This window comes from Coregonus clupeaformis, unplaced genomic scaffold (assembly GCF_020615455.1).
Source record: "Coregonus clupeaformis isolate EN_2021a unplaced genomic scaffold, ASM2061545v1 scaf0216, whole genome shotgun sequence".
Taxonomy (NCBI): Eukaryota; Metazoa; Chordata; class Actinopteri; order Salmoniformes; family Salmonidae; genus Coregonus; species Coregonus clupeaformis.
Window position 1 is genome coordinate 36,098 of NW_025533671.1, and position 121,150 is coordinate 157,247.

The 121,150-nt window shown below is 45.8% G+C and overlaps 2 protein-coding genes across 3 annotated transcripts; one reads left to right on the top strand and one right to left on the bottom strand.

Moving 5' to 3' along the window:
* The first annotated feature begins 4,094 nt into the window (after positions 1–4,094).
* LOC121577852 (phosphatase and actin regulator 3-like) lies at positions 4,095–70,932 on the top strand. The gene is made up of 12 exons (XM_045214209.1): positions 4,095–4,575; positions 9,661–9,813; positions 10,264–10,338; positions 10,516–10,659; positions 13,111–13,335; positions 14,809–15,037; positions 15,728–15,918; positions 17,893–18,046; positions 67,673–67,728; positions 68,831–69,033; positions 69,388–69,464; positions 70,294–70,932. Exons 2-12 carry the CDS (start codon positions 9,663–9,665, stop codon positions 70,307–70,309), a joined length of 1,521 nt encoding a protein of 506 aa, XP_045070144.1. The 5' UTR covers positions 4,095–4,575; positions 9,661–9,662; the 3' UTR covers positions 70,310–70,932.
* Positions 70,933–100,032: 29,100 nt separating this feature from the next.
* Positions 100,033–101,814, bottom strand: LOC121578586 (protein phosphatase 1 regulatory subunit 3D-like). 2 transcript variants are annotated; one of them, XM_041892952.2, is made up of 2 exons: positions 101,705–101,814; positions 100,033–101,425 (listed from the first exon to the last, which is right to left on the bottom strand). In XM_041892952.2, the coding sequence occupies exon 2, from the start codon at positions 101,422–101,424 to the stop codon at positions 100,330–100,332; it is 1,095 nt and encodes a 364-aa protein (XP_041748886.1). In that variant the 5' UTR covers position 101,425; positions 101,705–101,814; the 3' UTR covers positions 100,033–100,329. The 2 variants fall into 2 exon arrangements, with proteins under 2 accessions (XP_041748886.1, XP_041748887.1); XM_041892953.1 differs by having other exon boundaries at positions 101,780–101,806.
* Between the last annotated feature and the right edge of the window lie 19,336 nt (positions 101,815–121,150).

A 121,150-nucleotide genomic window follows, 5' to 3' on the forward strand; every position in this document is an offset into this window, starting at 1 on the left:
ATCGAAACTCTCTGGATAACACATACTTAAATGGCAAATCAGACAGTCAAAAAAATGTATCACAATGAATAACGTTTTTAAGTTTCTGTCCTATATCTAGGAGGTGTAAGAAAGTTCAGGAAATGTTTTAGTTTTTTTGGACACATCCAGTATTTAACCCCTGTTTTATGTTGGCACAAAACTACAGTTACTCCATACTTCCATTCATTTGTTTAACCGGTACCGTGTTACCTTTGGACAAGTCTCATGGTCTGACAAACACCTCTCTAGCTCTGTCACATTTCACCGCAGATGCTGAAGGCCGACATTTGCGGATGCAGTAGATTGAGACTCAACCCACGCAAAAAAACATATATCTCTAGCTTAAACTGTCAGATTTTGATGGACTTTTTTATTATACTAATTCGATTGATGTACGGGTGCATCAATAGACTCTTAAACTACGTGGAGAAGTCTACTGCGACCCATAGGACCTTGGTCTAAAGTAGTGCGTTATATAGGGAATAGGGTGCCATTCTCTGGTCTAAAGTAGTGCATTATATAGGGAATAGGGTGCCATTCTCTGGTCTAAAGTAGTGCGTTATATAGGGAATAGGGTGCCATTCTCTGGTCTAAAGTAGTGCGTTATATAGGGAATAGGGAGCCATTCTCTGGTCTAAAGTAGTGCGTTATATAGGGAATAGGGTGCCATTCTCTGGTCTAAAGTAGTGCACTATATAGGGAATAGGGTGCCATTCTCTGGTCTAAAGTAATGCGTTATATAGGGAATAGGGAGCCATTTGGGACTCAGCCCTGGACACTGTCCTGCCCCCCCCTGCATCATAACATTGCAATATATCTCTAATTTGTCTGAACTTCTATGACCCATACTAGCCAGTATAGCTACAGTGAGCCCCAACAGTATTGGGACAGTGACACATTTGTTGTTGTTTTGGCTCTGTACTGCAGCGCTTTGGATTTGAAATGATACCACTTTTTGAGTGAGAAAGTTATTGTAATGGTGAGTGTTTAGCATGTCTGGCGAGGGGGTATAATATTTGTGTGTCTGTAATTTTATTTTATTTTCCCCCCACCTTTATTTAACCAGGTAGGCCAGTTGAGAACAAGTTCTCATTTACAACTGCGACCTGGCCAAGATAAAGCAAAGCAGTGCGATAAAAACAACAACACAGAGTTACATATAGGGTAAAACAAAACATAAAGTCAAAAAAATACAACATAAAATATATATACAGTGTGTGCAAATGTAGCAAGTTATGGAGGTAAGGCAATAAATAGGCTATAGTGCAAAACAGTTACAATTAGTATTAACACTGGAATGCTAGATGTGCAAGAGATTGTGTGCAAATAGAGATACTGGGGTGCAAATGAGCAAAATAAATAACAATATAGGGATGAGGTAGTTGGGTGGGCTAATTTCAGATGGGCTGTGTACAGGTGCAGTGATCGGTAAGGTGCTCTGACAACTGATGCTTAAAGTTAGTGAGGGAGATAAGAGTCTCCAGCTTCAGAGATTTTTGCAATTCGTTCCAGTCATTGGCAGCAGAGAACTGGAAGGAATGGCGGCCAAAGGAGGTGTTGGCTTTGGGAATGACCAGTGAGATATACCTGCTGGAGCGCAGACTACGGGTGGGTGCTGCTATGGTGACCAATGAGCTAAGATAAGGCGTGGATTTGCCTAGCAGTGATTTATAGATGGCCTGGAGCCAGTGGGTTTGACGACGAACATGTAGTGAGGACCAGCCAACAAGAGCGTACAGGTCACAGTGGTGGGTAGTATATGGGGCTTTGGAGACAAAACGGATGGCACTGTGATAGACTACATCCAATTTGCTGAGTAGAGTGTTGGAGGCTATTTTGTAAATGACATCGCCGAAGTCAAGGATCGGTAGGATAGTCAGTTTTACGAGGGCATGTTTGGCAGCATGAGTGAAGGAGGCTTTGTTGCGAAATAGGAAGCCGATTCTAGATTTAACTTTGGATTGGAGATTCTTAATGTGAGTCTGGAAGGAGAGTTTACAGTCTAACCAGACACCTAGGTATTTGTAGTTGTCCACATACTCTAGGTCAGACCCGTCGAGAGTGGTGATTCTAGTCGGGTGGGCGGGTGCCAGCAGCGTTCGATTGAAGAGCATGCATTTAGTTTTACTAGTGTTTAAGAGCAGTTGGAGGCTACTGAAGGAGTGTTGTATGGCATTGAAGCTCGTTTGGAGGTTTGTTAACACAGTGTCCAATGAAGGGCCAGATGTATACAAAATGGTGTCGTCTGCGTAGAGGTGGATCTGAGAGTCACCAGCAGCAAGAGCGACATCATTGATATACACAGAGAAAAGAGTCGGCCCAAGAATTGAACCCTGTGGCACCCCCATAGAGACTGCCATAGGTCCAGACAACAGGCCCTCCGATTTGACACACTGAACTCTATCTGAGAAGTAGTTGGTGAACCAGGCGAGGCAGTCATTTGAGAAACCAAGGCTATTTAGTCTGCCAATAAGAATGCGGTGGTTGACAGAGTCGAAAGCCTTGGCCAAGTCGATGAAGACGGCTGCACAGTACTGTCTATTATCAATCGCGGTTATAATATCGTTTAGGACCTTGAGCGTGGCTGAAGTGCACCCATGACCAGCTCGGAAACCGGATTGCATAGCGGAGAAGGTATGGTGGTATTCGAAATGGTCGGTGATCTGTTTCTCACTCATCATTATTCACGATTCATTCAAGACTATCCATAACCACGGTAGCATCCACATTAATGTAGAAGAGTTTAGAAACATGTTCTATTATTTTTCACAATAACCCAAAATTACTCAAAAATGACACAATACATTATTTACCATTCATTTCTATTGGGCACAAAATAATCTGAAACACAACCGAAACAAAACAGCAAATGCATCCAACAAGTTTGTAGAGTCAAACACATGATGTAGTCATTGCCTGCTAGGAATATGGGACCAAATACTAAACTTTAGACTACTTTAATACACATATAAGTGAACTTGTCCCAATACTTTCGGTCCCCTAAAACATACAAAAAGTGCTGTAATTTCTAAACGGTTCACCGGATATGGATGAAAATTTAATGTGATTTGGAAGGAGTCAGTCGCATAACCTCTCACATAATACGTTGCATGGACTCACTCTGTGGGTAATAATAGTGTTTAGCAAAAATGTGGCAAAGAAATTAACTTTATGTCCTGAATACAAAGCGTTATGTTTGGGACAAATCCAACACAACAACACATCACTGAGTACCACTATTCATGTTTTCAAACATGGTGGTGGCTGCATCATGTTATGGGTATTGCTTGTAATCATTAAGGACTGGGGAGTTTTCCAGGATAAAAAAAAGAAATGGAATGGAGCTAAGAACAGGCAAAATCCTAGAGGAAAACCTGGTTCCGTCTGCTTTCCACCAGACACTGAGAGATGAATTCACCTTTCAGCAGGACAATAACCTAAAACACAAGGCCAAACATACAATGGAGTTGCTTACCAAGAGGACAGTAAATGTTCCTGAGGGGCCTAGTTGCAGTTTTGACTTAAATTGGCTTGAAAATCTATGGCAAGACTTGAAAATGGCTGTCTAGCAATGATCAACAACCAACTTAACAGAGCTTGAAGAATTTTAAAAAGAATAATGTGCAAATATTGTACAATCCAGGTGTGAAAGCTCTTAGAGACTTACCCAGAAAAACTCACAGCTTTAAACGCTGCCAAAGGTGATTCTAACGTGTTGACTCAGGGGTGTGTAAATTATATAATTCTGTATTTCATTTTCAAAAATGTCTATAAACATGTTTTGACTTTGTCACTGTGGGGTATTGTGTGTAGACGGGTGAGAAAAACAACATTTAATTTTTATTTTGAATTCAGGCTGTAACACAACAAAATATGGAATAAGTCCAGGGGTATGAATACTTTCCGAAGGCACTGTACATTTCATTGACTTGAATTACAGTATATTATTCCAGTGTGAATCACCAAAAAAAAAAACGTTAAACTCAGTTATTAATGCATCTTAAATCCAATCGGTGTTGACTGGCCTCTGGTCCATGTGGCTGAGAGGGGCGGGGCAGGCAGACTAGCAGCAGCAGCAGAAATAGCAGGCTGACAGATTGGAGCAGGAGTGGGCTGCAGTAGTAGGTTGTTGGGGGGATGATGTAGCAGGACTGCGTTACGCGGTTGAATAAACAGCTTCGTCTTCTTGGGACTGACTGATTCTGCTGAGTACGTTGCCTGTTGGCTCCGTGACGAGGGTCCTCTGACTGCCCTCTCCTCTCGCCCTCTCCGTTCCTCTCCTCTCCGTTCCTCTCCTCTCCGTTCCTCTCCTCCCGTGACGACGGTACAGGATTCACTCACTCCTCCGACTGCCCTCTGCTCTCTGTTCCTCTCCTCTCCGTTCCTCTCCTCCCGTGACGACGGTACAGGATTCACTCACTCCTCCGACTGCCCTCTGCTCTCTGTTCCTCTCCTCTCCGTTCCTCTCCTCCCGTGACGAGGGTACAGGATTAACTCAGTCCTCTGACTACAGACTAGACCCTGTCCTCTTCAACTCATCGGACTGATTGGAAGGTACAGTACATGTATGAATATGAGTGCCTATTCGGTGTAATGTCTTGTCTAGGTTAGATGGTTGGGTGGTAAACATACGGTAAGTAGCCAGTCTGGCCGGCCAGGGAATAGAGAGAGAGAGAGAGAGAGAGAGAGAGAGAGAGAGAGAGAGAGAGAGAGAGAGAGAGAGAGAGAGAGAGAGAGAGAGAGAGAGAGAGAGAGAGAGAGAGAGAGAGAGAGAGAGAGAGAGAGAGAGAGAGAGAGAGAGAGAGAGAGAGAGAGAGAGAGAGAGAGAGAGAGAGAGAGAGAGAGAGAGAGAGAGAGAGAGAGAGAGAGAGAGAGAGAGAGAGAGAGAGAGAGAGAGGATCCTCGTGTTGTCCAGAGAGAGAGAGAGAGAGAGAGAGAGAGAGAGAGAGAGAGAGAGAGAGAGAGAGAGAGAGACTCTAAATGAGTCCCACGAGGCTGATTCAGTGTCTGGTAATGCGCTTGTCAACGGAGATAATGTGATAACTGCAAAGTATTGGAAGTTTGTGTGTGGGTTGTTTGTGGTAGGTAGGTAGGTATCTATACAATAGGCCTCTACAACAGGTCTATACAATAGGTAGGTAACAGTCAGACATCTTCCTTCCTCTACTGAAACCCAACATTCAGACATCTTCCTTCCTCTACTGAAACCCAACAGTCAGACAGCTTCCTCTATTCAGGCTGTCAGATGAAAAACACATTATAGGGATTCCTCTCCTGCATAATGTATAGCCAGGCTGTGATTGGTTAATATCTGGTTGGCAACAGCAGCAGACTAGTTCCTCCTGCTTCTCATGCTGCCAGCCATGTGTGTGGTGTGGATATGTGGTGTGTGTGTGGTGTGTAAGTGTGTGTGGTGTGTAAGTGTGTGTGGTGTGTGTGTGTGTGTGCTGTGTGTGTGGTGTGTAAGTGTGTGTGTGTGTGGTGTGTGTGTGTGGTGTGTGTGTGGTGTGTAAGTGTGTGTGTGGTGTGTGTGTGTGGTGTGTAAGTGTGTGTGCTGTGTGTGTGTGGTGTGTGTGTGTGGTGTGTGTGTGTGTGTGTGTGTGTGTGTGTGTGTGTGTGGTGTGTGAGTGTGTGTGCTGTGTGTGTGTGGTGTGTGTGTGTGGTGTGTGTGTGCTGTGTGTGTGGTGTGGTGTGTGTGTGTGCTGTGTGTGTGTGTGTGGTGTGTGTGTGGTGTGTGTGTGTGGTGTGTGTGTGTGTGTGTGTGTGTGTGTGTGTGTGTGTGGTGTGTGTGTGTTCGTTATGCCACTGTGCTTCTCTCTGCTGCAGCATCAACAGTACTGCTGTCACCATGGCAACAGGGAGGGCTCTGACCCCCCGGAGTGTAGTAACCATAGTAACAATGTACAGGCTGCAGGCGTGACCTGGATTCCACACTACGACTGTTGTTCTACCGTTTTAATGCCATTCAAACTAGTGTGTTAGTAGTTATTGTGCTATAGCTAGGGACTATGTTTTGGTTAATCATGTCATATGACCTGGATTTTAAAATGTATTAAATAAAAATAAATGAAGCAGTTGACTGAGGATGGAGCTGGACCATCTGACATGAAAAGAAAAGGGGACAGTTTGATGAAAAAGCTTTAAATAAAGGTTCAAATTCAGGTCATGTGACAGGATCAACCAAAACACAAGCGCCTACCTATACCCCATTCACACTGCCACTGTACTGTTATGATAACCCCCATTCACACTGCCACTGTACTGTTATGATAACCCCCATTCACACTGCCACTGTACTGTTATGATAACCCCCATTCACACTGCCACTGTACTGTTATGATAACCCCCATTCACACTGCCACTGTACCGTTACGATAACCCCCATTCACACTGCCACTGTACTGTTATGATAACCCCCATTCACACTGCCACTGTACCGTTATGATAACCCCCATTCACACTGCCACTGTACCGTTATGATAACCCCCATTCACACTGCCACTGTACTGTTATGATAACCCCCATTCACACTGCCACTGTACTGTTATGATAACCCCCATTCACACTGCCACTGTACTGTTATGATAACCCCCATTCACACTGCCACTGTACTGTTATGATAACCCCCATTCACACTGCCACTGTACTGTTATGATAACCCCCATTCACACTGCCACTGTACCGTTACGATAACCCCCATTCACACTGCCACTGTACTGTTATGATAACCCCCATTCACACTGCCACTGTACTGTTATGATAACCCCCATTCACACTTCCCCATTCACTCTACTGGTTAGTTATTCTACTGTTAGTGTGTACAGTGGCTTGCGAAAGTATTCACCCCCTTGGCATTTTTCCTATTTTGTTGCCTTACAACCTGGAATTAAAATATATTTTTTGGGGGTTTGTATCATTTGATTTACACAACATGCCTGCCATACTTTTTCTTGTGAAACAAACAAGAAATAAGACAAAAAACAGAAAACTTGAGCGTGCATAACTATTCACCTCCCCCAAAGTCAATACTTTGTAGAGCCACCTTTTGCAGCAATTACAGTTGCAAGTCTCTAGCCACTGGGATTTTTGCCCATTCTTCAAGGCAAAACTGCTCCAGCTCCTTCAAGTTGGATGGGTTCCGCTGGTGTACAGCAATCTTTAAGTCATACCACAGATTCTCAATTGGATTGAGGTCTGGGCTATGACTAGGCCATTCCAAGACATTTTAATGTTTCCCCTTAAACCACTCAAGTGTTGCTTTAGCAGTATGCTTAGGGTCATTGTCCTGCTGGAAGGTGAACCTCCATCCCAGTCTCAAATCTCTGGAAGACTGAAACAGGTTTCCCTCAAGAATTTCCCCATCCATCATTCCTTCAATTCTGACCAGTTTCCCAGTCCCTGCCGATGAAAAACATCCCCACAGCATGATGCTGCCACCACCATGCTTCACTGTGGGGATGGTGTTCTCAGGGTGATGAGAGGTGTTGGGTTTGCCCCAGACATAGTGTTTTCCTTGATGGCCAAAAAGCTCAATTTTAGTCTCATCTGATCAGAGTACCTTCTTCCATATGTTTGGGAAGTCTCCCACATGCCTTTTGGCAAACACCAAACGTGTTTGCTTATTTTTTTCTTTAAGCAATGGCTTTTTTCTGGCCACTCTCCTGTAAAGCCCAGCTCTGTGGAGTGTACGGCTTAAAGTGGTCCTATGGACAGATACTCCAATCTCCGATGTGGAGCTTTGCAGCTCCTTCAGGGTTATCTTTAGTTTCTTTGTTGCCTCTCTGATTAATGCCCTCCTTGCCTGGTCTGGTAGTTTTGGTGGGCTGCCCTCTCTTGGCAGGTTTGTTGTGGTGCCATATTCTTTCCATAACCCCTTGCTTAGTGGTGTTGCAGACTCTGGGGCCTTTCAGAACAGGTGTATATGTACTGAGATCATGTGACAGATCATGTGACACTTAGATTGCACACAGGTGGACTTTATTTAACTAATTATGTGACCACTTTTCCGTTATTTGTTTTTTCGAATTTTTTTAAACAAGTTATATTTTTCATTTCACTTCACCAATTTGGACTATTTTGTGAATGTCCATTACATGAAATCCAAATAAAAATCTATTTAAATTACAGGTTGTAATGCAACAAAATAGGAAAAACGCCAAGGGGGATGAATACTTTTGCAAGGCTCTGTATAGTCCCCATTCACTCTACTGGTTAGTTAGCGGAACTGCTTTCTAGTATTGCATGGCTTCTATTTAACCTCTAAGGGATCGGTGTCCCGTATACTGGACGGTTGAGCTAACGTGCGCTAATGTGATTAGCATGACTGTTGTAAGTAACAGCAAACTTTCCAGGACATAGACATGTCTTATATGGGCAGAAAGCTTAAATTCCTGTTAATCAAACTGCACTGTCCAATTTACAGTAGCTATTACAGTGAAAAGATACCATGCTATTGTTTGAGGAGAGTGCACAACAACAAAAAACGTATCACGGCAACTGGTTTGATACATTCAGTAATCTTGCTCTGATTTGTCATCCTAAGGGTCCCAGAGATAAAATGTAGCATAGTTTTGTTTGATAAAATCAATTTTTATATTCTAATGTAGGAACTGGGTTCTACAGTTTGAACCCCTGCTGTCTTTCTGTGTGAAAGTATGATGATCCATCATGTATGACATTCCTGGGAGTGTGTAAACTTACATTTTGTATTACCGTAACATTTTTGAATTTTCTCTATACTATAGTTATGTACTTGAAAATGTATCAATTGACCAATTCCGCACATTTGGGCAGATACAAAATAGTCCAGAATTGCAATAGTCGAGACCCATGAGGCGGCGCTCAATTGGCCCAGCGTCATCCAGGGTAGGGAATGGCCGGCAGGGATGTAGCTCAGTTGGTAAAGCATGGCGTTTGCAACGCCAGGGTTGTGGGTTCGATTCCCACGGGGGGTTCAGTATGAAAAAAAAAATTCATAATGTATGCACTCACTAACTGTAAGTCGCTCTGGATAAGAGCGTCTGCTAAATGATTAAAATGTAATGTAAATGTAATGGATCAATCTGAAACATTGCACACACACTGACAAATAAATGTGTATGATTTCAGATCGGTCTTCCTTGGAGAAGGGTGTAATTGCTGACGGCAATGAGGGGCGTTTTCTGACATAGGCTTTTCTTGATATCAAGTTACTCCCATTGATGCTTGCCATTGATCTGTGGCCATTTCTTTCGCGTCGGCGACAACAGTTGTTGACAACTGTAGCATTGTAGCTAAGCCTAACCCTAACCCTTTTCCTAACCTTATCCCCAGTCTCCTAGCCTGCCACGCTAATCCACCTGACCTCCCATGTTAATGATCCTAACCTGGCACATGAGTTATTCTAACCTGCTATGTAAACAAACCATCTGTGTGGAGAAACCATCAGTCTCATAACACCGGAACTGACCAATGGCACGTATAAATGAGCGTTTCCTGATATCAGGGAACACCCACATCAAGAAACACCCAGAATTGCGGTCTGAAATGACACCAAATTCCTTAATTCAGACGTTGACTCCATACTACAGACGTAGTTCCCTGTCAGTCCTCTAGGTTGTGCTGTGTTGTTAACTCAGAGGTCCTCTCCTCTCCTCCCAGTGATGGAGCAGCAGCGGGGTGTGGGCCCTCCAGGGGGTGTGGTGTCGGGGGGGTGGACCCCGTCCGTCAGGAGGAACAGCAAGCTGGCCAGTCTGGGACAGATCTTTAAACCATGGAAATGGAGGAAAAAGAAGAACGAGAAGAACTCCACAGGTGAGAGACGAGATGAGACGAGACTAGACGACACGAGACGAGACGACACGAGACGACATGAGACGAGACAACACGACACGAGACGACACGACACGAGACGAGACGACACGAGACGACATGAGACGAGACAACACGACACGAGACGACACGACACGAGACGAGACAACACGAGACTACATGAGACGAGACGACATGACAATAGATGAGACGAGACGACATGACACGAGACGACATGACACGAGACGAGACTAGACGACACGAGACGACACTTTGATCACAGAGCCCTAGGTCTCAACATGACTTCCTGTCCCCCCCCCCCCCAAAAAAAGGTCAAATAAAGGTTAAATACAAAAAATCGAATCTAATCTAAAACGACTGAGTGTACATTTTTGGTATGTTACCCCAGAGGGAATCGAACCCACAACCCTGCCGTTACTCTGTGTGTTTCAGCTTTAGAGAGGAAGACAGCGGCGCAACAGACTCGGGATGAACTGGCCAAGAGGGGCTTGGAGGGGATTGAACCAGGTACACACGCACATGAACACATACACACACACACAAATACACACACACAAATTCACACACAGCATCCAACCCATTATAACAAAATAACATGTTATTTTCATGTGTATAAAAGTATGCAATGTTGCCGCCTTCTGTCCTTGTGTGTGTGTGCGTGTGTGTGTGTGTGTGTGTGTGTAGAGTTTTGTGAGGCGTGTGGGGGGGTAGAAGACTCGGACACTCCCAGCCAATCAGACGCAGAGGAGAGAGAAGAGGAGGAGCCTCTGGCGCCCCTGGCAAACACCTCAGAGGACCTGGTCAGCGATGAAGACAACCCCTCTACAGGTAGGACCTATGACCTCTGAACCCTGACCTCTAATCTCTAGGGTTTTAGCGTATCAGAGGGCGTGTTCGAGAGCATCAAATCTGTGATGCATTGTGGGTAAATTGTGACTGACTGACTGATCTACAAATTGTATATTTTTATACAGATTTGTATTTGTTATTCACACATCCATTACCCCCTCTCTCTCTTCGGAGGACACATATCTTTTTTGTTTTTAGAGCTTTTCTGCTACATATACATACATTTGCCATACATGGTACTTTTACATACAACAATCACATAACGATAACACATTACTGAACATAAGCTCTTTAATCCCGCCCCTCAGCCACCCTCAGCCCATCCCACCTATCACCATACACCACCCCTCAGCCCATCCCACCTATCACCATACACCACCCCTCAGCCACCCTCAGCCCATCCCATCTATCACCATACACCACCCCTCAGCCACGCTCAGCCCATCCCATCTATCACCATACACCACCCCTCAGCCACGCTCAGCCCATCCCACCTATCACCATACACCACCCCTCAGCCACGCTCAGCCCATCCCACCTATCGCCATACACCACCCCTCAGCCACGCTCAGCCCATCCCACCTATCACCATACACCACCCCTCAGCCACCCTCAGCCCATCCCACCTATCACCATACACCACCCCTCAGCCACGCTCAGCCCATCCCACCTATCGCCATACACCACCCCTCAGCCACTCTCAGCCCATCCCACCTATCGCCATACACCACCCCTCAGCCACGCTCAGCCCATCCCACCTATCACCATACACCACCCCTCAGCCACGCTCAGCCCATCCCACCTATCGCCATACACCACCCCTCAGCCACCCTCAGCCCATCCCACCTATCACCATACACCACCCCTCAGCCACGCTCAGCCCATCCCATCTATCACCATACACCACCCCTCAGCCACGCTCAGCCCATCCCACCTATCACCATACACCACCCCTCAGCCACGCTCAGCCCATCCCACCTATCACCATACACCACCCCTCAGCCCATCCCATCTATCACCATACACCACCCCTCAGCCACGCTCAGCCCATCCCACCTATCACCATACACCACCCCTCAGCCACTCTCAGCCCATCCCACCTATCACCATACACCACCCCTCAGCCACCCTCAGCCCATCCCATCTATCACCATACACCACCCCTCAGCCACGCTCAGCCCATCCCACCTATCACCATACACCACCCCTCAGCCACCCTCAGCCCATCCCATCTATCGCCATACACCACCCCTCAGCCCATCCCACCTATCGCCATACAGCACCCTCGTTTGGTTTCCATGTGCCACATATTTTTAAATTGTGCGGTGATGTTTTACATAAAAAATTATCGCATAGTAGCCACAGATTGTGAGCCAAAGAATAATAATAATAATAATGATGAGTAGCTGATTAAGATGCAAGGTGATTTATAGATCAATCAGTTGGCATTTGCCTGCAATGTCGGCTGCAATGTCGAACAAGTCCAATGTGCAGGTTGACTGGTTCAGGACTGCAGTGCTGTGCTGTGTGTGACGGAAAGTTCTCTAAACCACCACTGGGGGGCGACACAGATCGTTGAAGTCAGCTGTGCTCTCTACTGCTTAGCAGCTGAAACACTGCAGTTACACCATGAATCAGATCTAACACAGGTTGCCTCCCAAATGGCCAGGGCCGGATTACCGAATGGGAACGCAGGGCACGTGCCCCGGGACCTCCGACCTCCAGAAATGTGGGGTTTGGGGGACCCCTGGAGGTCGGGGGACCCCCAGATAGCATATGGTAGCAAAATGTGTAGAATTGCAGGACATTAGCTTTAAAACTGCACCGGGGCCCCAAATGTGGTAGTCTGGCTCTGCAAATGGCACCCTATTCCCTATGTGCCAGGCCCTGGTTAACAGCAGTGAACCATATGGGGAATAGGGTTGCCAGGCCCTGGTTAACAGCAGTGAACCATATGGGGAATAGGGTTGCCAGGCCCTGGTTAACAGTAGTGAACCATATAGGGAATAGGGTTGCCAGGCCCTGGTTAACAGTAGTGAACCATATAGGGAATAGGGTTGCCAGGCCCTGGTTAACAGTAGTGAACCATATAGGGAATAGGGTTGCCAGGCCCTGGTTAACAGTAGTGAACCATATAGGGAATAGGGTTGCCAGGCCCTGGTTAACAGCAGTGAACCATATAGGGAATAGGGTGCCATTTGAGACCCACAGGGACAGAATGGGAGCTAACAGTAACCCACAGTAACCCACAGTAACCGAGGTAACCCACAGTAACCCACAGTAACCAAGCTAACCTGATCAAGCAGGATCAAAGAGTTCGACAGAAAACTGTCCTAAATATTCTGAACGAACTATGTATTTCCAACAAAGCACTGTGTTTTTTGATGTTGTTGTTGTTGTTTTTGTTGTTGATGTTGATGTGTGTTTCAGCTGTTGACCTGACGGAAGACACTTTGACAGTGGCAGACCAGAGTGAGGATGGAGGGGAGGAGGACACTGCCCTCTGTGAGCCCTGTGAGGACAGCTCTCTGGTACAGGCTGAGACAGGAGGGGGGCAGGAGACACCTCACCCCATGGACTCCCCACCCTGCCGGGACGGCACCCCGCCACCCCCCAACCTGCCCAAACTACTGACCAGGCTGGGCAGTCTAGAGGGTGAGTCCCAAATCGGCCCCTAGCCCCTGTTCCTGGCCTGTTAGCATGTTAGCTAACTATAACCAGCCTCTGTTACTGGCCTGTTAGCATGTTAGCTAACTATAACCAGCCTCTGTTACTGGCCTGTAAGCATGTTAGCTAACTACAACCAGCCTCTGTTACTGGCCTGTTAGCATGTTAGCTAACTATAATCAGCCTCTGTTACTGGCCTGTTAGCATGTTAGCTAACTATAACCAGCCCCTGTTCCTGGCCTGTTAGCATGTTAGCTAACTATAACCAGCCTCTGTTACTGGCCTGTTAGCATGTTAGCTAACTATAACCAGCCTCTGTTACTGGCCTGTTAGCATGTTAGCTAACTACAACCAGCCTCTGTTACTGGTCTGTTAGCATGTTAGCGAACTATAACCAGCCTCTGTTACTGGCCTGTTAGCATGTTAGCTAACTATAACCAGCCTCTGTTACTGGCCTGTTAGCATGTTAGCTAACTATAACCAGCTTCTGTTACTGGTCTGTTAGCATGTTAGCTAACTATAACCAGCCTCTGTTACTGGCCTGTTAGCATGTTAGCTAACTATAACCAGCCTCTGTTCCTGGCCTGTTAGCATGTTAGCTAACTGAAGCCAGCCTCATAAAGCTAGCTAACGTTAACCAGCCTGCTAGCTTACTAACTCTAACCAGGCTCATACAGCTAGCTATCTACTGTCCAGGCTGGGTAGTCTAAAGGGTCAGTGAGCTAGACTTCACACTGGGGCTGACAGAGGGTTAGCTTGAACTGTCCCAGATCATCATAGTATCTTATCAAAGACAGTACAGTATGAAGATAGGCAGAAACTGCTCCTCCAAATCCCCGATCACACTTGTAGGCGATGTCATGGCGACATCGGGTCTAACGGTTGTCTCGTACCGAACTGCGCATTTGCAGGCTGTCAAATCAAAGGAACTCCTTCGATATAAAGTGGTTTTTGATGAACATGAAAACGTGTCAGTTTGTCAATTTCACGAGGTTGGAGTAATACCATGATCAACTACTTCAGACATTGGCTCTAATCCAGGTTGTGGCTTTAGATTTCGAGAAAATTAACAACTAAGGAAGAATCTTTCACTTCTCTCACCCCGGCCTGGTTCTGTTTGGTCTGTTTCACAAGCGTTCCCGGAAGTCTCGCGATGTTACGCCTCTGGGTTTAGAAACTCTGTGATCTTATATCTTATAAGTAACACTATATCTGATAACATATCCTCACCCTATCCCGTGAAGAAGTTTACCAGGACCTTCACCATTACGGGTATATTAACATTAACATTTTATTCTTCCCCTCTATTTGGGTCCTAACCTAGAGAGGAAGAGATCTCCAGCCACTCTACCCATGACCTTCACCATTACATTAACTAACATTATCATTATATTATTCTTCCCCTCTATTTGGGTTACATTAACTAACATTATCATTATATTATTCTTCCCCTCTCTACAGGTCCTCACCCCTTCCCTAAGTCGGATCCTAACCTAGAGAGGAAGAAGTCTCCAGCCACTCTACCCAGGAACTTCACGTTACCCAGGACTACCCAGGGTTCCTTGCTGCGAGGACGGATCTCCACCCCTACCGGTTCCCCCCACCTGGGGCTGCTGCACCCCCCACCGCCCCCCAGCTGCATCATAGAGGAGCTACACCGGGCCCTGGCCACCAAACACAGACAGGACAGGTAGGACACCAATCAATCAATCAATCAATCAATCAATTACAAAGCATAGAAAAGACAGGTAGGTCACCAATCAATCAACTACCAATCACAGACAGGACAGGTAGGACACCAATCAATCAATTACCAAACACAGACAGGACAGGTAGGACACCAATCAATCAATCAAAAATCAATCAACCAATCAACCAATCAATCAATTACCAAGCACAGACAGGACAGGTAGGACACCAATCAATCAACCAACCAATCAATCAATTACCAAGCACAGACAGGACATGTAGGACACCAATCAATCAACCAATCGATCAATCAACTACCAAGCACAGACAGGGCAGCTAGGTAGGACATCAATCATTCAACCAATCAACGAATCAATCTATCAATTCATCAAACAACTAATCAATTAATCAATCAAATGCATTTTACAAACCCCAGCAGTTGTTACAAAGTGCTTATACAGAAACCCAGCCTAAAACCCCAAAGAGCAAGCAATGCAGAGGCAGAAGCAGAGTGGCTTGGAAGAAACTCCTTCCATCAGTCAATATCCAAGCACAGACAGGACAGGTAGAGGTATGTGAGTTAAGTGCCTTGGTGTAGGGCACAACGGTAGGGGATTGTTGTTAGCCCCCCAGTTGCCAGATCAAGTCCCTCTTTTATTTGAAGCTATCTATCTGCTCTGTCGTCCTCCAGTTTCCAACCCAAGGAGATGAGCTCTTCTCCGAAGCGCCGGTCCGATGGTCGTCTGTTGCGTACAGCCAGCGTGGAGAAAGTCCCACCCGGAGGGATGGAGAGAGAGAAGGAATCAGACGAGAACAAGGAGAACAAACGTCTAGACGAGTTCTACAACGACCCTGACCGCTGGAATGACTCCATCATCTCCGGTAGGTCGCTCACACACACACACACACACACCCACACACACTTTTATTTTATTTGAATCCACAAATCATATTACATCATAAAGGATTCAAACACTTCAAAGGTTGTTGATATAAGAACACTTAAGGGAACAGAAAGCACCTTCTCCTCCATACAGCTAGACTGACCATAACAGCTGAAACAGAGCAGTACCTTCTCCATACAGCTAGACTGACCATAACAGCTGAAACAGAGCAGTACCTTCTCCTCCATACAGCTAGACTGACCATAACAGCTGAAACAGAGCAGTACCTTCTTCTCCATACAGCTAGACTGACCATAACAGCTGAAACAGAGCAGTACCTTCTCCTCCATACAGCTAGACTGACCATAACACTGAACAGACAGACCTTCCCCATACACTAGACTGACCAAACAGCTGAAACAGAGCAGTACCTTCTCCATACAGCTAGACTGACCATAACAGCTGAAACAGAGCAGTACCTTCTCCATACAGCTAGACTGACCATAACAAAACAGAGCAGTACCTTCTCCATACAGCTAGACTGACCATAACAGCTGAAACAGAGCAGTACCTTCTCCTCCTACACTAGACTGACCATAACAGCTGAAACAGAGCAGTACCTTCTTCTCCATACAGCTAGACTGACCATAACAGCTGAAACAGAGCAGTACCTTCTCCTCCGTACAGCTAGACTGACCTTAAGGGAAGACAGAGCAGTACCTAGCCAGCCCCACATTTAGGCTCAGCAAGATAACCTCATGTGTGTTTAAGCAGAGCCACTTCTCACCACTTCAACAGTTTGTTTTATTCATCTCCCTCAGAACCTTCATGTTAGGGCCACCTCTCACAGCCTCTAGCTTCCTGAAAACAGGGGAAATGTCAACCATATCAAGCCTGGTTGAATACTCATCGACAAGCTCCTCAACTTGTTCCCCCCACTCACCAGAAACAACACACACACATACACACACGCACGCACGCACGCACACACACACACACGCACACACACACACCCTATGAATGAATTATATCATCAGTATCAAATATTGTTTCCATAAAGTTTATTGTAACTCCATTGATAAAGACAGTGAATGTATAATTTGAGTGATTTGGTATAGCCTACTATAGGTAACTGTCTAGCTGTCTGACCCAGATGCAGCGACATCATGTTCTGTCCTCAGGAAGTAGGCCATAGAGAACAGCAGCTGTTGCTGACCCCAAACACAGTAAGGCCCTGTCCCTAATGCCACCCTGTTCCCTTTATAGTGCACTAGTGTTGACCAGGGCCCGGGAATAGGCTGCCATTTGGGACACAACAGCAGTGTAGCACTAACCCTCTTAATCACTCAGATCCACTCAGACCCACTCAGGAGAGAGGAGAGAGGAGAGAGAGGAGATAGGAGAGAGGGAAAGAGAGAGAGAGAAGAGAGAGAGAGAGAGAGAGAGAGAGAGAGAAGAGAGAGAGAGAAGAGAGAGAGAGAAGAAGAGAGAAGAGAGAGAGAGAGAGAGAGATAGAGAGAGAGAGAGAGAGGGACAGAGAGAGAGAGAGGAGAGAGGAGAAGAGAGAGAGAGAGAGAGAGAGAGAGAGAGAGAGAGAGAGAGAGAGAGAGAGAGAGAGAGAGAGAGAGAGAGAGAGAGAGAGAGAGAGAGAGAGAGAGAGAGAGAGAGAGAGAGAGAGAGAGAGAGAGAGAGAGAGAGAGGAGAGAGAGAGAGAGAGAGAGAGAGAGAGAGAGAGAAGAGAGAGAGAGAGAGAGAGAGAGAGAGAGAGAGAGAGAGGGCTGTGATGCACTATAGCATCCAGTAGATGTCATAGACAAACATTGACTGCTGAGTGTGTGTCTGTGTGTTACTGTGAAAGACAGGGGGTTCCCTCTCGTATAGACCTTATATTAGCTCAGACTGCTGGAATAATGGTAATGACACTTAGTGTGGTAATAATGGTGTGTGTGTGTGTTTTTGTGTGTGTGTTTAGGCACCCTGCCGCGGCAGATGCGTAAGGAGTTGTTAACGGTGAAGCTTCGGAACCGGCCCAGTCAGCAGGAGCTGGTGGACAGAAACATCTTCCCTGTTCGCTCAGACCTGGAGAGACAGGAGATACGACAACACATAGAGAACAAGCTGGCCAAGTGAGTCCCATATCTATCTATCTATCTATCTATCTATCTATCTATCTATCTATCTATCTATCTGTCTGTCTGTCTGTCTGTCTGTCTGTCTGTCTGTCTGTCTGTCTGTCTGTCTGTCTGTCTGTCTGTCTGTCTGTCTGTCTGTCTGTCTGTCTGTCTGTCTGTCTGTCTGTCTGTCTGTCTGTCTGTCTGTCTGTCTGTCTGTCTGTCTGTCTGTCTGTCTATCAATCAAGCTCTCTCTCTCTCAATTGGCTTTATATGGGAAACATATGTTTACGTTGCCAAAGCAAGTGAAATAGACAATGAACAAAAGGGAAATAGACAAGGGAAACATTTGTAAACTTTACATTCACAAAAGTTTTCAAAGAATAAAGACATTTCAAATCTTATATTATTGGCTGCGTCCAGTGTTGTAACAATGTGCAAGTAGTTGAAGTATGAAAGGGATGATAAATAAATATAGGTTGTATTTACAATGTTGTTTGTGCTCCACTGGTTGCCCTTTTCTCATGGCTCTGTTTGTTGGTTGATTCTTTCCAGTGTGTCAAATAGTTATCTTTTTGCTTTCTCATAATTTGGTTGGGTCTAATTGTGTTGCTGTCCTGGGGCTCTGTGGGGTCTATTTGTGTTTGTGAACAGAGCCCCAGGACCAGCTTGCTTAGGGGACTCTTCTCCAAGTTCATCTCTCTGTAGGTGATGGCTTTGTTATGGAAGGTGTGGGCATCTCTTCCTTTTAGGTGATTGTAGAATTTAACAGCTCTTTTCTGTATTTTGATAACTAGCAGGTCTATTCCTAATTCTGCTCTACATGCATTGTTTGGGGTTTTGCGTTGTACACAAAGTATATTATTGTAGAATTCTGCATGCAGAGTCTCAATTGGGTGTTTGTCCCATTTTGTGAATTCTTCGTTGGTGAGTGGACCCCAGACCTCACAACCATAGAGAGTAATGGGTTCGATAACTGATTAAAGTACTGACCATTACTGACCACTATTGACCAATACTGACCAATACTGAACAACACTAACCAATACTGAACAACACTGACCAATACTGAACAACACTAACCAATACTGAAACATACTGACCAATACTGAACAATATGGAACAATACTGACCAATACGGAACAATACTGACCAATACGGAACAATACTGACCAATACGGAACAATACTGACCAATACGGAACAATACTGACCAATACTGACTAATACTGACCAATACTGACCAATACTGACCAATACTGACCAATACTGACCAATACTGACCAATACTGACCAATACTGAACACTACTGACCAATACTGACCAATACTGACCAATACTGACCAATACTACCAATACTGAACAATGACAATACTGACCAATACTGAACACTACTGACCAATACAGCCAATACGACCAATACTGACCAATACTGACCAATACGGAACACTACTGACCAATACTGACCAATACTGACCAATACTGACCAATACTGACCAATACTGAACACTACTGACCAATACTGACCAATACAGACCAATACTGACCAATACTGACCAATACTGAACACTACTGACCAATACTGACCAATACTGACCAATACTGACCAATACTGACCAATACTGAACTACTACTACCTGCAGGTGTGTTCTGTTCAGGTACAGAGTTGAGACAGCCTGTTCTGTTCGGGTCCAGAGTTGACACAGCCTGTTCTGTTCAGGTCCAGAGTTGAGACAGCCTGTTCTGTTCAGGTCCAGAGTTGAGACAGCCTGTTCTGTTCGGGTCCAGAGTTGAGACAGCCTGTTCTGTTCAGGTACAGAGTTGAGACAGCCTGTTCTGTTCAGGTCCAGAGTTGAGACAGCCTGTTCTGTTCAGGTCCAGAGTTGAGACAGCCTGTTCTGTTCAGGTACAGAGTTGAGACAGCCTGTTCTGTTCGGGTCCAGAGTTGAGACAGCCTGTTCTGTTCAGGTACAGAGTTGAGACAGCGTGTTCTGTTCAGGTCCAGATTTGAGACAGCCTGTTCTGTTCGGGTCCAGAGTTGAGACAGCCTGTTCTGTTCGGGTCCAGAGTTGAGACAGCCTGTTCTGTTCAGGTCCAGAGTTGAGACAGCCTGTTCTGTTCAGGTCCAAAGTTGAGACAGCCTGTTCTGTTCAGGTCCAGAGTTGAGACAGCCTGTTCTGTTCGGGTCCAGAGTTGAGACAGCCTGTTCTGTTCAGGTACAGAGTTGAGACAGCCTGTTCTGTTCAGGTCCAGAGTTGAGACAGCCTGTTCTGTTCAGGTCCAGAGTTGAGACAGCCTGTTCTGTTCAGGTACAGAGTTGAGACAGCCTGTTCTGTTCAGGTACAGAGTTGAGACAGCCTGTGGGTGCACTGATTATTGAGAGAGATCAGCTGTTTTATTGAGAGTAACGTGAGAGAGATCAGCTGTTTTATTGAGAGTAACGTGAGAGAGATCAGCTGTTTTATTGAGAGTAACGTGAGAGAGATCAGCTGTTTTAATGAGACTAACATGAGAGAGTTCAGCTGTTTTATTGAGAGTAACGTGAGAGAGTTCAGCTGTTTTATTGAGAGTAACGTGAGCGAGATCAGCTGTTTGATTGAGAGTAAGGTGAGAGAGATCAGCTCTTTTATTGAGAGTAACGTGAGAGAGATCAGCTGTTTTATTGAGAGTAACGTGAGAGAGATCAGCTGTTTTATTGAGAGTAACGTGAGAGAGTTCAGCTGTTTTATTGAGAGTCACGTGAAAGAGTTCAGCTGTTTTATTGAGAGTAACGTGAGAGAGATCAGCTGTTTTATTGAGAGTAACGTGAGAGAGATCAGCTGTTTTATTGAGAGTAACGTGAGAGAGTTCAGCTGTTTTATTGAGAGTCACGTGAAAGAGTTCAGCTGTTTTATTGAGAGTAACGTGAGAGAGATCAGCTGTTTTAATGAGACTAACATGAGAGAGTTCAGCTGTTTTTATTGGAGTAGCGGTGAGAGAGTTCAGCTGTTTTATTGAGGAGTAACGTGAGCGAATCAGCTGTTTGTTGAAGTAAGGTGAGAAGATCAGCTCTTTTATTGAGAGTAGCGTGGAGAGATCAGCTGTTTTATTGAGAGTAGCGTGAGAGATCAGCTGTTTTTTGAGAGTAGCGTGAGAGAGTTCAGCTGTTTTGTTGAAGTCGCGTGAAAGGGTTCAGCTGTTTTATTGGGAGTAGCGTGAGAGAGATCAGCTGTTTTATTGGCGTAACGTGAGAGAGTTCAGCTGTTTTATTGAGAGTAACGTGAGAGAGATCAGCTGTTTTATTGAGAGTAACGTGAGAGAGATCAGCTGTTTTATTGAGAGTAACGTGAGAGAGTTCAGCTGTTTTATTGAGAGTAACGTGAGAGAGATCAGCTGTTTTATTGAGAGTAACGTGAGAGAGATCAGCTGTTTTATTGGGGAGTAGCGTTGAGGAGTTCAGCTGTTTTATTGGGAAGTAGCGTGGGAGAGATCAGCTGTTTTATTGAGAGTAACGTGAGAGATTTCAGCTGTTTTATTGAGAGTAATGTGAGAGAGTTCAGCTGTTTGATTGAGAGTAGCGTAAGAGAGTTCAGCTGTTTTATTGAGAGTAACGTGAGAGAGATCAGCTGTTTTATTGAGAGTAACGTGAGAGAGTTCAGCTGTTTTATTGAGAGTAACGTGAGAGAGATCAGCTGTTTTATTGAGAGTAACGTGAGAGAGATCAGCTGTTTTATTGAGAGTAACGTGAGAGAGTTCAGCTGTTTTATTGAGAGTAACGTGAGAGAGATCAGCTGTTTTATTGAGAGTAACGTGAGAGATTTCAGCTGTTTTATTGAGAGTAATGTGAGAGAGTTCAGCTGTTTGATTGAGAGTAGCGTAAGAGAGTTCAGCTTTTTTATTGAGAGTAACGTGAGAGAGATCAGCTGTTTTATTGAGAGTAACGTGAGAGAGGGTGTGTGTGTGTATGTGTTTGTGTTTGTGTGTGTATGTGTGTGTGTGTGTGTGTGTATGTGTTTGTGTTTGTGTGTGTGTGTGTGTGTGTGTGTGTTTGTGTTTGTGTGTGTGTGTGTGTGTGTATGTGTTTGTGTTTGTGTTTGTGTGTGTGTTTGTGTGTGTGTGTGTGTGTGTGTGTGTGTGTGTGTGTGTGTGTGTGTGTGTGTGTGTGTGTGTGTGTGTGTGTGTGTGTGTGTGTGTGTGTGTGTGTGTGTGTGTGTGTGTGTGTGTGTGTGTGTGTGTGTGTGTGTGTGTGTGTACTGTAGTGTTTACATTCTCCAAGGCCAGCCCTGCAGTGTGTCTTCCATCCAGGCTACTCTCACAGCAGCTTGTGTGTTGTGGTCGTCTGTAGCTCAGCTGGTAGAGCACGGCGCTTGTAATGCCAGGGTAGTGGGTTCGATCCCCGGGACCACCCATACACAAAAATGTATGCACGCATGACTGTAAGTCGCTTTGGATAAAAGCTTCTGCTAAATGGCATATTATTTATATTATTAGTAGCCAGCTATCGGGCTGATGTGAGCCGGTAGCACGACATGGCATGTGTCCCAAATGTCACCCTATTTCCTATATATACTACTTTTGACCAGGGCCCTGTGTAGGGAATAGGGTGACATTTGGAACGTACTTCTGGGTAGCTAGCTGAATATTCCAGGCACAGCCCCAGATTATACACACTGTTAGTATGTCGATATGTCATGCCCAAGTTGCATCAATACCATTCTATTATTATGACAGTGCTGTGTAGCGTATAGTTTTGATCGGATCTGAAAATTCAAGCCTGACCCGGCCTGTGTTCTTTGGTAAGAACCTTGTGGTTCTGTTTTTCGGTTCTACATGGAACCCAGAAGGTTTCTACCTGGAACCATTAAGGGTTCTCCTATGGGGACAGCCGAAGAACCCTTTTAGAACTCATTTTTTTTTCTAGGAGGTGTACAATAAAATATATCTTTATCCTCTTCTGACAAGGATTCTGAACAGGAAACATGTCAGCAGACCAGACTGTTATGAAATACAACACTATTAATACATACTGCATGTGCCCCAAATGGCGTTCTATTCCCTAAGCCCTATGGGGCCTTGTCAAAAGTAGTGCACTATATATGGACTGGGTTGCCATTTGGGAGGAAGTCAGACAGTCATTGTTATGAAATACTGTAGCACTCTAGCTGTTAAAAGCTATATTAAGGACGTGTGTAGGTACCAAAGAGAACCGGGGTGAAATCAATATTCCTGATGACTGAACTGAACAGATGGACAGGCACATATAGGCCTACATTATTGGTCAGAACACTGTGTCAGAACACTGCGATCAGTCTGTCTGCACAGTTTGTTCAGACCGTTACGTTAATTCAGAACTAGAATATCCTGATCTAGTGAGATATACATGGCGGAGACTCAATCAAGCTAGTCGTGTTGACTTCTTTCTTTCATTCTCGTTGGCACCAAAAGTTTAAAAAGTGTTGATAGGGGACAGAATACGGTCGGACCATCATATAATTGGCATATACAGTGGGGGAAAAAAAGTATTTAGTCAGCCACCAATTGTGCAAGTTCTCCCACTTAAAAAGATGAGAGAGGCCTGTAATTTTCATCACCGGTACACGTCAACAATGACAACAAAATGAGTTTAAAAATCCTGAAAATCACATTGTAGGATTTTTAATGAAATTAATTGCAAATTATGGTGGAAAATAAGTATTTGGTCAATAACAAAAGTTTCTCAATACTTTGTTATTTACCCTTTGTTAGCAATGACACAGGTCAAGCGTTTTCTGTAAGTCTTCACAAGGTTTTCTCACACTGTTGCTGGTATTTTGGCCCATTCCTCCATGCAGATCTCCTCTAGAGCAGTGATGTTTTGGGGCTGTCGCTGGGCAACACGGACTTTCAACTCCCTCAAAGATTTTCTATGGGGTTGAGATCTGGAGACTAGCTGAAGCCCTCCAGGACCTTGAAATGCTTCTTCGCGAAGCCACTCCTTCGTTGCCCGGGCGGTGTGTTTGGGATCATTGTCATGCTGAAAGACCCAGCCACATTTCATCTTCAATGCCCTTGATGATGGAAGGAGGGTTTCACTCAAAATCTCACGATACATGGCCCCATTCATTCTTTCCTTTGCCGGATCAGTGCGTCTTGGTCCCTTTGCAGAAAAAACAGCCCCCAAAGCATGATGTTCCCACCCCCATGCTTCACAGTAGGTATGGTGTTCTTTGGATGCAACTCAGCATTCTTTGTCCTGCAAACACGACGAGTTGAGTTTTTACCAAAAAAGTTCTATTTTGGTTTCATCTGACCATATGACATTCTCCCAATCCTCTTCTGGATCATCCTTAATGCCACTCTAGCAAACTTCAGACGGGCCTGGACATGTGGCTTAAGCAGAGGACCGTCTGGCACTGCGGGATTTGAGTCCCTGGCGGCTAGTGTGTTACTGATGGTAGGCTTTGTTGCTTTGGTCCCAGCTCTCTGCAGGTCATTCACTAGGTCCCCCCGTGTGGTTCTGGGATTTTTTGCTCACCGTTCTTGTGATCATTTTGACCCCACGAGGGTGAGATCTTGCGTGGAGCCCCAGATCGAGGGAGATTATCAGTGGTCTTGTATGTCTTCCATTTCCTAATAATTGCTCCCACAGTTGATTTCTTCAAACCAAGCTGCTTACCTATTGCAGATTCAGTCTTCCCAGCCTGGTGCAGGTCTACAATTTTGTTTCTGGTGTCCTTTGACAGCTCTTTGGTCTTAGCCATGGTGGAGTTTGGAGTGTGACTGTTTGAGGTTGTGGACAGGTGTCTTTTATACTGATAACAAGTTCAAACAGGTGCCGTTAATTCAGGTCCGGTGGAGGACAGGCCCTCTTAAAGAAGAAGTTACAGGTCTGTGAGAGCCCAGAATCTTGCTTGTTTGTAGGTGACCAAATACTTATTTTCCACCATAATTTGCAAATAAATTCATTAAAAATCCTACAATGTGATTTTCTGGATTTATTTTTCTCAATTTGTCTGTCATAGTTGACGTGTACCTATGATGAAAATTACAGGCCTCTCTCATCTTTTTAAGTGGGAGAACTTGCACAATTGGTGGCTGACTAAATACATTTTTTCCCCCACTGTACATTACTCTTACTGAATTTCCACGTGGGCGAGGTTATTGGAAATGTAATCAAAGCCTATTGGATGATAATTTAACTAGGACAAAGGAATTTATAACTGTTTTTTTCCGACATAACATAGGTACAGCAAATCCCCTTATTGTATGGGACACCTTTAAATGTGCCTTTAGAGGCCATGCAATTCAGTACTCATCTCGAAAACAAAAGCAATTTAAGTCAAAAGAGTTTATACTAACAAAGGAAATAGAAGGTCTAACAGAACAGATAGATGGCAATAAAAACTGTACCATAGAGGCTCAGAATAAATGAGAGGAAAAACAAAAAGAAATGGAGAAACTTATTCAAGAAAGATCAAGTGTTATATATTATAAAAATAAAGCAAACCTAATGGAATATGGGGAAAATGCACCAAATTGTTTTTTAATGTTCAACATAGGAATGCAACCAAAAATAATTTAATGAAACTGGTTACAATTGACGGAGTCCCCCATGATTCACCAAATGATATTTTGAAGGAGGAAACAAAAGTACTTTAAGCATATGTTTTCATTTCAGTCGCCTCCATCTCCTCTACCTGAAGCTAATTGTAGAGATTTTTTTCTATTGATAATGTAAAGTTAACAGCCATACAGAAAGACTCATGTGAAGGTGAAATTACAGAGGAGGAACTTCTGGATGCAATTAAAGACTTTAAGTCCGGGAAAACTCCAGGGTTGGATGGCATACCAGTCGAGGTATACCAAACCTTTTTTGATATACTAAGAGGACCGTTATTAGCATGTTTTAACCACTCCTATGTTCATGGTAGATTATCAGATACTCAAGAAGAAGGTCTGATTTCATTATTACTGAAACAGGATACAAGTGGAAAAAATAAAGATCCAGTCATTGAAAAAAATTGGAGGCCCCTTACACTTACAATTCTAAGTAAAATGTATAGCGCATAGAATTAAACATTATTCATTTACATTTTTAGTCATTTGCGGGCGGCTCTTATACAGAGCGACTTACAGGAACAATTAGGTTTAATTGCCTTGCTCAAGGAGCACATCGACAGATTTTTCACCTGAGTCGGTCAGGGGATTAGAAGCAGCAACCTTTCGGTTGCTGGCACAACACTCTTAACCATAAGCTACCTGCCGCCCAGACAGGTTTTTACATGGAAGATACATTGGAGATAATATAAGGCAAGTATTGGAAACAATAGAACACTATGGAAAATCTGGGAAACCAGGCCTGCTATTCATAGCAGACTTCGAAAAGGCATTTGATAAAGTACGACTGGGGTTTATATATAAATGCCTGGAGTATTTCAATTTTGGCGAATCTCTTATAAAATCGGTCAAAATCATGTATAGTAACCCTAGGTCTAAAATAGTAAATAATGGCTATTTCTCAGAAAGTTTTAAACTGTCAAGAGGAGTGAAACAAGGTTGTCCACTATCGGGATATCTATTTATTATGGCCATCGAGATGTTAACTATTAAAATCAGATCCAACAATAATATCAAGGGATTTGAAATCCAGGGCTTAAAAACAAAGGTGTCATTGTACGCTGATGATTCATGTTTTCTTTTAAATCCACAACTAGAATCCCTCCACAGCCTCATAGAGGATCTAGATACAATTCTAACCTCTCTGGGTTACAACCAAATTATGACAAATGTACTATATTATGTATTGGATCACTAAAAAATAAAATGTTTACATTACCATGTAGTTTAGCAATAAAATGGTTTGATGGTGATGTGGATATACTCGGAATACATATCCCAAAGGAAATAAATGATCTCACTCCAATACATTTCAATAGAAAGTTAGCATAAATAGATAAGATCTTGTTACCATGGAAAGGTAAATACCTGTCAATTTGTGGAAAAATCACCCTGATTAACTCTTTAGTATCATCCCAGTTTACCTATTTTCTTATGGTCTTGCCTACGCCTAGCAAACAGTTTTTTAAATTATATGAGAAAAAAATATTCCATTTTATTTGGAACGGCAAGCCAGACAAAATTAAACGGGCCTATTTATATAATGAATATGAATTCGGAGGACAGAAAATATTAAATGTTAAAGCATTAGACCTATCACTAAAAGCTTCAGTCATACAAAACTTTTTTTTTGACAAAATGTTTAAAAAATGTATAATCTTCGTAAATGATATCATCGGTAGGACTGATGTAGTTATGTCGCACAGGCAACTAACAAAAACATATGGAAATGTCTGCTCTACCCAAAATTACAACCAAATAATTGCAGCATTACCGCAAAAATGGAAGAGGAAAGAGGAAGGGGGAGAAAGTAAGGAACTTGACTGTCGATGTCTTTTTGATGTACCCGATCCCATGGAATAGTGTTTATGAACTGATATGCAAAACGACACCGGATTCAAAACTTAGAATCTTTCAATTTAAATTATTATATAAAATTATTGCTACCAATAGAATGTTATTTTTGTGGGGGATACAATCTTCCCAGCTCTGCAGATTTTGTTGCGAAGAGATAGACTCATTAGATCATTTGTTTTGGTACTGTCCATTTGTAGCTTGTTTTTGGACACAGGTCCAGGAGTGGCTAAAGGATTGCAATATTTACCTGGAGCTAACCTTGCAGATAGTGCTACTGGGTGATCTGAAAAGTCATAGTCATTCGATCAATAATATAATAATACTTTTAGCAAAAAAAAATATTTTCAATTTACAATCTGTAGAAACAATGATAATAGAAGGGTTCAGAGCTTTTGTAAAACATCACAGTACAGTTGAAAAATATATGGCAAATAGAAATCCAATATGGATGGTGTTAAGAGATATATGGGTGGTGTTGAATGGAGCTGAAGGATGGGACTAATAACAACTAACAACAACTAATAACAAGATAACTAGTAATGTATGCATACTGTGTCCATAATAAGTATATACATGGAGGGAAAAAAGTATTTGATCCCCTGCTGATTTTGTACGTTTGCCCACTGACAAAGAAATGATCAGTCTATCATTTTAATGGTAGGATTATTTTAACAGTGAGAGACAGAATAACAACAAAAAAATCCAGAAAAATGCATGTCAAAAATGTTATAAATTGATTTGCGTTTTAATGAGGGAAATAAGTATTTGACCCCCTCTCAATCAGAAAGATTTCTGGCTCCCAGGTGTCTTTTATACAGGTAACGAGCTGAGATTAGGAGCACACGCTTAAAGGGAGTGCCACAGAAGCAATCAATAAATCAGATTCCAAACTCTCCACCATGGCCAAGACAAAAGAGCTCTCCAAGGATGTCAGGGACAAGATTGTAGACCTACACAAGGCTGGAATGGGCTACAAGACCATCGGCAAGCAGCTTGGTGAGAAGGTGACAACAGTTGGTGCGATTATTCGCAAATGGAAGAAACACAAAAGAACTGTCAATCTCCCTCGGCCTGGGGCTCCATGCAAGATCTCACCTCGTGGAGTTGCAATGATCATGAGAACGGTGAGGAATCAGTCCAGAACTACACGGGAGGACCTTGTCAATGATCTCAAGGCAGCTGGGACCATAGTCACCAAGAAAACAATTGGTAACACACTACGCCGTGAAGGACTGAAATCCTGCAGCGCCCGCAAGGTCCCCCTGCTCAAGAAAGCACATATACAGTGGGGGAAAAAAGTATTTAGTCAGCCACCAATTGTGCAAGTTCTCCCACTTAAAAAGATGAGAGAGGCCTGTAATTTTCATCATAGGTACACGTCAACTATGACAGACAAATTGAGGAATTTTTTTTCCAGAAAATCACATTGTAGGATTTTTAATGAATTTATTTGCAAATTATGGTGGAAAATAAGTATTTGGTCACCTACAAACAAGCAAGATTTCTGGCTCTCACAGACCTGTAACTTCTTCTTTAAGAGGCTCCTCTGTCCTCCACTCGTTACCTGTATTAATGGCACCTGTTTGAACTTGTTATTAGTATAAAAGACACCTGTTCACAACCTCAAACAGTCACACTCCAAACTCCACTATGGCCAAGACCAAAGAGCTGTCAAAGGACACCAGAAACAAAATTGTAGACCTGCACCAGGCTGGGAAGACTGAATCTGCAATAGGTAAGCAGCTTGGTTTGAAGAAATCAACTGTGGGGAGCAATTATTAGGAAATGGAAGACATACAAGACCACTGATAATCTCCCTCGATCTGGGGCTCCACGCAAGATCTCACCCCGTGGGGTCGAAATGATCACAAGAACGGTGAGCAAAAATCCCAGAACCACACGGGGGGACCTAGTGAATGACCTGCAGAGAGCTGGGACCAAAGTAACAAAGCCTACCATCAGTAACACACTACGCCGCCAGGGACTCAAATCCTGCAGTGCCAGACGTGTCCCCCTGCTTAAGCCAGTACATGTCCAGGCCCGTCTGAAGTTTGCTAGAGTGCATTTGGATGATCCAGAAGAGGATTGGGAGAATGTCATATGGTCAGATGAAACCGAAATATAACTTTTTGGTAAAAACTCAACTCGTCGTGTTTGGAGGACAAAGAATGCTGAGTTGCATCCAAAGAACACCATACCTACTGTGAAGCATGGGGGTGGAAACATCATGCTTTGGGGCTGTTTTTCTGCAAAGGGACCAGGACGACTGATCCGTGTAAAGGAAAGAATGAATGGGGCCATGTATCATGAGATTTTGAGTGAAAACCTCCTTCCATCAGCAAGAGCATTGAAGATGAAACGTGGCTGGGTCTTTCAGCATGACAATGATCCCAGACACACCGCCGGGCAACGAAGGAGTGGCTTCGTAAGAAGCATTTCAAGGTCCTGGAGTGGCCTAGCCAGTCTCCAGATCTCAACCCCATAGAAAATCTTTGGAGGGAGTTGAAAGTCCGTGTTGCCCAGCGACAGCCCCAAAACATCACTGCTCTAGAGGAGATCTGCATGGAGGAATGGGCCAAAATACCAGCAACAGTGTGTGAAAACCTTGTGAAGACTTACAGAAAACGTTTGACCTGTGTCATTGCCAACAAAGGGTATATAACAAAGTATTGAGAAACTTTTGTTATTGACCAAATACTTATTTTCCACCATAATTTGCAAATAAATTCATTAAAAATCCTACAATGTGATTTTCTGGATTTTTTTTCTAATTTTGTCTGTCATAGTTGACGTGTACCTATGATGAAAATTACAGGCCTCTCTCATCTTTTTAAGTGGGAGAACTTGCACAATTGGTGGCTGACTAAATACTTTTTTTCCCCACTGTACAGGCCCGTCTGAAGTTTGCCAATGAACATCTGAATGATTCAGAGGAGAACTGGGTGAAAGTGTTGTGGTCAGATGAGACCAAAATCGAGCTCTTTGGCATCAACTCAACTCGCCGTGTTTGGAGGAGGAGGAATGGTGCCTATGACCCCAAAACCCACCGTCAAACATGGAGGTGGAAACATTATGCTTTGGGGGTGTTTGTCTGCTAAGGGGACAGGACAACTTCACCTCCTTCCCTCAGCCAGGGCATTGAAAATGGGTCGTGGATGGGTATTCCAGCATGACAATGACCCAAAACACACGGCCAAGGCAACAAAGGAGTGGCTCAAGAAGAAGCACATTAAGGTCCTGGAGTGGCCTAGTCAGTCTCCAGACCTTAATCCCATAGAAAATCTGTGGAGGGAGCTGAAGGTTCGAGTTGCCAAATGTCAGGCTCGAAACCTTAATGACTTGGAGAAGATCTGCAAAGAGGAGTGGGACAAAATCCCTCCTGAAATGTGTGCAAACCTGGTGGCCAACTACAAGAAACATCTGACCTCTGTGATTGCCAACAAGGGTTTTGCCACCGAATACTAAGTCATGTTTTGCAGAGGGGTCAAATACCTATTTCCCTCATTAAAATGCAAATCAATTTATAACATTTTTGACATGCGTTTTTTGGATTTTTTTGTTGTTATTCTGTCTCTCACTGTTCAAATAAACCTACCATTAAAATTATAGACTGATCATGTCTTTGTCAGTGGGCAAACATACAAAATCAGCAGGGGATCAAATACTTTTTTCCCTCACTGTGTATATATATATATAAACATGGGGGATTGGAAGTGATGCAGACAATTACATTGACAAGCATGAGGCCACCTCGTTCTCTGTTATCTGGACAGGAGAAGATTTGGCGATGCTCTCACATTTGTGACTCGTTTCAGGAAACTATGCGTATGTCGCGCGTCACTACTTCACAGGAGAGGCATTTGAACGTAATTTTTTTTTAAACATTTTACAAAAATGAATACAAAATGTTTTTTGGGGGAGTATAAATGCCTTCTGGAACATCTGAAGTTTCATGTGCCTTAATAACAAACTTGTATGCCATCTGTAAATACAATTGTTAAATTACAAGCCTAGTTTGTTTAGCCATTGAAAAAAACAGCAACCTTCCCGCTAGCCATGATTGGCTGAGATAATGAGTGGGCAGGACATTCCGAGAGATGAGTTCGGATTGGTCTGCCATGTAGCATGCTTCTGTCTATAACATGAGCTGGTCAGTATGTGTAGGTAATCCTTTCTAACACTGCTTTTAAAAATATATATATATCACGTAGTAGAACTGCATAAGTGTTGCTCTCCACTTTCTGGAGGACCAAGTTTTGAAATCAGTGGAATTAGAGTATGATAGCTAAGGAGATGGAGAATATTCTGGCGTTTGATTGCAAATATGCAGACGGAGTCGAAAAGAGAAACACACAGAAGGCTGTTGTATAAAACACCAGATCTGTTGTATCTCTGGATTACATCTTCAAACTAAGGGCAACCATGGCATCCGTGAGAGAGAGGGAGAAGCATCCTTCCATGTATATGGGTAAGATAGTCTAACTAGCTACATTTTCAGATATTACACGTTTCTAATTTTGTCAGAAAGTCGTTTTCATTTCAAGTTAAAGCTGGCTGGCTCACTAGCTAATGTTACGTGTATGATCTGTGTAGTAATATTATTCGTATCTCAGAGCCATTTGCATTGCTAGTTATAGCCTAATGTTAGCTAGCTAACATTGAACCTGGTTAGTTAGCTACCTGCAGATTCATGCAGGGTAGTAACGTTATGATTTGGGATTATGGTTCATTGTTTAACTAGCTAGCTACATGTCTGAACAAAAGACTCTACTATGCAATTAACTATTTCAATAGAATGTTCATGATGTCACTGCGACAACTGTTGATAGACGTAGCTGGTAAATTCACTCTGGCTATCTACCTCGATTTCAGAGCACTCTCCTCTGAGTGTGCCAGAGCGCAGAATAACTGACACATTTACAAATGCTCAACACCCGCTGAATATGGCAGGTGTCAGTAAACGTTGAAAGAAGCGTAATTGAATTGTTGCCAGCAGCACAGTTGCAGTCACCAACGCTCTGGATAACATAAAAACAGCCTAACCAGCTCTGCTGGGGCGAGTAAAATGGTCAGAGTGAGATGTTCTCTCATTTGTGTCTGGAAGTAGCTAGCCAACGTTAGCCAGTTAGCTTGGGTGCTTGACTGCTGTTGTTAGGTCAGAACGCTCGGATCAACCCTACTCCTCGGCCAGAGCGTCCAATGTGCGCTCTGAACGCTCCGAGAGTGAAACGCTCTGAATTTACGAATGGACAGCCTGACAACGCTCTGAATTTACGAACGCCCAGAGCACACTCTGGCACTCCAGATTAAATATACGAACACACCCGTAGTATAAACCGGCCTTTAGTCTTGAAATCTTTGGTTGTTTAGTACACTACTCACTCTGTTTAGTACATGGCCTCACATGGGAATCCTTAAAGAGATGGGTGGGGCTAAAGCTTAAGAGGGTGTGAACGATGCTGAATGGGTGTAGACAAAGAAGTACAGTATGTGTACCAAAACATTCAAGGGCCGTTTTCTCAAAAGTGAGGTTACAAGTTTATCAACTTTCAAAGCAGAATTACTTTCCCATTGTTCCTCAACTGTAGTGTTTGATATAAAATGTTCTAGCTCTGAGTCTCTACTTTTATCCAGTGTAAAAAACAACATTTCAAATTTTGCTACATAAGACCAAATCGAGTCACATATTTGTTTATATTCGTTTTCAAAATCGACAGTGTCAAATCTTCCATAAAAACAGTTAAGGTCTTTTACAACCGACTAAACGACAGGGTAAAATCTCCAATAACTTTTGAACGGATATGATTATGATAGAGACAGTTATGGATCATTTTGTTTTCTTAGAGAATTATCTACACAATTAACATATTACTTTACCCATTGGTTAAAAATATGCGTTTTTGATTTGGACGCCCACAGGTGCAGCAGGTCTCGAGGTTTCGAGGCCTGGACAGACAGAGCGTTCTGATAGAGCACCATCATGAACTTTACCCAGTACAGCACATTTTAGCCAAAAACCTGGTCGGGTGGTTGAAACACGGCTGCACGTGGAGCAATAACCAAAAGCACATGTCAAAATTCACAAAAAAAATGTTAATTGACCACAAAATCAACATTTTTGCAATGGCCATCTCAGTCTCCGGACTTGAACCCCATTGAAAACCTACAGTTGAAGTCGGAAGTTACATACACCTTAGCCAAATACATTTAAACTCAGTTTTCCACAATTCCTGACATTTAATCCTAGTAAAAATTCCCTGTCTTAGGTCAGTTAGGATCACCACTTTATTTTAAGAATGTGAAATGTCAGAATAATAGTAGAGAGAATGATTTATTTCAGCACATTCCCAGTGGGTCAGGTAGCGTAGTGGGTAAGAGCGTTGTGCCAGTAACCGAAAGGTCGCTGGTTCTAATCCCCGAGCCTCCTAGGTGAAAAATCTGTCGATGTGCCCTTAAGCAAGGCACTTAACCCTAATTGCTCCTGTAAGTCGCTCTGGATAAGAGCGTCTGCTAAATGGCTAAAATGTAAAAAAAAAAAAAATGTAAATGTAAGTTTACATACACTCAATTAGTATTTGGTAGCATTGCCTTTAATTTGTTTAACTTGGGTCAAACATTTCGGGTAGCCTTCCACAAGCTTCCCACAATAAGTTGGGTGAATTTTGGCCCATTCGTCCTGACAAAGCTGGTGTAACTGAGTCAGGTTTGTAGGCCTCCTTGCTCGCACACGCTTTTTCAGTTCTGCCCACAAATGTTCTATAGGATTGAGGTCAGGGCTTTGTGATGGCCACTCCAATACCTTGACTTTGTTGTCCTTAAGCCATTTTGCCACAACTTTGGAAGTATGCTTGGGGTCACTGTCCATTTGGAAGACCCATTTGCGACCAAGCTTTAACTTCTTGACTGATGTCTTAAGATGTTGCTTCAATATATCCACATAATTTTCCTTCCTCATGATGCCATCTATTTTGTGAAGTGCACCAGTCCCTCCTGCAACAAAGCACCCCCACAGCATGATGCTGCCACCCCGTGCTTCACGGTTTGGATGTTGTTCATCGGCTTGCAAGGTACCACCTTTTTCCTCCAAACATAACAATGGTCATTATGGCCAAACAGTTATATTTTTGTTTCATCAGACCAGAGTACATTTCTCCAAAAAGTACAATCTTTGTCCCCATGTGCAGTTGCAAACCGTAGTCTGGCTTTTTAATGGCGGTTTTGGAGCAGTGGCTTCTTCCTTGCTGAGCGGCCTTTCAGGTTATGTCGATAGAGGACTCATTTTACTGTGGATATAGATACTTTTGTACCTGTTTCCTCCAGCATCTTCACAAGGTCCATTGCTGTTGTTCTGGGATTGATTTGCACTTTTTCGCACCAAAGTACATTAATCTCTAGGAGACAGAACGCGTCTCCTTCCTGAGCGGTATGATGGCTGCGTGGTCCCATGGTGTTTATACTTGCGTACTATTGTTTGTACAGATGAAAGTGGTACCTTCAGGCGTTTGGAAATTGCTCCCAAGGATGAACCAGACTTGTGGAGGTCTACAATTTTTTTTCTGAGGTCTTGGCTGATTTATTTTCATTTTCCCATGATGTCAAGCAAAGAGGCATTGAGTTTGAAGGTAGGCCTTGAATTACATCCACGGGTACACCTCCAATTGACTAAAATGTTGTCAATTAGCCTATCAGAAGCTTCTAAAGCCATGACTTCATTTTCTGGAACTTTCCAAGCTGTTTAATGGCACAGTCAACTTAGTGTATGTAAACTTCTGACCCACTGGAATTGTGATACAGTGAATTATAAGTGAAATAATCTGTCTGTAAACAATTGTTGGAAAAATGACTTGTGTCATGCACAAAGTAGATGTCCTAACCAACTTGCCAAAACTATAGTTTGTTGACAATACATTTGTAGAGTGGTTGAAAAACGAGTTTTAATGACTCCAACCTAAGTGTGTGTAAACTTCCGATTTCAACTGTATGTTTGGAATTGAAGAATGCAGTCCGTAAGCGCAGACGAAGGATATCAAGGATCTGGAAAGATTCTGTAGGGAGGACAAAGGTCAAAGATCCCTCTCAATTTGTTCTCCAATCTCATAAAACATTTTAGAAAAAGGGTCAGTGCCATTATCCTCGCAAGGTGAGGATATCTAAAACTATCTATATCTATTAGTGCATTTGGAAAGTATGCAGACCCCTTGATTTTTTCCACATTATGTTACGTTACAGCCTTATTCTAAAATTGATTAAATTGTGTTTTTCCTCTCAATCTACACACAATACCCCATAATGACGAAGCAAAAACAGGTTTGTAAAAATTGTTGCTAATAAAATAAAAAATAAAAAACGGAAATATCACATTTACATAAGTATTCAGACCCTTTACTCAGAACTTTGTTGAAGCACCTTTGGCAGCGATTACAGCCTCGAGTCTTCTTGGGTATGACGCTACAAGCTTGGCAAACCTGTATTTGGGGAGTTTCTCCCATTCTTCTCTGCAGATCCTCTCAAGCTCTGTCAGGTTGGATGGGAAGCGTCGCTGCACAGCTATTTTCAGGTCTCTCCAGAGATGTTCGATCGGGTTCAAGTCCGGGCTCTGGCTGGGCCACTCAAGGACATTCAGAGACTTGTCCCGAAGCCACTCCTGCATTGTCTTGGCTGTGTGTTTAGGGTCATTGTCCTATTGGAAGGTGAACCTTCGCCCCAGTCTGAGGTCCTGAGCACTCTGGAGCAGGTTTTCATCAAGGATCTCTCTGTACTTTGCTCCTTTCATCTTTCCCTTGATCCTGACTAGTCTCCCAGTCCCTGCCGCTATTCAACGCTGGTCTGACACAGTGCCACCGACGCTGCCCGCTCCCGAGGACTATGGGCTCTCATTCTCCGTGGCCGACGTGAGTAACTACAGGTGCATCAAAGCTGGGACCAAGGGACAAAAAAACCCCAGCTTTTATCTCAAGGCCATCAGACTGTTAAATTGCCATCACTAGCCGGCCTCCACCCAGTACCCTCCGCTGAACTTAATCACTGTCACTAGCCGGCTACCACCCTGTTACTCAACCCTGCACCTTAGAGGCTGCTGCCCTATGTACATAGACATGGAATCAGTGGTCACTTTAAAAATGGAACACTGGTCACTTTAATAATGTTTACATACTGTCTTACTCATTTCATATGTACAGTGCATTCGGAAAGTATTCAGACCCCTTGACATTTTCCACATTTTGTTACTTTACAGCCTTATTCTAAAATGGATTAAATACAAACAAATCCTCTTAAATATACACACAAAAACCCATAACGACAAAGTGAAAACAGGTTTGTATACATTTTTGTAAAGGTATAAAAAAAAAAAAACATACCTTATTTCCACATTTTGTTACGTTACAGCCTTATTCTAAAATGGATGTAAAAAAATATATATGATCCTCAGCAATCTACACACAATAATGACAAAAGCGAAATCAGGTTTTTAGAAAATAAAAAACAGAAATACCTTATTGACATAAGTATTCAGACCCTTTGCTATGAGACTCGAAATTGAGCTCAGGTGCATCCTGTTTCCATTGATCATCCTTGAGAAGTTTCTACAACTTGATTGGAGTCCACCTGTGGTAAATTCAATTGATAGGACATGATTTGGAAAGGCACACACCTGTCTATATAAGGTCCCAGAGTTGACAGCGCATGTCAGAGCAAAAACCAAGCCATGAGGTCGAAGGAATTGTCTGTAGAACTCCGAGACAGAATTGTGTCGAGGCACAGATCTGAAGAAGGGTACCAAAAAATGTCTGTAGCGTTTAAGGTCCCCAAGAACACAATGGCCTCCATCATTCTTAAATGGAAGAAGTTTGGAACCACCAAGAGTCTTGAGAGTGCTGGCCGCCCGGCCAAACTGAGCAATCGGGGTAGAAGGGCCTTGGTCAGGGAGGTGACCAAGAACCCGATGGCCACTCTGACAGAGCTCTAGAGTTCCTCTGTCGAGATGCGAGAAACTTCCAGAAGGACAACCATCTCTGTAGCATTCCACCAATCAGGCCTTTATGGTAGAGTGGCCAGACGGAAGCCACTCCTCAGTAAAAGGCACATGACAGCCCGCTTGGAGGTTGCCAAAAAGCACCGAAAGACTCTCAGACCATGAGAAACAAGATTCTCTGGTTTGATGAAACCAAGATTTAACTATTTTGCCTAAATGCCAAGCGTCAAGTCTGGAGGAAACCTGGCACCATCCCTACGGTGAAGCATGGTGGTGGCACCATCATGCTGTGGGGATGTTTTTCAGCAGATTGAAAAAACTAAGGGGCCTAGACAGCTGCCCTGGGGAATTCCTGATTCTACCTGGATTATGTTGGAGAGGCTTCCATTAAAGAACACCCTCTGTGTTCCGTTAGACAGATAAATCTCGACCCATGATATAGCAGGTGATGTAAAGCCATAACAGATATGTTTTTCCAGCAGCAGACTATGATCGATAATGTCAAAAGCTGCACTGAAGTCTAACAAAACGGCTTCCACAAGCTTCTTATTATAGATTTCTTTAGCCAATCCTCATTCATTTGTGTAAGTGCCGTACATGTTGAGTGTCCTACCCTATTTGTTTACTGTAAAATAGCATTGTATATGGTCAAACTCCTTTTTGCCAAACATTTTACTAAGATTTGGTAGCAGGCTGATTGGTCGGCTGTTTGAGCCAGTAAAGGGTGCTTTACTATTCTTAGATAGCGGAATGACTTTTGCTTCCCTCCAGGCCTGAGGGCACACACTTTCTAGTAGGCTTAAATTGAAGATATGGCTAATAGGAGTGGCAATATAGTCCACTATCATCCTCAGTAATTTTCCATCCAGCTTATCAGACCCAGGTAGCTTGTCATTGTTGATAGACAACAATACTCTTTTCGCCTCTTCCACACTCACTTTACGGAATTCAAAGTATAATTCTTGTCTTTCATAATTTGGTCAGTTATGCTTGGATGTGTAGTGTCAGAGTTTGTTGTTGGCATGTCATGCCTAAATTTGCAAATCTTGTCAATGAAAAAAATCATTAAAGTAGTTGGCAATATCAGTGGGTTTTGTGATGAATGAACCATCTGATTAAATGAAGAATGGAGCTGAGTTTGCCTTTTTGCCCAACATTTCATTAAAGCTGCTCCAAAGCTTTTTACTATCATTGTTTATGTCATTTATCTTTGTTTCATAGTGGAATTTCTTCTTATTTTTGTTTAGTTTAGTCACATGATTTCTCAATTTGCAGTACGTTTGACGATCAGCTTTGCGTCCAGATTTATTTGTCATTCCTTTTGCCTCATCCCTCTCAACCATACCATTTTTCAATTCCTCATCAATCCACGGGGATTTAACAGTTTTTACAGTCATTTTCTTAATGGGTTCTTAGTAACTGGAATAATCAATTTCATAAATGTGTCAAGTGCAGCGTCTGGTTACTTCTCATTACACACCACGGACCAACAAATATTCTTTAGATCTTCAACATAGGAATCATTAGAAAACCTCTTGTATGATATACACCATATTAGGCCCAGCCTTTGGAACTTTGGTTTTCCTAGATATGGCTACTATGTTGTGATCACTACATCTGATGGATGTGATCTGCAGCATTGGTAAAGATGTGATCAATACATGTGGAATCGACAGCCGTCTGTCCCTCAGGAACATACATACTATTAATACTCCTAGAATGGTTCATTATTAATGCTCCCAGAATGGTGATTGTAGAATGGGTGATTTCATCAAATAACTGGTATGTGCACTGGTACTGGTACAGGGATTCTGGTACTGGGCTGGTACAGGGATTCTGGTACTGGGCTGGTACAGGGATTCTGGTACTGGGCTGGTACAGGGATTCTGGTACTGGGCTGGTACAGGGATTCTGGTACTGGGCTGGTACAGGGATTCTGGTACTGGGCTGGTACAGGGATTCTGGTACTGGGCTGGTACAGGGATTCTGGTACTGGGCTGGTACAGGGATTCTGGTACTGGGCTGGTACAGGGATTCTGGTACTGGGCTGGTACAGGGATTCTGGTACTGGGCTGGTACAGGGATTCTGGTACTGGGCTGGTACAGGGATTCTGGTACTGGGCTGGTAGGGGATTCTGGTACTGGTACTGGGCTGGTAGGGGATTCTGGTACTGGTACTGGGCTGGTAGGGGATTCTGGTACTGGTACTGGGCTGGTAGGGGATTCTGGTACTGGTACTGGGCTGGTAGGGGATTCTGGTACTGGTACTGGGCTGGTAGGGGATTCTGGTACTGGGCTGGTACTGGGCTGGTACTGGGCTGGTACTGGGCTGGTACTGGGCTGGTACTGGGCTGGTACTGGGCTGGTACTGGGCTGGTAGGGGATTCTGGGACACCAGGAACTCAGAGTAGGAGCGCTGATCTAGGATCAGTTTAGCCCTTTTAGATCATAATGAATAATATTATATAGACCTGATCCCAGATCCTCCTCTATCACTACTCTATCTCTATCTATCATAATGAATAATATTATATAGACCTGATCCCAGATCCTCCTCTATCACTACTCTATCTCTATCTATCATAATGAATAATATTATATAGACCTGATCCCAGATCCTCCTCTATCACTACTCTATCTCTATCTATCATAATGAATAATATTATATAGACCTGATCCCAGATCCTCCTCTATCACTACTCTATCTCTATCTATCATAATGAATAATATTATATAGACCTGATCCCAGATCCTCCTCTATCACTACTCTATCTCTATCTATCATAATGAATAATATTATATAGACCTGATCCCAGATCCTCCTCTATCACTACTCTATCTCTATCTATCATAATGAATAATATTATATAGACCTGATCCCAGATCCTCCTCTATCACTACTCTATCTCTATCTATCATAATGAATAATATTATATAGAAAGGGGGGGGGGACCTGATCCCAGATCCTCCTCTATCACTACTCTATCTCTATCTATCATAATGAATAATATTATATAGACCTGATCCCAGATCCTCCTCTATCACTACTCTATCTCTATCTATCATAATGAATAATATTATATAGACCTGATCCCAGATCCTCCTCTATCACTACTCTATCTCTATCTATCATAATGAATAATATTATATAGACCTGATCCCAGATCCTCCTCTATCACTACTCTATCTCTATCTATCATAATGAATAATATTATATAGACCTGATCCCAGATCCTCCTCTATCACTACTCTATCTCTATCTATCATAATGAATAATATTATATAGACCTGATCCCAGATCCTCCTCTATCACTACTCTATCTCTATCTATCATAATGAATAATATTATATAGACCTGATCCCAGATCCTCCTCTATCACTACTCTATCTCTATCTATCATAATGAATAATATTATATAGACCTGATCCCAGATCCTCCTCTATCACTACTCTATCTCTATCTATCATAATGAATAATATTATATAGACCTGATCCCAGATCCTCCTCTATCACTACTCTATCTCTATCTATCATAATGAATAATATTATATAGACCTGATCCCAGATCCTCCTCTATCACTACTCTATCTCTATCTATCATAATGAATAATATTATATAGACCTGATCCCAGATCCTCCTCTATCACTACTCTATCTCTATCTATCATAATGAATAATATTATATAGACCTGATCCCAGATCCTCCTCTATCACTACTCTATCTCTATCTATCATAATGAATAATATTATATAGACCTGATCCCAGATCCTCCTCTATCACTACTCTATCTCTATCTATCATAATGAATAATATTATATAGACCTGATCCCAGATCCTCCTCTATCACTACTCTATCTCTATCTATCATAATGAATAATATTATATAGACCTGATCCCCAGATCCTCCTCTATCACTACTCTATCTCTATCTATCATAATGAATAATATTATATAGACCTGATCCAAGATCCTCCTCTATCACTACTCTATCTCTATCTATCATAATGAATAATATTATATAGACCTGATCCCAGATCCTCCCTCTATCACTACTCTATCTCTATCTATCATAATGAATAATATTATATAGACCTGATCCCAGATCCTCCTCTATCACTACTCTATCTCTATCTATCATAATGAATAATATTATATAGACCTGATCCCAGATCCTCCTCTATCACTACTCTATCTCTATCTATCATAATGAATAATATTATATAGACCTGATCCCAGATCCTCCTCTATCACTACTCTATCTCTATCTATCATAATGAATAATATTATATAGACCTGATCCCAGATCCTCCTCTATCACTACTCTATCTCTATCTATCATAATGAATAATATTATATAGACCTGATCCCAGATCCTCCTCTATCACTACTCTATCTCTATCTATCATAATGAATAATATTATATAGACCTGATCCCAGATCCTCCTCTATCACTACTCTATCTCTATCTATCATAATGAATAATATTATATAGACCTGATCCCAGATCCTCCTCTATCACTACTCTATCTCTATCTATCATAATGAATAATATTATATAGACCTGATCCCAGATCCTCCTCTATCACTACTCTATCTCTATCTATCATAATGAATAATATTATATAGACCTGATCCCAGATCCTCCTCTATCACTACTCTATCTCTATCTATCATAATGAATAATATTATATAGACCTGATCCCAGATCCTCCTCTATCACTACTCTATCTCTATCTATCATAATGAATAATATTATATAGACCTGATCCCAGATCCTCCTCTATCACTACTCTATCTCTATCTATCATAATGAATAATATTATATAGACCTGATCCCAGATCCTCCTCTATCACTACTCTATCTCTATCTATCATAATGAATAATATTATATAGACCTGATCCCAGATCCTCCTCTATCACTACTCTATCTCTATCTATCATAATGAATAATATTATATAGACCTGATCCCAGATCCTCCTCTATCACTACTCTATCTCTATCTATCATAATGAATAATATTATATAGACCTGATCCCAGATCCTCCTCTATCACTACTCTATCTCTATCTATCATAATGAATAATATTATATAGACCTGATCCCAGATCCTCCTCTATCACTACTCTATCTCTATCTATCATAATGAATAATATTATATAGACCTGATCCCAGATCCTCCTCTATCACTACTCTATCTCTATCTATCATAATGAATAATATTATATAGACCTGATCCCAGATCCTCCTCTATCACTACTCTGAGGCGCTTTGTGAAAACGGCCAAGTAGTCTCCATATATGGATCTGTTGGAGTCTCCTATCATATTGTGCTGAAGACACCCAATGGGATGGCAGCAGTACAGTAGTAGTTGCTAGGCAACAACAGTTCAATACCGTCCGGTGGTGTTTTGTCATGATTCTGCAGGAGGAAAGACTCTGTAGATTCGCTCTTTCAGCTGAAATATTAATGCAGACCGCTGAGACCACCTGACTGCAGACTTCTGGCTTTGCATCCCAATTGACACCCTTTCCACCTTATAGTGTGTTACCTCTGACAGCAGCTCAGAGGGCTCTGGTCAAAAGTAGCAGTGTTGTTGAACTTAAGTCCAGGACTCTGACTTGACACAATTTTCACGACTCGTGACTTGACATGGACTCGAGCAGTGGGGACTCTGACTTGGACTCAGATTTGATCAGTACACAGCAAATTGGCCAGTGTTGATTTTCAGTGTAACATTACTAGTGTTGATTCTGTAAGAGTGAAATTAACACTCAGTGGTGTAAAATAACCCCAAGTGTTGTTGTTAATACCCATAATTATTGTTTTACACTGTGGAAAGTAAAACTGTCCCATAAAAACCACACCCATCATTATCATATTTCCCATCATGCTCTAGTATAAATAACACTGTGACTTAGGACTTGACTCAGACTGGAGGTTTAGTGACTTGACTCAGACTGGAGGTTTAGTGACTTGACTCAGACTGGAGGTTTAGTGACTTGACTCAGACTGGAGGTTTAGTGACTTGACTCAGACTGGAGGTTTAGTGACTTGACTCAGACTGGAGGTTTAGTGACTTGACTCAGACTGGAGGTTTAGTGACTAGACTCAGACTGGAGGTTTAGTGACTAGACTCAGACTGGAGGTTTAGTGACTAGACTCAGACTGGAGGTTTAGTGACTAGACTCAGACTGGAGGTTTAGTGACTTGACTCAGACTGGAGGTTTAGTGACTAGACTCAGACTGGAGGTTTAGTGACTTGACTCAGACTGGAGGTTTAGTGACTAGACTCAGACTGGAGGTTTAGTGACTAGACTCAGACTGGAGGTTTAGTGACTTGACTCAGACTGGAGGTTTAGTGACTTGACTCAGACTGGAGGTTTAGTGACTGGCTCAGACTGGAGAGTTTAGTGACTTGACTCAGACTGGAGAGTTTAGTGACTTGACTCAGACTGAGGTTTAGTGACTTGACTCAGACTGGAGGTTTAGTGACTTGACTCCAGACTGGAGGTTTAGTGACTTGACTCAGACTGGAGGTTTAGTGACTAGACTCAGACTGGAGGTTTAGTGACTAGACTCAGACTGGAGGTTTAGTGACTTGACTCAGACTGGAGGTTTAGTGACTAGACTCAGACTGGAGGTTTAGTGACTTGACTCAGACTGGAGGTTTAGTGACTTGACTCAGACTGGAGGTTTAGTGACTTGACTCAGACTGGAGGTTTAGTGACTTGACTCAGACTGGAGGTTTAGTGACTTGACTCAGACTGGAGGTTTAGTGACTTGACTCAGACTGGAGGTTTAGTGACTAGACTCAGACTGGAGGTTTAGTGACTTGACTCAGACTGGGAGGTTTAGTGACTTGACTCAGACTGGAGGTTTAGTGACTAGACTCAGACTGGAGGTTTAGTGACTTGACTCAGACTGGAGGTTTAGTGACTTGACTCAGACTGGAGGTTTAGTGACTTGACTCAGACTGGAGGTTTAGTGACTAGACTCAGACTGAAGGTTTAGTGACTTGACTCAGACTGGAGGTTTAGTGACTTGACTCAGACTGGAGGTTTAGTGACTTGACTCAGACTGGAGGTTTAGTGACTAGACTCAGACTGGAGGTTTAGTGACTTGACTCAGACTGGAGGTTTAGTGACTTGACTCAGACTGGAGGTTTAGTGACTTGACTCAGACTGGAGGTTTAGTGACTAGACTCAGACTGGAGGTTTAGTGACTTGACTCAGACTGGAGGTTTAGTGACTTGACTCAGACTGGAGGTTTAGTGACTAGACTCAGACTGGAGGTTTAGTGACTAGACTCAGACTGGAGGTTTAGTGACTTGACTCAGACTGGAGGTTTAGTGACTTGACTCAGACTGGAGGTTTAGTGACTAGACTCAGACTGGAGGTTTAGTGACTTGACTCAGACTGGAGATTTAGTGACTTGACTCAGACTGGAGGTTTAGTGACTTGACTCAGACTGGAGGTTTAGTGACTTGATGACATCACTGACTAGTGCACTATATGGTGGACCACTCTGGGACTCCCCTGACTGTTAGGGTGAGGGTTGGGTGAGCTAAGGGTTAGGGAAAGGTTAGGTTAGGTTAGGGTTAGGTTAAGTGAGGGTTAGGTTAGGGTTAGGTGAGGGTGAGAGTTAGGTGAGGATGGTTAGGTTATGGTTAGGCGAGGGTTAGTTTAGGTGAGGGTTAGGTGAGCTAAGGGTTAGGTAAAGGTTAGGTTAGGGTTAGGTTAAGTGAGAGTTAGGTGAGGGTTAGGTGAGGGTTAGGTTAGGTAAGGTAAGGTAAGGTAAGGGTTAGGTGAGGGTTAGGTGAGGGTTAGGTTAGGGATTGATGGTTAGGTTAGGGTTAGGCGAGGGTTAGTTTAGGTGAGGGTTAGGTGAGGGTTAGGTTAAGTTAGGGGTTAGGTGAGGGTTAGGTTGGGTGAGGGTTAGGTGAGAGTTAGGTTAGGTGAGGGTAAGGTTAGGTGAGGGTTACGTTAGGTGAGGGTTAGGTTAAGGTTAGGTCAGGGTATGTGAGGATTAGGTGAGGGTGAGGGTTAGGTGAGGAGTGTTAGGTTAGGGATAGGTTAGGGTTAGGTTAGGGGTTAGGTGGGGGTTAGGTTAGGTTAGGTGAGGGTTAGGTGAGGGTTAGGTTAGTTAAGGTTAGTTCAGGTTAAGTGAGGGTTAGTTTAGGTAAGTGTTAGGGTTAAAGGTAAGGCTTAGGTTAGGTCAGGGTTAGGTGGGGAGGGTTAGGTTAGGAATAGGCGATGGTTAGTTTAGGTGAGGGTTTGGTCAGGCGAGTGTTAGGTTAGGTCAGGGTTAGGTTAGGGTTAGGTGAGTGTTAGGTTTGGTGAGGCTTAGGTGATGGTTAGTTTAGGTACATGTTAGGGTTAGGTTTGGTGAGGTTTAGGTGAGGGCTAGGTTAGGTGAGGGTTAGGTTAGGGTTAGGTTAGGTGAGGGTTAGGGCTAGGTGAGGGTTAGGTTAGGGTTAGGGCTAGTTGAGGGTTAGGTTAGGTGAAGGTTAGGTTAGGTTAGTTGAGGGTTAGGTTAAGTGAAGATTAGGTGAGGGTTAGATGAGGGTTAGGTGAGGGCTAGGTTAGGTGAGGGCTAGGTTAGGTGAAGGTTAGGTTAGGTTAGTTGAGGGTTAGGTTAAGTGAAGATTAGGTGAGGGTTAGATGAGGGTTAGGTGAGGGCTAGGTTAGGTGAGGGCTAGGTTAGGTGAAGGTTAGGTTAGGTTAGCTTAGGGTGATAGTTACAGTGAGGATTAGTTAGGGTGAATAATGGAGCACTGATGTATTAAGCAGAATGTTGACTGTTATATTGGCATGGCCTTGTTCTGCAGGAGGCAGGAGGCAGGAGTTAGGAGTCAGGAGGCAAGAGGCAAGAGGTAAGAGGCAAGAGGCAAGAGGCAGGAGTCAGGAGGCAAGAGGCAAGAGGCAAGAGGCAAGAGGCAAGAGGCAAGAGGCAAGAGGCAGGAGGCAGGAGTTAGGAGTTAGGAGGCAGGAGTTAGGAGGCAGGAGTTAGGAGGCAGGAGGCAGGACGCAGGAGGCATGAGGCAGGAGGCAGAGTATGTGTGTTTGTTGTGTGTTTGTTGTGTGTTTGCAAAATATGGATAAAGAGAAGAGGTCAGGACACAGAACAATACTCTGGGTACTCAGCAATACACAATACTGTACAATACAAGAATACACAATACTCTGGGTACTCAGCAATACACAATACTGTACAATACAAGAATACACAATACTCTGGGTACTCAGCAATACACAATACTGTCACGATCATTTACGAACGAGAAGGACCAAGGCGCAGCGTGATATGCCAACATGTTTATTTAACGAATAAACACACAACAAAACAACAAACGAAACGTGAAGTCCCAAGGTAGCACACAAACAACATACCTTACACGGAACAAGATCCCACAACTAACTCGTGCCAAAAGGCTGCCTAAGTATGGTCCCCAATCAGAGACAACGAGCTACATCTGCCTCTGATTGGGAACCACCCCGGCCAACATAGATCTACACATAATAGATTCTATAACAATGAACAAACACAACACGGAATATACACATCCTGACAAATAAACGTCCCTTGAGTCAGGGCGTGACAGTACCCCCCCCAAAGGTGCGGACTCCGACTGCGCCACATAAACATAACAGGGTAGGGGCCGGGTGGGCATTCCGCCTCGGAGGCGGATCCGGCTCCGGGTGTGACCACCACTTACTCTCCACCTCCCTGTTGCGCCCCTGGTCTGGTCTGGACCTCGGCGCGCTGCTTCCCCTCTCCTTCCTCCCACGACGTACCAAGCCCTGTCTGGACCCTGGTGTGGGAGACCCCGAACCTGGAGAGGGGCTGACGTCTGGGTCTGGACTGGAACCACTGACTGGAGCTGGACCCGACGACGGTGGAGCGGACTGCTCTGGCTCCGGAGTGGAGCCGCTGACCGGAGCTGGATTGGACCCCGGTGGAGCGGATTACTCTGGCTCCGGAGTGGACACACGCACCACTGTCTTGGTGCGGGGAGCAGGTACGGGCCGGACCTGGCTGATGACGCGCACCCCTGGCTTGGTGCGGGGAGCAGGAACGGGCCGGACTGGGCTGACGACGCGCACCACTGGCTTGATGCGGGGAGCAGGAACGGGCCGTACCGGACTGGCGACGCGCACCACTGGCTTGGTGCGGGGAGCAGGAACAGGCCGGGCCGGGCTGGCGACGCGCACCACTGGCTTGGTGCGAGGGACAGGAACAGGTCGGACCGGGCTGGCGACGCGCACCACTGGCTTGGTGCGAGGGACAGGTACAGGCCGGGCCGGCGACGCGCACCACTGGCTTGGTGCGAGGGACAGGAACAGGCCGGACCGGGCTGGCGACGCGCACCACTAGTTTGGTGCGAGGGAAAGGAACAGGCCGGACCGGGCTGGCGACGCGCACCACTGGCTTGGTGTGGGGAGCAGGAACGGGCCGGACTGGGCTGACGATGCGCACCACTGGCTTGGTGTGGGGAGCAGGAACGGGCCGGACTGGGCTGACGATGCGCACCACTGGCTTGATGCGGGGAGCAGGAACGGGCTGTACCGGACTGGCGACGCGCACCACTGGCCTGGTGCGGGGAGCAGGACCAGGTCGGACCGGGCTGGCGACGCGCACCACTGGCTTGGTGCGAGGGACAGGAACAGGTCGGACTGGGCTGGCGACGCGCACCACTAGTTTGGTGCGAGGGAAAGGAACAGGCCGGACCGGGCTGGCGACGCGCACCACTGTCTTGATGCGAGGAGCAGGAACGGGCCGAACCGTACTGGGAACACGCACCATTGGCTTAGTGCGAGGGACAGGAACAGGCCGGACCGGGCTGGCGACACGCACCACTTGATTGGTGCGAGGAGCGGGACTGGGTTCCTTCATTAACCCCCGCTCCTTCTGCTGCCTAACCAGCTCCTCTCGCCGTGCCTCTACACTTTCCTTCTGCTCCCTCTGAACCAATGACCCCCCTAATCTGGTGGCCTCCTCTGCTAAACGGCTGAACCGCTCTATCGCGGCCTCCTACTGCCTCGTCGTCCACGCCGTGTGCCCCCCCAAAATGTTTTTGTTGGGGTTGTCTCTCCCCCGTGATCATGGCCTCCATCCCCCTTGCCAGACTCTCGCTCATCTCCTCCCAAGTCCATCCTCTCTCCTCGGCACGCTGCTTGGTCCAGGATTGGTAGGATCTTCTGTCACGGTCGTTTACGAACGGGAAGGACCAAGGCGCAGCGTGATATGCCAACTTGTTTATTTAACGAATAAACACACAACAAAACAACAAACGAAACGTGAAGTCCAAGGTAGCACACAAACAACATACCATAACACGGAACAAGATCCCACAACTAACAGGTGCCAAAAGGCTACCTAAGTATGGACCCCAATCAGAGACAACGAGCAACAGCTGCCTCTGATTGGGAACCACCCCGGCCAACATAGATCTACACATAATAGATTCTATAACAATGAATAAACACAACACGGAATATACACATCCTGACTCAACAAATAAACGTCCCTTGAGTCAGGGCGTGACAAATACTGTACCATACAAGAATACACAATACTCTGCCTGCCTCTGTCCAAAATTGTGTACTGCAGTGTTGATTCAATGCCCCAGTCAGTCACAAACCTTCTTCCTTCAGTTCAGTGATGTCATGGACTGTTGCAGTGTGTTTATAACACGAGATAGACATGACAGCATCATTTAGTAACGTTAACCATAACGTTTCAACAGAACCGTAACGTTTCAACAGAACCATAATGTTTCAACAGAACCATAACGTTTCAACTGAACCATGACGTTTCAACAGAACCATAACGTTTCAACAGAACCATAATGTTTCAACTGAACCATAACATTTCAACAGAACCATAACATTTCAACAGAACCATAACGTTTCAACAGAAGCATAACGTTTCAACAGAACCATAACGTTTCAACAGAACCATAACGTTTCAACAGAACCATAACGTTTCAACTGAACCATAACGTTTCAACAGAACCATAACGTTTCAACTGAACCATAACGTTTCAACAGAACCATAACGTTTCAACTGAACCATAACGTTTCAACAGAACCATAACGTTTCAACAGAACCATAACGTTTCAACAGAACCGTGACGTTTCAGATCATCATGGCCAGCCAGAGCTCTGGATCGGATCCATACCATGAAGCCATGGAAACACAGGACAGAATAGAAAGACATCACAGTTGGTTCTTATGGGCCAAAACTAAACTGTGTAAAATACAGGCTGTCAGCTGATCTGTCTCTGTTCCTCCTCCTCCCTGTCCCACATACTACCATTAACTACTGCAGCATAGGGGTATTTGTAAGGAAATTTATATTTTTAGCTATGGGAATGTAAATTATAAGGGTACTTCACTTGCTAACCGGTCATTAAAACATCAGGGGCATGCTCAATAGGTATTCTCCATTGAAAGTGCTACGGAGTCAAAAGCCTGATCTGTGTCTGGGGAAACTAGCCTCTAATGGAAGGGTGCTGCAGATCCCCTTCATTAAAACATTCATGATGTAATTTGCCTCTGTGTTGTAACAGGACTAGGGTTAGAGACTATTGTAACAGGACTAGGGTTAGAGACTATTGTAACAGGACTAGGGTTAGAGACTATTGTAACAGGACTAGGGTTAGAGACTATTGTAACAGGACTAGGGTTAGAGACTATTGTAACAGGACTAGGGTTAGAGACTATTGTAACAGGACTAGGGTTAGATACTCTCATGATCTCTCTGGCTGCACGGAGCAGCATTATAACAGGAACATACTGAGTGATATGATCTCTCTGGCTGCACGGAGCAGCATTATAACAGGAACATACTGAGTGATATGATCTCTCTGGCTGCACGGAGCAGCATTATAACAGGAACATACTGAGTGATATGATCTCTCTGGCTGCACGGAGCAGCATTATAGCAGGAACATACTGAGTGATATGATCTCTCTGGAAAATGTTATAGTTATAGTTGGGGATGGAAATTTCAGAATTTTTGGTGGCCTTCCTGAATCCTGGCTCAGGAAGGCCACCAAAAATTCTGAAATTTCCATCCCCAACTATAACATTTTCCGTCTAGATAGAACTGCCAAAGGGGGTGGAGTTGCAATCTACTGTAGAGATAGCCTGCAGAGCTCTATCATACTATCCAGGTCTGTGCCCAAACAGTTTGAGCTTCTACTTCTAAAAATCCACCTTTCCAGAAATAAGTCTCTCACTGTTGCCGCTTGCTACAGACCCCCTCAGCCCCCAGCTGTGCCCTGGACACCATATGTGAATTGATTGCCCCCATTTATCCTCTGAGTTTGTACTGCTTGGTGACCTAAATTGGGATATGCTTAATACCCCAGCCATCCTACAATCCAAGCTAGATGCCCTCAACCTCACGCAAATTATCAACGAACCTACCAGGTACAACCCTAAATCCTTAAACATGGGTACCCTCATAGATATCATCCTGACTAACATACCCTCTAAATACACCTCAGCTGTCTTCAACCAGGATCTCAGCGATCACTGCCTTATTGCCTGCGTCCGTAACGGGTCTGCGGTCAAACGACCACCCCTCATCACTGTCAAACGCTCCCTAAAACACTTTAGCGAGGAGGCCTTCCTAATTGACCTGGCCCAGGTATCCTGGATGGATATAGATCTCATTCCGTCAGTAGAGGATGCCTGGTTGTTCCTTAAAAGTAATTTCCTCTCAATCTTAAATAAACATGCCCCATTCAAAAATACAGAACTAAGAACCGATATAGCCCCTGGTTCTCCTCAGACTTGACTGCCCTTGACCAGCACAAAAACATCCTGTGGCGTACAGCATTAGCATCAAATAGCCCCCGCGATATGCAACTTTTCAGGGAAGTTAGGAACCAATATACACAAGCAGTCAGGAAAGCAAAGGCTAACTTTTTCAAACAGAAATTTGCATCCTGTAGCACTAACTCCAAAAAGTTTTGGGACACTGTAAAGTCCATGGAGAATAAGAGCACTTCCTCCCAGCTGCCCACTGCACTGAGGCTAGGAAACACTATCACCACCGATAAATCTACAATAATCGAGAATTTCAACAAGCATTTTGCTACAGCTGGCCATGCTTTCCATCTGGCTACCACTAACCCGGCCACCAACTCTGCACCCTCTGCTGCAACTTGCCCATGCCCCCCCGCTTCTCCTTCACACAAATTCAGACAGCTGATGTTTTGAAAGCGCTGCAAAATCTGGACCCCTACAAATCAGCTGGGCTAGACAATCTGGACCCTTTCTTTCTAAAACTAGCCGCCGAAATTGTCGCAACCCCTATTACTAGTCTGTTCAACCTCTCTTTCATAACGTCTGAGATCCCCAGAGATTGGAAAGCTGCCGCGGTCATCCCCCTCTTCAAAGGGGGTGACACTCTAGATCCAAACTGCTACAGACCTATATCCATCCTGCCCTGCCTTTCGAAAGTATTCGAAAGCCAAGTTAACAAACAGATCACCGACCATTTCGAATACCACCGTACCTTCTCCGCTATGCAATCCGGTTTCCGAGCTGGTCACGGGTGCACTTCAGCCACGCTCAAGGTCCTAAACGATATTATAACCACGATTGATAATAGACAGTACTGTGCAGCCGTCTTCATCGACCTGGCCAAGGCTTTCGACTCTGTCAACCACCGCATTCTTATTGGCAGACTAAATAGCCTTGGTTTCTCAAATGACTGCCTCGCCTGGTTCACCAACTACTTCTCAGATAGAGTTCAGTGTGTCAAATCGGAGGGCCTGTTGTCTGGACCTATGGCAGTCTCTATGGGGGGTGCCACAGGGTTCAATTCTTGGGCCGACACTTTTCTCCGTGTATATCAATGATGTCGCTCTTGCTGCTGGTGACTCTCAGATCCACCTCTACGCAGACGACACCATTTTGTATACATCTGGCCCTTCATTGGACACTGTGTTAACAAACCTCCAAACGAGCTTCAATGCCATACAACAATCCTTCAGTAGCCTTCAACTGCTCTTAAACACTAGTAAAACTAAATGCATGCTTTTCAATCGAACGCTGCTAGCACCCGCCCACCCGACTAGAATCACCACTCTCGACGGGTCTGACCTAGAGTATGTGGACAACTACAAATATCTAGGTGTCTGGTTAGACTGTAAACTCAACTTCCAGACTCACATAAAGAATCTCCAATCCAAAGTTTAAATCTAGAATCGGCTTCCTATTTCGCAACAAAGCCTCCTTCACTCATGCTGCCAAACATGCCCTCCTAAAACTGACTAACCTACCGATCCTTGACTTCGGCGATGTCATTTACAAAATAGCCTCCAACACTCTACTCAGCAAATTGGATGTAGTCTATCACAGTGCCATCCGTTTTGTCTCCAAAGCCCCATACACTACCCACCACTGTGACCTGTACGCTCTTGTTGGCTGGTCCTCACTACATGTTCGTCGTCAAACCCACTGGCTCCAGGCCATCTATAAATCACTGCTAGGCAAATCCCGCCTTATCTTAGCTCATTGGTCACCATAGCAGCACCCACCCGTAGTCTGCGCTCCAGCAGGTATATCTCACTGGTCATTCCCAAAACCAACACCTCCTTTGGCCGCCATTCCTTCCAGTTCTCTGCTGCCAATGACTGGAACGAATTGCAAAAATCTCTGAAGCTGGAGACTCTTATCTCCCTCAATAACTTTAAGCATCAGTTGTCAGAGCACCTTACCGATCACTGCACCTGTACACAGCCCATCTGAAATTAGCCCACCCAACTACCTCATCCCTATATTGTTATTTATTTTGCTCTTTTGCACCCCAGTATCTCTATTTGCACATCATCTCTTGCACATCTAGCATTCCAGTGTTAATACTATTGTAATTATTCTGCACTATAGCCTATTTATTGCCTTACCTCCATAACTTGCTACATTTGCACACACTGTATATATATTTTCTGTTGTATTTCTGACTTTATGTTTTTTTTACCCCATATGTAACTCTGTGTTGTTTTTATTGCACTACTTTGCTTTATCTTGGCCAGGTCGCAGTTGTAAATGAGAACCTGTTCTCAACTGGCTTACCTGGTTAAATAAAGGTGAAATAAAATAAAATAAAATAAAAAAACGGAGCAGCATTATAACAGGAACATACTGAGTGATATGATCTCTCTGGCTGCACGGAGCAGCATTATAACAGGAACATACTGAGTGATATGATCTCTCTGGCTGCACGGAGCAGCATTATAACAGGAACATACTGAGTGATATGATCTCTCTGGCTGCACGGAGCAGCATTATAGCAGGAACATACTGAGTGATATGTCTCTGGCTGCATGGAGCAGCATTATAGCAGAATAAAATAGATGGCGCTGCAGTTTATAGCAGCCGTCTTATGGACCAATTCTGCTATTTTGTGTGTTTTCTTTACGCTGATCTAAACTTTTTTTTTTCTTCCATAATGCCTCCACCATCATTTTCTATGACCAAAAACAGCTTCTGGACGTCAGAACGGCGATCACTAACCTCGACTGAGATTAACATTTCTACTTCAATGAGTCGGCAGCTCTGGACTTTCTGCTCACTCTGGACCAGGCCCTGATCCCCGGGACTCGAAATAGGAAGCAACGGTGAAAGAGAGGCAGGCGAGGTGGCATGCTGACGAATAGACTGCCATTGCCCTCCATTCTGTTGGTGAATGTGCAGTCACTGGAGAACAAATTGGATGAGCTCCATTCGAGACTATCCTGTCAACGGGACCTGAAAAACTGTAATATCCTATGTTTCTCAGAGCACATAAATATACATCTTGCTGGTTTTTCTATGCATCGTCAAGACCGGATGGCAGACTCTGTAAAGACGAGGGAGGAGGGGTGTGTCTCTTTGTTAACAACAGCTGGTGCGCGATCTCTAATGTTAAGGAATTCTCCAATTATTGCTCGCCTGAGATAGAATACCTCATGATAAGCTGCAGACAATGCTATTTACCAAGAGCGTTTTCATCAATATTTGTCATAGTTGTCTATTTAACATCACAAACCGATGCTGGCACTAAGACCACATTCAACGAGCTGTATTTCGGCCATAAGCAAACAAGAAAATGGACATTCACCTTGCGGTTGTTGACCTGATTAAAGAATCTTCTCACGTCGGCCCCAGAGAGCGAGATCACCCAATCCTCTGGGTCGGTGACGGCGCTCACACCCGGCTCGTTGTTGTTGTTGTCAAAGCGTGAATAAAAAAATACATTGAGTTCATCTGGTAGAGAGGCATCGTTGGGCAGATCACGGCTGGGTCTTCCTTTGTAATCTGTAATGGACTGTAGCCCCAGCCACATGCAGCGGGCGTCAGAGCCTGTGGAATATGATTCCACCTTATTCCTATATTGTCCTTTTGCTCGTTTGATGACTCTGCGGAGGTCATAGTGGGACTTCCTGTTCCTGTCCTCGGACATAGCCTCAGGGTTTTCTGCGATGGTCCTGTGTGTGGTAGCTTTCCTTTAGTTTAGTGCCAACCTCTGTGTTAATCCAGGGCTTTTGATTGGGGAAGCAGCGTCCCCTCACCGTGGGTACAACGTCGCCGAGGTGGTTAGCTCGTCTATGTTATCGGCGGAGTCTCGAAACATATTCCCATCAGCGCAGTCCTGTAGCATGACCTCTGATTCTGGTGACCATTTCTCAAAGGAGCGAATCGCGGGTACTTCCTGTTTCAGCTTGTAAAGAGGAAGCAAGAGTACGGAGTCATGATCTGATTTGCCGAATGGCGGACGAGGGAGGGCCTCTTATGCTTGTCGGTAGAAAGCAGTGGTCTAGGACTTTATCGCCCCTAGTGGCGTTGGGAGACGTTTTGATTGAAGTTGGGTATCACGTGTCTTAGTGACGCCAAATTAAAATCGCCGGCAACCAGAAAGGCAGCCTCTGGGTGTAGGTTTTCCTGCTTGTTTATAGTCTTGTACAGTTCGTTAAGCGCCAGCTTGTTATTTGTATTGTCCTGAGGTGGAATGTATACAACAGTCACGATAACAGTTGAAAACTCCTTCGGGAGGTAGAAGGGTCGGCCTTTGAACATTCCAAGACGGGTGAACATTGGGTCGACACTTCCACCGCGCTGGAATTAGCACACCAGTTGGAGTTGATAAGAGGAGGGGAGGGGAGGAGAAAGGAGAAGAGAAGAGGGGAGGGGAGAGGAGAGGAGCAGAAAAGGAGAGGAGGGGAGGGGAGAGGGGATGAGTGGAGAGAGGTGGTGTCACAGTGCAGTGACATTCTGTTCGGCTTCTGTTAGATATCATATAACCCAGGAGGTGACACCCTGTCACCCTGTCACCCTGTCTGTCACCCTGATACCCTGTCACCCTGTCTGTCACCCTGTCTGTCACCCTGTCTGTCACCCTGTCTGTCACCCTGTCTGTCACCCTGTCACCCCTGTCACCCTGGTCACCCTGTCACCCTGTCACCCCTGTCACCCTGTCACCCTGTCTGTCACCCTGTCTGTCACCCTGTCTGTCACCCTGTCTGTCACCCTGTCACCCTGTCACCCTGTCACCCTGTCTGTCACCCTGTCTGTCACCCTGTCTGTCACCCTGTCACCCTGTCTGTCACCCTGTCTGTCACCCTGTCACCCTGTCACCCTGTCACCCTGTCTGTCACCCTGTCACCCTGTCACCCTGTCTGTCACCCTGTCACCCTGACACCCTGTCATCCTGTCTGTCACCCTGTCTGTCACCCTGTCTGTCACCCTGTCACCCTGTCTGTCACCCTGTCACCCTGTCTGTCACCCTGTCTGTCACCCTGTCTGTCACCCTGTCTGTCACCCTGTCACCCTGTCTGTCACCCTGTCTGTCACCCTGTCTGTCACCCTGTCTGTCACCCTGTCTGTCACTTTGACCATATGAGTCTAGAATATGCTCTAGTACCGTCTACACCTCCCAGTACTGTACTCTAGGGTCTATCTGAGGGCCAGAGACAAAGAGAGAGATAGAGAGAAAGAAAGAGAGAGAGAGAGAGAGATAAGGAGGATCTACCTGAGGGCCTCTCCTGTTGAGAGAGACAGACAGGCAGACAGACAGACAAACAGGTAGGCAGACAGACAGACGGACAGACAGACCAGCTGTTCTTTAGAGATGAATAAGATCTATTCAGAGACTCTGAGATTAAACCAACCATCTTTTTCTGAGGTCAAACATCAATAATGTATCCCCTGGTGTGTTTGACCCGTCTGCCCTTTACTGTTAGGCCTGGAGAACACAGTGGGAGGGGTCTGTCTGTCTAGTCTTGGACCGCCCACTAAGGGAGGGGTTAGGTTCTGAATCGCCCACTGAGCAGAAAACATGTCCACTTCAGACAGAATACAGATGAGGTACACTGCTAGGGCTGGGGGTTAGGTCCTAGGATAGGGCTGGGGGTTAGGTCCAAGGATAGGGCTGGGGGTTAGGTCCTAGGCCAGTGTTGGGGGTTAGGTCCTAGGCCAGTGTTGGGGGTTAGGTCCTAGGCCAGTGTTGGGGGTTAGGTCCTAGGCCAGTGTTGGGGGTTAGGTCCTAGGCCAATGATGGGGGTTAGGTCCTAGGCCAGTGTTGGGGGTTAGATCCTAGGCCAGTGTTGGGGGTTAGGTCCTAGGATAGTGTTGGGGGTTAGGTCCTAGGCCAGTGTTCGGGGTTAGGTCCTAGGCCAGTGTTGGGGGTTAGGTTCTAGGATAGTGTTGGGAGTTAGGTCCTAGGCCAGTGTTGGGGGTTAGGTCCTAGGCCAGTGTTGGGGGTTAGGTCCTAGGCCAGTGTTGGGGGTTAGGTTCTAGGCCAGTGTTGGGGGTTAGGTCCTAGGCCAGTGTTGGGGTTAGGTCCTAGGCCAGTGTTGGGGGTTAGGTCCTAGGCCAGTGTTGGGGTTAGTTAGGTCCTGGTGGTTGGGGTATGTTTCTAGGCCAGTGTTGGGGTTAGTTAGGTCCTAGGATAGTGTTGGGGTTAGTTAGGATCTAGATTAGTGTTGGGGGTAGTTAGGTCTTAGGCTAGTGTTGGGGGTTAGGTCCTAGGATAGTGTTGGGGTTAGGTCCTAGGATAGTGTTGGGGTTAGTTAGGTCCTAGGCTAGTGTTGGGGTTAGTTAGGTCCTAGGATAGTGTTGGGGTTAGGTCCTAGGATAGTGTTGGGGTTAGGTCCTAGGATAGTGTTGGGGTTAGGTCCTAGGATAGTGTTGGGGTTAGATCCTAGGATAGTGTTGGGGTTAGGTCCTAGGATAGTGTTGGGGTTAGGTCCTAGGATAGTGTTGGGGCTAGGTCCTAGGATAATGTTGGGGTTAGGTCCTAGGATAGTGTTGGGGTTAGGTCCTAGGATAGTGTTGGGGTTAGGTCCTAGGATAGTGTTGGGGTTAGGTCCTAGGATAGTGTTGGGGTTAGTTAGGTCCTAGGATAGTGTTGGGGTTAGTTAGGATCTAGGCTAGTGTTGGGGGTTAGGTCCTAGGATAGTGTTGGGGTTAGGTCCTAGGATAGTGTTGGGGTTAGGTCCTAGGATAGTGTTGGGGCTAGGTCCTAGGATAGTGTTGGGGTTAGGTCCTAGGATAGTGTTGGGGTTAGGTCCTAGGATAGTGTTGGGGTTAGTTAGGTCCTAGGATAGTGTTGGGGTTAGGTCCTAGGATAGTGTTGGGGTTAGGTCCTAGGATAGTGTTGGGGTTAGGTCCTAGGATAGTGTTGGGGTTAGGTCCTAGGATAGTGTTGGGGTTAGGTCCTAGGATAGTGTTGGGGTTAGTTAGGATCTAGGCTAGTGTTGGGGTTAGTTAGGTCCTAGGATAGTGTTGGGGTTAGTTAGGTCCTAGGATAGTGTTGGGGTTAGTTAGGTCTTAGGCTAGTGTTGGGGTTAGTTAGGTCCTAGGCCAGTGTTGGGGGTTAGGTCCTAGGCCAGTGTTGGGGTTAGTTAGGTCCTGGTGGTTGGGGTATGTTTCTAGGCCAGTGTTGGGGTTAGTTAGGTCCTAGGATAGTGTTGGGGTTAGTTAGGATCTAGATTAGTGTTGGGGGTAGTTAGGTCTTAGGCTAGTGTTGGGGGTTAGGTCCTAGGATAGTGTTGGGGTTAGGTCCTAGGATAGTGTTGGGGTTAGTTAGGTCCTAGGCTAGTGTTGGGGTTAGTTAGGTCCTAGGATAGTGTTGGGGTTAGGTCCTAGGATAGTGTTGGGGTTAGGTCCTAGGATAGTGTTGGGGTTAGATCCTAGGATAGTGTTGGGGTTAGGTCCTAGGATAGTGTTGGGGTTAGGTCCTAGGATAGTGTTGGGGCTAGGTCCCTAGGATAGTGTTGGGGTTAGGTCCTAGGATAGTGTTGGGGTTAGGTCCTAGGATAGTGTTGGGGTTAGGTCCTAGGATAGTGTTGGGGTTAGGTCCTAGGATAGTGTTGGGGTTAGTTAGGTCCTAGGATAGTGTTGGGGTTAGTTAGGATCTAGGCTAGTGTTGGGGGTTAGGTCCTAGGATAGTGTTGGGGTTAGGTCCTAGGATAGTGTTGGGGGTTAGGTCCTAGGATAGTGTTGGGGGCTAGGTCCTAGGATAGTGTTGGGGTTAGGTCCTAGGATAGTGTTGGGGTTAGGTCCTAGGATAGTGTTGGGGTTAGTTAGGTCCTAGGATAGTGTTGGGGTTAGGTCCTAGGATAGTGTTGGGGTTAGGTCCTAGGATAGTGTTGGGGTTAGGTCCTAGGATAGTGTTGGGGTTAGTTAGGATCTAGGCTAGTGTTGGGGTTAGTTAGGTCCTAGGATAGTGTTGGGGTTAGTTAGGTCCTAGGATAGTGTTGGGGTTAGTTAGGTCTTAGGCTAGTGTTGGGGTTAGGTCCTAGGATAGTGTTGGGGTTAGTTAGGTCCTAGGCCAGTGTTGGGGTTAGGTCCTAGGATAGTGTTGGGGTTAGTTAGGTCCTAGGCTAGTGTTGGGGTTAGTTAGGTCCTAGGATAGTGTTGGGGTTAGTTAGGTCCTAGGATAGTGTTGGGGTTAGGTCCTAGGATAGTGTTGGGGTTAGGTCCTAGGATAGTGTTGGGGTTAGGTCCTAGGATAGTGTTGGGGTTAGGTCCTAGGATAGTGTTGGGGTTAGTTAGGTCCTAGGCTAGTGTTGGGGTTAGGTCCTAGGATAGTGTTGGGGTTAGTTAGGTCCTAGGATAGTGTTGGGGTTAGGTCCTAGGATAGTGTTGGGGTTAGTTAGGTCCTAGGCTAGTGTTGGGGTTAGGTCCTAGGATAGTGTTGGGGTTAGGTCCTAGGATAGTGTTGGGGTTAGTTAGGTCCTAGGATAGTGTTGTGGTTAGTTAGGTCCTAGGATAGTGTTGGGGTTAGTTAGGTCCTAGGATAGTGTTGGGGTTAGTTAGGTCCTAGGATAGTGTTGGGGTTAGGTCCTAGGCTAGTGATGGGGTTAGGTCCTAGGATAGTGTTGGGGTTAGGTCCTAGGATAGTGTTGGGGTTAGGTCCTAGGATAGTGTTGGGGTTAGTTAGGTCCTAGTCTAGTGTTGGGGTTAGATCCTAGGCTTGTGTTGGGGTTAGTTAGGTCCTAGGATAGTGTTGGGGTTAGTTAGGTCCTAGGATAGTGTTGGGGTTAGGTCCTAGAATAGTGTTGGGGTTAGGTCCTAGGATAGTGTTGGGGTTAGGTCCTAGGATAGTGTTGGGGTTAGTTAGGTCCTAGGATAGTGTTGGGGTTAGGTCCTAGGATAGTTTTGGGGTTAGGTCCTAGGATAGTGTTGGGGTTAGGTCCTAGGATAGTGTTGGGCTTAGTTAGGTCCTAGGATAGTGTTGGGGTTAGGTCCTAGTTTAGTGTTGGGGTTAGGTCCTAGGCTAGTGTTGGGGTTAGGTCCTAGGATAGTGTTGGGGTTAGTTAGGTCCTAGGATAGTGTTGGGGTTAGGTCCTAGGATAGTGTTGGGGTTAGGTCCTAGGATAGTATTGGGGTTAGTTAGGTCCTAGGCTAGTGTTGGGGTTAGTTAGGTCCTAGGATAGTGTTGGGGTTAGGTCCTAGGATAGTGTTGGGGTTAGGTCCTAGGATAGTGTTGGGGGTTAGGTCCTAGGATAGTGTTGGGGTTAGGTCCTAGGATAGTGTTGGGGTTAGGTCCTAGGATAGTGTTGGGGTTAGGTCCTAGGATAGTGTTGGGGTTAGGTCCTAGGATAGTGTTGGGGTTAGGTCCTAGGATAGTGTTGGGGTTAGGTCCTAGGATAGTGTTGGGGGTTAGGTCCTAGTGTTGGGGTTAGGTCCTAGGATAGTGTTGGGGTTAGGTCCTAGGCTAGTGTTGGGGTTAGGATCTAGGATAGTGTTGGGGTTAGGTCCTAGGCCAGTGTTGGGGGTTAGGTCCTAGGATAGTGTTGGGGTTAGGTGCTAGGCCAGTGTTGGGGGTTAGGTCCTAGGCCAGTGTTGGGGTTAGGTCCTAGGCTAGTGTTGGGGGTTAGGTCCTAGGATAGTGTTGGGGTTAGGTGCTAGGCCAGTGTTGGGGTTAGGTCCTAGTGTTGGGGTTAGGTCCTAGGCCAGTGTTGGGGGTTAGGTCCTAGGCTAGTGTTGGGGTTAGGTCCTAGGCCAGTGTTGGGGTTAGGTCCTAGGCCAGTGTTGGGGGTTAGGTCCTAGTGTTGGGGTTAGGTCCTAGGATAGTGTTGGGGTTAGTTAGGTCCTAGGATAGTGTTGGGGGTTAGGTCCTAGGATAGTGTTGGGGTTAGGTCCTAGGCCAGTGTTGGGGTTAGGTCCTAGGCCAGTGTTGGGGTTAGGTCCTAGGCCAGTGTTGGGGTTAGGTCCTAGGCCAGTGTTGGGGGTTAGGTCCTAGGCTAGTGTTGGGGTTAGGATCTAGGATAGTGATGGGGGTTAGGTCCTAGGATAGTGTTGGGGGTTAGGTCCTAGGATAGTGATGGGGTTAGGTCCTAGGCTAGTGTTGGGGGTTAGGTCCTAGGATAGTGTTGGGGTTAGGTCCTAGGCTAGTGTTGGGGGTTAGGTCCTAGGATAGTGTTGGGGTCAGGTCCTAGGCCAGTGTTGGGGGTTAGGTCCTAGTGTTGGGGTTAGGTCCTAGGCCAGTGTTGGGGGTTAGGTCCTAGGCTAGTGTTGGGGTTAGGTCCTAGGCCAGTGTTGGGGGTTAGGTCCTAGGCCAGTGTTGGGGTTAGGTCCTAGGCTAGTGTTGGGGGTTAGGTCCTAGGATAATGTTGGGGTTAGGTGCTAGGCCAGTGTTGGGGGTTAGGTCCTAGGCCAGTGTTGGGGTTAGGTCCTAGGCTAGTGTTGGGGGTTAGGTCCTAGGATAGTGTTGGGGTTAGGTGCTAGGCCAGTGTTGGGGTTAGGTCCTAGGATAGTGTTGGGGGTTAGGTCCTAGGCTAGTGTTGGGGTTAGGTCCTAGGATAGTGTTGGGGTTAGGTGCTAGGCCAGTGTTGGGGTTAGGTCCTAGGATAGTGTTGGGGGTTAGGTCCTAGTCTAGTATTGGGGTTAGTTAGGTCCTAGTCTAGTGTTGGGGTTAGTTAGGTCCTAGGATAGTGTTGGGGTTAGGTCCTAGGCTAGTGTTGGGGTTAGGTCCTAGGCTAGTGTTGGGGTTAGGTCCTAGGTTAGTGTTGGGGTTAGGTCCTAGTCTAGTGTTGGGGTTAGTTAGGTCCTAGGATAGTGTTGGGGGTTAGGTCCTAGGATAGTGTTGGGGTTAGGTCCTAGGATAGTGTTGGGGTTAGGTCCTAGGCTAGTGTTGGGGTTAGGTCCTAGGATAGTGTTGGGGTTAGTTAGGTCCTAGGATAGTGTTGGGGTTAGGTCCTAGGATAGTGTTGGGGTTAGTTAGGTCCTAGGATAGTGTTGGGGTTAGGTCCTAGGATAGTGTTGGGGGTTAGGTCCTAGGATAGTGTTGGGGTTAGTTAGGTCCTAGGATAGTGTTGGGGTTAGGTCCTAGGATAGTGTTGGGGGTTAGGTCCTAGGCTAGTGTTGGGGTTAGTTAGGTCCTAGGATAGTGTTGGGGTTAGTTAGGTCCTAGGATAGTGTTGGGGTTAGGTCCTAGGATAGTGTTGGGGTTAGGTCCTAGGATAGTGTTGGGGTTAGTTAGGTCCTAGGATAGTGTTGGGGTTAGTTAGGTCCTAGGATAGTGTTGGGGTTAGGTCCTAGGATAGTATTGGGGTTAGTTAGGTCCTAGGATAGTGTTGGGGTTAGTTAGGTCCTAGGATAGTGTTGGGGTTAGGTCCTAGGATAGTGTTGGGGTTAGGTCCTAGGATAGTGTTGGGGTTAGGTCCTAGGATAGTGTTTGGGTTAGGTCCTAGGATAGTGTTGGGGTTAGGTTCTAAGCTAGTGTTGGGGTTAGGTTCTAAGCTAGTGTTGGGGTTAGGTCCTAGGCTAGTATTGGTACTACCACATATCTACAGTACAAAATCCATGTGTACGTGTGTGTATAGTGCGTATGTTATTGTGTGTGTGTGTATGCATGTGTCTGTGCCTATGTTTGTGTTGCTTCACAGTCCCCGCTGTTCCATAAAGTGTATTTGTATCTGTTTTTTAAATCTAATTTTGCATCAGTTACCTGATGGGGAATAGAGTTCCATGTAGTCATGGCTCTATGTAGTACTGTGCGCCTCCCATAGTCTGTTCTGGACTTGGGGACTGTGAAGAGACCTCTGGTGGCATGTCTTGTGGGGTATGCATGGGTGTCCGGGCTGTGTGCTAGTCGTTTAAAAACAGACAGCTCGGTGCATTCAACATGTCAATACCTCTCATAAATACAAGTAGTGATGAAGTCCATCTCTCCTCCACTTTGAGCTCTCCGTGTACATCCAAGGGCCAGTCGTGCTGCCCTGTTCTGAGCCAATTGCAATTTTCCTGAGTCCCTTTTTGTGTCACCTGACCACACGACTGAACAGTAGTCCAGGTACGACAAAACTAGGGCCTGTAGGACCTGCCTTGGTGATAGTGTTGTTAAGAAGGTAGAGCAGCGCTTTGTTATGGACAGACTTCTCCCCATCTTAGCTACTGTTGTATCAACATGTTTTGACTATGACAGTTTACAATCCAGGGTTATTCCAAGCAGTTTTGTCACCTCATCTTGCTCAATTTCCACATTATTTATTACAAGATTTAATTGAGGTTTAGGGTTTAGTGAATGATTTGTCCCAAATACAATGCTTTTAGTTTTAGAAATATTTAGGACTAACTTATTCTTTGCCACCCATTCTGAAACTAACTGCAGCTCTTTGTTAAGTGTTGAAGTCATTTCAGTCGCTGTAGTAGCTGACGTATATAGTGTATAGTCATCCGCATACATAGACACACTGGCTCTACTAGATGCCAGTGGCATGTCGTTAGTAAAGATTGAAAAAAGTAAGGGGCCTAGACAGCTGCCCTGGGGAATTCCTGATTCTACCTGGATTATGTTGGAGAGGCTTCCATTAAAGAACACCCTCTGTGTTCTGTTAGACAGGTAACTCTTTATCCACAATATAGCAGGGGGTGTAAAGCCATAACCTCCTGTAGCTCAGTTGGTAGAGCATGGCGCTTGTAATGCCAGGGTTGTGGGTTCAATTCCCACGGTGGGCCAGTATGAAAAATGTATGCACTCACTAACTGTAAATTGCTCTGGATGAGAGTGTCTGCTAAATGACTAAAATGTAAATGTAAATGTTTTTCCAGCAGCAGACTATGATCGATAATGTCAAAAGCTGCACTGAAGTCTAACAAAACAGCCCCCCACAATATTTTTATTATCAATTTCTCTCAGCCAATCATCAGTCATTTTTGTAAGTGCTGTGCTTGTTGAATGTCCTTCCCTATAAGCATGCTTTCTGGATGATTCTAATTTCTGTATTGTTGTTAGACCATGCCCCAGTAAGCACGTGGAAACCTCCCTCCCTCCCAGTGCAGAGTGTGTGTAGACTTCTCAGTGGTCCTTACCATGCAGTGTCCTCGTCACAGCTGAAAATGTCTGATGTATTTTAGTTCAGTACCCCTGCTGTCTTGCTCTACCTGTCTCCATATAGACTGGACTTTATATAGACTGGACTTTATATAGACTGGACATTATATAGACTGGACTTTATATAGACTGGGCTTTATATAGACTGGACTTTATATAGACTGGACTTTATATAGACTGGACTTTATATAGACTGGGCTTTATACAGACTGGACTTTATACAGACTGGACTTTATATAGACTGGGCTTTATATAGACTGGACTTTATATAGACTGGACTTTATATAGACTGGACTTTATATAGACTGGACTTTATACAGACTGGACTTTATATAGACTGGACTTTATACAGACTGGACTTTATATAGACTGGACTTTATACAGACTGGACTTTATATAGACTGGACTTTATACAGACTGGACTTTATATAGACTGGACTTTATATAGACTGGGCTTTATACAGACTGGACTTTATACAGACTGGACTTTATATAGACTGGACTTTATATAGACTGGACTTTATATAGACTGGACTTTATACAGACTGGACTTTATACAGACTGGACTTTATACAGACTGGACTTTATGACGTAAATGTAAATGTAAAAGTAATATAGACTGGGCTTTATATTGACTGGGCTTGCGTCCAAAATGGCACCCTATTATTTCATAGTGCACTACTTTTGAGCAGGGCCCATAGGGCCATTTGGGACGCATCCTGGTGTGCCCCAGGGATACCGCTCTCTACCAGGACAGGACAGGGACAGACACTGTGTTTGATATAGACTGGTTTTATTTAGATCTGTAATGTTATAATTAGCAGTTCTGTTCTATATATAGAAACTAGTTTTATGTAGAGAGTGTGAAAAAAGGAGCTGATGCAGTCACTCTGTCACCATGATGAACACAAAGCCTGCTACGTGTGTGTGTGTGTGTGTGTGTGTGTGTGTGTGTGTGTGTGTGTGTGTGTCTGTGTGTGTGTGTGTGTGTGTGTGTGTGTGTGTGTGTGTGTGGAGAGGAGAGGAGAGGAGAGGAAGGAGAGATGAGAGGAGGGAGAGGAGGGGAGAGGAGGGGAGACGAGAGGAGTGGAGGCGAAAGGAGAGGAGGGGAAGGGAGAGAAGAGGAGAGGAGAGGAGAGGAGAGGAGAGGAGAGGAAGAAGAGGAGAGGAGGGGAGAGGAGAGGAGAGGAGAGGAGAGGAGAGCAACTGAGGCGAGAGGAGAGGAGAGAAAGGAGAGGAGAGGAGGGGAGAGGAGAAGTGGAGAGGAGAGAAGAGGGGAGGAGGGGAGAGGAGAAGAAGAGGAGAGGAGGCGAAAGGAGAGGAGGTGAGTGGATGGGAAGGGAGAGGAGAGGAGAGGAGAGGAGAGGAGAGGAGAGGAGAGGAGAGGAGAGGAGAGGAGAGGAGAGGAGAGGAGAGGAGAGGAGAGGAAGGAGAAAGGAGAGGAGAGTAGGGGAGAGGAGGTGAGGGGATGAGGAGGAGGAGAGGAGGGGAAGGGAGGAGAGAAGAGAGGAAGGAGAGGAGAGGAGAGGAGAGGAGAGGAGAGGAGAGGAGAGGAGAGGAGAGGAGAGGAGAGGAGAGGAGAGGAGAGGAGAGGAGAGGAGGCGAAAGGAGAGGAGGGGAGTGGAGAAGAGGGGAGAGGAGGGGAAGGGAGAGAAGAGGAGAAGAGAGGAGAGGAGAAGAGAAGAGAGGAGAGGCGAGGAGAGGAGAGGGGAGGAGGGGAGAGGAGAGGATGGGAGGGGAGAGGAGTTGAGAGGTGAGTAGAGGGAGGGAGAGGAGAGGAGAGAGGAGAGGAGAGGAGAGGAGAGGAGAGGAGAGGAGAGGAGAGGAACTGAGGGGAGAGGAGAGGAAGGAGAAAGGAGAGGAGAGGAGGGGAGAGGAGTTGAGAGGTGAGGAGAGGGGAGGAGGGGAGAGGAGAAGAAGAGGAGAGGAGAGGAGGCGAAAGGAGAGGAGGGGAGTGGAGAAGAGAGGAGAGGAAGGGAAGGGAGAGGAGAGGAGAGGAAGGAGAAAGAAGAGGAGAGGAGGGGAGAGGGCAGAGGAGAGGAGAGGAGAGGAGAGGAGAGGAGAGGAGAGGAGAGGAGAGGAGAGGAGGCGAAAGGAGAGGAGCGGAGTGGAGAAGAGAGGAGAGGAAGGGAAGGGAGAGGAGAGAAGAGGAGAGGAGGGGAGAGGAGGGCAGAGGAGAGGAGAAGAGAGGAGAGGAGAGGAGAGGAGAGGAGAGGAGAGGAGAAGAAGAGGAGAGGAGAGGAGGCGAAAGGAGAGGAGGGGAGTGGAGAAGAGAGGAGAGGAAGGGAAGGGAGAGGAGAGAAGAGGAGAGGAGGGGAGAGGAGGGCAGAGGAGAGGAGAGGAGAGGAGAGGAGAGGAGAGGAGAGAAACTGAGGGGAGAGGAGAGGAGAGAAACTGAGGGGAGAGGAGAGGAGAGAAAGGAGAGGGGAGAGGAGAAGTGGAGAGGAGAGGAGAGGGGAGGAGGGGAGAGGAGAAGAAAAGGAGAGGAGGCGAAAGGAGAGGAGGTGAGTGGAAGGGAAGGGAGAGGAGAGGAGAGGAGAGGAAGGAGAAAGGAGAGGAGAGTAGGGGAGAGGAGGTGAGGGGATGAGGAGGAGGAGAGGAGGGGAAGGGAGGAGAGAAGAGAGGAAGGAGAGGAGAGGAGAGGAGAGGAGAGGAGAGGAGAGGAGAGGAGAGGAGAGGAGAGGAGAGGAGAGGAGAGGAGAGGAGAGGAGGGGAGGGGAGTCTGCCTGCCTGCTGAATCCCTGACTGCTGCAGTTTTCAAGGCTTGCACCGTTTGGAGCGTGAGTGGGAATTTCCTATCTACGTAGCAACACCCCTCCCCTCCTCCTGCGCTGTAGTGAAAGGAGAGAGCTCTCCAGCACCACACCACAGTGGACAGCAGCGTCGCGTCAGTAGCCAGGCAGAATACATTACTGACAGCAGAGTAGAGTAGAGTAGAGCACTCACTGCTGTGCAGTACGGGATCTTATAGGCTACAGATTCATCCTTTTACATTCCCGTCGCGCTGACACTATCCAGGCTATTTTATCCTGCACAGCGGATCTTCTGAAATATTTTTTAAAAACTGGATAGATATTCTGTATAAGGGACTTTGTGTTTGTAGCGTGATAAACCACGCACCTTTGCCTTCTACCCCGATGTGGAGGCGCTCTCGGTTCAGTCACAGAAGAGGGTTCCTAGTAAACTCCAGATGGGACACTAGGAAATGTAGATCGTGGATCTCCACACTCCGACTCAGACATCCTGACTGCTGCTGCTGCTGCTTGTAGAAACGGTCTGTCTGTCTGTCTGTCTGTCAGTCTGTCAGAGACTGTTACCAGAGGACGAGAAGCGGAAAATCAGACAACAACAACAACAACATGGTTCAGAACATCATTCTGGTGTTTTTCCGCAGGCGGCTGAGCCAGAGACCCGCGGTGGAGGAGCTGGAGAGTCGGAACATCCTCAAACGTGAGTGTTATTAGCATATCTCCTACATAGTTTATAACTGATCATACCAACCGCTTCAGTGCGACTGCGACATGATTCAATTATTATTGTTACATTTATTGCCATGGTGATGAAGACACAAGTTACATTGAACTTGAAAAATTGCAGTTTTATACTGCAGGTTTCTTAAAATGCATCTATCTACATATCCTGATTTAAAAACATTTGACAAATAAATATCCCTATTGTCGAACATTAGGCTACTATCGATAAATAGTATTTCAAATGATCAAAAAAATAGTTTTATTTGGCACATTATGCAGAAAGATATCCCATTGCCTAAATCTATATGGAATGTGTATTTTGTGCCAGCTCTCTTCACTACTGGTTTAGAGAAAGGAAGGGACATTCTAACACATTATATCATTCGATCTTTTTTGCACAAAAAAAAAATAAAGAGCTTTAATATCAGTTTTAATCCTGGAGGGCTTTTGTCCCTAAAACTCCTAAACAAAAAATAGTAATCTACTATGTTATATAATACAGTCTATATTCATATTATTATTAATATAATATGAAAATGTATTTCGAAGTGTTTAGGCATTAACTCTGAATTTTGAAGGTAGGGTCAAGTTTATGCATTAACTCCGTAATCTTAAGGTTAGGCATTAACTCAGAATGGTTAAGGTTAGGCATTAACTCAGAATGGTTAAGGTAGTGGTTAAGGTTTGGGATAGGCTTAAAACAAAAACAACTTTCTATCACTGGATTCGAACTTGCAACCTTTGGCACCAGAGGCAGATGCTTATGCCCGTCTCAAATCCTAACTCAAACCCTAACCTTAACTCTAACCCTAACCCTAACCCTAACTCTAACCCTAACCCTAACGTCTAATAAAGATAGATTAAATCCTATTAGGCTTCAATCTGCATGCCCAGCTCACATTTCTCCCAAACACACACACACACACACACACACACACACATTTTAATTAGTCTACAGTCATGTCAGGACTGACACCAGATCATCATAACTATGACATAACTATGGCAACAAGGTGTTACACACAGGTCACAGGTCAATGTTGTTTTTAAATGTGTTGTTCTTCCTGTTTCATCTTCAGAGAGGAACGACCAGTCAGAGCAGGAGGAGAGGAGAGAGATCAAACAGAGACTCAACAGGAAGTTGAACCAGCGTCCCACAGTAGATGAGTTGAGGGAAAGGAAGATACTGATTCGTTTCAGTGACTATGTTGAGGTGGCCAAGGCTCAGGACTACGACCGCAGGGCAGACAAACCCTGGACCAGGCTGTCTGCTTCAGACAAGGTCAGCTCAACTCTCACGCGCAGTCAAACACGTCCACACACACACACACACACACACACACACACACACACACACACACACACACACACACACACACACACACACACACACACACACACACACTCACACACACACACACACACAAACACACAGTAGCAGGCTTTGTGTTCATCATGGTGACAGAGTGACTGCATCAGCTCCTTTTTTCACACTCATTTTTTCACTGTTATTGTTGTTGACTGATGTTGTTGTTATTGTGGTTGACTATGTTATTGCTGTTGACTGTGCTGTTGTTGTTGTTATTGTTGTTGACTGTTCTGTTGTTGTCATTGACATTGTTGTTGTGTTCTCCAGGCAGCAATACGGAAGGAGCTGAATGAGTTCAAGAGCAATGAGATGGAGGTTCACAATTCCAGCAAGCACCTGACAAGGTAAGTGTGTGTGCTTTGGTCAGTGTGTCTCAGGTAATAGACAAACTAATGTAACCTAGCCAGTGTGAGTACATGCACTGTACAGACCTGAGCATACTATTCTGCATTAATAAGCCTGCAGCTATTTCAGCTGGGGGACATTACTGTTTTGTTCTGGCCAGATTTAGCTGGAGGCACTGCAGCTCCAGTCCACTAGCTCCCCTGACTGCTAGAATGAAGGTCGGATTTAGCAGTACGTTTTGCTGAATCACACAGAACCAGGGAGAGGAGGACACATTTAGCCAGAGCCTTGCTCTCCTCTCCTCTCCTCTGCTCTGCTGACGCCAGACCCCCCCTCCCGTCTGACACAGTTATAAAGCTCTGCCAGCGCCACAAAGGACTGTGTCTTACCTAACCATTCAGCACAGTTCCTGTCTAGCACTCAGAGGACATAGCTATTCGATATATAGCTCTATTAATAGATGGTTCAGACAGAGCACTCGCATCGTCCGTCCATTCAGTTATTAATAGATCTCTGATTGATGAAGTTCTGGGAAGTTATCATTTCCTCTAACACTGACTGTGCTCTCTCCCCCTCTCTCTCTCTCTCTCTCTCTCTCCCCCTCTCTCTCTCTCTCTCTCTCTCTCTCTCTCTCTCTCTCTCTCTCTCTCTCTCTCTCTCTCTCTCTCTCTCTCTCTCTCCCCCTCTCTCTCCCCCTCTCTCTCTCTCTCTCCCTCTCTCCTCTCTCCCCTCTCTCCTCTCTCTCTCTCCCCCTCTCTCCTCTCTCTCTCTCTCTCTCTCTCTCTCTCTCTCTCTCTCTCTCTCTCTCTCTCTCTCTCCTGTCTATAGGTTCCATCGACCGTAGTGTAGAGGTAGTTTCTTCTGTGAAGAAGCAGCTGTGCGGTCAGTGAAGACCATGTGACAGTCTCCTGTTCCCAGGTCCAGTCTCCTGTTCCCGGGTTGTTCGACCTACAGATTTCTGTCTGTCTCTCTACCAACGTGGAGGAGCTGTCTGTCTCTCTGTGTGTCACCATAGAGGCTAAGCATGTGGAGCTGGAGCCCAGGATAGATCACAGGAAACATCAGACTGATAAACACTTAAAGGAACTATTAACAGTCAACGTGTGCTGTCTCCTGGATGTCATACAATGAGAAACAGATGAATGAAGAAGACGGCAGCACTCACCAGGTCACTCCATGCCAGCAGTGGGAAAGAATCAGAATAGACAACTTTATTGCAACAAATGTTGCTAAGAATTTCTCTTCGTGTTATTTTCACGTTTTATTCGTCGTGTGTACGGGATACGGATGATTTAAATCATCCAACCATACGCTTACTGCAGGTTCCTTCTCAACAATGCAACAACAATAAATAATTAAAGATAAGAATGCGAACATAAAGGTTAAGAAGCATCTTAAGACATTTACATTTTTAGTCATTTAACAGACGCTCTTATCCAGAGCGACTTACAGGAGCAATTGGGATGAAGTGCCTTGCTCAAGGGCACAGACATATGTTTCACCTAGTCGGCTCGGGGATTAGAACCAGCAACCTTTCAGTTACTGGCCCAATGCTCTTAACCACTAGGCTAGAAAAAGATTAAAAAGGAGGAAACATTACAGTCTCAAAACTGCTGGTATGGAATAAACTGATAGAAATCATGTTGTCTGTGAGTGCTGGTCATCTTATTTCGTAGTGGAGTTGAATCTTTTGGATTGGTTCCCAGTGGAACCAGCCTGATTGCTGGGTCACCATTCTATTTCACTTCACATATCACTCTGGCATTCCTCCTCATCGACGCAGTTTGAGCCCATGTCTGTACTGAGGTGCAGTATTCAAAACTTACTCATCAGCGAATTACCTTCAAGGATTGCAGTATGCCCATGTGGGTTATTGCCCTAAACCCACCCACCATTTCTGAGAGGATGCTGATTGGACCAACCATTTTTCGGGCTTATTCCAAAACCCTCATTTATTGTAGAAAGGTTAGAATGATACGTGGAGTGAAACAGAATGGTGAAGGCAGAGATCAGGCTTGTTCCACCAGGCTACCTCGAACCAGCTCAGAGACAGAGATGGGGCTTGTTCCACCAGGCTACCTCCAACCAGCTCAGAGACAGAGATGGGGCTTGTTCCACCAGGCTACCTCCAACCAGCTCAGAGACAGAGATGGGGCTTGTTCCACCAGGCTACCTCCAACCAGCTCAGAGACAGAGATGGGGCTTGTTCCACCAGGCTACCTCCAACCAGCTCAGAGACAGGGATGGGGCTTGTTCCACCAGGCTACCTCCAACCAGCTCAGAGACAGAGATGGGGCTTGTTCCACCAGGCTACCTCCAACCAGCTCAGAGACAGAGATGGGGCTTGTTCCACCAGGCTACCTCCAACCAGCTCAGAGACAGAGATGGGGCTTGTTCCACCAGGCTACCTCCAACCAGCTCAGAGACAGAGATGGGGCTTGTTCCACCAGGCTACCTCCAACCAGCTCAGAGACAGAGATCAGGCTTGTTCCACCAGGCTACCTCCAACCTGCTCAGAGGGAACATCTCTTCTCCTTCAGAGGAACATTTTATCTTATAACCTTGTTTCTACAAGTCAAGGGATGGAGGAGACGCCAGGTTACGTCCCAAATGGCACCCTATTCCCTACATAGTGCACTACTTTTGACAAGGGCTCATAGGAACACAGACCTTGAGGAGGTCATCTCTATGTCAGAGGACAGAAGATGCCAGGTCACATCTGCCATACTAACAGAGATTTTTTTTTAAATAACAGACTCTTTGAAAGCATTTACGAATGATGGCCTTGTAGACGCTGGCAGAGGAGAGATGTGGAAAGATGAGGAGAGATGTGGAGAGATGTGGTGAGATGTGGAGAAATTAGGAGAGATGTGGAGAGATCTATTGTAAAGTGGTTGTCCCACTGGCTATCATAAGGTGAAAGCACCAATTTGTAAGTCGCTCTGGATAAGAGCGTCTGCTAAATGACGTAAATGTAAATGTAAAATGAGAGATGAGGAGAGATGTGGTGAGATGAGGAGAGATGTGGAGAGATGTGGAGAGATGTGGTGAGATGAGGAGAGATGTGGAGAGATGAGGAGAGATGTGGAGAGATGTGGAGAGATGAGGAGAGATGTGGTGAGATGTGGAGAGATGTGGAGAGATGAGGAGAGATGTGGAGAGATGAGGAGAGATGTGGTGAGATGTGGTGAGATGTGGAGAGATGTGGAGAGATGTGGAGAGATGAGGAGAGATGTGGTGAGATGTGGAGAGATGTGGAGAGATGTAGAGAGATGTGGAGAGATGAGGAGAGATGTGGTGAGATGTGGAGAGATGTGGAGAGATGTGGTGAGATGTGGAGAAATGTGGAGAGATGTGGAGAAATGAGGAGAGATGTGGAGAGATGTGGAGAGATGTGGAGAGATGAGGAGAGATGTGGAGAGGTGTGGAGAGGTGTGGTGCATGTGACCAACGAGCCCTGTCCTCTCCTCTCCAGTAACGCTAGTTGGGTTGCAAAATGTCCGGTAAATTTCCCCAAATTCCCAGGTTTTCCAGAAGTCCCGGCTGGAGGATTCCGGGAATCGGGAGAATTTTGCGACCCTAAATGCTATTCTCCCCCCAGCACCCAGGCATCTGTCTCTCTGGGCTGGACTGCAGGGAGTTTCATATCAACCTGTTAATTTATGATGATGATGATGATGATGATGATGATGATGATTATTATTATATTATTATGCTGTTGGTAAGAGGCAACCATGTCGGTCTGGACACCATGTTATACAACCGTCCCTTTGTAAGCCCTATTTATTGTCTGCACAATACAAGTTTTGACTTTTTACGAACTCCTGTTGTTGTTGGATCTTTTATAAGGTGGTTGGCTGGAGGGTTGGTGAAAAATATATAATTATACCAGGATGATGAAGCAAACAAACTGCAACTTTATTTCAAGCAACATGTATTTAGAAATTAAATCAAATGAACCTTAAAAGCTTCCTTTCTGCACATCCTCAAGCTAGTGATATGTGCTAATAATGTCTCTCTCCTGTGCATGTCATCCGTAAAGCCTACTTTCATTACAAGGGTAGGGATTGCACTAATCCATTTCATGACGGCATGTACATTAGCTGTAGAAGTCTAATCTGGAATCCATCAACATGGTGAGCCTCATTATGAGTCTAATCTGGAATCCATCAACATGGTTAGCCTCATGAGTCTAATCTGGAATCCATCAACATGGTTAGCCTCATTATGAGTCTAATCTGGTATCCTTCAACATGGTTAGCCTCAATATGAGTCTAATCTTGTATCCTTCAACATGGTTAGCCTCATTATGAGTTTAATCTTGTATCCATCAACATGGTTAGCCTCATTATGAGTCTAATCTGGAATCCATCAACATGGTTAGCCTCATTATGAGTCTAATCTGGTATCCTTCAACATGGTTAGCCTCATTATGAGTCTAATCTGGTATCCTTTAACATGGTTAGCCTCATTATGAGTCTAATCTGGTATCCTTCAACATGGTTAGCCTCATTATGAGTCTAATCTGGTATCCTTCAACATGGTTAGCCTCATTATGAGTCTAATCTGGTATCCTTCAACATGGTTAGCCTCATTATGAGTCTAATCTGGTATCCTTCAACATGGTTAGCATCATTATGAGTCTAATCTGGTATCCTTCAACATGGTTAGCCTCATTATGAGTCTAATATTGTATCCATCAACATGGTTAGCCTCATTATGAGTCTAATCTGGTATCCACCAACATGGTTAGCCTCATTATGAGTCTAATCTGGTATCCTTCAACATGGTTAGCCTCATTATGAGTCTAATATTGTATCCATCAACATGGTTAGCCTCATTATGAGTCTAATCTGGTATCCACCAACATGGTTAGCCTCATTATGAGTCTAATCTGGTATCCACCAACATGGTTAGCCTCATTATGAGTCTAATCTGGTATCCACCAACATGGTTAGCCTCATTATGAGTCTAATATTGTATCCACCAACATGGTTAGCCTCATTATGAGTCTAATGAAAAGACCAACCCTCACACTGATCCAGTATAGGCCTTTTCTTTTCTTTCTCATTATTAGCTAATGATTCATGAATTGTCTAAGATTTGTGAATGATTACTACACTCATGAATTATCTAAGATGTGTGAATGATTCCCACACACATGAATGATCTAAGATGTGTGCATGCTTTTCCTATTGTATGATATAATCTGATGCCTGATAGCATGTATCACAGAAACGTCATCTGACGTCTCTAAATTCTTTCTCACAATGGCTGGACAGCGTAAGACAGTCCTAATATAATAATATCCTCGCTTTAAATAGGAGGAAGTGCTCATAGTAATGGCTGGAATTGAATAAATTGAACGGTATCAAACACATTGTTCCATTTATTCCATTTGCCGATTATTATTAGCCGTCCTCCCTTCACCACCCTACACTGGTCTAGCACTGTCAGTGCAGTCTCCTGTCTAACCTGAAGGTCTGCATTTCACAAGGTGGCTAAAAATCATGTAGAAAAAAATATACCACTGAAACACAATTTGTTTGACTTATGATCACAAGATATTGTAGCTACGATTCAGTTTGTTTGACTGTGGAGATTATCGTCACGAGATAGCTACCATTCAGTTTGTTTGACTGTAGAGTTTATCGTCATGCAATAGCTGAAATTCAGTTTATTTGACTATAGAGTGTATCGTCACGAGATAGCTACCATTCAGTTTGTTTGACTGTAGCGCTCATCATCATGAGATAGCTACAATTCTGTTTGTTTGACTGTAGAGCTTAACGTCACGAGATAGCTACCATTCAGTTTATTTGACTGTAGAGCTTATTACGAGATAGCTACAATTCAGTTTGTTTGACTGTAGAGCTTATTACGAGATAGCTACCATTCAGTTTGTTTGACTGTAGAGTTTATCGTCACGAGATAGCTACCATTCAGTTTGTTTGACTGTAGAGTTTATCGTCACGAGATAGCTACCATTCAGTTTGTTTGACTGTAGAGCTTATTACGAGATAGCTACCATTCAGTTTGTTTGACTGTAGAGTTTATCGTCACGAGATAGCTACCATTCAGTTTGTTTGACTCTAGAGCTTATTACGAGATAGCTGCCATTCAGTTTGTTTGACTGTAGTGCATAACGTCATGCAATAGCTGAAATTCAGTTTATTTGACTATAGAGGTTATCATCACGAGATAGCTGCCATTCAGTTTGTTTGACTGTAGAGCTTAACGTCACGAGATAGCTACCATTCAGTTTGTTTGACTGTAGAGTTTATCGTCACGAGATAGCTACCATTCAGTTTGTTTTACTCTAGAGCTTATTACGAGATAGCTAGCATTCAGTTTGTTTGACTATAGATCTTATCGTCACAGCATAACAGCCATTCAGTTTGTTTGACCGTAGACCTTTTCTGCACGAGATAGATACCATTTAGTTTGTTTGACTGTAGAGTTTATCGTTACGAGATAGCTACCATTCGGTTTGGTGGTTGTTTACACTGTGAATCATTGGCTGGCTGAGAATGTTAGCAGGCAATGCATCGTGCATGTAGCCTATTACAGCAACAGAAAGAATGTCAGATATAGAGTTGAAATGTACAGTTGAAGTCGGAAGTTTACATACACTTAGGTTGGAGTCATTTAAAACTTGTTTTTCAACCACTCCACAAATGTCTAGTTAACAAACTATAGTTTTGGCAAGTCGGTTAGGACATCTACTTTGTGCATGACACAAGTAATTTTTCCAACAATTGTTTACAGACAGATTATTTCACTTATAATTCACTGTATCACAATTCCAGTGGGTGAGAAGTTTACATACACTAAGTTGACTGTGCCTTTAAACAGCTTACAGAAATTGATGTCATGGCTTTAGAAGCTTCTGATAGGCTAATTGACATCATTTGAGTCAATTGAAGATGTACATGTGGATGTATTTCAAGGCCTACCTTCAAACTCAATGCATCTTTGCTTGACATCATGGGAAAATCAAAAGAAATCAGCCAAGACCTCAGAAAGAAATTGTAGACCTCGACAAATCTGGTTCATCCTTGGGAGCAATTTCCAAACGCCTGAAGGTACCACGTTCATCTGTACAAACAATAGTACGCAAGTATAAACACCATGGGACCACGCAGCCGTCATACCGCTCAGGAAGGAGACGCGTTCTGTCTCCTAGAGATGAACGTACTTTGGTGCGAAAAGTGCAAATCAATCCCAGAACAACAGCAAATGACCTTGTGAAGATGCTGGAGGAAACAGGTACAAAAGTATCTATATCCACAGTAAAACAAGTCTTATATCGACATAACCTGAAAGGCCGCTCAGCAAGGAAGAAGCCACTGCTCCAAAACCGCCATAAAAAAGCCAGACTACGGTTTGCAAATTCACATGGAGACAAAGATCTTACTTTTTGGAGAAATGTCCTCTGGTCTGATGAAATAAAAATAGAACTGTTTGGCCATAATGACCATCGTTATGTTTGGAAGAAAAAGGAGGTTGCTTGCAAGCCGAAGAACACCATCCCAACCATGAAGCACGGGGGTGGCAGCATCATGCTGTGGGGGTTCTTTGCTGCAGGAGGGACTGGTGCACTTCACAAAATAGATGGAATCATGAGGAAGGAAAATTATGTGGATATATTGAAGCAACATCTCAAGACATCAGTCAGGAAGTTAAAGCTTGGTCGCAAATGGGTCTTCCAAATGGACAATGACCCCAAGCATACTTCCAAAGTTGTGGCAAAATGGCTTAAGGACAACAAAGTCAAGGTACTGGAGTGGCCATCACAAAGCCCCGACCTCAATCCTAAAGAAAATGTGTGGGCAGAACTGAAAAAGCATGTGCGAGCAAGTAGGCCTACAAACCTGACTCAATTACACCAGCTCTGTCAGGAGGAATGGGCCAAAATTCACCCAACTTATTGTGGGAAGCTTGTGGAAGGCTACCCGAAACATTTGACCAAAGTTAAACAATTTAAAGGCAACGCTACCAAATACTAATTGAGTGTATGTAAACTTCTGACCCACTGGGAATGTGATGAAAGAAATAAAAGCTGAAATAAATCATTCTCTCTACTATTATTCTGACATTTCACATTCTTAAAATAAAGTGGTGATCCTAACTGACCTAAGACAGGGAATTTGAACGAGGATTAAATGTCAGGAATTATGAAAAACTGAGTTTAAATGTATTTGGCTAAGGTGTATGTAAACATCCGACTTCAACTGTATACAATTTTTAGTTTACATCCCAATAGTACACTCTATATACATCACAGAAGACTGAAATATATCAAAACCGTTTGACACAGAAACACCAGATTTTGAGCGGATAAAAAAAAAAGTATGTTTATGAATTATACAATTATGAAAAATATGAATAACATTCCACCCATGAGGCCATTAGACTGCAGGGTTACAGTTTAATCTCTAACCCAGTGCTTGAATTGTTCTGGACCACTCAACACTAAGTACTGAGTACCGACACCTCAGATATTCTACTGCTCGGCACCATAGAATATAGACTTAAAAAGATTGCCGCACCTAAATGTAAACAGTCCCAGTACTGGCACCTGTTTCAGTCCACAGTCTGTTTTTCAATATGTTGCTTATTTGATCAACAGAATGTTAGTCAGACCAATCAGATCTGTACTGTACGACAGATGGTAAAACAACAACAACAGAACGACCAGACCCCTCACTAATGACCTGACCAGCTATAAATGGAGCTAATCCTTCCTGTCCAACACACGACCAGACCCCTCACTGCTCACATGAATGACCTAGCCAGCTACTGTATACAGTGCCTTTGTAAAGTATTGTGACCCCTTGACTTTTTCCACATTTTGTTACGTTACAGCCTTATTCTAAAATGGATGTAAAAAAAAATATATAATCCTCAGCAATCCACACACAATAATGACAAAAGTGAAATCAGGTTTTTAGAAAATAAAAAACTGAAATACCTATAAGGTCCCCAAGAACACAGTGGCCTCCATCATTCTTAAATGAAAGACATTTGGAACCACCAAGACTCTTCCTAGAGCCCGGCCAAACTGAGCAATCGGGGGAGAAGGACCTTGGTCCCATCTGGACAAGAGGAATACCTCTAGAAATTTGGCTTACAAACTTTTACAGATGCACAATTGAGAGCATCCTGTCGGGCTGTATCACCGCCTGGTACGGCAACTGCACCGCCCACAACAGCAGGGCTCTCCAGAGGGTGGTGCCGTCTGCCGAACGCATTACCGGGGGCAAACTACCCGCCCTCCAAGACACATACAGCACCCAATGTCACAGGAAGGCCAAAAAGATCATCAAGGACATCAACCACCCGAGCCACTGCCTGTTCACCCCGCTATCATCCAGAAGGCGAGGTCAGTACAGGTGCATCAAAGCTGGGACCGAGAGAATGAAAAACAGCTTCTATCTCAAGGCCATCAGACTGTTAAATAGCCATCACTAGCACATTAGAGGCTGCTGCTGCCTATTGAAATCACTGGCCACTTTAAGAAATGGAACACTAGTCACTTTAATAATGTTTATATATCTTGCACTACTCATAAAAAAATACAAAAAATAAAAATTATTTAACCTTTATTTAACCAGGTAAGCCAGTTGAGGACAAGTTCTCATGTACAACGGCGACCTGGCCAAGATAAAGCAAAGCAGTGCGATAAAAACAACAACACAGAGTTACATATGGGGTAAACAAAAAACGCACAGTCAATAACACAATAGAAAATGTATATACAGTGTGTGCAAATGTAGTAAGTTATGGAGGTAAGGCAATAAATAGGCCATAGTGCAAAATAATTACAATTTAGTATTAACACTGGAATGATAGATGTGCAGAAGATGATGTGCAAATAGAGATACTGGGGTGCAAATGAGAAAAATAAATAACAATGTAAATAACAATATGGGGATGAGGTAGTTGGGTGGGCTAATTACAGATGGGCTGTGTACAGGTGCAGTGATCGGTAAGCTGCTCTGACAACTGATGCTTAAAGTTAGTGAGGGAGATAAGTGTCTCCAGCTTCAGAGATTTTTGCAGTTCGTTCCAGTCATTTGCAGCAGAGAACTGGAAGGAATGGCAGCCAAAGGAGGTGTTGGCTTTGGGGATGACCAGTGAGATATACCTGCTGGAACGCATACTACGGGTGGGTGTTCCTATGGTGACCAATGAGCTAAGATAAGGCTGGGATTTGCCTAGAAGTGATTTATAGATGACCTGGAGCCAGTGGGTTTGGCGACGAATATGTAGTGAGGGCCAGCCAACGAGAGCGTACAGGTCACAATGGTGGGTAGTATATGGGGCTTTGGTGACAAAACAGATGGCACTGTGATAGACTACATCCAATTTGCTGAGTAAAGTGTTGGAAGCTATTTTGTAAATGACATCGCCGAAGTCAAGGATCGGTAGGATAGTCAGTTTTACGAGGGCATGTTTAGCAGCATGAGTGAAGGAGGGTTTGTTGCGAAATAGGAAGCCGATTCTAGATTTAACTTTGGTTTGGAGATGCTTAATGTGAGTCTGGAAGGAGAGTTCACGGTCTAACCAGACACCTAGGTATTCTAAGTCAGACCCGCCGGGAGTAGTGATTCTAATCGGGTGGGCAGGTGCAAGCAGCATTCGATTGAAGAGCATGCATTTAGTTTTACTAGCGTTTAAGAGCAATTGGAGGCTACGGAAGGAGTGTTGTATGGCATTGAAGCTCGTTTGGAGGTTTGTTAACACAGTGTCCAATGAAGGGCCAGATGGATACAAAATGGTGTCGTCTGCGTAGAGGTGGATCTGAGAGTCACCAGCAGCAAGAGCGACATCATTGATATACACAGAGAATAGAGTCGGCCCGAGAATTGAACCCTGTGGCACCCCCATAGAGACGGCCAGAGGTCCAGACAACAGGCCCTCCGATTTGACACATTGAACTCTATCTGAGAAGTAGTTGGTGAACCAGGCGAGGCAGTCATTAGAGAAACCAAGGCTGACAGTGTTTCCTAGCCTCAGTGCAGTGGGTAGCTGGGAGGAGGTGCTCTTATTCTCCATGGACTTTACAGTGTCTCAAAAGTTTTTGGAGTTAGTGCTACAGGATGCAAATTTCTGTTTGAAAAATGCTAGTCTTTGCTTTCCTAACTGATTGTGTATATTGGTTCCTGACTTCCCTGAAAAGTTGCATATCGCGGGGGCTGTTCGATGCTTATGCAGTACGCCACAGGATGTTTTTGTGCTGGTCAAGGGCAGTCAAGTCTGGGGTGAACCAGGGGCTATATCTGTTCTTAGTTCTGAATTTTTTGAATGGGGCAGGCTTATTTAAGATTGAGAGGAAAGCACTTTTAAATAACATCCAGGCATCCTCTACTGACGGAATGAGGTCAATATCCATCCAGGATACCAGGGCCAGGTCAATTAGAAAGGCCTGCTCGCTGAAGTGTTTTAGGGAGCGTTTGACAGTGATGAGGGGTGGTCGTTTGACCGCGGACCCGTTACGGACGCAGGCAATGAGGCAGTGATTGCTGAGATCCTGGTTGAAGACAGTGGAGGTGTATTTAGAGGGTAAATTAGTCAGGATGATATCTATGAGGGTGCCCATGTTTACGGATTTATTGTTGTACCTGGTAGGTTCCTTGATAATTTGTGTGAGATTGAGGGCATCTAGTTTAGATTGTAGGACGGCCGGGGTGTTAAGCATATCCCAGTTTAGGTCACCAAGCAGTACGAACTCTGAGGATAGATGGGGGGGCAATCAATTTACATATGATGTCCAGGGCACAACTGGGGGCTGAGGGGGGTCTGTAGCAAGCGGCAACAGTGAGAGACTTATTTCTGGAAAGGTGGATTTTTAGAAGTAGAAGCTCAAACTGTTTGGGCACAGACCTGGATAGTATGATAGAGCTCTGCAGGCTATCTCTACAGTAGATTGCAACTCTGCCCCCTTTGGCAGTTCTATCTAGATGGAAAATGTTGTAGTTCGGAATGGATATTTCTGAATTTTTGGTGCCCTTCCTAAGCCAAGATTCAGACACTGCTAGAACATCCGGGTTGGCGGAGTGTGCTAACGCAGTGAATAACTAAAACTTAGGAAGTAGACTTCTGATATTAACATGCAAGAAACCAAGGCTTTTACAATTACAGAAGTCAACAAATGATAGCGCCTGGGGAGTAGGAGTGATACTGAGGGCTGCAGGGCCTGGGTTAGCCTCTACATCACCAGAGGAACAGAGGAGGACTAGAATAAGGATACGGCTAAAGGCTTTAAGAACTGGTATTCTAGTGCGTTGGGTACATAGAATAAAGGGGGCAGATTTCCGGGCATTGTAGAAAAGATTCAGGGCATTATGTACAGACAAGGATATGAAAGGATATGAGTAAAGTGGAGGTAAACCTAAGCGTTGGGTAACAATGAAAGAGATAGCATCACTGGAGGCACCAATTGAGTCGGTCTCTGCGTGTATGGGGGGTGGGACAAAGGAGCTATCTAAGGCAGGTTTAGCTGGACTGGGGGATCTACAGTGAAATAGTACAATTAGAAATAACCGAAACAACAATAAGCTAACCATATTGAGAAGGGAGAAAGGCGTAAAGCAATCACAGGTGTAATTTGAGAGAGCTAAGACAACAGCTGGTAATGACGACACAGTTTGGGCTGAGGCTAAACATAAACAGGATGCGGTACCGTAAAAAGGAACAGTCCAGCAGGCATCAGCTGTATAGCTGAGTTATCATAAGGTCCGGTGAACAGCAATAGGATAGTTCTGAGGTAGTTCGGGGGCTGCTAAAGCACTAGCGAGCAAGAGGCCACGGCTAGCGTGTGCTAGCGGGCCGGGGCTAGCAGATGGAATCTTCGTGGTCGACGTCGTAACGGGAAGCCTGTTGTAACCACATCAGACGATTTCGTCGGCAGACCAGTCGTGTAGGATCGGCGGGGCTCCGTGTCGACACTAGGAGGTCCCGTCTGGTTGACAGAGAGGTAGATAGCCGGGAGATGGGCCTGGCTTGAGGCTAGCTCAAGGCTAACTGGTACGTCAGGAGGTGGATATTAGCCAACAACAGCTATTCGGTTACAGCTAGCTAGTTGCGATGGTCCGGCGTTAAGGTCCAGTGATTCAGTGATTCCGGCAGAAAATCTGATATGCTCTGGGTCGATAGCACGCTGTGCAGACTGGCCGATAATTGTCCAGGCTAGAGCTGGCTGGTAGGTAGTGCAGGCCACGGACAGTGGTGAAGACCGCTAACGGTGGCTAATAGCAAGTAGCTAGTTAGCTGGCTAGCTGGCTAGTTTCAGCCGTAGGTTCTTGATAAAAATAAAGAAATAATAGAATCCGTTCCACATTGGGTGAGGCGGGTTGCAGGAAAGTATATTTAGTTAACGGATGGAAAGTGAGATGGAGAAATATACACGAATAAAAGACACAAAAAAAAAAAAACTGCCTATTTACACGAGGACACAACACAACACATGACCGCACTACTACGCCATCTTGGATTGGCCATCTCTCATATGTATATACTGCATTCTATTCTATAATATTCTACTGTATCTTAGTCCATGCCGCTCTGTCATTGCTCGTCCATATATGTATATATTCTTAAATCCCATTCCTTACTAGATTTGTGTGTATTGGGTATATGTTGTGAAATTGTTAGATATTACTGCACTGTCGAAGCTAGAAGCACAAGCATTTCGCTACACCCGCTATAACATCTGCTAAACACGTGTATGTGACAAATAACATTTGATTTGATTCGATTTTTTTGGTCAGGGAGGTGACCAAGAACCCAATTGTCACTCTGAGAGAGCTCCAGAGTTCCTCTGTGGAGATGTTAGAACTTTCCGGAAGGACAACCATCTCTGCAGCACTCCACCAATCAGGACTTTATGGTAGAGCAGCCAAACGGAAGCCACTCCTCAGTAAAAGGCACATGACAGCCCGATTGAAGTTTGCCAAAAGGCACCTAAAGACTCTCAGACCATGAGAAATAAGATTCTCTGGTCTGATGAAACCAAGATTGAACTCTTTGGCCTGAATGCCAAGCGTCACGTCTGGAGGAAACCTGGCACTAGCCCTACGGTGAAGCATGGTGGTGGCAGCATCATGCAGTTGGGATGTTTTTCAGTGGCAGGGACTGGGAGACTAGTCAGGATCGAGGGAAAGGTGAACGGAGCAAAGTACAGAGAGATCCTTAATGAAAACTTGCTCCAGAGTGCTCAGGACCTCAGACTGGGGCAAAGGTTCACCTTCCAACAGGACAACAACCCTAAGCACACAGCCAAGACAACGCAGGAGTGGCTTCGGGACAAGTCTCTGAATGTCCTTGAGTGGCCCAGCCAGAGCCCGGACTTGAACCCGATCTAACATCTCTGGAGAGACCTGAAAATAGCTGTGCAGCGACGCTCCCCATCCAACCTAATAGAGCTTGAGAGGATCTGCAGAGAAGAATGGGAGAAACTCCCCAAATACAGGTGTACCAAGCTTGTAGCGTCATACCCAAGAAGACCCGAGGCTGTAATCGCTGCCAAAGGTGCTTCAACAAAGTACTGAGTAAAGGGTTTGAATACTTATGTAAATGTGATATTTCCGGTTTTTTATTTTAATAAATTAGCACACATTTCTAAAAAACAGTTTTTGCTTTGTCATTATGGAGTATTGTGTTTAGATTGATGAGGGGGGAAAAAACAATTGAATCAATTTTAGAATAAGGCTGTAACCTAACAGAATGTGGAAAAAGTCAAGGGGTCTGAATACTTTACGAAGGCACCATTGATGAAGCTTAGGATGGAGGGAGGGAGGGAGGGATGCTCCTTTGTGTGGGAGGGATGGCTTCGTCATCTTAGGGTGTTCCCCGGTTCCCTCTATGTCGTGTGTCCAGTGTGTGTGTGTGTGTGTGTGTGTGTGTGTGTGTGTGTGTGTGTTTTCACCGCCTTGGCCATCACGACACACGACACAGACGGACACCCCAAGATCAGGACTCCATCCCCCATCCCACACACACCCAGCAGGTCCAGGCAGGAAGCCACGTCAGAGTATGTTAGAGACCCTGAATGTTCTATTGGTGTATAATCAGTAGGAGTGTGTTTGAGGAGGGCTGTGTGATGACCCGGAGGAAGCAGGATGTCCCCTCCACCCACTGTACAGTCTATGATGTCTTCTCCATTCACAGTCTTTTTTTGCATCCCAAATGGCACCCTATTCCCTACATAGTGCACTACTTTTGACCAGGACTTATAGCTCTGGTCAAATCTGGTGCACTATATAGGGAATAGGGTGCCATTTTGGCACTCCACCAATCAGGACTTTATGGTAGAGTGGCCAGACGAAAGCCACTCCTCAGTAAAAGGCACATGACAGCCCGATTGGAGTTTGCCAAAAAAGCACCTAAAGACTCTCAGACCATGAGAAATAAGATTCTCTGATCTGATGAAAACAAGATTGAACTCTTTGGCCTGAATGTCAAGCGTCACGTCTGGAGGAAACCTGGCACCAGCCCTACGGTGAAGCATGGTGGTGGCAGAATCATGCTGTGGGGATGTTTTTCAGTGGCAGGGACTGGGAGACTAGTCAGGATCGAGGGAAAGATGAATGGAGCAAAGTACAGAGAGATCCTTGATGAAAACCTGCTCCAGAGCGCTCAGGACCTCAGACTGGGGCGAAGGTTCACCTTCCAACAGGACAACAACCCTAAGCACACAGCCAAGACAACACAGGAGTGGCTTCGGGACAAGCTTGTAGCGTCACACCCAAGAAGACTTGAGGCTCTAATCGCTGCCAAAGGTGCTTCAACAAAGTACTGAGTAAAGGGTCTGAATACTTATGTAAATGTGATATTTCCGGTTTTTTATTTTAATAAATTAGCACACATTTCTAAAAAACTGTTTTTGCTTTGTCATTATGGAGTATTGCGTTTAGATTGATGAGGGGGGAAAAACAATTGAATCAATTTTAGAATAAGGCTGTAACCTAACAGAATGTGGAAAAAGTCAAGGGGTCTGAATACTTTACGAAGGCACCGTTTATGGAGCTTAGGATGGAGGGAGGGAGGGATGCTCCTTTGTGTGGGAGGGATGGCATCGTCATCTTAGGGTGTTCCCCGGTTCCCTCTATGTCGTGTGTCCAATGTGTGTGTGTGTGTGTGTGTGTGTGTGTGTGTGTGTGTGTGTTTTCACCGCCTTGGCCATCACCCATCACGACACACGACACAGACGGACACCCCAAGATCAGGACTCCATCCCTCCCACACACACCCAGCAGGTCCAGGCAGGAAGCCACGTCAGAGTATGTTAGAGACCCTGAATGTTCTATTGGTGTCTAATCAGTAGGAGTGTGTTTGAGGAGGGCTGTGTGATGACCCGGAGGAAGCAGGATGTCTCCTCCACCCACTGTACAGTCTATGATGACGTCCCCTCCATTAACAGTTCTCTACTGTACTTCCACTACCACCACGCTTGGATGAGCAGATCTGGGATCAGCCCAGATAGCCTACTTTAATAATAATAATATGCCATTTAGCAGACACTTTCATCCAAAGCGACTTACAGTCATGTGTGCATACATTTTTACGTATGGGTGGTCCCAGGGATGGAACCCACTACCCTGGCGTTACAAGCGCCGTGCTCTACCAGCTGAGCTACAGAGGACCAAGCGCCGTGCTCTACCAGCTGAGCTACAGAGGACCAAGCGCCGTGCTCTACCAGCTGAGCTACAGAGGACCAAGCGCCGTGCTCTACCAGCTGAGCTACAGAGGACCAAGCGCCGTGCTCTACCAGCTGAGCTACAGAGGACCAAGCGCCGTGCTCTACCAGCTGAGCTACAGAGGACCACAGCGCTGACTCAAGGAGACAAACTAACTCATTCTACAGGGTGGGTGCAATATTTCAGAAGACTTTGGTTAGATAAAACTGTAGTCACACCTGAACAGGTAACTGACTGTTTCACGTACACAGAGAAGGGAGAGGCCGAGAGGGAAACAGTTACTCCATCAACTACAGGTTTTAAATCTGGGCACTATCTCCATCTAGTGTTCACTAAATGTAATAGAAAATCAACTCAGTACAGAGCGATATTACAGTAATATGCCATTTATAATAATATGCCATTTAGCAGACGCTTTAATCCAAAGCGATTTACAGTCACGTATGCATACATTTTTACGTATGGGTGGTCCCGGGGATCAAACCCACTACCCTGGCGTTACAAGCGCCGTGCTCTACCAATTGAGCTACAGAGGACCACAGTACCGGTAATCATATCTCATTTACAACATAAGAAGATACTGCAGTATTTCTCAATATGAATCTATTAATTAATGAAAAATTACCCTGTTGCCATAGAGGAATAAATAATTTTGTAACTTTGAAAATACAGAAGCCTAATTACAGAGGGAAGAGTGGGGTAAGTGGAGCCAAAGGGTGAGTTGAGTTGAGGGACCCCTTGTTTCTATGAAACCATAGACAAAATGTATCATTTGACCAAATATTTAGGAAGAGGTCATCATGTAATGGAGTCTGTGTAGGAAGAAACCACATGGAAAAAGTGGTAAGCAAGTTAGGTCCAAAAAAACTGTTTTTTTACCAAGTCAAATGAATTGGTTGTGTGAAAAGTTTCATACTGCTTGTATATAAACCAAAGTAGACTGCTCTATACAGTTGGGGTCTCTATAAACTTCAATGGGAGGTCCTAAACCTAGCATGAAAGTGCATGCTTGAAGCTGTGTGGGCTAATATACACTACCAGTCAGAAGTTTGGACACACCTACTCATTCAAGGGTTTGTCTTTATTTGTACAATTTTCACCATTGTAGAATAATAGTGAAGACATCAAAACTATGAAATAACACATATGGAATCATATAGTAACCAAAAAAGTGTTTAAAAAATCCAAATATATTTTATATTTGAGATTCTTCAAATAGCCACCCTTTGCCTTGATGACAGCTTTGCACACTTGTGGCATTCACTCAACCAGCTTAACCTGGAATGCTTTTCCAACAGTCTTGAAGGAGTTCCCACATATGCTGAGCACTTGTTGGCTGCTTTTCCTTCACTCTGCCGTCCGACTCATCTCCAAACCATCTCAATTGGGTTGAGGTCTGGGGATTGTGGAGGCCAGGTCATCTGATGCAGCACTCCATCACTCTCCTTGGTAAAATAGCATTTCATGCAATTCTACGTCCTTTTACATGACTGGAGACTTTGGCAGAATATTTTTTAATACAGCACAAATGATCGAAATGGCAGGCTACTTTGACACTGACAAACTGAGAATCTGAGATAAATAAAAACAACCTTGTCTTGAATCCATCAATAGCAAAGGCCTAGGTGTGTGGAGACATGTTGTAGGCTACAATATGAGGAGGAAATTATAGTCCTAAATATTCTTTCCAGTTTCACTGACTCGCCCAATGATAAGCTGCTCACTCGCTGGTGATTGTCGATGCGCTCGTGCCAAAAGCTCTTTTGTTAAAAAAAGTATCCTCTTTACATCAGGAGTCGTGGCTTTCCAGCCTGTGTTTTCGCGCGATTGTATTTGAAATGTTTTGTCGGCGTGCTGTTTTTTCACGAACAGATTTGCAGCTGTTATTGGGCAACAATCCACAGCTGGGCTATTTTTAAAAGAAGCTATTGATCCTCTGTGGCTAAATCGTAGGCCTTCTCATGAGGTATTCTGAATGATTTCATTTATTTCTGAACTGACAGCAGTAATTCTATAACTTTGGCAAATGTAGCCTATTTCGATTCATCAGGGGTGCTGCAGCTTCTCCGGAACCCTTCGCTTATATGATTCTATAAGGAAATAATATATAATAATATAATATGCCATTTAGCAGACGCTTTTATCCAAAGCGACTTACAGTCATGCATGCATCATTTTTTTTTGTGTATGGGTGGTCCCAGGGATCAAACCCACTACCTTGGCGTTACAAGCGCCGTGCTCTACCAGCTGAGCTACAGAGGATCATAATAAATGATGAAGTGCAACGCTGGAGAGAGGAGAGCTGCAGACTGATGTCTATCAGAGCAGAGAGAGGGAGAGAGATCATAGAAAGTGAATCTCATTCGACCTTCCCAAGTTCTCTCACGTCACCCCGCTCCTCCGCACACTCCACTGGCTTCCAGTTGAAACTCGCATCTACTACAAGACCATGGTGCTTGCCTACGGAGCTGTGAGGGGAACGGCACCTCCTTACCTTCAGGCTCTGATCAGACCCTACACCCTAACGAGGGCACTACGTTCATCCACCTCTGGCCTGCTAGCTCCCCTACCTCTACAGAAGCACAGTTCCCGCTCAGCCCAGTCAAAGCTATTCGCTGCTCTGGCAACCCAATGGTGGAACAAGCTCCCCCATGACGCCAGGACGGCGGAGTCACTGACCACCTTCCGGAGACACTTGAAACGCTACCTCTTTAAGGAATACCTGGACTAGTATAAAGTAATCCTTCTACCCCTCCCTCTCCAACCCCCCTATTAAAAAAAAGAAGAAAAAAAGTGGTATAAATATTTTACATGTCACGAGAGGTACCGGATCCGGCCAAATAGGTTCTGGAACAAAACAGTCCAAAACGGAGAGGTGCCGGACCCTGTTCCGGCAGGATCCGGCTCAAATTAAGCACTGGTGAGCCGGCTTCAAGAAGTATCAAGTTTGCTAATGGACACTGGAGGACTTTCCTGCACAAGCTGCATTCTCCGGTAGTCATAGACAAGCCCCAGGTAGCATAAAGGAGAAATACACTGGATTGGTTATTATTTGTATCTACCAATATTAAATACATATTTAGCAATTTATTTGAGCTTTTATGCAAGTACCTAAACCGGGGTTTGTTGAATTCACCACCGTGCAACTCCGCACTTCACCACAAGGTGGCGGCATAGTATCATTTATGCGAGTAGAAGCTCAGCTGGCGCGCTCCGTTTGAGAGGAAACAACAGGACAGGAGAACATCAGGAGAGAGAGGATGGTGTTGATGAGGAACGTTTTTTGGTCTTGTACTGATTGTGGGTGTTTTGACGTGCAGGGTATTGCATTCCTCATTTTGCAAGTGGAATTCAGCAGGGGAGAATGTAAGAGGGTTGGTTATCCTTCCACTTTACACTGCAGAAATATGTATTCGATGTTTATGTATTCCTATTGGTATGGGTTGAAGTTCCATATCAATAAGGTGTTATGCCATTGGTCATGCTTGCAGATGGGTGGGAGATTGCGAACGTAAATTCTTCCCAGTCTGTTATTGACATGCAAGTAGTAGGTCAAGTTCTGTGTTCTAATATCATATTTACAATGTGTATGAGTTCACTATGTCAAATCAAATCAAATTGTATTGGTCACATACTTAGCAGATGCTATTGCGGGTGTAGGGAAATGCTTGTACATGTCCTAATGTGTGTGTGTGTGTGTATATATATATATATGTGGGTGTGTACAGTATCTGGTAGATATTGGGGGCATCCTGGGATGTGCTTTTGTATGTTATTGCTGTAAGAGTGAGTTAGCTAGCATGCTCTAATTGTAATGGTCACATTAGCTCCCTGCTAATTCACAGTTATTTCAATGCTAACGGACGAATCACAAATCTACAGCCATCAACATACTGTTGGTCCTGCACATCTAATGTGCTTCCTATCATCAGGTACTTCCATTTACTGTCTTTTCATTGGTGATTACAAAAAGCCCTTTCTGATACTGACATACAAGCGAATAGACACCAATCAACTGGGATCGCTGGCATCAATAGGTTTAGTCTAATACATGATACTAAAACGTTCCCTATCATGAGGTTGCTACAACTTAGCCTACGAATGAAAGTTTATAAAGGAGGTGCACAGGCCGAGACCCAAGTTGGAGTAATCAAAGTGACAGAAAATACCGCCTTGCACACTCTTGCCTGCATCTAGCTGATCTAGGGTGTAATCATTAGTCCAAACAGATGCAAACAAGAGTTTCTATTGGACAAATTCAGCTAGGTTTATCCCCGTTTCGTTCCGTTTGATTCCGTTTATGAAACACTTTTCAACAGAATCGGCGGAATGATCACCCCCATACACAGTTGACTTTCATAGCAGCCACATACAAACAGCATCATCCCTTTGATCGTTGTATAATTCCTTCTCGCATCTACGCGCTCTCCTCCTCTCACCTTTTCCCTTCGCTTGTGGAGTTCAGTGCACAACACATCAGCTGTCCGTGACCAGGCGAAATAATCGTTCCAAGCCAAACCTTCATACAATAATCGCTAACCGCTACACACAGCCTACATCGTTGTCACCATATTAGCTAACGTCATGGTCAACACAGCTACTAGAACTAACCCGTTAGTAAACCCGCTACAATCACGCAGTACAGCGTACAGCAAGCAGTTTAGCTTTAGTTTAATGGCAATACATTTATTAAACTGAAAGCTTACATTGACTTGGAAGAGTTCCAGTTTTGGATAGCCTTAGCCAGCTAGCTAACGTAAACAGCATTCCTCTCTGTTTGATCCGGGTGTTTGAGTAGGCTAAATTAGCTAGCTGCATTAGCTAGCTCAGTAAGTGAAAGTGAAAAAATACAACAAAACATAGCTCTTTCTCTCTCTCTCTCTCTCTCTCTCTCTCTCTCTCTCTCTCTCTCTCTCTCTCTCTCTCTCTCTCTCTCTCTCTCTCTCTCTCTCTCTCTCTCTTTGCTGCTTCTCCTTTGTTTTTGAAGAAATGAATTTGTTCAAAAATGGTCTTTCTCTCTGAGTCAACTACTCACCACATGTTATGCACTGCAGTGCTAGCTAGCTGTAGCTTATGCTTTCAGTACTAGATTCATTCTCTGATCCTTTGATTGGGTGGACAACATGTCAGTTCATGCTGCAAGAGCTCTGATGGGTTGGAGGACGTCCTCCAGAAGTCTTCATAATTACTGTGTAAGTCTATGGAAGGGGGTGAGAACCACGAGCCTCCTAGGTTTTGTATTGAAGTCAATGTACCCAGAGGAGGACGGAAACTAGCTGTCTTCCGGCTACACCATGGTGCTACCCTACAGACTGCTGTTGAAGCTACTGTAGACCTTCTTTGCAAAATAGTGTGTTTTAATCAGTTATTTGGTGACGTCAATATATTTAGTATAGTTTTATCTAAAAAATAATATGTTTTTTAATGTTTCACTATGTACATTTTTCTGAAATTCACTGAGTAGGATAGTCCAACCCTTCCTCTTCTGAGGATCCTCGCCCAGCTCAACCCCATACCCGGGGTAAGTTGTGCCAATTTTGAAGATGCAAAATATTTTTGATTGTGAAACAAACAAGAAATAAGACAAAAAAACAGAAAACTTGAGCGTGCATAACTATTCATCCCCCCAAAGTCAATACTTTGTAGAGCCACCTTTTGCAGCAATTACAGCTGCAAGTCTCTTGGGGTAAGTCTCTATAAGCTTGGCACATCTAGCCACTGGGATTTTTGCCCATTCTTCAAGGCAAAACTGCTCCAGCTCTTTCAAGATGGATGGGTGTACAGCAATCTTTAAGTCATACCACAGATTCTCAATTGGATTGAGGTCTGGGCTTTGAATAGGCCATTCCAAGACATTTAAATGTTTTCCCTTAAACCACTTGAGTGTTGCTTTAGCAGTATGCTTAGGGTCATTGTTCTGCTGGAAGGTGAACCTCCGTCCCAGTCTCAAATCTCTGGAAAACTGAAACAGGTTTCCCTCAAGAATTTCCCTGTATTTCCCTTCAATTCTGACCAGTTTTCCAGTCCCTGCCGATGAAGAACATCCCCACAGCATGATGCTGCCACCACCATGCTTCACTGTGGGGATGGTTTTCTCGGGGTGATGAGAGGTGTTGGGTTTACGCCAGACATAGCATTTTCCTTGATGGCCAAAAAACTCAATTTTAGTCTCATCTGACCAGAGTACCTTCTTCCATATGTTTGGGGAGTCTCCCACATGCCTTTTGGCAAACACCAAATGATTTTGCTAATTTTTTTCTTTAAGTAATGGCTTTTTTCTGGCCACTCTTCCGTAAAGCCCAGCTCTGTGGAGTGTACGGCTTAAAGTGGTCCTATGGACAGATACTCCAATCTCCGCTGTGGAGCTTTGCAGCTCCTTCAGGGTTATCTTTGGTCTCTTTGTTGCCTCTCTGATTAATGCCCTCCTGACTGGTCCGTGAATTTTGGTGGGCGGCCTTCTCTTGGCAGGTTTGTTGTGGTGCCATATTCTTTCAATTTTTTTTATAATGGATTTGATGGTGCTCCGTGGGATGTTCAAAGTTTCTGATATTTTTTTTATAACCCAACCCTGATCTGTACTTCTCCACAACGTTGTCCCTGACCTGTTTGGAGAGCTCCTTGGTCTTCATGGTGCCGCTTGCTTGGTGGTGCCCCTTGCTTAGTGGTGTTGCAGACTCTGGGGCCTTTCAGAACAGGTGTATATATACTGAGATCATGTGACACTTAGATTGCACACAGGTGGACTTTATTTAACTAATGATGTGACTTCTGAAGGTAATTGGTTGCACCAGATCTTATTTAGGGGCTTCATAGCAAAGGGGGTGAATACATATGCACGCACCACTTTTCCGTTATTAATTTTTTATACTTTTTTTAAACAAGTTATTTTTTAAATTTCACTTCACCAATTTGGACTATTTTGTGTATGTCCATTACATGAAATCCAAATAAAAATTTCATTTAAATTACAGGTTGTAATGCAACAAAATAGGAAAAACTCCAAGGGGGATGAATAGCAGGCACTGTACTGACTGGTTTTCTGATCCATGCCCCCTACTTTTTTTTAAGGTATCTGTGACCAACAGATGCATATCTGTATTCCCAGTCATGTGAAATCCATAGATTAGGGCCGAATTAATTTATTTCAATTGACTGATTTCCTCATATGAACTGTAACTCAGTAAAATCTTTGAAATTGTTGCATGTTTCATTTATATTTTTGTTTATATCTAGAAATGTACAGTGTTCAGCAGTTATAAAACTATATATAAAACGACATACTTTTGGTTCAGTTGTTATCAGTTTTGAGCAGTTTGATTAAGGGATACTTAATTATATTGTTAACAAATGACAAGAAAAGTAAAGTGTATATTGCATTTTGAAAATATATTAGATTGAATATGCAGTGATTTGGTGCAGTGAACAAGTCACTGTTTGAATGTGTTTTTATGATCTGATTAGATTTTTGTGCTTATATTTGTGAACATGTTCCGCATACTGTACTTGTAAAAATTGCACCAAAGTGATTGAAAATAATACTACTTTTAAATGCACATCTCTGGCTAGTAAATAAAACATTGTGGCAATAGGAAAAAGAGATCTAATCAACCTAATCTAATCATTTCCAGCCCAGACCTACTGCTGATGTGACAACCATTTGGTAGGATACCCTTTCAAATAATAATAATACGCCATTTGGTAGGATACCCTTTCAAATAATAATAATACGCCATTTAGCAGACGCTTTTATCCAAAGCGACTTACAGTCATGTGTGCATAAAACATTTTTGTGTATGGGTGGTCCCGGGGATCGAATCCACTACCCTGGCGTTACAAGCGCCGTGCTCTACCAGCTGAGCTACAGAGGATCAATGGAGACCTCCTCTTGATTGTCTTAACTAATCAAATACTAACAACCACACACACACACACACACACACACACACACACACACACACACACACACAAACCACACACACACACACACACAACCCCTTTACGGATCAAATTAATCAGATCATGGTGACCCCACAGTTACATAAGTCATGAAATACTGTTTGACAGATTAAACCCTGCATCAACTACTACTTTGCATTTAACTCTACACCTGAGAAGTTTCCACCAAGTCTTCGAAGACGTCTCCAAAATAAAAATACCATCTAGAGAAAATGGGTCTTTGGTGCTCAGCTCATAAAGATGCTCATAAAGGGTTACACCATTCTGGTTACTTTCCCCAAATTCCCAGGTTTTCCAGAAAATCTCCATTAGACGATTCCTGGAATCAGGAGAGAATTAACCAGGAAATCCGTAATACATTTCTTTCTCTAAACAAAGTTCTGGGCGTTCTGCCAAATTGCAGACACTGATAGTGGGGATGCGTTCAATCAGTCACTTGCATGAACACAGAAAACGGTTATTAGAAAAGCACGTCCACACACTCACACACTCATGTACACGGTCACGCACAAACAGCACAGGAGAAAGGAAACGCTATATATATACAGTGGGGCAAAAAAGTATTTAGTCAGCCACCAATTGTGCAAGTTCTCCCACTTAAAAAGATGAGAGAGGCCTGTAATTTTCATCATAGGTACACGTCAACTATGACAGACAAATTGAGAAAAAAAAATCCAGAAAATCCCATTGTAGGATTTTTAATGAATTTATTTGCAAATTATGGTGGAAAATAAGTATTTGGTCACCTACAAACAAGCAAGATTTCTGGCTCTCACAGACCTGTAACTTCTTCTTTAAGAGGCTCCTCTGTCCTCCACTCGTTACCTGTATTAATGGCACCTGTTTGAACTTGTTATCAGTATAAAAGACACCTGTCCACAACCTCAAACAGTCACACTCCAAACTTCACAATGGCCAAGACCAAAGAGCTGTCAAAGGACACCAAAAACAAAATTGTAGACCTGCACCAGGCTGGGAAGACTGAATCTGCAACAGGTAAGCAGCTTGGTTTGAAGAAATCAACTGTGGGAGCAATTATTAGGAAATGGAAGACATACAAGACCACTGATAATCTCCCTCGATCTGGGGCTCCATGCAAGATCTCACCCCGTGGGGTCAAAATGATCACAAGAACGGTGAGCAAAAATCCCAGAACCACACGGGGGGACCTAGTGAATGACCTGCTGAGAGCTGGGACCAAAGTAACAAAGCCAACCATCAGTAACACACTACGCCGCCAGGGACTCAAATCCTGCAGTGCGAGACGTGTCCCCCTGCTTAAGCCAGTACATGTCCAGGCCCGTCTGAAGTGCATTTGGATGATCCAGAAGAGGATTGGGAGAATGTCATATGGTCAGATGAAACCAAAATATAACTTTTTGGTAAAAACTCAACTCGTCATGTTTGGAGGACAAAGAATGCTGAGTTGCAGCCAAAGAACACCATACCTACTGTGAAGCATGGGGTTGGAAACATCATGCTTTGGGGCTGTTTTTCTGCAAAGGGACCAGGACGACTGATCCGTGTAAAGGAAAGAATGAATGGGGCCATGTATCGTGAGATTTTGAGTGAAACCCTCCTTCCATCAGCAAGGGCATTGAAGATGAAACGTGGCTGGGTCTTTCAGCATGACAATGATCCCAAACACACCGCCCGGGCAACGAAGGAGTGGCTTCGTAAGAAGCATTTCAAGGTCCTGGAGTGGCCTAGCCAGTCTCCAGATCTCAACCCCATAGAAAATCTTTGGAGGGGAGTTGAAAGTCTGTGTTGCCCAGCGACAGCCCCAAAACATCACTGCTCTAGAGGAGATCTGCATGGAGGAATGGGCCAAAATACCAGCAACAGTGTGTGAAAACCTTGTGAAGACTTACAGAAAACGTTTGACCTGTGTCATTGCCAACAAAGGGTATATAACAAAGTATTGAGAAACTTTTGTTATTGACCAAATACTTATTTTCCACCATCATATGCCAATAAATTCATTAAAAATCCTACAATGTGATTTTCTGGAATTTTTTTTCTAATTTTGTCTGTCATAGTTGACGTGTACCTGTGATGAAAATTACAGGCCTCTCTCATCTTTTTAAGTGGGAGAACTTGCACAATTGGTGGCTGACTAAATACTTTTTTTCCCCACTGTATATATTAGTCAGAGAGAGAGTTCCAGGAGGAAATGACTCAGTGAATATATTTAAGGGATAATCAATGCATTCTATGGTAAATAATGATCGACGTTGAAGGTGAATAGAGCCCAGAGTTGATTATCCCTTTTATACCATGGCTATATAATTGATCACATTTTTGCCACTAGAAATTACTAGATATTTACAGTAGTTGCCTTGGGAACCAAACAAAAATACTTGCTAGTTTAGCTAACCAAACCGTCAGTCCTAGCTTGCCATTATGAAAATCTAATTCAACAATGCCAATGTTTTCAATTCAACTTCTGCTATCAAAAGCAGCTGAAACATAAGAACATGTAAGAATTAACTATAGCCATTGAATTCTACCATGCAAATACACCGTGCGTTTATAGGGAAATAATGCATGCTCTGGAATGAATGCTCTTCAAGCCAATCAGAAAGCAGTATTCAACAATGCCATGGTATAATGTAATATAATCAGAATATATCAAACTGAATATAAACAGAATATATAAATGTTTAATAAATATGGACATCCAAATCCTATCGGCTGTAGCGAGTGCAGTGACATGCTTTATATCACAGTGAGCAACAGAAACAGATTTTAAATCTACTATAAAAAAGTGTGAAATGAAAAACCTGGAAGTGCACCTTATAAAGCCTTCATATAGCATACATAAAGGCTTCATATAGCATACATAAAGGCTTCATATAGCATACATAAAGGCTTCATAAGCATAGTGCCTTCAGAAAGTATTCATACCCCTTGACTTATTCCACATTTTCGTCGTCGTCAAACCCACTGGCTCCAGGTCATCTATAAATCACTGCTAGGCAAATCCCCGCCTTATCTTAGCTCATTGGTCACCATAGCAACACCCACCTGTAGTATGCGTTCCAGCAGGTATATCTCACTGGTCATCCCCAAAGCCAACACCTCCTTTGGCCGCCATTCCTTCCAGTTCTCTGCTGCCAACGACTGGAACGAACTGCAAAAATCTCTGAAGCTGGAGACTCTTATCTCCCTCACTAACTTTAAGCATCAGTTGTCAGAGCACCTTACCGATCACTGCACCTGTACACAGCCATTCTGAAATTAGCCCACCCAACTACCTCATCCCCATATTGTTATTTATTTTGCTCATTTGCACCCCAGTATCTCTATTTGCACATCATCTTCTGCACATCTATCATTCCAGTGTTAATACTAAATTGTAATTATTTTGCACTTTAGCCTATTTATTGCCTTACCTCCATAACTTACTACATTTGCACACACTGTATTTAATGTATACTGGCTTACCTGGTTAAATAAAGGTGAAAATAAATAAATAATAATAATAATTTACAGCCTGAATTCAAAATGGATTAAATATATGTTTTTGTCTCACCCATCTAAACACAATACCCCATAATGACAAAGTGAAAAAGGTTTGTAGAAAGTTTGTTAAATGTATTGACCTCCGCTATGTATTGACCTCCGCTATGACCTCCGACGAACCATCAAACAGGCAAAGAGTCAATACAGGTCTAAGATTGAATCATACTACACTGGCTCTGACGCTCGTCGGATGTGGCAGGGCTTGAAAACTATTACAGACTACAAAGGGAAGCACAGCCGCGAGCTGCCCAGTGACACAAGCCTACCAGACGAGCTAAACCACTTCTATGCTCGCTTCGAGGCAAGCAACACTGAAGCATGCATGAGAGCACCAGCTGTTCCGGACGACTATGTGATCACGCTCTCCGTAGCCGATGTGAGTAAGACTTTTAAGCAGGTCAACATTCACAAGGCCGCAGGGCCAGACGGATTACCAGGACGTGTACTCCGAGCATGTGCTGACCAACTGGCAAGTGTCTTCACTGACATTTTCAACATGTCCCTGACTGAGTCTGTAATACCAACATGTTTCAAGCAGACCACCATAGTCCCCGTGCCCAAGAACTCTAAGATAACCTGCCTAAATGACTACCGACCCGTGGCACTGACGTCTGTAGCCATGAAGTGCTTTGAAAGACTGGTCATGGCTCACATCAACAGCATAATCCCAGAAACCCTAGACCCACTCCAATTTGCATACCGCCCCAACAGATCCACAGATGATGCAATCTCTATCGCACTCCACACTGCCCTTTCCCACCTGGACAAGAGGAACACCTACGTGAGAATGCTATTCATTGACTACAGCTCAGCATTCAACACCATAGTGCCCTCAAAGCTCATCACTAAGCTAAGGATCCTGGGACTAAACACCTCCCTCTGCAACTGGATCCTGGACTTCCTGACGGGCCGCCCCCAGGTGGTAAGGGTAGGTAACAACACATCTGCCACACTGATCCTCAACACGGGGGCCCCTCAGGGGGTGCGTGCTCAGTCCCCTCCTGTACTCTCTGTTCACCCATGACTGCATGGCCAGGCACGACTCCAACACCATCATTAAGTTTGCCGACGACACAACAGTGGTAGGCCTGATCACCGACAACGATGAGACAGCCTATAGGGAGGAGGTCAGAGATCTGGCCGTGTGGTGCCAGGACAACAACCTCTCCCCTCAACGTGACCAAGACAAAGGAGATGATTGTGGACTACAGGAAAAAAAAGAGGACTGAGCACGCCCCCATTCTCATCGACGGGGCTGTAGTGGAACAGGTTGAGAGCTTCAAGTTCCTTGGTGTCCACATCACCAACGAACTATCATGGTCCAAACACACCAAGACAGTCGTGAAGAGGGCACGACAAAGCCTATTCCCCCTCAGGAGACTAAAAAGATTTGGCATGGGTCCTCAGATCCTCAAAAAATTCTACAGCTGCACCATCGAGAGCATCCTGACTGGTTGCATCACCGCCTGGTATGGCAACTGCTTGGCCTCTGACCGCAAGGCACTACAGAGGGTAGTGCGTACGGCCCAGTACATCACAGGGGCAAAGCTCCCTGCCATCCAGGACCTCTATACCAGGCGGTGTCAGAGGAAGGCCCTCAAAATTGTCAAAGACTCCAGTCACCCTAGTCATAGACTGTTCTCTCTGCTACCGCACGGCAAGCGGTACCGGAGTGCCAAGTCTAGGTCCAAAAGACTTCTCAACAGCTTCTACCCCCAAGCCATAAGACTCCTGAACAGCTAATCATGGCTACCCGGACTATTTGCACTGCCCCCACCCCATACTTTTTACGCTGCTGCTACTCTGTTAAGTATTTATGCATAGTCACTTTAACTCTACCCACATGTACATATTACCTCAACTACCTCAACTAGCCGGTGCCCCCGCACATTGACTATGCAACGGTACCCCCCTGTATATATAGCCTCCCTACTGTCACTTTATTCTATTGTATATATAGCCTCCCTACTGTCACTTTATTTTTAATTCTGCTCTTTTTTTCTCAACACTTTTTTGTTGTTGTTTTATTCTTACTTTTTTGTTTAAAATAAATGCACTGTTGGTTAAGGGCTGTAAGTAAGCATTTCACTGTAATGTCTGCACCTGTTGTATTCGGCGCATGTGACCAATAAAATTTGATTTGATTTGATTTGATTTGTATTGAAAATGAAATACAGAAATAGCTCATTTACACAAGTATTCATCCCTTAGCCGTGGTATATTGGCCATATACCACAAACCCCCGAGGTGCCGTATTGCTATTATAAACTGGTTACCAAAGTAATTAGAGCAGTAAAAATAAGTGTTTTGTCATACCAGTGGTACACGGTCTGATATACCACGGCTGTCAGCCAATCAGCATTCAGGGCTCCAACCACCCAGTTTATAATTTGTAATATGCCTCTGGCGGCGATTACAGCTTTGAGTCATCTTGGCTATGTCTTTATCAGCTTTGCCTTCAATTACTTTAACTCTATTTCTCTATTCACCAATGTCTTTAAATGCCTTTAAGAATTATTTTTAAAAGGAGAGTGGCTTATTTCATTTTCTATTCTATTCCTATAGGCAGATCTGTGTACAGTCAGACCATTTGGCACAGCTGTGCTTTCTGACTCCCCCATTGATCTCTATGTAATAGAGCTCTATCGGCCTACAGCTCTGTTTGCCCCCCAGTGGCCAGTCAGGTGAAGTGCACCATGCTGTCCTCACACTCCCAGGGCACGGTCAGCTTGTAGCTGTGGCAGGACAGTTTGTAGTTGTTCCTATCGTTGTTGTCCCAATACTCAGCTCCCATCACCCTGTAACACACAGCGAACTCCAGCAGGGCTCCGGGCTGCAGGATGAACGGAGGGACGGGTAGACGGAACCGGAAGACATCAGACTCTGGTCCCTCCGTCTGATCCCTGTGTAGGGTTGCCACCCAGCAGGCTCTGGTCTCTGCACTGCTCCTCCAGTTGGTGAAGGAGTAGTAGATCGTCACCTCCTTGTTGAAGGCCAGGTTGAGGACCTGCACCGTGCCGATGATGCCCAGCTCAGAGCACAGGACCTGGTCCAGAGAGACCACCTGCTCCACCAGGCGCTGAACGAACCCCAGCTGGGAACCCGTGTTTTCGGGGAAGCAGGGTTTGAAGTAAGGCAGGGAAAGCTCCAGGGACCGGCCTGAGTTCATCTCAGCGCTCATGAGAAGTCTGGAGAAGACGTGGGGGGGGATACGAGGCTCCTCTCCCTTGCTGAACACCTTGACCTGCTCCAGCTCCAGCCCCAAGGAGTCCACGAAGCGCACCTGGCGGTCTCTGATTCTCTCGTGGACCGAGGGCAAAGACTGGGCCCTGCGTCTCATGATGGGCTGGGTAGGAGGGTCACTGGACAGGTTGCTACTGAACATGGGCTCCTTGGGGGGCGGGGGACGTGGGCTCGGGGGCCGGATCTTGACAGGGGCCTTGGTTTGCTCTGGTTTGGAGTCCAAGATGTCCGTCACTCGGATGGTCTTAGAAGTGGTCTGGCAGGGGGTCAAACTGCTGTGGCCACTGGTGGACTGGCGCTCACCAAGAGACCATGCCCTATCTCTCCCCACCACACCTGGAGACATCGCCTCTGGCCTCCAAGTAGACACTGCCCTCTGCCCCCCTATCATGCATGGAGAGACAGCTCTGGGTTTTCCTTTGATGCATGGAGACACTGTTTTCAGCCTGTCGTTGCCATGAGACGATGTCCGCTCCTTCTCCTCCCCAACGACACCATGAGACACTGCTTTGGGCCTCCCCACGCTGGTCATGCTGTTCATGATAGAAACAGGACAGACAACACAACACAGCACCGTTAACACACTGTTATAGTAGGAGAACTAATGTCGTCCAGCCTGAAGACTAGGTTATAGGACAACCAACACAACACTGTCATCTTCTAGTTTTGACTGTTAAAACTCTACCTGCTCTACAAATGCACATAACATGCTTTGGGAAACAGATTCTATAAGCCATTGAAATGCATGTAAATATAGCAGCTGAGTCAACATTTAAACATAGACATGCAAATAGATCTGTATGCCTACCTACCCAGTAACAGTATCCCTTAAACAGACAGCAGTGTGGTTGCGTCTAACCAGAACAAGACACCATTCTCTGTTTCACCTGTCCTTCCTCTGTACTGCTGTCCCGCTGCTGACCTGTCCTCTGTACTGCTGTCCCGCTGCTGACCTGTCCTCTGTCCTGCTGTCCAGCTGCTGACCTGTCCTTCCTCTGTACTGCTGTCCCTCTGCTGACCTGTCCTCTGTCCTGCTGTCCAGCTGCTGACCTGTCCTTCCTCTGTACTGCTGTCCCTCTGCTGACCTGTCCTCTGTCCTGCTGTCCAGCTGCTGACCTGTCCTTCCTCTGTACTGCTGTCCCTCTGCTGACCTGTCCTCTGTCCTGCTGTCCCGCTGCTGACCTGTCCTCTGTACTGCTGTCCCTCTGCTGACCTGTCCTCTGTCCTGCTGTCCCGCTGCTGACCTGTCCTCTGTCCTGCTGTCCCGCTGACGTCTTTCTGTCTTGTTGCTACTCCAACACATGACCTGCTGTTCTGAGCCTCAGCCCCAACCTCTCTCTCTGTAGCTTCAATGCATCTCTCTCTCTCTCTCTCTCTCTCTCTCTCTCTCTCTCTGTCTCTCTCTCTCTCTCTCTCTCTCTCTCTCTCTCTCTCTCTCTCTCTCTCTCTCTCTCTCTCTCTCTCTCTCTCTCTCTCTCTCTCTCTCGTCTCTCTCTCTCTCTCTCTCTCTCTCTCTCTCTCTCTCTCTCTCTCTCTCTCTCTCTCTCTCTCTCTCTCTCTCTCTCTCTCTCTCTCTCTCTCTCTCTCTCTCTCTCTCTCTCTCTCTCTCTCTCTCTCAGGGGCTTAATTGGCATGGGAAACGTGTTTACATTGCCAAAGCAAATAAAGAATAAACAAAACAGCTATAACATTTAAAATGTTACATAAGCTATGTATAGTGTTATGACACTGTGCAAACAGTAGAATGTACGAATGCCGGGGGGAGGGGGGGTGGGTGTTGGGGTAGATAAATATAGGTTCCATTTACATGGTGTTTCTCACCCACTGGTTGACCTTTTCTTGTGGCAGCAGGTCACACATTTTGCTGCTGGGATTGCACACTGCAGTATTTCGCCTAACAGATATGGGAGTTTGTCAAAATTTGATTTGTGTTTGAATTCTTTGTGGTCTGTGTAATTTGAGGGAAATATGTGTCTCTTATATGGTCGTACATTTGGCAGGAGGTTAGAAACTGTAGCTCGGTTTCCACTTCATTTAGTGGGCTGTGGCCACAAACAGTGGGGAGAACAAGTATTTGATACACTGCCGATTTTGCAGGTTTTCCTACTTACAAAGCATGTAGAGGTCTGTAATTTTTATCATAGGTACACTTCAACTGTGAGAGACGGAATCTAAAACAAAAATCCAGAAAATCACATTGTATGATTTTTAAGTAATTATTTTGCATTTTATTGCATGACATAAGTATTTGATCACCTACCAACCAGTAAGAATTCCGGCTCTCACAGACCTGTTAGTTTTTCTTTAAGAAGCCCTCCTGTTCTCCACTCATTACCTGTATTAACTGCACCTGTTTGAACTCGTTACCTGTATAAAAGACACCTGTCCACACACTCAATCAAACAGACTCCAACCTCTCCACAATAGCAAAGACCAGAGAGCTGTGTAAGGACATCAGGGATAAAATTGTAGACCGGCACAAGGCTGGGATGGGCTACAGGACAATAGGCAAGCAGCTTGGTGAGAAGGCAACAACTGTTGGCGCAATTATTAGAAAATGGAAGAAGTTCAAGATGACGGTCAATCACCCTCGGTCTAGGCTCCATGCAAGAGCTCACCTCGTGGGGCATCAATGATCATGAGGAAGGTGAGGGATCAGCCCAGAACTACACGGCAGGACCTGGTCAATGACCTGAAGAGAGCTGGGACCACAGTCTCAATGAAAACCATTAGTAACACACTACGCCGTCATGGATTAAAATCCTGCAGCGCACGCAAGGTCCCCCTGCTCAAGCCAGCGCATGTCCAGGCCCGTCTGAAGTTTGCCAATGACCATCTGGATGATCCAGAGGAGGAATGGGAGAAGGTCATGTGGTCTGATGAGACAAAAATAGAGCTTTTTGTTCTAAACTCCACTCGCCGTGTTTGGAGGAGGAAGAAGGTGAGTACAACCCCAAGAACACCATCCCAACCATGAAGAATGGAGATGGAAACATCATTCTTTGGGGATGCTTTTCTGCAAAGGGGACAGGACGACTGTACCGTATTGAGGGGAGGATAGATGGGGCCATGTATCGCGAGATCTTGGCCAACAACCTCCTTCCCTCAGTAAAGCATTGAAAATGGGTCGTGGTTGGGTCTTCCAGCATGACAACGACCCAAAACACACAGCCAGGGCAACTAAGGAGTGGCTCCGTAAGAAGCAGCTCAAGGTCCTGGAGTGGCCTAGCCAGTCTCCAGACCTGAACCCAATAGAAAATCTTTGGAGGGAGCTGAAAGTCCGTATTGCCCAGCGACAGCCCCGAAACCTGAAGGATCTGGAGAAGGTCTGTATGGAAGAGTGGGCCAAAATCCCTGCTGCAGTGTGTGCAAACCTGGTCAAGACCTACAGGAAACGTATGATCTCTGTAATTGCAAACAAAGGTTTCTGTACCAAATATTAAGTTCTGCTTTTATGATGTATCAAATACTTATGTCATGCAATAAAATGCAAATTAATTACTTAAAGATTTTCTAGATTTTTGTTTTAGATTCCGTCTCTCACAGTTGAAGTGTACCTATGATAAAAATTACAGACCTCTACATGCTTCGTAAGTAGGAAAACCTGCAAAATCGGCAGTGTATCAAATACTTGTTCTCCCCACTGTAGCCTGTCCTCTTGAGAGCCAGGTCTGCCTATAGTGACCTCTCTCAATAGCAAGGCCATGCTCACTGAGTCTGAACATAGTCAAGGCTTTTCTTAGCTTTGGGTCTCTCTCTCTCTCTCTCTCTCTCTCTCGCTCTCTCTCAGCTTCAATGCATGCCCCCGCCAACACCCTTATGGAGACAAATATGAGGTTCAAATGTGAGGACAAGACCAATTATTTCAGGTTCCTTTTCCAGCAACAGACCATCATTCCATGTAATTTACAGACAACTGGGAGTAATTGCTTGATCATAGTGGATTATGAGAGAAACATGCATGCAATTTGATTGTATTTTGTTCATCATATTCATTGCATTGCTTCAGCTTTGATGTGCTCAACCTTTGCCATTTGGCTACATGAGCCTCCCATTGGGTCAATTAATGAACATGCACCTGTGGAACGGTCGTTAAGACACTAACAGCTTACAGACGGTAGGCAATTAAAAGGTCAGAGTTATGAAAACTTAGGACACTAAAAAGAGGCCTTTCTACTGACTCTGTAAAACACCAAAAGAAAGATGCCCAGGGTCCCTTCTCATCTGTGTGAACGTGCCTTAGGCATGCTGCAAGGAGGCATGAGGACTGCAGATGTGGACAGGGCAATTAATTGCAATTTCTGTACTGTGAGAAGCCTAAGACAGCGCTACAGGGAGACAGGACGGACAGCTGATCATCCTCGCAGTGGCAGACCACGTTTAAAAACACCACCACAGGATCGGTACATCTGAATATCATACCTGCGGGACAGGTACAGGATGGCAACAACAACTGCCCGAGTTACACCAGGAATGCACAATCCCTCCATCAGTGCTCAGACAGTCCGCAATAGGCTGAGAGAGGCTGGATTGAGGGCTTGTAGACCTGTTGTAAGGCAGATCCTCACCAGACATCACCGGCAACAACGTCGCCTTTGGGCACAAACCCACCGTCGCTGGACCAGACTAGCAAAAAGTACTCTTCACTGATGAGTCACGATTTTGTCTCACCAGGGGTGATGGTCGGATTCTCGTTTATCGTCGAAGGAATGAGCGTTACACCGAGGCCTGTACTCTGGAGCGGGATCGATTTGGAGGTGGAGGGTCCATCATGGTCTGGGGCGGTGTGTCACAGCATCATCGGACTGAGCTTGTTGTCATTGCAGGCAATCTCAACACTGTGCTTTACAGGGAAGACATCCTCCTCCCTCATGTGGTACCCTTCCTGCAGGCTCATCCTGACATGACCCTCCAGCATGACAATGCCACCAGCCATACTGCTTGTTCTGTGCGTGATTTCCTGCAAGACAGGAATGTCAGTGTTCTGCCATGGCCAGCGAAGAGCCCGGATCTCAAAACCATTGCACGTCTGGGACCTGTTGGATTGGAGGGTTAAAATCTGAATTATCACATTTACATAAGTATTCAGGTCCTTTACTCAGTACTTTGTTGAAGCACCTTTGGCAGCGATTACAGCCTTGAGTCTTCTTGGGTATGACGCTACATGCTTGGCACACCTGTATTTGGGGAGTTTCTCCCATTCTTCTCTGCAGATCCTCTCAAGCTCTGTCAGGTTGGATGGGGAGCGTTGCTGCACAGCTATTTTCAGGTCTCTCCAGAGATGTTTGATCAGGTTCAAGTCCGGGCTCTGGCTGGGCCACTCAAGGACATTCAGAGACTTGTCCCTGCGTTGTCTTGGCTGTGTGCTTAGGGTCGTTGTCCTGTTGGAAGGTGAACCTTCGCCCCAGTCTGAGGTCCTGAGCTCTCTGGAGCAGGTTTTCATGAAGGATCTCTCTGTACTTTGCTCCGTTCATCTTTCCCTCGATCCTGACTAGTCTCCCAGTCCCTGCTGCTGACAACCATCCTGTCACGATTGTCGTATACAGAGGACCAATGCGCAGCGTTATTTGCGAACATGCTTTTATTATTGATACACGAACAAAAAAACGATATGTGACGTCCAAAGGTGCAAAACACAAACCTACAACAGGAACAAGATCCCACAAACACTGTGGAAAAACAGACTGTTTCAATATGGTTCCCAATCAGAGACAACCAGCAACAGCTGACACTCGTTGCCTCTGATTGAGAACCACTCTGGCCAACATAGAAACACAATACAAGAACTATACCCTAGAAACACAAAACTAGAACAACATAAAGAACACTCACACCCTGGCTCAACATACAAGCGTCCCCAGAGCCAGGGCGTGACAGTACCCCCCAAAGGCGCGGACTCCGACCGCGCCAACAGAACACCACAGGGGAGGGACCGGGTGGGCACTCCGCCTTGGCGGCGGATCCGGCTCTGGGCATGATCCCCACTCCCTCTCTAACCCCCCACAGTACCCCTGGTCCGGTCTGGCCCTGCTGGCCGGAGCTGGACTGAACACTGGTGGAGCGGATTGCTCTAGCTCCGGCGTGGAGCAGCTGACCGGTACCGGACCAGGCACCGGTGGAACAGGCACGGGCTGTGCCGGACTGACGACGCACACCATTGGCTTGGTGTGGGGAGCAGGAACAGGCCGAGCCGGGCTGGCGACGTGCACCATAGGCTTGGTGCGGGGAGCAGGAGCGGGCCGGACTGGGCTGACGAAGCGCACCACTGACTTGGTGCGGAGAGCAGGAATGGACCGGGCCGGGCTGGCGACGCGCACCACTGACTTGGTGCGGGGAGCAGGAACAGACCGGGCCGGGCTGGCGACGCGCACCATAGGCTTGGTGCGGGGAGCAGGAACAGGCCGGACCGGGCTGGCGACGCGCACCATAGGCTTGGTGCGGGGAGCAGGAACAGGCCGGACCGGGCTGGCGAAGCGCACCATAGGCTTGGTGCGGGGAGCAGGAACAGGCCGGGCCGGGCTGGCGACGCGCACCATAGGCTTGGTGCGGGGAGCAGGAACAGGCCGGACTGGGCTGGCGACGCGCACCACAGGCTCGGTGCAAGGGACAGGAACAGGCCAGACCGTACTGGGGACACACGCCACTGGCCCTACGCGGGGATCAGGAACGGGCCGGACCGGACTGGTAACACACCCCAGTACCTCTCGCCGTGCCTCTACACTTTCCTTCCCCTTTGTGACCAGTGGCCCCCTTAACCTGGGGGCCTCCTCTGCCAACCCGCTGGACCGCTCTATCGCGGCCTCCTGCTGCCCCGTCGTCCACGGCGTGAGCCCCCCCCTAAAACATTTCTGGGTGTCTCTCCTCCCCGTGGACCAAGCCTCCCTATCTCTCGCCAGACTCTTCCTCCACTGCTCCAAAGTCCACCCTCTCTGCTCTTCACTAGGCTTGACCCAGTCGAGGTTGCCACGGAGATCCGCTAGCGATTCCCCTGGCGATGGCTCCTGGACACGCTGCTTGGTCCAGTTTTGTTGGGATCTTCTGTCACGATCGTCGTATACAGAGGACCAATGCGCAGCGTTATTTGCGAACATGCTTTTATTATTGATACACGAACAAAAAAACGATACGTGATGTCCAAAGGTGCAAAACACAAACCTACAACAGGAACAAGATCCCACAAACACTGTGGAAAAACAGACTGTTTAAATATGGTTCCCAATCAGAGACAACCAGCAACAGCTGACACTCGTTGCCTCTGATTGAGAACCACTCTGGCCAACATAGAAACACAATACAAGAACTATACCCTAGAAACACAAAACTAGAACAACATAAAGAACACTCACACCCTGGCTCAACATACAAGCGTCCCCAGAGCCAGGGCGTGACACATCCCCACATTATGATGCTGCTACCACCATGCTTCACCGTAGGGATGATGCCAGGTTTCCTCCAGACGTGACGCTTGGCATTCAGGCCAAAGAGTTCAATCTTGGTTTCATCAGACCAGAGAATCGTGTTTCTCATGGTCTGAGAGTCTTTAGTTGGCTTTTGGCAAACTCCAAACGGGCTGTCATGTGCCTTTTACTGAGGAGTGGCTTCCATCTGGCCACTCTACCATAAAGTCCTGATTGGTGGAGTGCTGCAGAGATGGTTGTCCTTCTGGAAGGTTCTCCCATCTCCACAGAGGAACTCTAAAGCGCTGTCAGAGTGACCATCAGGTTCTTGGTCACCTCCCTGACCAAGGCCCTTCTCCCCCGATTGCTCAGTTTGGCCGGGCGGCCAGCTCTAGGAAGAGTCTTGGTGGTTCCAAAACTTCTTCCATTTAAGAATGATGGAGGCCACTGTGTTCTTGGGGACCTTCAATGCTGCAGAATTGTTTTCGTACCCTTCCCCAGATCTGTGCCTCAACACAATGCTGTCTCGGAGCTCTACGGACAATTCCTTCGACCTTGTCACAGGTGTAGAGAGGAGTAGGCAGGAGGCAGTCGCAGGTTTAGAACTACTGAAATTATTGAAGCGCCATAGATCAAAGCGGGACGAAACCCAAACACTGTTGTGCTCAAAATATATCTTCATAAACAAAGAGGCACAGGGCGAACCCAAAGTGCAAAATATAAAGTTCTCAAGAAATAGTAGGAGAGATTCCTCTCAGGAAAACAAGTAACATTTTCAATGACCGACAAAGACAAATGACAGAGGGAGTATATATACAGTGATAGAGTGGGGATTGGAACCAGGTGTGTGTAATGATGATGAGAGTCCGGGGTTGATGAGTGAAGGGCGTTTGCCAGCAGCAAGTTCGGCAGCAGCTAGAAGGCCGGCGACGCCGAACTCCTGAGCTGGACAGGAGGGGGAGCCAAAGCGAATGCTGGTGTGACAGACCTCATGGCTTTTCTGCTCTGACATGCATTGTCAACTGTGGGACCTTATATAGACAGGTGTGTGCCTTTCCAAATCATGTCCAATCAATTGAATTTACCACAGGTGGACTCCAATCAAGTTGGAGAAACATCTCAAGGATGATAAATGGAAACAGGATGCACCTGAGCTCAATTTCACGTCTCTTAGAAAAGGGTCTGAATACTTATGTAAATAAGGTTTTTCAATTAGTATTTTTTATTTGAGGCAACAATTTGTAAAAACCTGTTTTCGCTTTGTCATTATGTGGTATTGTGTGTAGATTGCTGCAATATATATATATATTTTTATCCATTTCAGAATAAGGCTGTAACGTAACAAATGGTTGAAAAAGTCAAGGGGTCTGAATACTTTCCGAAGACAATGTATACAAAAGTATGTGGACATCCCTTCAAATTAGTGGATTCGGCTATTTCAGCCACACCCGTTGCTGACAGTTAAATAAAATCGAGCACACCGCCATGCGATCTCCATAGACAAACACTGACAAAAGAATGGCCCATACTGAAGAACTCAGTGACTTTCAAGGTGGCACCGTCATAGGATGCCACCTTTCCAACAAGTCAGTTCGTAAAATTTCTGCCCTGCTAGAGATGCCCCGGTCAACTCTAAGTGCTGTTATTGTGAAGTGGAAACGTCTAGGAGCAACATCGGCTCTGGTGGTGGCAGGCCGGAGGTAGACAACACTGTGGTCTGATGGCCTGGTGGTGGCAGGCCGGAGGTAGGCAACACTGTGGTCTGATGGTCTGGTGGTGGCAGGCCGGAGGTAGACAACACTGTGGTCTGATGGCCTGGTGGTGGCAGGCCGGAGGTAGACAACACTGTGGTCTGATGGCCTGGTGGTGGCAGGCCGGAGGTAGACAACACTGGGGTCTGATGGTCTGGTGGTGGCAGGCCGGAGGTAGACAACACTGTGGTCTGATGGCCTGGTGGTGGCAGGCCGGAGGTAGACAACACTGGGGTCTGATGGTCTGGTGGTGGCAGGCCGGAGGTAGACAACACTGTGGTCTGATGGTTTGGTGGTGGCAGGCCGGAGGTAGACAACACTGGGGTCTGATGGCCTGGTGGTGGCAGGCCGGAGGTAGGCAACACTGTGGTCTGATGGTCTGGTGGTGGCAGGCCGGAGGTAGACAACACTGTGGTCTGATGGTTTGGTGGTGGCAGGCCGGAGGTAGGCAACACTGTGGTCTGATGGTTTGGTGGTGGCAGGCCGGAGGTAGGCAACACTGTGGTCTGATGGTCTGGTGATGGCAGAGAAAGCATTTGGTATTGTCCCATAGCACAAACCAAGAGTCTTATTCTTCCTGGCATTTCCCATACTGGCGGTACGTGAACAGGACCCAGTTGTTAAAATCCCCTCAAATAAATGTGGGTGGGTCGGGGGAGATGGATTCCAGTTTCTGTGACAGATTATAAATAATCTCTGATGCCTTTGCTAAATTGGTTGAATGTACACAATGTTAACAAAAAATTGGGAGAATTCACAGGGCAGATAGTAGGGTCGCAGTGACACAGAAATCGGTTCAATGTCGGAGGTACAGAGTCTCTCTCTTACCAGGATCGATTTACACCACTAGTCCCTGACAAGCAGGCAGACACCCACGCTGCGATGCTACCCTGTGACGGTCAGATCACGGTCCGCTCTGACCATTGTGAAGCCGGCCGGCTCAACTTCCCTGTGCGGAACTCTGTCATCCAGCCAAGTTTCAGTAAACACCAGAAAACACTCCCCTTGCCTAGTTCCATATCATCCTACCATGTTCTATACCATCCTACCATGTATTACCTTCATTCTTACATCATCCATATCATCCTACCATATATATATATATATATATATATATATATATATATATATATACAGTACCAGTCAAAATCCTTTAGTCAATGACTAAAGGATTTCACCCCAAATACAGTATAAATGTGTGAATGGTGTTAGAGTTATAATGTAGTGGCAACCCACTAACAGAGGGGGGAGTTAGAAACTGTTTAAAAGCCTCCTAAAGGTGGGCGGAGCGAAGTGCCTTTGTGTGTCAAGGGGTATAAAAGCTGTATAGGTGTTTTTTGGCGGCAGAGCTCTCCATGATTAAAAATACAGATCATTCTTGCCGGTTGTGGACCTTCGTTTAATTCATGATTAAACCAGTGACTTACACCCTCTGGGAATTATTCAAAGCATTAAGTTTGATTAATTAGAGATATAAATTCTCGTGACACTGTCAAGGGGTGCTGAAGGTGGGTGTGGTGCATGAATCAAGCGCAGGACGCAGAAGCTCAGTCCAAAAGACTTTAGTGCAATAACCGCGTAGAAAATAAGCACAATAAGCCCGAAGGCGAAATCACGGCGCACACAGGCGTCAAACAAACGGCGCACTAACATGTGCGAAAACCCTCTCCAAAACACTGGAGGGAAGTACGTAGCTCCAACACGAAAACAGATGAGCAATCACACACACAAAGACAAACACAACCAACGAGAACTAAATAGGACACTAACGAGGACTAACAAGACACAGGTGTACAACATAAAGACAAAACCAAACGAACATGAAACATCGATCGGTGGCAGCTAGTACTCCGGGGACGACGACCGCCGAAGCCTGCCCGAACCAGGAGGAGGAGCAGCCTCGGCCGAAACAGTACCCCCCCCTTGACGCGCGGCTCCAGCCGTGCGCCGACCCCGGCCTCGGGGACGACCAGGAGGACGCGACAGGAGAGATGGGTCTAGGATGTCCCTCCGCGGCACCCAGCACCGCTCCTCCGGGCCGTACCCCTCCCACTCCACGAGATACTGGAGACCCCCCATCCGGCGTCTGGAGTCCAAGATGGACCGAACGGTGTACGCCGGAGCCCCCTTGATGTCCAGTGGGGGCGGAGGAGTCTCTCCTATCTCATTGTCCTGGAGTGGACCAGCTACCACCGGCCTGAGAAGAGACACATGGAACGAGGGGTTAATATTCTTATACTCAACAGGTAGATGTAATCTATAACACACCTCGTTCAATCTTCTCAGGACTTTAAAGGGCCCACAAACCGCCGACCCAGCTTCCGGCAGGGCAGGCGGAGGGGTAGGTTTCTGGTAGAGAGCCAGACTCGATCTCCAGGTGCGTACACCGGCCCCTCACTGCGGTGGAGATCGGCGCTGGCTTGTGACGAAGGACGGCCCGCTGCAGGTGGATGTGGGCAGCGTTCCACGTCTCTTCCGAGCGCCTCATCCAATCATCCACCGCAGGGGGCCTCGATCTGGCTCTGCTGCCACGGTGCCAGAACCGGCTGGTAACCTAACACACATTGGAAGGGGGTTAGGTTGGTAGAGGAGTGGCGGAGAGAGTTCTGGGCCATCTCGGCCCAGGGAATGTACCTTGCCCACTCCTCAGGCCGGTCCTGGCAATTCGACCTCAGAAACCTACCCACATCCTGGTTGACACGTTCTACCTGCCCGTTACTCTCCGGGTGGTACCCTGAGGTAAGGCTAACCGAGACCCCCAAACGCTCCATGAACGCTCTCCAAACACGGGAGGTAAACTGGGGGCCTCGATCAGACACTATATCCTCGGGTACCCCGTAATGCCGGAAGACGTGGGTAAATAGGGCCTCAGCGGTCTGTAGGGCAGTAGGAAGACCCGACATAGGGAGAAGACGACATGCCTTTGAGAACCGGTCCACAACGACCAGGATGGTGGTATTCCCCTGAGAGAGGGGTAAGGTCTGTCACAAAATCCACCGAGAGGTGGGACCATGGTCGTTGTGGAACGGGCAGGGGTTGTAACTTACCCCTGGGCAGATGTCGGGGCGCCTTACACTGGGCGCACACCGAGCAGGAGGAGACATAAACCCTCACATCCCTAGCCAAAGTAGGCCACCAGTATTTAGTGCTAAGGCAATGCACTGTCCGGCCAATACCCGGATGTCCAGAGGAGGGTGACGTGTGAGCCCAGTAAATGAGTCGATCCCGAATCTTGAGCGGAACGTACTTCCGACCCTCAGGACACTGTGGAGGGCTGGGGTCGGTACGCAACGCTCGCTCGATTTCGGCATCGACCTCCCACACCACCGGTGCCACAAGGCAAGACTCCGGTAGTATGGGAGTAGGCTCAACGGACCTCTCCTCCGTGTCATACCGCCGGGACAGTGCATCTGCCTTACCATTCTGGGACCCAGGGATGTACGTGATTTTAAATACGAACCTGGTGAGAAACATACTCCATCGAGCCTGGCGAGGGTTCAGTCTCCTCGCTGCCCGGATGTACTCCAGGTTCCGATGGTCAGTCAAAATGAGGAAAGGGTGTTGAGCCCCCTCAAGCCAATGCCTCCACACCTTAAGGGCTTGAACTACAGCTAACAGCTCCCTGTCCCCAACGTCATAGTTACGCTCCGCCGGGCTGAGCTTTTTTGAGTAAAAAGCACAGGGGCAGAGTTTAGGTGGCGAGCCGGACCGTTGAGAGAGAACGGCCCCTATACCTGCCTCAGACGCGTCCACCTCAACCTGAAAGGGTAATGCGGGATCCAGATGCGCCAGCACCGGAGCCGACGTAAACAGGTCCTTCAGTCTCCCAAAGGCCCTGTCCGCATCAGCTGACCACTGCAGGCGCACCGGACCCCCTTTCAGAAGGGACGTGATGGGAGCTGCCACCTGTCCAAAACCCCGGATAAACCTCCGGTAGTAATTCGCAAAGCCCAAGAACTGCTGCACCTCTTTTACAGTGGTTGGGGTTTGCCAATTACGCACAGCGGACACACGATCCACCTCCATTCTCACCCCTGATGCGGACAACCGATAACCCAAAAAGGAGACCGACTCCTGGAAAAACAGACATTTCTCTGCCTTGACATATAGGTCGTGCTCCAACAGCCTCCTCAATACACGACGCACCAGGGTTACATGCTCGGCTCGGGTAGACGAGTACACCAGAATATCATCAATGTACACGACCACCCCTTGTCCCTGCATATCCCCGGAAAATGTCATCTACGAAGGATTGGAAGACTGATGGAGCATTCATCAACCCATATGGCATGACAAGATACTCGAAATGACCTGACGTGGTACTAAATGCTGTCTTCCATTCGTCGCCCTCCCTAATGCACACCAAGTTATACGCGCTCCTGAGATCCAGTTTTGTGAAAAACCGCGCTCCATGCAATGACTCCGTCATGGTCGCAATCAGAGGGAGTGGATAACTGTATTTCACAGTAATCTGATTGAGACCACGGTAATCAATGCACGGGCGCAACCCTCCATCTTTCTTTGTCACAAAAAAGAAGCTTGAGGAGGCGGGAGAAGTGGAGGGCCGAATGTATCCCTGTCTCAAAGATTCGGCTATGTAAGTCTCCATAGCTTTTCTCTCCTCTTGAGACAAAGGATACACATGGCTCCGTGGGAGCGCTGCTCCTGCCTGGAGATCAATCGCACAATCCCCCTGTCTATGAGAAGGCAACTGCGTCGCCCTAGTCTTGCTAAACACGAGAGCTAAATCCCCATATTCAGGCGGAATGTGCAGTGCGGGCACTTGGTTTGGACTTTCCACCGAAGTCGCCCCCACGGAAACACCCAGACATCGCCCCTCGCACTGAGCAGACCACCCATCGAGAGCCCTCTGTTGCCACGAAATAGCAGGGTTATGGGTGCTTAACCAGGGAATTCCCAGCACCACTGGGTACGCAGGAGAGTCGATCAGATACAGCTGTATAGTCTCTTCATGACCCCCCTGCGCACACATCCTAAGTGGCGCTGTGATCTCCCTAATCAACCCCCGACCCCAACGGGCGGCTATCTAAGGCATGAACGGGAAAAGGTTTGTCAACAGGTAGGAGAGGGATCCCTAAATCTACACAAAACTTCCGATCAACAAAATTCCCAGCTGCGCCTGAATCTACTAGCGCCTTATGCTGGGAATGAGGTGCAACCTGTGGAAAACAAACAGGTATACAAAAGTGCGCAACAGAAAGCTCTGGGTAAGTGGGACGTCTACTCACCTGGGAGGCCCCCCAGTGCATGGCCTGTTGTCTTCTCCCCGGAGAACCCTCCCCAGCACCTGGCCGCAGTGTGCCCTCCACGACCGCACTTGGTGCAGGAGACAGGCCCCCTCGGGCTCCTCCTCCTCCTTTCTCTAGCGCCGGCACCCCCGAGCTCCATAGGGCTTGGCTCGGAGGTGCCGGAGGGCGGAATGGACGGACCCCCCTCGGGATGTCCACGGGTGGCCAGCAGGGTGTCCAGATGGATGGACATATCGACCAACTGGTCGAAGGTAAGATGGGTATCCCTGCAGGCCAACTCACGTTGAACGTCCTCCCGTAGGCTACATCGAAAATGGTCAATGAGGGCCCGTTCATTCCACCCTGCGTCCGCCGCTAGAGTCCGGAACTCTAGAGCAAACGCCTGTGCGCTCCTCCTCCCCTGTCTCAAGTGGACTAGACGCTCCCCCGCCGCTTTGCCCTCAGGTGGATGGTCGAACACGGCCTTGAAGCGACGGGAGAACTCGGCGTAGGAGATGGTGTTGGCGTCCATCTTCCTCCACTCGGCGTTAGCCCACTCCAACGCCTTGCCCGTGAGACAGGAGATGAGGGCGGAAACGCTCTCGTGTCCCGAGGGCACCGGGTGTACAGTGGCCAGGTAGAGCTCCACCTGCAGGAGGAACCCCTGACACCCGGCAGCTGTTCCGTCATACGCCCTCGGGAGCGAGAGCCGAATCCCCCTGGGTTCCGGACCTGGGACTGGTGGACCGGCCGATGGGGTTGGCAGAGTAGGTGGAGGCGTGGGTACCCGCTGGCCTCCCATCGGTGTAAGGTGTTGATGACGTCCTGTAGAGCGGTCCCCAGTTGTCGTATCTGGTCATCTTGGCCGCGGACATGCTCCTCGAGCGACTCAGGCGTAACTGCAGATCCTGCTGATTCCATTCTGGTGTGTGATTCTGTCAAGGGGTGCTGAAGGTGGGTGTGGTGCATGAATCAAGCGCAGGACGCAGAAGCTCAGTCCAAAAGACTTTAGTGCAATAACCACGTAGAAAATAAGCACAATAAGCCCGAAGGCGAAATCACGGCGCACACAGGCGTCAAACAAACGGCGCACTAACATGTGCGAAAACCCTCTCCAAAACAATGGAGGGAAGTACGTAGCTCCAACACGAAAACAGATGAGCAATCACACACACAAAGACAAACACAACCAACGAGAACTAAATAGGACACTAACGAGGACTAACAAGACACAGGTGTACAACATAAAGACAAAACCAAACGAACATGAAACATCGATCGGTGGCAGCTAGTACTCCGGGGACGACGACCGCCGAAGCCTGCCCGAACCAGGAGGAGGAGCAGCCTCGGCCGAAACCGTGACAGACACTGGGTTTGGGACTGGGTCTGCCAGAGGACTGCACTGGACTGGGTTAGGGTCAGGCAGTGGGGCTAGTATGCTAACACAGAATACAGCTCTAGTATGCTAACACAGAATACAGCTCTAGTATGCTAACATAGAGGTAAACTATAGTGGCCCGCAAGGACATGTGACCATGAAAATGGTGGACAAAGGAGAGCGCTTAATAACTCAACTTAAACCTGCTATCTCTAATATGCTGCCGCAGTTAATCAGCAGGCTGTACAATGTAAACTAACTCTGCATAGAATGACCACGATAATAAAAGGACATTCATATTTGTATATCTCAAGCATAAACATAACTGCAATGCACTGTGTGCATGACTGTCACGGATTCTGCCGAGGCTGCTCCTCCTCCTTGCTCGGGCAGGCTTCGGCGTTCGTCGTCCCCGGAGTACTAGCTACTGCCGTTCGATGTTATCGGTGTTTGTTTAGTTTTGTCTGTATTGTTTACACCTGTTCGTTATTATGTTAATTGTTTCCCTTATAATTACCCATGTCTCTCATCTGTACTTTGTGTGTGATTGTTTTCCCCTTCACGGTTGTGGAAAACAGCCTTCAGTACCACCTCGGGTCACTAAGAGTACCTCGTCATGCCATACGGTCTAATGAATGCTCCTTCAGTCTTCCAATCATTTGTAGACGAGATTTTCCGGGATTTGCATGGACAGGGGGTAGTGGTGTATATTGATGACATTCTGATATACTCCGCTACCCGTACCGAGCATGTGTCCTTGGTACGTCGGGTGCTGGGTAGACTGTTGGAGCATGATCTGTATGTGAAGGCAGAGAAATGTCTGTTTTTCCAGGAGTCCATCTCCTTCCTGAGACACCGGTTGTCAGGGGTGGAGATGGAGATTGACCGCGTTTCAGCCGTGCGTAATTGGCAGACTCCAACTACAGTAAAGGAGGTGCAGCGGTTTTTGGGTTTTGCCAATTACTACCGGAGGTTTATCCGGGGTTTTGGACAGGTAGCGGCTCCCATTACCTCCCTGCTAAAGGGGGGCCCGGTGCGTTTGCAGTGGTCGGCTGAGGCGGACAGGGCGTTTAGTCATTTGAAGGACCTGTTCACCTCAGCTCCGGTGCTGGCACATCTGGATCCCTCTTTGGCATTCCAAGTCGAGGTGGATGCGTCCGAGGCGGGGATCGGTGCTATACTGTCTCAGCGCTCGGGCACGCCTCCAAAACTCCGCCCCTGTGCTTTCTATTCTAAGAAGCTCAGTCCGGCGGAGCGCAATTGTGACGTGGGGGACAGGGAGCTGCTAGCTGTGGTCCAGGCCCTGAAGGTGTGGAGACATTGGCTTGAGGGGGCTAACCACCCTTTTCTCATTCTGACTGACCATCGTAACCTGGAGTACATCCGGGCAGCGAAGAGACTGAACCCTCGTCAGGCTAGGTGGGCCATGTTTCTGGCCCGGTTTGTCTTTAAGATCACGTATATCCCCGGGTCACAGAACGTTAAGGCAGACGCCCTGTCCCGACGATATGACACAGAGGAGAGGTCCATTGAGCCCACTCCCATACTACCGGAGTCTTGTCTCGTGGCACCGGTGGTGTGGGAGGTCGACACGGAAATCGAGCGGGCGTGACGTACCGACCCTTCTCCCCCAGAGTGTCCAGAGGGATGGAGGTACGTGCCGCTCGAGGTCTGTGACCGACTGATTTATTGGGCTCACACGTCACCCTCCTCTGGTCATCCTGGTATTGGTCGGACGGTGCACTGTCTTAGCGGGAAGTACTGGTGGCCCACCTTAGCTAAGGACGTGAGAGTTTACGTTTCTTCCTGCTCGGTGTGTGCCCAGTGTAAGGCGCCTAGACACCTGCCCAGGGGGAAGTTACAACCTCTCCCCGTTCCACAACGGCCGTGGTCTCACCTGTCGGTGGATTTTGTCATGGACCTTCCCCCCTCCCAGGGGAATACCACGATCTTGGTCGTTGTGGATCGGTTTTCTAAGGCCTGCCGTCTCATCCCTATGCCAGGTCTTCCTACAGCCCTACAAACGGCCGAAGCCCTGTTTACTCACGCTTTTCCGGCACTACGGGGTGCCTGAGGATATAGTGTCTGATCGGGGTCCCCAGTTCACCTCTAGAGTGTGGAGGGCGTTTATGGAACGTTTGGGGGTCTCGATCAGCCTTACCTCGGGTTTTCACCCTGAGAGTAATGGGCAGGTGGAGAGAGTAAACCAGGATGTGGGTAGGTTTCTGAGGTCCTACTGCCAGGACCGGCAGGAGGAGTGGTCGGGGTATATTCCCTGGGCAGAGATAGCCCAAAACTCACTCCGCCACTCCTCCGCTAATCTCACTCCTTTCCAGTGTGTGTTGAGCTATCAGCCGGTTCTGGCACCCTGGCATCAGAGCCAGATCGAGGCTCTTGCGGTGGATGAATGGTTTATGCGTTCGGAGGAGACATGGAACGCTGCGCACGTCCATCTGCAGCGGGCCATCAGACGGCAAAAGGCGAGCGCCGATCGCCACCGCAGTGAGGGTCCGGTTTATGCACCGGGAGATCGGGTCTGGCTCTCGACCAGAAACCTGCCCCTTCACCTGCCCTGCCGGAAGCTGGGCCGGCGGTTTGTGGGGCCATTTAAAGTCCTGAGGAGATTGAACAAGGTATGTTATAGGTTACAGCTGCCTGTTAATTATCGCATTAACCCCTCGTTCCATGTGTCTCTCCTCAGGCCAGTGGTAGCTGATCCACTCCAGGAGAATGAGGTACGAGAGGCCCCTCTGCCCCCTCTGCCCCCACTAGACATCGAAGGGGCTCCGGCGTACTCAGTCCGTTCCATTGTGGATTCGAGGCGTCGGATGGGGGGTCTGCATTATCTCGTGGAGTGGGAGGGGTACGGTCCGGCGGAACGGTGCTGGGTCCCTAGGAGGGACATCCTAGATCCCTCCCTGTTGACAGAGTTCCACCGGAGTCACCCAACTCGCCCTGCTCCGCGTCCTCCTGGCCGTCCCCGAGGCCGGGGTCAGCGCACGGCTGGAGCCGCGCGTCAAGGGGGGGGTACTGTCACGGATACTGCCGAGGCGGAGTACTAGCTACTGCCGTTCGATGTTATCAGTGTTTGTTTAGTTATGTTAATTGTTTCCCTTATAATTACCCCTGTCTCTCATCTGTACTTTGTGTGTGATTGTTTTCCCCTTCACGGTTGTCTATTTTGTGAGCGGGTTATTTCCTCCCTGCGTGGAGTTATTTTCTGTGTCCTTTTGGATCCTTTTCGTATTAAAAGTACGTATCCGAGAGTTCTGTGTCCTGCGCCTGACTTCGTTTACCGCATCTCACAGACAGTCGTGACAATGACTCATAGAAAATAGTATGCCTGGCTAACTAGCTGGTTGCGAGCAACGACGATGCATAAGCAATTACAACTTTATAATGACCCGGATTACTTTATCGCCCCCCCGACAGCATAAACATATTGTTACTTACTTACTTACTTTTGGAAGCAAGCACAAATACAGTGAAACATACTGCAACTAGTCTTCCTATTAGTTCTGTGGATAATCACGAACTGTCTGTTCTCTGTCTTCACTGCAGCTCACTTCTTCTTCTTCTTCTTCTTCTTCTTCTTCTTTGGGATTTGGTTGGTCCAACTTTAAGGTGCTGACACCAACTGTGAGGCCATTCACACCCTCCCTATTATAGTGCTTGATACAATAATCTAACATTGGGAAAAAGGAAATGGAAAATGACCCTCCCACCTATTAGCCCTCTCTAAAAGACACCTCCCATTCCACTATATAACCCTACCTATTAACATCTCTAAAATACACCACCCATTCCACTATTTAACCCTACCTATTAACATCTCTAAAATACACCACCCATTCCACTATTTAACCCCATCTATCTAAAAAAACACCACCCATTCCACTATTTAACCCCACTTATTAGCATCTCTAAAATACACCACCCATTCCACTATTTAACCCCACTTATTAGCATCTCTAAAATACACCACCCATTCCACTATTTAAACCTACCTATTAACATCTCTAAAATACACCACCCATTCCACTATTTAACCCTACCTATTAACATCTCTAAAATACACCACCCATTCCACTATTTAACCCCACCTATCTAAAAAAACACCACCCATTCCACTATTTAACCCCACTTATTAGCATCTCTAAAATACACCACCCATTCCACTATTTAACCCCACTTATTAGCATCTCTAAAATACACCACCCATTCCACTATTTAACCCCACTTATTAGCATCTCTAAAATACACCACCCATTCCACTATTTAACCCTACCTATTAACATCTCTAAAAGACACCACCCATTCCACTATTTAACCCTACCTATTAACATCTCTAAAATACACCACCCATTCCACTATTTAACCCCACCTATCTAAAAAAACACCACCCATTCCACTATTTAACCCCACTTATTAGCATCTCTAAAATACACCACCCATTCCACTATTTAACCCCACTTATTAGCAT

Excerpts from the sequence above, each read along its gene's own strand:
- LOC121577852 (XM_045214209.1), top strand. The coding sequence starts at position 9,663 with ATGGAGCAGCAGCGGGGTGTGGGCCCTCCAGGGGGTGTGGTGTCGGGG. Across the intron at positions 9,814-10,263 it reads GAACGAGAAGAACTCCACAG|CTTTAGAGAGGAAGACAGCG; the intron begins GTGAGAGACGAG and ends TGTGTGTTTCAG. Across the intron at positions 67,729-68,830 it reads GAGTCGGAACATCCTCAAAC|AGAGGAACGACCAGTCAGAG; the intron begins GTGAGTGTTATT and ends TTTCATCTTCAG.
- LOC121578586 (XM_041892952.2), bottom strand. The coding sequence starts at position 101,424 with ATGACCAGCGTGGGGAGGCCCAAAGCAGTGTCTCATGGTGTCGTTGGG.